The sequence below is a fragment of the Eubalaena glacialis genome, chromosome 1, assembly GCF_028564815.1.
Source record: "Eubalaena glacialis isolate mEubGla1 chromosome 1, mEubGla1.1.hap2.+ XY, whole genome shotgun sequence".
NCBI classification, from domain to species: domain Eukaryota; kingdom Metazoa; phylum Chordata; class Mammalia; order Artiodactyla; family Balaenidae; genus Eubalaena; species Eubalaena glacialis.
In genome coordinates this window covers 38,097,668-38,214,243 of record NC_083716.1, presented here as the reverse complement: position 1 = coordinate 38,214,243, position 116,576 = coordinate 38,097,668, and the positions used below count along the sequence as shown (strand labels likewise).

Sequence of the window (116,576 nt, the reverse complement as noted above, 5' to 3'; positions counted from 1 at the left end):
ATGGGCCTTGAAGTCACACTGTTTAAGTTTGGCTCCTAGCTCCATTATTATCTTTATATCCATAGACAAGTTAATTAATCACTCTAATCCAAATTTTCCTATCTGTGAAATGGAGATAATGTTAGTACCTTTATTATTGAGTTGTTATGAGATAATGCATTAAAAAGATTTAACATCATGCCAGTTACATAGAAAGAGGTTAATAAATATTTTTTATAAAATGCTATATAAAGATAACTGCTTAAAATTTTATTCATGAACAAATTCCCATACGGAAAAATAGAAACTTAATTTACATAGGAATTAAGTATTCCAAGACATTAAATGACATATGCAAAGTCATATTTAATCATAAGTCCTACTTTCTTGCCCTCTTGAGATTTTGAGATATTTATCTGAATAACATTAAAAATAGAAATCATCTCTACCTATTATTTCGAAACACTTATCATTTGCCAGGCATTATACTAAGTGCTTTCTATACATTATCTTGTTGGATTCTCATAATAGTCCTGAAGATGGACTCCATGTGGCTTCCATTTTACACGTAAGAGACTGAATCTTTGAAAAGTTAATAACTTCCTGAAGTGGTAGACCCACTTTTTTGGGGGGGAAATGACTCCAAAGCTGTATCACTATAGGGGCCAGTGCTGTTAATTAACCATGATGCTATACTACTTCTCACAATGCAGTATTGCCAGAATATTAGTATTTGTTAATCAATTATTCTCCATTTATTCACACAATCAGTTAAATAACCTCTAATATATTATCCAATGCTGTGATCAAAAAATAGTTGTTGAATGGCTGGGAATGCCGTCTTTGTCCTCCAGACACTTGATTGGGTCCTGTGGAAACTGGAATACTTTTAAGACATGTAATTAATATATATTTGGCTAAGACTCATTTCTCAAAATTTTCTTAGCATACATAAATAAAGGGGCTGTAGAAGTGAGGGGGAGGGTATTAAATAAGATCTGAGCCTTGACAGGGGAATGCTGGCTGGCAGGGCACCGAAAGGCTTCACAGGGAAGCACCTCTTCGGTGACTATGGCATGTTAGACTGGCCAATCCCAACACTTGACCTTGTCAGTGTCCTAGAAATAAATTGCACTTACACATGCTGAGTCATATAACTGAAACTTACAGGAAGCTGCAAAGCATAAACCAAAGCATGTCTTTATAAGTTACATTTAAAACTATAATTGTTAAAAGAACTATAACAATTTTTTTGGCCAAAATACTGCATTCTTTCCCTTTAATAAAACGCGTAGGAAGTTCTAGTATAAAAATGTTACTTGTTTGTGCAAGGGAATAAAACACAGAGGAAGTATGTGGTTTAACAAAACTCATCACCTACACAATCATTCAAGTACACTGAGCCTTCTTCCATAAGGAAATAACAGTGTAAGCACTTTACACGAATTACCTTATTTAATCTTAACAATAGCTTTATAAAATGGTACCATTCTTATCCCTACTGTATAGATTAAGGAATTGAAGTTTGGAGGTATTGGGCCACTTGCCCCAAAATATCAGTTCTCTAACTCTGGAATCTTGACTTTAGATACCAAGCTCTTAATCTTTATGCTATAGTGTTGTGAGTATTTATTATGAAGTAGCTAGGCATTCAGAACATGAAGAGTAATAAGGTAGACACTGTTCCTTCCCAAGTGGAACTTACAGACTAATGAAAAAGGCAGATATTCTACAGCTGCTTACTCACATAATTAAATCTTTAATTATAATTGTAATGAATCCACCAATAAGAAGTCCACTCTCATCAAGGTGGACAGGGAATTATTCTTTGAGGAAATGAAATTTTGGCTGAGATCTGTAAAATCTGCCAGATGGGACTACAGGCAGGGAACTAGCTCAGGTGGCAAGGAGCTAGGTTTACCAAAGGAAACTAAAGAAGCACAGGGAGCCAGGTTGGAAATGGGACGAGATGAGTTTGAAGGGATAGAGCCTAGTTTTACACCTTCCTAGCCACTCACAGAATTTTGAATGTTAAGCCATTCAAGAATTTTAATCTCAGAAGTGCTTAAAACAGAATCGGATCTGTGATTTAAAATGATGACAATAGGTACAATATGGAGAATGAATGAGGTGGTTGTGGGGAATCTAGTTGGAAGGTTGCAGTGGTCCAGCTAGTGATGAAGATAGCTTGGGCTATTATGTGGCTATTGAACTAACCATGAACAAATAGTTCAATATTGAGGAATCAGCGTTCTTTTGGGGACAATTTGTATTGATATCCATGGTCTCAAAGCAAAATCTCTCAAGTAAGCTGCTATGTTACTTATACACATATGTATCGGTTGTTCTTTATTCAATCAACACTCTCAGAAACGTTAGATCCAGGAAGCTGTCAAATGTGTAAATGATTTTAAAAAATAACAATTATTTTGGTGACATTTTCTCTATTAGGAAATGTTAAATCATCAAAAAAAAAACTTTTAAATAATAGTTTGGCATTTGTTATTGGATAGAGTCAGTGTAACAAGCCATCCTTCCAGGTTTAGTGACTTCAAGAACAGTGGTGGATATCATGCTTTTGATAAAGGACTATAGCTAAATATTTGTGCATATGTCTTTTTGCTGGACAATAAGATCTCAGAGCTCATTTGGGGAGCAGAGATCAAGCACTTGAGAAGGTACGTTTGATGGTTCAAATAGTAGGGAATTTGATAGGCAGATATTCAATTCAGGTCAATCTATGACACAAAGTTATATATTTGGGATGAGTACTATATGAAACAATAAAGAATGTGGTGGAAGAAACATTTCAACAACAAAAAAGAAAAAGCAGCATAAGACTGAGAGCACACAGCTACACTCTCCAATACATGCCATTAGTCAGATGTGGCTATTTAGCACTTGAAATGTGGTTAATACTAATGGAGATGTGCTATCACTGTAACATAATATTCAGATTTCAAAGACTTAGTGCAAAAAAAAGAATGGAAAATCTCTCATTAATAATAATATTGATTACATGTTTAAATGATATTTTGGATCTATTGGTTTAAAAGAAATAAAAATAGAATTAAATTTTATTTATAAAATGAATTATAAATAAAAATTTGATTTCATCTGTTCTTTATGCTTTAAAAAATGTGGGGCTTCCCTGGTGGCACAGTGGTTGAGAATCTGCCTGCCAATGCAGGGGACACGGGTTCGAGCCCTGGTCTGGGAAGATCCCACATGCCGCGGAGCAACTAGGCCCGTGAGCCACAACTACTGAGCCTGCGCATCTGCAGCCTGTGCTCCGCAACAAGAGAGGCCGCAATAGTGAGAGGCCCGCGCACCGCGATGAAGAGTGGCCCCCGCTTGCCGCAACTAGAGAAAGCCCTCGCACAGAAACGAAGACCCAACACAGCCAAAAATGAATATAAAAATAAATTTTAAAAAAAAATGTGTCTGTAAGAAATTTTAAATTATATATGTAGTTCACATTACATTTCTATTGAACAGCACTGGTATAGAGAAAAGAGTAAAGGTAATTATCCGCAAAGAAATCTGGTTATTTGTAGAAAAATTTGAATAATTCTGCATTTATAAGATTTTTTAAAAATATATAGAGAAAACAAGAGAATATAGATTGTGTGAAAGATCAGATTGTGCCATAGCAGTTACCAAGTTTAAGGATAATTTGGAGACTGAACAGCAGAAAAATTATTATTGAGTAATAATCTGTTATTGTATTAGTGTGCAATGCATTTTATGAATAATAGTGGATTTATTCCAGATTAGTACGAAACAAGATTGCTCATTGCTATGAATTTACTGTAAAATTTATTATGTAACTCATATAAAATTTACTATATTTATATTAAATTACTATTAATTACTATATATTGATGTTAAGAAAAATGTCCTTTGAAACATAATTAAAAGGAAAGAGACCTAGTAGAATTTGCAGCCAAGCTGGTAGTGTCTCAAAGTAAAACATCTGACATGAAGTAAATACTCAATAAATAATTAAGAATTCACTATTATTGTTAATAATAACTTTATCATATTCCTCAGTAACTAAGCAACATTCTCTGGATGCCTAGATTTATCCACTAATTCATTTATTTACTCAGCAAATTTTTGATGTTGATGGTGATTAGGAAAAGGATGAAACACAGACACTATGATATTAAAAGCCATCTACCCATTTTTCAGTAGTGCTGGGGAGATTTGAGGTGATTTAACTGTAATTTAACCAAATAAAAATTCAGGAAAGAAACAGGAGCATATATCAAAATAGCCAGTGTTTGTTACCTTTTTACATATTCTAATCATCATTTATTTACCTACATAAATTGATGAAACTATTAATATATCTAAAACTAGATTCAATTGGAATTTTCGGTAAGCATTCTGTGTGTGTTTAAAAAGAAAATCTCCATTTGAATATACCTCCTACAGGAATTCAAATACAAAATGAGCTGTAGAGCATACCATACATAAACTCTGCACATTAAGTAAGCAGTTAAGCAGTTAAACCTACTTGGAGGAATGGAGGGTATAAATTTCCTTCTATTCAGTTGTATGACCCTTCCTCTTCATTCTCACAAGCTTTGATCTTTGCCACCAATTAAGTTCTGATCCTGCCCCTCCAGGACCTGGATGTCCTTAAAGACAACCTCCTGAACTTTTGGCTTTTGGTATTAACTTCTCCGTAGATGTAAGTGATATTTCCTTTGAGCCTTTTGGATTGTGACGGGTGTACATTGGATTAGCTTATTATGGCCTCTTTTCAAAAACCTTAATATTTCAGTCATTTATGACAGATAGAACTTTGTATTTGTCATTTCTCTCTGTGCCTCTTTGTCATAGCCATACTGTGTTTGAAGGCGGGTGTAATAAAGTGGAGCTGAAATGGGGATTCATTGACACCAACCCTGAAGAGAACATGTTCCACTCTAGTAGGTAATCTGAAAAACAAACATCATTTCTTATAGATATCATAAACACTGCCAACCTTGCTTTATGAGTAAACAAAGTTTTTAAATGTAATTTAAAGTGCCTTTTCTAAAGCCAAAGGGTGCTAATCTATCATTTTACACACACATACACACACACACACACACACACACACATACCACTTATGGCTTTCTTGAGCCCTGTTGGAATTTTAGGATGCATAGTGGATTAGATAAATTATCTAGTGGGCAAGTGACAAGTTCCATGTTCCTGTTCATGCAAGGTATTTTACTCAGGGCAAAATCTGTCTCAAAGGTGTAAGATTTTAAATTATTTCTTTTCCAAAATTCTCCTTAGTTTCTATTTTGTTGGTTATAGCCTAATCTTTTTAACTTTACATTGTTTTCAAGGGGAAATTATGCCCCTTTTGATACAAAGTCATGTGTTAAGGAAAAGCAGTCTTTGGGGAGAAAGAAGCAAACTAGTAAACAAAAAAATGAGACATTGTAATAGCAAATGTATTTTGAATTAGAACATTGGAAAGAAAATAACAATCATTTTCATAAATAAGACACCAAGTTCAAAGATCTATGTTCAACAGTCTATTTTCAGCCATCTTGATAATGGACTGGGCAGCCACCATTAACAACTGGTGATATGATCCTTGGGTCAAGATATCAGAAATACCACAGACCTTCTGAAAGGTTGTCCCTTAATCTACATTTTGCCCAAGATCCCTTTCGAGTTCTAATATCATCTAGTTTTATGAAAAAGAAAAAAAAACAGGGAAAATTTGACCCTCTAGAGAATAGGAGTTATCATTTTACATTTCACAGCGTGAAGGAAGAAGTTTCAATGTCTTTTGTTTTAATTCATTTCAACATATTGAATACTTATTCAAATAACAAGGTTACGTAAGAAGAATGACGAAAGCATTTGGAAAAGACTAGCTTCATTTATTTGAGACAACTTTGTGTCTGTACAAGAAAACAGATTGAAAGAATTCTCCAGATTATTTAGATAAACCTCAAAGTTGAGTAAGAATATGGGAAGGCAATGGTGTAGAAATTCTTCTGAGTTTTAAGCTAGTCTACAATCCATAAAGCCCTGAGAAGTTTAACTATAGTCATTCTATTTCCACATAAAGTCATGACAACAAAGCAACATTAATAATCTGAACATTGTGCTTCCTAGAACTCTCCAAAGAGTCCACTGAAATTTTCTTAGAAGGGATTGTTTTTAAAGTCCACACCCATGAGAGGATCCAGGCAAGTCCACACCCCTCTGCCATTGACACATACCTTTGCCCATTGTCATTCAGGGCAAAGCATGGTTCGTCTTTCACCAAAAAGACTGAATGAGTATGGACTGGTACATAAGCTTTTCCACCTATTCCAGCAAGCTGAGTGCTTCCTTTTTCTCCATATTTGTTTAATTGGCTCAAGTGGAACCGATCTTAGGATTTGGACAAATATGAATGTTTGTTTTTGAAAGGATTTGGGGATGAGTCCAAACTAATAGAACTGAAACTTCTTCATGCTGGGTAGCAACTGACCCTTCTTCCCACTGGGAGATGAAAGAGATTCAGTTACTGCTTGGGCTTTACCGGCATAAAAAGTGAAGTAGAAAATGGGGGCACTTCTGCCTCCATTATCCAGTATTTCTGGTGGAGCTTATGTTGCAGCAAAAAATAGAAATGAAGTTTTCCCTCTCCTGAGAACAAGGAAAATAAAGGGAACAGTGAACAAGCTAGAGAAGAAACAAACTGGCCTGAGTTAATCAATCCTAGTTTTAACTGTTACTAATCTGTAGTGTCTGTAGTTAGATTTGTCCTTCACAAAGCTAACCTGTCACCTCTAATCCTGTGTAATTTAGGCAATTTACATTCTGCACCTGGTATTTGCTCCCCCTGTAATCTCTTGTAGCAAATCACCCCTTGTAGCTCTTTGCATTTCAGAAAGGAGGTCGCAGACCGTTAACCCAGAGACTACCGGACCCAATTACTAGGTTGCCCGACTCCAGCAGTGACTGTTTTGAAATAATGCAAGAAGAAGAATGCAAGACGTTCACCATTTTGATGCTTATCACTCACTTCGGACTGCGAACTTCCCTATAAGAATCCCTGTAATTACATTCTGCAGGAAAGGGGGGCACAGTTCTTGAGGTGCTAGCCTACTGGGTCTTCCCTTTGCCTGGCAAGGAAAATAAAAAGCCTCTCTATTTCTTATCCTCCAAATCTCTGTCTCCATATTTCTATTCGGCATCAGTGCACAGGGAGCCAAAATTTATTGGCAACACTTAGAGCTAAAATGTCTTCATCCTCCTCGGGTCTCTATGCCAAAGTTAACAGCAGGTCGAATCCCTTTGGCCTAAGAATTTTGTTTCCTCTGCTAGTTCCAAACCCTTTCTGGCCTCAAAAGTGAGTCAGGCTGGCCTCAACTTCTCAACGGAGTTATAATCAATCACTTTCCTGCACATTACATGGTTGACATCAGTAGATTCACAAACATTGCTTCAGTTGACTCTCATAATGAACTCTGGTGTTGAGAAGGTAGATATTGTTAACTCTGATTTTGTCTTAGGATCCTGAGTACATACTTCCACTTTTGACACCTTGTTTTGAAAATGTGGCTGAACCCTCCCGACGGTGACAGACGCTCTGTGGAAACGTGGAGGATTCAGTCAAACTGGTTATTTGTCCCTGGGCATGTGTCACTGTCCAGGGTTTCTTCATTTCCATGGGCTTCCTGTCTCTCATTTCTCTAGTTTCTAACTGCAGTCGTATCTCATTCTTCATTTTGTCACATGCAAAAGTTCAGAAGTTCTTCATCACTAAGAGTCCTCAGGAACAAGGGAAGCTCACCTAACTAGGTAAGATCAAGATTTATCACAATCGGGAGACAGTTTGGGATTGGTAGCCAGGTGTAAGGGCTCTGCGCTGAGGCTGCCTTTGTTCCTGTCCTAGTTCTGTCACCTCTCTGTTCTGTAACCTTGGGCAGATCTTTCATCTCTCTAAGCCTTTGTTAATTTCATTGATAAAACGAGAATGATAACAGTAGCTGCTTTACGGCATTTCTCTGAGGTTTAAATAACACAATGTGAAGCATTTAGAACAGTGTCTGACACAAGCTAAGCCCTCAATAGATATTAGTTATTAGTTTCTAAATGTTTTTAATTATATAACATTTACAGAAGTAAAATCGTCTTCATCCAGATAGCAAATCTATGGAAAGCTATTTCACTTCAAAAGTAAATTCTGAATTTCTGGAAGTCTGTCATTAATTTGTTACAGTAAAGCCTCTCTGATGTTATTCTCTTGTTCGTTCTTAGATTTTAAAAAAATGGTGAAAGCTCACACTGGGCTTAGCGCTTTGTGTGTCACTTAATCCTCCCTACAGCCCTATAAGGTAGGTTACATTGTTATCCTAATGCTACCAGCGAGAAAACCAGGAGACAAAGCTACTGAATAACTTGCCCAAGGTCAGAAATCTTGTTCATGGTGGGGGTGGACTTCAAACTCAGGCCATTGGACTGCACCTCCCCTATGATGAGTAATCTGCATTGCGATTATGGTCAGGCTGGTTTGAGGAGACATGCTTTTAAGCCGTGCCAAGGAAGAGACACTGCACATTTAAATGTGCAAAATTTGCCTTTGGGTGTCCACAAGAAAAATAATCACATCCCTTAAAACTGATCATAAGCCTGTTTGTTTGAAGCTTCGTTGTTCGTTGCTCTTGTTGTTTTGGTGGGTTGCTGGATGAGACTAGAGGATAACTCCACTTGTAGCTTTGCCATGGTATGGAAACTTGTCCTCTGAATCTTTGTGTTCTGGCAACTCACAGGTGAGCAAAGATTTAAATTAATTGAAAAGCTTGGATTAAAATAAAACAAAAAATAAGCCTTCATACTAGATTGAATTCATTTCATTTCTGGAAGTGGACTATGTCAGGGCAATTTCTATGTGAAAAAAATAGATTAATAGTGCTCGGAGTTAGCTCACGGTATTTACTCCCTTCCACACTGTCTCAGCTTTCTCAGGATGTTAGTCAAGTTTTCATTAGGGGACTATTTTAATTTCGTTAATCAACTTTGACGTATAACATTAATCTGTGGTTATTAAATGTTTTATGCCAGGCATTCGCATGATGTGGCTGTTTTTAACAACAACCTATTTGATTTGTGGAACTTTAAATGCTGGCAGATTCTTTAATTTGGAGAAAGAAGCAAATCCTGAAGTGTGGATGAATATTGTAAGTGATGGAAAATTCCAAATAAATTTTATGAATAAATAAAGCAGATTAATTGATTGTGAGATATTAAAGTTCCTGTATGGCAGAAAAATCTCTGATAAGAAAACATAAAACATGGGTGATTTTTAACATTTCTCCAAGAGTTAAGCTAGGTAGATCTTCTTTTTTGGCTGAATAAGTAATACTTTCTAGCAATATAAAGCAGAATTATATCTTTTATAGATAACTCCCTCTTTTGAATTTACATTTTTAAGAATATTAAGAATTTCTATTTTAAGCCCTCTGGATGATATATATGACTGCCCTCTACTGGACTATGGTTTTATTATCTTTAAACCAAGAGGGGTCTCAAAAGACAATTGACACATATATATGTATAATTTAATCACTTTGCCCTGTACCTGAAACTAACACAACATTGTTAATCAACTATACTCCTATATAAAACAAAAAGTTAAAAAAAATGTGGTATATATATATATATATATATATATATATACACACACACACACACATACACACACACACACACAATGGAATTTTACTCAGCCATAAAAAAGAATAAAATAATGCCATTTGCAGCTACATTGATGGACATAGAGATTATCATACTAAGTGAAGTAAGTCAGAAAGAGAAAGACAAATACCATATGATGTCACTTATATGTGGAATCTAAAATATGACACAAATGAACTTATCTACAAAACAGAAACAAACTCACAGACGTAGAGAACAGACTTGTGGTTGCTGGGGGGTGGGGCAGGGGAGGGTTTAGAATTAGCAGATGCAAACTATTATATATAGTATGGATAAACAACGAGGTTCTATTGTCTAGCACAGGGAACTATATTCAATATCCTGTAATAAACCATAATGGAAAAGAATATGAAAAATAAAATATATAATACATATATGTGTGTGTGTATATATATATATATATATATATATATATATATATATATAAAACTGAATCACTTTGCTATACACCAGAAACTAACACAACTTTGTAAATCAACTATACTTCAATCAAATATATATATGTATACTTAAAAAAAAAAAAGACAAATGACTTGAGAATATAGTTTTGTCAGAAGAGTGGGTCAATGCTAGATATTATCTCCAACCCCCCCCAAAATTTACTACTAGCAGACATTTTCTAATAGTCTACTTATTTTTCTATCAAGACTTTATGTAGTAAATTAATTTTACAGTTACCTGGGGCTACAGATTTCAGATAATTTACCCCAAAAAGCACACACTAGTTGCTTTTTTCTAGTTCCTTTTGATAACCTTTAGAGAAGATGTTTAGCTAATGCTCATATTTTTACTGGGCAGAGTGAAATCATCACCTACAATGGCTACCCCAGTGAGGAGTACGAAGTCAGCACTCAAGATGGGTACATACTCAGTGTCAACAGAATTCCCCATGGACGAAGAGACACTAGGAGCACAGGTAGAAGATGTGTCTCTCCTGAGAAGGAGAATTGCGTATGACTAAAGTTTATTGCTGGCTGTTCATTAAGACAATGACTGATTTATCAAAATTGGTTTGAATTTTGGATTAGTCTTTACATTGTTAACAGGGAGTCTCATTCTTTTCCAATTCTCTGAAGACAGGCAAGAACCTAAAATTACAAAGAGCAAGACTGATCTTCTTGACTGCCGCCAGGCTTTCTTCTTAGGGAGTAAATGCAGAGGTGGAGCCTACATTTTGTTAGCTCATTACTGATTTCTCATGTGGAAAATTGCTGTATTCCGAATAGTGGATTTCCTCACTGTTGGAAAGAGATTGGCTGGGTTGTATGAAGCTGGCTGTGGGGTATCCCAAAAGAGTCTCTCCTGCCCCCTCTAGAATCAACAGGCCTCCCTCTGCAGGATAAAAAAAAAAAACCCAATTAAATGACAGTGGCATTTCTGAAACTTTTTCCAGGAAGGAAAACTTTAACATTCATGTATGCTTTGACCTGAGGAACAGACAGTTTATGCAATGAAAGAGCATGGGGTTACTAAGGCTTCATTCTAGAATGTGGAACGAGCCATGCAAAAGCAGACGAATTACACTCTTTAAAAGGGGAAATATAACTGCAAAGCCCCTGAGGAGGGAGAGAGAAGAGCAAGCAAAATATCTGCAAAGGCCCAGTGACCTTTATCTACCAAATCATTTACCATGAGATGATTCATGGTAAATGAGACCATTTACCATGAATCATCTCATCTCCCAGCCACATTCAGAGGCAGCTAAAATCATGTAGTTCAAGAATTCAAGAGTTTCACAATAAAAACTGGGAGTGGGACATGGGTAGGATTACTATCTAAAATATGAGATGCCCAGTTAAAGTTGAATTTCTGATAAACAGCAGATGAGTTTTTCATGTAAATCTCACTTTATGATGTGCTTATATGAAAAAGTTATTCATTGTTAATCTGAAATTCAAATTTAACAGGGCATCCTGGGTCGTTTTGTTTATCTTTGTTTTTGTTTTTGGTAAATCTTGCAATACTAGGCACAGCGAGGGGTGGGGTAGGGAGGTGCTATGAAACATAAAAGGAGAAAACTTTTACAAGAAAGACTTTACTTAAGGAGGGAGAATTTGGGGAAGATTTGGAGTTAAAAGACATTTATTAGGTGTATCTTTCTAAATGCTTTAAATGAATTAAATCAATTAAACCTCCCAGAAACCCTATGAAGTTGGCACTATTAATAGTTATCATTTTACAGATCATGAAACTGAGGTAAAACAGGTTATGTAATAGGCTCGAAGTCACACAAATGGCAAATGACAGAACCAGAATTCAAACCCAGAAAGCCTGACTCCAGAGCCTGTGCTCTTAACTACTAAGTTCTAGAATCTTCCATCCTGGTTCTCTTCCTCAGAAACTTGAGAGTTCACAAGAGGGCATTGAGTTGATTTTACTGCTATAGTTTTCAAATACTCTTCAGTGGGCAGAGGCTGGGGGTTTGACTAGAAGTTTGGTGAGGAACTGGTCATAGTCCATTTATGCTCACCTCCCCCTCCTCCTGGAAGAGGCATAAGACTCCATCAAACATGATCATCTTCATGTCTTTGTAAGTCAAACCCAGGAGATATGTAAAAGTGAATACATAGTGAATACATGTAAAAGTGAATACATAGTGCAGAGCAGTTACAAGCACATGCTTTGGCATGAAACAGAACCGGGCTTGAGTCCTACCCATGTACCTTATTAGCTGAATGACCCCTTAGGAAAGTTACCTAACTACCTTAAGTCTCCACAAGTATAAAATGAGGATCCTCAAAGTAGGAGCTACTTTATAGAGTTATTGTAAGAATTTAATAAGCTCATGCATGTCAACCAATCAGCATAACACCAGGTACAAAGTATGTGCTCAAAAAACTTGTTATGTGATTACAACACTCTACACTAATGACAAGGGGAAAAGTGAATGCTGTTTTTGGTTTTTGCTTTTCCCAGTGGGGTGTGTGTGTGTGTGTGTGTGTGTGTGTGTGTGTGTGTGTGTTTCTATCATGTTCCTGAGATGCTCTGTTTATTACAAATTTCTCTCTCTTCCTTCCTCCCTCCTTCCAGGTGCCCAGCCAGTTGTATACTTGCAGCATGCTCTGTTTGCAGACAGTGCCTGCTGGCTTCAGAATTACGCCAATGGCAGCCTTGGATTCCTTCTAGCAGATGCAGGTTACGATGTATGGATGGGAAACAGTCGGGGCAACACTTGGTCAAGGAGACACAAAACACTCTCAGTGAATGAAGAGGAATTCTGGGCCTTTAGGTAAACTATATCTATGAAAGTTCATGAAGGCAATTTGAGACAAGTCCTTTAAATATAATAGTGTGGGTGGTATTAACAATAATGTATGATACTTGGGGTCCACAGCTCCTTGTAATTTCTATTAACATCTCGAAGGAAATAAATAGCAAGAAGCTCTGATTTCCATTGATTCTCCCACAAGCGAATTATATCATTTCAACAGGGTCATTTTAACATACAATTCTATCCAATACTATACATTATAAGTATGTCCCAAGGGACAGCTTAGGAAATTCCTGTGACCAAAGTATGCACTCATTCAACCAATGTTTATTGAGTGCCTACTCTATGCACTGTTCTAGGCCCTGAGCATTCAAGAGTGAACAAAGTCTCTGCCCTTATGAAGCTTATGTTTATCCTAGTGATGCTATTACAAGTTTTTTCTCTTGGACAGCCAATCAGTTTTGCAAAGAAGATGTGTATCAGTACCATATTTTACCTACAGAAACTGTGGTTGAGAATGTATAGAATACCATTCTCAGGAAAGCTTTAACATGAGATCTTTAAAACTTTGTTAATAGGCAATAGAAAAGAATCTTTCGATATGCTGACTGCTTCTTTTAATGAAAGTGTTTTCTGCTGTCACCAAAGGACAGGCTGATGCCTGCAGTGGACATCCTTTCTCAGGCTTAAACTCCCTGTTGGTTTAAAGCCTGCTGCTAGAGCAAAACCATATTAATGAAATATTCAGTACCCACTGACAAGTTGGAAGGAAAGAAAGAATAGATGAAATTTTTAGGGTCAGACCTTTTGCCCCAGGGCAAACATTGGGAAATATTTTGTGTGGTTGGTCCTTGGCTGGGAGCTTGGAGCTTATTTACTATAAGGCATCACAACCATTCTCTTACACTGGAGAATACCAATCTATATTTCCTCTCATGTTCTTCTAATAAGCAGGCCCTTAGTTCCTGAGGTACCTAATTCTACTATATGTTATTTAGGCCTTTTTTGTTCTCTTGTATTAATGTTGGTTGAACTGGTACTATAGGATTTTGGTATATATTGAATATATCTCTATATGGACAGAAATATTAATAATAGCAACATCTGACTGAGTGTCTAATAGCAGCCAGAGTCATTCCTTTAATACTATCCAACCCCTATAGCAGCCCTGCCATATAGCATTATCATGTTCATTTCACAGATAAGGAAACTTAAGCTCAGAGCATTTAAGTAACTTATGGAAAGTTACTCAGCTAGTACATGGTGGAATCATGATTTACAACCAGTTCTGTTTCCAAAGCTGGGTATTAAGCGGCCCTAAGAGTCTTGAAGTTCCCTGGGGGACACTGAAGTAGAGGCATGCAAACCAGGTAGGGAAAGGACAGCAAAAGAAATGCAAGAGAAGGGAATGAAAAGGAAGAATGACAAGATTAAACTTCAGATAATGTAGTTTACACAAGTCTCAAATCATTCCTGTTATTAGAAAGTAACACATATAAGTGCAACAAAGAAAAGCTACAATAGCCTATATGTAACTGAATAAATAATGAAATACAAACCAAGTAAGTGGACAGCACAGAATTCTGTGTGTAAAAAATAAGCAAGTGCTCTGAGTTTTGAACTTAGCTGGGAATATTGATAAGCCCCTGTTTTATTTTTCAGCTTTGACGAAATGGCCAAATATGATCTCCCAGGAATGATAGACTTCATTGTAAACAAAACTGGTCAAGAGAAGTTGTATTTCATTGGACATTCACTTGGTACTACAATAGGTATGTTTACAAGGGTCAACACTTTACAAGGGTCAGAGCCATGCAAAAGTTCGCCTTTGAATTGGAACAGAGTAACTGTTTTACATTTACGGTGTCCTTAATTCTCTGTCCCGTGTTGGGCACATAACCCTAGTGCCCTAAGTGGCCATGAACCTGAATTCCAGAGACTGTGAGTATGTAGGACGAGCCTTTCATCTATTTCCGGTCACCGCAACACATTTGTAATGGTGATGTAATTTCCCAGGAATAATGTGTGCTCAAAATCCAAACAGGTATTTCCAAAGAGTAAGTCTCTAGATCTCCTCCAAGCTGAAAAAGTAAAGCCAAATGCCATGAAATATCCTTGAAGAACGTTAACTATGCATCAATCATATCTTCTTCACAACCCACATGGAATTTTAAAAAATAAAAAAGAGGGGCTTATACTCATATTTGAACAAATTGAAAAGGTATGGTAACATTTTGTTTGTGAATCAGACCACAAAAGCTTACTACAATAAATCAACTGGGCTTATCCATTTAGTGTATGATTTAATATTTATGGAGTAGCAATTAATTGTAAGCACTATATAGATGTTTTTAAAAGTCCCGGAAATGTACTTTGAATGTGTGGTTCCTAGATTTTTTTAAAAGAAATCAATAGTCTAGCTCCAAATAAAAATTTAAAGGAACCCATACTATTAAAAATATAAATTTGTTAGTAATCTTCCACTAAAGTTTCCAGTTTTAAGAGACTGGGTTATATGAAAATGCAGTATTTTAGTTTGGGTGAAACTGTGCAAGAGACAATAAATATTCCTACAGTAGTCTCATTATCACCATTATCATCAGGAGCAAATAGGTGTTTACCAGTGCTTTGTACTGATAGGCAGCTTACAAATTTAGACTAGGCAGTGAGCATGAGAGCAAATACACTAAAAAAGGATCAAAGAACTAATAAGGGGACCCAACCCCACCCCCCAAAAAACTGTCACTAACAGGAAAATAATTACACCGTAATAGCTAAGACTTAGGAGCTTTTACTATGTTTAGGGTCCTCTGTTCAGGACCTTTCCTACAATCTCTCTGTCTAAGCGTCAGAACAATCCTACCATTATTATTTCCATCTCATAGAAAAGGAAACAGAAGTTCATAGAAATTAAGTGGCTCCTTCAAGGTCTCTTAATACATAAGAGGTGGCACATAAATTCAAACCAGGTCACTTTGACTTCACCGATGGGGTGCTTGGGCTCTGTGGAGAAATTGTAGGGAGAAGGATGACTTGAGTGGTGTCTAGAAAAGTGGATAGGACTTAGATATGCTCTCATATCTGATTAGCAGAGAAAACAGTAAATTTGATCATCAGGGCTCTGCGTTGCATTTAGGGCATGAAATTTTTCAGTGAGCACTATTTGCCTTTTGAGTAGAGAAATTTTTGTTATGTGGGAAGGACCTACTCTTTATAGGACATTTAACAAGTCAGGCCCTAGCGCCTTAAATAATAGTTGGGCTCCCCAGTCAGTATGACCATCAAAAACTCACCTCCACGCATTTCTAGACATCTTCTAGGGGGAACAATTATGCCTGTTTCAGTCTTTGTATCAATTACTCAGCCAGTTCCTTTTCTGGCTAAGAGAGTTTCAATATTTCAACAAGAAGTTCAGAAGAAAAAAAACCCCTGCTATGGCTACGTACATACACACACACACACACACACACACACACACACACACACACACACACAGTGAAGGGGGGCCCAGGAAAGTACCTCAGGGAACCAAAACACAGAGATCCTCCACATAGCCTTTCCTGTGTGAGGCTGATCCCTGCCCTCAACCTCAGCGTGCTAGATATGGATGCAATGCTATTACTGAACAATCAGAGCAAATGGAGACATATGGTCCTTACTGGGACCATGGTGGACTGAGGGAAAGCCCGTTCCCTTTTGGATGCAGGGAAGATTCCAGAGGTTTTGGTAAGCATCCAGTGAAGCACTGAGAGCAATGAAATCTCATTTGACTGTGAGAAAGAAAAACTGTGGAATAACTGGACGATAGTGCAGAAAAAGCTGATTGATTCACCTCCCACGAACTGATTATTTATTTCTAGAGGCTCTGTGACTCACTCTGACATCTCAGAGTTGGTGGTAAAGTGACAATATTGCCAGCACTTACCCCACGCTTGGGAAGTGAAGGTGTCCCCAGTTTACTTGGCAGGAGTTGCTTCAGCAACTTATCCTTCACTTTCCCCAACCCAGTTAAATTGTCCAGAATAAGAGAAAAATGGAGACTTGAGAGCAGAGAGGGCTGAAGGCAGATTAACTTTGCAGGATAACTTAGAAGAGTTTCCCAATTCATCCCCAAGATCAATTGCAGTAAAAGGATAAAAATGACAAAGCAGAGTCCCAATTTGTTAGTAGAAACATTGCCTAAATACTTCTAATTTTTACAAGATTGTCTTGTCTCCTGTCCTCTCAGGGTTTGCAGCCTTTGCCACCATGCCTGAACTGGCACAAAGAATCAAAATGAATTTTGCCTTGAGTCCTGTGATCTCACTCAAATACCCCACGGGCATTTTTACCAGTTTTTTCCTACTTCCAAGTTCCTCAGTCAAGGTAGGCTCTTCCTTTTGCCAAAAAGTATATGAGGATCTCCTTTTGGATGATAGATCCTTATTATTTTAAAATCTATTATGAAACAAAAGTAGGACATTTAGATGAAATCTGTAGAAACCAGACTCTGGGATCATGTGCTTGGAGTGTATGTGTCCTTGTGTGTGTTTGTCTATGCCACAATGTCTACAGCTCCCATATACAATTCACTATACTCAGTTATTAACAGACCTGAGTATAAATCAGAATTTCTAACTGAGCTGACTGCCGTGTCAGTTTAAGATCTACTCACAAGTTTCCTTGTTCCATTCTTATTCCCCTGGGCATGTCAATGAATTCACAGTGTCCAAATGGAAGACATTTTCCAAGTTACATGTGATCACTGATATCCCTGACTTTGATGTTAGAAAAGCCTGAATGATATAACCCTTCCCATATGGGAGCTTGCTCTAATTTACTGAAGCTAAGATTCCAAAGCGTAAATGTCTTAGAACTGAATTATTCATTCAAGTATTTATTGGTTATTTTCCAATGGTTGGAAAAGTAGTTTGATGGTCAGTTGTGAGTTTGGGATTTTATTCTTTGAAAGTTTTTTTCTGTTTGCTTTTTGTTTCTCTAAAAAGGTCATTGCCACAATGAACATAGTATTTTATCAAGATTGCCCCTCAAATTTGGGGCAAAGGGTAGAATAAATGTTGGCCAAAATGAAGTCAAGGAGACCAATTAGGGTATCACAATAATTCATATATAAAATGAGGTCCTGGTTTGAGGTGAATAGGTAGAAATGGGAAAAAAAGTATTTGTGAGCTAACACAAGGAAGAACTTCCATGAGGCCTAATGATTGGTTTGATAGTAGTTTTTTGGTATTGTTTAGTAAGCTCAAGTGATGTAACTTCCCTTTTTTGTCGTTGATAGTTCTATTTTAAAGTGTGCTGACATCAGTTAGTTTTAGATGTTTACTACATTTGGGCAGAGTTGAGCAGACAAATTAGTTGAATTAAATTCAGAGATAGACACATCTATTTCTAAATACACCAGTTTTGCATATGTGTGGCTTTGCCTACATAGGTCGGGTCTGAGGCACATATTGTCCCTGACTTACCTCAGTTTCTTATCCTCTACTGTCAAACTTCCTGCCACTTTAAGTCCCATTCTCTGGCCCACCCCCCATTTCATAATATCCGTTGCCCCTAGAAGCTCCAGTCCTCCCATCAGAGATGCCCGCCCAAGATTGCTTTTCCAAAAGCCCTAGAAGTTTTAACTATGCTGCCTCCCAAGACATCAATTGTTTTTCTGTCCAGTGTCACCATCCCTTCAGTACTCCATCCTCTACCTTTCAGCATAAAAGCTGGCTACTCTGGAACACTACCAGAAAGGTGATGTGTACACGGGTAATAGGGAAAACCCCTGCTTTTCCTTCCTATTCAAGGCAATATTTGACCTTAAGGAGAAACTGCTCTACCTTTCTTGCCATTTAAAGAGAAATACAGGCAATCGCTGATTGGACAGAATGCGGGGGAGCTTCACCATGGAGAAATTAGCTAATTTGAGGTTGAGGGTCCTTACTGCAGTCTCCTTGTAAATTATGTTTGATGATATTAGCTGGGTGGAGACCGATTCATAAATAGTAACTTTTCCTGAATGACTTGATCTCCTTGACCAAAACAGCAAATAAATATACAAATATAAGTAGAGCCCCGAGAATTCTCATTCCTGGGATGAATGGAATGTCAAGAAGTCTGAAAATGGTCCTCAAAAGAATAATTATTTTTTATTTTTACAGAGAATTTTTGGTACCAAAGGTTTCTTTTTAGAAAATAAAATAAGGAAGTCATCTTCTACCAAAATCTGCAACAATAAAATATTACAGGCGATATGTATTGAATTTATGTCTTTATGGGCCGGATTCAACATGAAAAATGTGAACATGGTATGTATAATGATTCTGGGGCCATTTGATGCTTTTAGAAATTCCAGTTTTTCTTTGATTCATTTTGATGTATCTATTATACTACATAAATTAATGTGGTATTCTAAACTTAAGGGCAGAGATTTGCTATGCATAGAAGATTAGATATTCAATGGACCATGAATGTGAAGACTGAGGAAGACAATAGGCAGCTTCATCCTTTCATACCTGGTCAAATTTAAGAAAATAGTTGTTCCACAATAGGTAGTGGTTTCACATGTTCACAATCAGCCACCACTTAACTACAGTCAACTTGATTTTATTTCAGTACAACACAGTGCATTAAAAAATAAAATAAAATCCTAGAAAAGAAGTACATAGAAGCATTAAATTTATTCCATGTATGCCTTCACTTGTTGGGTGAATTTAACCTCAAATAAAATTCATCATTTAACTTGGAACATACAAGACAGAATGGAATGGAGTGTAATCCCTTTCCTATGAAAGAGCAGAAGTCCTGTTTCATCAACTCCTTGTTTCCTGTTATTGAGAATTCAAGGAGGAGGAGGAGTTCAGACTAAAGACCAGTGTGGTTGAGTAGTTATCTCTGCCATATTCCAAATGGCAGCCAGCGAGACTGTTACAGTGAAGCTAGTTCCAAAATAGCTTTTCTCGGCCAGCCACCCTACCCCCATTCTTTAAGAGGATAAGTTGTGTTAGACCAAAAACCTTGAGGAACAATTGTTCAAAGCCTGCTTCTTCAAAAGTAAAGATTTTTAATAGTTTCCTTGATTTGTTCCATTATATTCTAAGACATACAATTATCGGTACTATTTTATGTCTACAATTTTCATCTCTATTATATTTATGAAGATTGAAGTACAGTACACATGGAAGTGATTGATTTTTAGCTTTTTTTTGCAGTATTTTATTTTTTCCTTACAAGAGCACAGCAGATTGGTAGTATGATTTTTAACATGTCCATTTAATAGATGAAAATACAGAAACTCAGAGATGATAAATAACTTGCCCAAAGTCACAAAGCTTATCATTAACAAAGTTAGGTCCTGAACTCCAGGATTTTTGATCTATTGATCTGTGATCATCACATCTGTGCACACACACACCCGCAGCCCCACACACACACACTTGCACAGAGTACCTTTCTTGGTTGCTTTGCTCCATCATGTCCATTGTTGCTCCTGCTTCAAAATAAGCAAATTATCCTACAGCTTCAGAGCTGATGCAGGTTTGCTCTCAAGCAGCCCATGCCACCAGTCAGCCCATGGTTCACCCACATTCAAGTGCCTGACATGAATTTGTAATTATCTAGATGATTCTTCCTTGCCATTTTCAAAACCACAATATTTGTTTATTAGTTCTTAGCATAATTATGATCTGCTTCTGAAAGGCATAGTTTTTTCGTTGGGTGGTTAATGCCGTAATACGTGTCCTTTTTCCTTCAGAGCCGAATGGATGTGTATATGTCCCATGCTCCCACTGGATCGTCAATACAGAACATCCTGCATATAAAACAGGTAGGGTCTTTGTCATGGAAAACTATTCCCTTAATTTTCTTTATATACAAAAGGACAGAGTTAGCATGTCTGTTCTAAGAAACTTAGCAGCTGGCTTCCTTTTTGCCCTTGTCACCATCTTTATGGTTTGATTTCCCTGGATTTTAAGAGACAGAACAAGGGATGGGGCAGACCAAGTAGGTGACATAAATGAACCCCATCTTAAATCAGAGCTTGTAAAATAGGCCCTGAGCTGAAACGAAAGGTAATCTGGGAGAGCCTCAGGAGAACTGAGCCTTCCCCAGAGAGAGAAATACCTGAGATCTGATTTCCCCCTAATGAGGCTTGGTTTTCCACTACCTTTTCCTTCAAACCAAGGAGATCATTGCATCACTTTCTGTCGACCTTGTTTTTCATACTGGTAAAATTTATTTATATCTTTCTGGTGATCCTGAAGCCTTATTTTCTTCCCAGCGTACAGTGCTTTTCTAAGATTTGCTGTTAACAATCATGATTCTTACTGTGAATATTACTTTTCTATAAAACATTTAATTCAGCTTTACCGATCTGATGAATTCAGAGCTTATGACTGGGGAAGTGAAGCTGAGAACATGCATCATTACAACCAGGTGAGCTATTCAGAGTGACCCCAGAAGGGTGGCTTTGAAAACTTACAATGATAAGTTATTTGAGAGTAAAAAGAATCCTAGCTGACAATTGGTCTCATTCACATTGGTTGATAGAGATTTTTTTTTAAAGTCTAGTTTTAATATGTATTCATTTCAGAAAATCTAGAAATAAAAGAATTATATACTAAGGGAGTTAAGTCATTTATAATCCCTCCACCCAGAGATAACTATAGTAGATGTATCAATATTTTATTACATTTATTCCAATCTCAACATCACTGCTTTTCCACAACTTTCAATCTTGCTTTTTTATTTACAGTCATAGCAAAACATAACCAATGTTACTGAGGGGTTTTTTTAAACATTCTTTTTAATGGCTGCATAATAATGAAAATTGTTTTATAAAAATCTATAAAAATTTACAGAGTAAATGAATACACGCTTCTTGATACCAACAGAAGAAAATTAGGATTACACATAAAAGAGAATTTTCCACCCATGAAGTGTTGAATCTTAAGGCAACTTTTTCCCTCTAACTTTACGCACCAAAATTTATAGACTCATTTAGCCTTCCTATACTTTTAATCAATCCTGTTGCCACCTTCCTTTTTCTAAGTCAGGGTCTGGGCTTCTCAGTATGAACTAAGCACATTTTTCTGATGTTTTCCCAGACTGACATATTTAAGGCTATTAGTGCAAACATAGATCGATGAAATTGTTTCTGAACATCAAATCAGTCAGTCAGACCAGTCAATTTCTCAGTAATGGATTGAATTTTTAGAGAAATGATTCTACTAGCCCTTAAGACAATGAGAGCTATATATAATTTTATTATTATTTTTAATCAGCTTAAGGTGTGATTTACATACAGTAAAATTCACTGATTTTATGTGTCTAACTCAGTGAGTTTTGACAAATATATTCATTCATATAGCCACATCACAAGCAAGATATTGAATATTTTCATTACTCTCAAAGGTTTTTTCCTGCTCCTCAGACAGTGTATATTTACAAATGCATATATTTGCAAATGCTTAGAAAAAGGCCAGAAAATAAATAAACAGCAAATGTTAAAGTGATAACTTTCAAAAAGGGGAAGAAAGGAAGAGTGAAGTGGATGGACATGAAAGAGTAAAGGAGGCTCTCATTTTGGATTTTACATACATTTGTTTTCTTTCATTATTGTAATGAGCATGTTATAGTTATATATTGTTTACATTTACAAGAAAATAAAGCAAAAAACACACACACACATAAGACCATTATTGTCAAGTTCAGCTTTATTGAGGTAAAACTGACCAAAAAATATTTAAGATTGAAGTGTACAACATGATGACAAGTATTGAGAGTGTAAATGGCCTCAGAATTTACACATAGTTAGCTAGCTGGTCCTACCCTACTCCAGGTCAATCCTGTTTTATTTGTTTGTAATTTTAGATCATTGGAAGTCAATTTTTATTACATTCAGAAGTATCAACAGTTTGTCCTCTCCTTAAGTTCCCAGCACAATCTCTGTGTCCACTCTATGTTTTTTTTAAGAATAAGAGGATTAACCCATGTAAGCCTCATGAGGGTAGGAATTTCCTTCTCTTTTGTTCACCAGTATTGTCTCACCTGGCAGAGTACCTGGAACTTACTGGCCCCTTAATACTTGTTTGTTGCATGAATGAAATTTTTTAACTTCCCTCTAATCCACCTTAAAATCTCTGTCTTCTTGATTCTCTCCTTCCTTTCACTCTCAGAAAATGAAAGTCCTCTTATTATCCAAGTTATCCTGATCTTGTGCCCTCGACCCCATCTCTTCTCATATCTTCTTACTGGCTTCTCTTATTATCTTAAATGAACTCCTATCCCTTATGAAAAACAAACAAAAAACCTTCCGTCAACCCATCAATTCTATCAAGTCATCCTTCCATCACTCTGTTTTTATCAACATTTTTTAATATTTAAAAGGGAAGTGGAGAAGTATCTCCACTTCTCCACTCACTCCTGAACCCTGGAAAATGTAGTTTTGGTCTTCATCTTCTTATTATAGCTACTCTATTTAAAGTTGCTTGTGGCTTTTAATTGCCAAATATAATTGCCTATTCTCACCTATATCTTGTGTTAGTTACCACAGTCTCCTTGCAACTCACCCCGCTGATTTGGACTTCCATAATATAATGATCTCTGATTTTTTTCCTTCCCTTTTTGATTGCTCCCTTTGTCCTCTGACTGGCTACTCTCTGTCCCCCACTGCTCTCAAATTGTCAGAATTCCTCCAAAATTCTTCAAATCTCTCTCCCCTTTGTCTTTGGAGAATTTAGCCATCCTTATAGCTTCAGTTACCCCCTTATGTGGATCATCGAAACTGCTTGTCTAGATTTTTTTCAGGACCCATTTCCAACCTATTTATTCTTCAAGTCATCCCACAAACTGATGCCTATACAATCATCCTAAGACAGAGCTCTGAGAAATGAACTTGCCTTGTCTCCAAAACTTCCCAGCTGCCTCAGCCTTTCATTTAGACCTTGACTGTCTCCAATCTTATATCCTACAGTATTCCCTTACATATTTTCTTTTCTGGGTACACTGGACAGCTTGCCATTCCTGACCATGGCATACATGCTATTCGTGCTTGCTGGAAAGCCCTGCCACCTTCATCCTTGTCTGTAAAATCCAACCATTCCTCAAGAGTCGTTTCAAATGACTGCTCTTTATATGAAGTCCCAGTTGGAAATAATTTCTTCTTTGTCTTCACTTCCATTGCATTTGGGGAATGTTTTATAGCATTTAATATACCCTACTTTGTTTACAAAAGTTTATTTAGCCATCTTGCCTTGTTCCTTCACACTCCTTGAATATAGAGTCCATTGCATGCTTTCTTCCTGTGGTCATAGTAAATATTCAGTAGTCTCTATTTATTTGAAGTCAGTTGTTGCTCTGAGGAGCTTCCTCTCACGAATGCACTTTCTCTCTCTTCCATAGAGTCGTCCCCCACTATATGACCTGACTGCCATGAAAGTGCCTACTGCTATTTGGGTTGGTGGAAATGATGTCCTTGTAACACCCCAGGATGTAACCAGGATACTCCCCCAAATCAGGAATCTCCGTTACTTCAACCTATTGCCAGATTGGAACCACTTTGATTTCATCTGGGGCCTCGATGCTGCTCAACGGGTGTACAGTAAAATCATAGATTTGATGAAGTCATTTCCCTGACTGCAATACATCTACTCTTCAGGTAAAAGTTGCTTCCAAGCCCATAAGAGACTTTGGGGAAAATACTCATCAGCAATGAGTTCTACTCCAGCATCCTTCACCTTGTTGCTGTCGCTGAGGTGTTCCCTTATCACGGCATCCCAGCTAGGAATTGTATCTACTGTGCTGCTCTTTCTCTAAGAAATGTCCACATCTGAAATCTTAGAATCTTCCCCTCAGTCAGGACTAGGTCCATTTTTTCATCTAAGCCCTAGTAAACTCTTCTCTACTAACTGTACACTTCAGGGAGGAGTTAAAAGAGGCCTTTCTCTTTCTTATTTCAAATAAATATAGTGGCTTCATGCAAATGATACTCACTCCCCATCCCCTTTTTCTAAGGATTGAATATCAGCATAGAAGTGCTGGCCTAGAAAAATCTTGTCAAGGGAGTCATTTGGCAATATGTTTCGGGTGGCTGTGATCTTGTGGCTTTCTTGAAATCACAATTAGGGCAATAGTCATATGGTCATCTACAGACAAGCTATGAAATAAGTCTGATCCACATCAAGCATGAAAAAAATAGCAGAATGGAAAACTAACCAGATTTAAGTATTCCAGGAGTTTGTTTTACTGTTACAAGCTAGGGGGAAAACTAACTCTTAGTAAGCATATGACTCAACTGGAAGGAGTGGAAGGATGTGGCTGTAATAGATTAGCCTACTAGTTATGAACATTTAAGAGGCATTGGACATCGGTTGATATGTTTACAGAGAGAAAAGAGGGCATTGGTTAATATAAGAATCTGGTTAAGTGGGGGTCAGTTAAGAGAGCTCCTGTGGGATTTGTCTTATTCATCTACTGCTACAACAATGCTTTGTAGTAAACAACTCAGTGGCTTACAACAACAAACATTTATTTTTTTATGCTCACAAGTCCACAGTCTGGCTGGTATGGCTCTATTTTACACTGAGATCACCTGGGCTTGGCTCAAAGCTGTGGGTTGGGTCCAGGTCTGTTCCACATCTTCTCTTCATTCTGGAACTAGCAGCTCTCAGGGCTATGTTCTTCACATGACAGATGCCAAAAGCACAAGAGGGCTAGCTAGATCACACTAGCATATTTGAACCTCTGCTTGTTCACATGCCTTTGGCTAATTCAGATCACATGACCAAGCCTTACCTCAGCGGGGTAGAATAGTCTGCTTCACCTACAGTGGGAAGCTGCAAACCACATGGCAGAGAGTGTGGATATATAATGCTATTATACAGGAGTGCAGAATTGGGGAAGATACTCCATTCTACCATATATAGGCATAAAATTCAAAAGACAAAAATAGGGAATACAATAAAAAGTAAGTCTTCCTGTTTCTCCCAACTCTTGTCATACACTCTCCACTTCAAAGACACCTAACTCTTACCAATATTTTGCGTATCCTTCTACAGACTATGCCATGCATATTCTAATGGATCCACAGATACCCATTTAGTTTTTTCTCCTATATGTACCGTACTATTCATACTTTTCCACGTCTTGCTTTGATCACTTAGTATATCTTGGAGATCATTCCCCATCAGTTCATATGGAACACTATTAAAGGTTACATGGAAATTCATCATTAACAGAGATTAAGATGAATTAGGATTTTTTGTAATTACACACAGTGTTGTAGAAAATAATGTACAAACATAAGTTTATACTTTATACAAATATCATTTATACCTACAGGATAAATTATCTTTGAACCAGTAATTCTGGTTCAAAGAGCATGTAGAATTTTAATTTTGGATGAAAATATTTTTTAACTTTGTTGGTTGACAGGAAATCGCAAATCATAGCTGTTAGGGTGGCTATTATCATTAAAACAAAAGACAACTAGTGTTGACAAAGAAGTGGAGAAATTGGAGCCCTTGTACATTGTTAGTGGGAATACAAAATGGCGCAGTCTCTATAGAAAGCAGTATGGAGGTTCCTCAGAAAGTTAAAAATAGAACTACTTTATAATCCAGCAATCCCACTTCTGGGTATTTATCCAGAAGAAATGAAATCAGGATATCAGAGAGGTATCAGTACTCTCATGTTCAATGCAGCACTATTCACAATAGCCAATGTAGAGAAGCAAACTAAATGTCCATCGACAGATGAAAGGATTAAAAAATGTGATTGATAGATATAAATATAGATATAGATATAGACATAGACATAGACATAGATATAGGTATAGATATCTCACAATGGAATTTTATTCAGCTTTCAAAAAGAAGGAAATCCTGTCATATTCAATAACATCGATGAAACATGAGGACTTTATGCTAAGTGAAATAAGTCAGAAAGACAACTACTGCATGATTCCACATACATGAGGTATCTAAAATAGTTAAACTCATAGATGCTGAGACCAGAATGGTGATTGCCAGGAGCTGGGGGTAGGGGACAATGGGGAGTTATTAATCACAGGTATAAAGTTTCAGTTTGTCATTTGAATAAGTCTAGAGAGCTGTGGTACATTGTGCCTATGGATAAGAATACTGTATTGTACACTTAAAAAACATGTTAAGAGAGTAAATTTCATGTTAAATGTTCTCACCACAATAAAAAATTATTAAGCTATATATTTATAATGTGTGCATTTTTCCTCTTATATATATTTCAATAAAAACATTTTAAAAAAATTTTTTTTAATTTAAGCTTTTCTACTTTAAATCAATAAGCTGAGAAATACAGAAGAATGCCCCACTCTTACCAATACTACTGCTTTTTTACATATTTTATACTTTAGCTCTGCATATGATAGCAAGTATATTGACTATTACAGGTCAGAGTGATAGTTCACTCTTGGTTAAGAGTTCTACCTTAAATATCTCTTTTAAAACTTATAACCCCATGAGATAGTACTATGGTATGGTCGTCTTTACAGATGAGGAAACTGAGACACAAGAAAACTGAGGCATAAAAGTCAATTTGCCTAAGATTGTGTAAGTGAAGGAGTCAGGGTTTTAACCCAGGAAGTCTGACATCCCAAAACCCACACTGCAGCATATACTTGTACAACTGGGCTCAAATGGCATATGGAACACCATAGAGGTCATACTTGTATTACTCTAGACTAAAATTACTTGGAAAATTAAGGCAGGAGATGGGAAAATTGTTTTTTATTTTTAAATTTTTTGTTTTGCAAACTCTAACTTTCAAATTGAGATGAGTGGATAGAAGTACCATATGATCTAGCAATCCTACTTCTGGGTAAATATCCAAAGAAAATGAAATCACTATCTTGAAGGAATATCTGTACACTCACATTCGTTGCAGCATTATTTGCCATAGCCAAGACCTGAAACAACCTAAGTGTCTATTGACTATGACACTTAGGTAATGAGAATGTGATATATGTATGTATGTATATATATACACATACATACATATATGTGCATATATGTATATACAATGGAATAATATTCAGCCTTTTTGGAAATCCTGCCATTTGTGACAACATGGATGGACCTTGAGGACGCTATACTAAGTGAAATAAGTCAGACCGAGAAAGACAAATACTGTATGACCTCACTTATATGTGAAATCTAAAAATATCAAACCCATAGAAACAGAGAGTAGAATGGTGGTTGCCAGGGGCTGAGGGGTGGCGGGAATGGGGAGATGTTGATCAAAGAGTACAAACTTTCAATTATAAGATGAACAAGTTCTGAGGATCTAATGTACAGCATGGATGGTGACTATCGTTAACAACACTGTGTTGTGCACTTGAAAGTTGATATGAGAGCAGAGCTTTAATGTTCTCACTGTAGCAACAAAATGGTAATTATGTGAGGTGAAGGATGTGTTAGATAACCTTATTTGTGGTAAACATTTCACAATATATAGGCATATCAAATCATCACAATGTATACCTTAAACTTACACAATGTTAAATGTCAACTGTATCTCAATAAAGCTGGTCAAAAATTGAGATGAGTGTAAGATTTCCAGTCAAGTCAATTATAACACATTTTCATTATTTTATCCAAAATATCAGTATCCTTACAAGTAGGCATAGAGTCTAGCAATCCATCATGGATGAGGAACTTGGCTACAGACTTTGTAATACAAATTTATGGAAATTTTGGCAATGTTTCTCCTTTTTGTCTTAGCCTTGCATTTATGCGAAGCAAGAAACTCATGCTCACAACCCCATAACAGGCTCATATTACTAGTTTCCCAAGCTTAAACAACTCATTGATATTTTTTAATGGAACAGGTAAGTGATAACAGTAATTTCAATCAATGCAAATTCATGTCAAATGTAAATTCTTTGGTGAATTTCTTTCAGGAAGTGTAATCAGTTTCAGAGAGGTGAAACCAGACTAAAATAATGGCTTTCTGAGACTCATTAATCCAAAAGCTAGGAAGGTATTTGACCATCAAGGGCCTTGCTCAGCTCCAACCACTTCCCCATTCTCCTCCCATGGGAAGCTTACCCACATCTTCCAAGGTCTGGCCAAAACATCACCATATCTGAAAAGTTTTTCCTGAACCTCATGCTCCAAAATTAATAGTTCCTCTTAATAAATCTTTTTTCTTATGTTCCAGAATTATCTCTTTGAAGAGTTTTGTGTAAATCTATCTTCCTAATAAATTTTAGGAAGAGGACAGGAGTGATGTCTTTCTTATCTTTTAACTTTTTAAAAACTTTTTATTTTGAAATGATATAGATTGATGAGAAATTGAAAAAATAGTACAGAGAGGTGCCACGTACTCTTCACTGTTTCCCCCAAAGGTAACATCTTACATAACTATAGCATACTCTCAAAGCCATGAAATTGACCTTGGTACAATCCAGAGTTTATTCAGATTTCACCAGTTTTATATGCACTCGTGTGCGTGTGTGCGTGCAAGCGTGTGTGTGGGTGTGTACAGTTCAGTGTAATCTTATGTGTAGGTTGTGTAACCACTACTGCAATTAAGATATAGAACTGTCCGTTACCACAAAAATTTCCCTCATGCTATCCATTTATAGTCAACAACCACTCCCATCACCCTCCCATCCCTCCTTGAACCTAACCCCTGGCAACCACTAATCTGTTCTCCATCTCTATAATGTTGTATAAATGGAATCATGCGGTATGTGACCTTTTGATGTTGGCTTTTTCTCTCAAAGCAATGCCCTTGAGATCCATCCAAATTGTTAACCTGTACGTTTGTTCCTTTTTATTGCTGAGTAATATCCTACAGTATGGATCCGCTACAGTTTATTTAACCATTCACCCACTGGAGTACCTCTGAGTTGTTTCCAAGTTTTAGCTTTATGTTTTAACTTTTCATTGCTTTCAGCAAGGGGACTTGAAAACAGAAAGCACTCAATTAGGATTCATTAATTTGAATTAATTCCTAGTCTCACCCAAAGCTGAATTCTGTGCTGATACCATCTCTAACATGTATACGAACCTAGGGGGAAATGTCAGTTCTCTAAAAGCTTCCATTGACTTACTACACCACTCTCCACTCATATTTTAATCTGACATTTAGAGATTACAAGATATTGATGTGGTTCTTATTACATTTTAGAGTTCTAATGTGATTTAAGTGCTTTGGGGTAGAGTGAAAACAGATTGCTGGTATTCTTGATAGGTTAAGAAATACTTTCCGGGCTTCCCTGGTGGCGCAGTGGTTGAGAATCTGCCTGCCAATGCAGGGGACACGGGTTCGAGCCCTGGTCTGGGAAGATCCCACATGCCGCGGAGCAACTGGGCCCGTGAGCCACAACTACTGAGCCTGCGCGTCTAGAGCCTGTGCTCCGCAACAAGAGACGCCGCGATAGTGAGAGGCCCGCGCACCGCGATGAAGAGTGGCCCCCGCTCGCCGCAACTGGAGAAAAGCCCTCGCACAGAAACGAAGACCCAACACAGTCCAAAATAAATAAATTAATTAATTAATTAAAAAAAAAAAAAGAAATACTTTCCGTAGCCAGTGTCAAGGTGTGACAGGGCTTTAGTCCCATCAGAACTTCAGTCACTTTTAAAATAAAACAAACAAAAATTTCATCAGCATCATCACATCTCCCACAGAGCCAATCCAAATACAAATAATAATAATAATGAAAATAATATTGTGCAATCATTAAAAACATTATATAAAGTATAAATAAAAGCACCAATAAGTTTTTTTGTGCCAACTGCTTTCCTAACCAAATCAGTCAACTGAGCTGAGAAAGTTAATTTATTTGGAATACTATGCGTCCTCAGTAAGCTTCATCAAAATTAACACTTTAAAAAAAAATACCTTCTACACGCTGCCACTTCCTCCTCCCCCAAGAAAAGATTCCTGGAAACTCTGCTATAGGTAATGAACACCTGGTCCCAGACTGTCAAAGCATGTCATCAACAGTGTGGGATGGAGAAGCTCTGCACATTGAAAACAGAAGCCAGCAAATCAGCATTGGGGTGGAGCAAAGGGAAAATTACTAACCACATACTGTACAAGACTTATCATAAGGCTATGTGGTGATAAGTTTTACGTTTATAGTTATAATGAAACAATACTATTCATACTATAAAAATAATATACATGTATGATGGAAAATTAGGAAATGCAAATGTTATTAAACTAGTTTAATACTAGGTAATTTCTTTAAATAGATTTTGGGGGGGCGTGACATTGGTGTAATGCATATCCGTATATCCAGTTATTTAAGGTTTGAAAGGCAAATACAGAAAATTACAAGTTTTTAAAAAACTATTATTGAAAAGACTTAGTTTTTCTAAGTAAGCAAAGATCTGATAATGACAATATGAAGTACAGGAAATATTTAATAAGACATAGAATCTTTGCTTCTTAGGCAGATTACATAAAAGGCAAAGAAAAAACTTTTATAATCTTTTAATAACAGAAGGCCCATGATCTAAGATATCTTATGATTTTAACAAAGAGGAAATTAAACTCCAGTTTTGTATCAGCACATTATGAGCAAGTCTGGCAAGGTACTCAGGAAACTTTTCTAATACTGAGGATGGCATCAAGCGAAAACCTAAAGTGTTGGCAATGATGAAGCCGCCACCTCAAATGCCTCCTGGGGAAATTCCTGGTAAAGTCCCTGAAGAAAAACTGTCTTCACGATGAAGAGTTTCTTGATCCTCTCCATTCTCCCTCTATTCCATTTTCATCCACCCCCTCTACCTTCAAGCTGAAGGGGTCATCTCCCTGTCTAAACTCTGTAGTTCTTTATTGCTCCTTGTCCTATGGACCTGGCCCTTTCCTACCTTATGTTGCCCTGATTTATAGTCATCGACCAGAGCGAGACCACCTGCGTGCAGGGACTTTCCTTTACCCCTCAGCAAGACTTGCAAGGAGGTTTGCACTAATCCAATGCCCAATGCATGATATCCCACAGACTTTCCATTGGTGATTTGCATTCTTCATGAATGAGAAGGAAGGTTTTTTTCCCTGTCTTGCTGGCTCACCCTCTACCATCTACAGAACCAACTGTCAACAGAGGCAGAAAGGAAATTTTGTCAGTTCATCAGGGGAGGCCTTATGCAAAACAAAGTGAGGGGCAGAGTCATCCCTGGATTCCCTGATTCTTCCCTAATTTTAAGTAGGGTGGTGTTCTACTAAGGCAATATTTCCCAAACTTTAGTCATTCACATTCCTCATTCACAATGTTTGCCCCATTTGTATGCCACCTATAATACTGCTTATTTAAAAGTCTCAAAATCAATTGCCTATTTAATTAAATAACTTTTTAAAAGAAACTTTCTACAGTTACTGTAAATGGGAGGAAAAAGTATTATTTGCCAAAATTTGAGGATAACCATAACATAATAACAATAAAAAGGAGATAATTAATAATAAATTAGATGACTAGTCAGGACACTTGAGTTTCAGAACTGCCTTCTTTTTGTTAAATATGTGCTCTTTGTTTGAAAGAGAGATTAGCGAGTGCTAGAAACAAAGACATAAACCAAAGTTAGACTTTCTTCTTGATGCACTCAAAAGATTGAAGAAATTTGAGAGGGAGACTATGATAGGATGAATAATGCCTCCCCCAAAGATGTCCATGTCCTAATCCCAGAAACCTGTGAATATGTTACCTTACATGGCAAGAGAGACTTTACAGAGGTGATTAAGTTAGGATACTCTAGGTGGGGAGTTTATTCTGGGTTATCTGCATGGGTCCAATGTAATCACAAAGGTCCTTATAAGAGGGAGGCAAGAAGGTCAAAGTTAGAAAAAGGAAATATGACAATGGAACAACCAGAAGTTGACATGATACACTAGGAGCCAAGGAATGCAGGCAGCCTCTAGAAGGCAGAAAAGGTGAGGAAACAGATTTTCCCTTGAAGTCTCGAGAAAGAATGCAGCTCTATCAACCTCCTGATCTTAGATTTCTAACGTTCAGAACTGTAAGAAAATAAACTTATATGATTGTGAGCCACTAGGTTTGTGGTCATTTGTTACAGCAGCGGCAGGAAACTAATAGAGAGACTAACTCTCACATCATGTGATTCAACATTATTTAATACCATGCACATGTACCAGTTAAAATCTTCCATAGCCCCAGCGGTGTATACCTACACTTGGGAAACACTGCCTAATGAACTCCACTAGGGCATCAGGGAAAAAGGTAGCCACAGATTAAAGCAACTGTAGAAGAATTTAAGCCTGAGGCAGTGAAGCTGGTTACTAAAATGGTAGCTGATTATAGGGGAAATGCTGTGTGGTCGGTGTCCTGCTTCCTCCTCTGCTTTGGCCTCCCTTTATACTGTAGCACCTGAGCCTGAGCAGACAGCATTGCTGAATCAGCCTTCCTTCAGTGAATGGACTCTGTACTGAGGTAGGTCATACCTAGAGTTCCTTCTCCTCCTTAATTACATTGCCTTTCTCTTAGATTAAAATAGGCTTGGGAATATTTTCTCAAGTTAAAAAAAAAGAGACTTACTGTGTTTTTGTACCATTGTAAAAGTAAAATTGTTTATTACAGACATTTTTAAACATAGAGAGAAGCTAACAAAGAAAATAATAAATAACCAGTAACTTCAGCCCCCAGAGAAAACTACTTGATTAGTATTTTGATAGATTTTTCTCTGGTCTCATTTCTACTCATGTCTACTTATAACTTAAAAAATATTCAATAAATACTGTGTAGTAGCCTTCATTTTCCCCATTAAAACATATTATGAATACTTTTGTATTAGCTATAATACACGTCTACAATATTTTTGTAATGACGGAACAGTATTGTGTTGTAAGGATCAAGTAGAATTTCTGTAACCATTTCACGCACATGGCTATTTATGCTGTTTCCAACTTTTCACCCTGTTCCTTATAAATATTTTTGTTCACTATTGATGGCCCCTAGAAATAAATTTCTGAATCAAGAATACTTAAATTTTTTATACATATTGCCAAATTTCCCATCAGAGAGTTATAAAAATTAACATTGAAAAAGAATGTTTTTTAAAGAGAATTAAATGTATGTCTGAGTAAATAAAAGAGAGGAAAATAAGTGGTAACCTTTTGGGAGAAGAGAGTAAGAAGAATATTTCATATTTTTTATGATAAGCAAGGGAATATGCTTGCCTGTTTCTTGACTTGACCATCTATTGGAGAAAGAAGAGGGCAAAAAGAGATGCTCTGGAAATGGAGTGACTTCTTAAAGGGGAAAAAAATAAGTGAGGAAATTTTTTAAGGGTATTTAGATGAATTAATAAACACCTCTAGAATCAGTGTTTTCAGGTTACAGAAAGGTATAGCAGATGGACAATCCCCATTATGGCAAAATGTGGAAGGTCTTTTCAAGGCCATTGCCTATTTCAGAAAAGTCTTGTGGAAGGTACACACTCAACCAATAATAGATTTGACGATTTAATCGATACAGACAATCAAATTGTGTAGACAAAGTAAATTTCTGCTTTGGCTGTCTACACAAATTATTAGTTGGAGAACTTCCAAATTCCTCACTTGCTAGGTGCTGTCAAGGGAAAGCCCATGGCATCCACAGCAGCCTAGCCCATCCAGGCAGCTTCGCCTAGACCTCACATGGCAAACTTCATCCACTAAAGAGCATGGTCTGTTGTCGGGATCACCCATTCCAGGTTCCGTATACATTAAAATATGAGGTAGAAAATTTCCAAGTAAGCCTTGTTTTCAGTCTTCTCCACCTCAAGCCAAATTGAAGAGAATCCCAATAATAAGAACAACAACAATAAATGACAGCAACATATTAGGTAGCTTCTGGATGCCAGGCATCACTCTGTGCACCTCACACATATTTTACTTAAGCTTTACAACAATGCTGCAAGAAGGTGTTATTATTATTAACTTATAGGTAAGAAGAGAGAAAATCAGAAAATTGTCCAAGGGTCCACAGCTGGTGAGAAGCAGAGTTGCGATTTGGACCCAGGTCTGTCGGATTCCACTACAGTTAATTGTCCCTTCCAGGTGGGACTCCCTGCTAGGTGTCCCTGTGAATTGAGGCCTCAGTTGGTATTTCCAGGCTACATAACTAAACCTACATATTCTCACACTTACCCCTTTAATGACCCTGGGAAAAATTTTTAAAGAAACTCAATGACAGCTAGAGTCTTTTATAATCCTCAATTGTACCATCCTTTATTAGGTATATTATAGGTTTTAAAGAGCAGGAAAAAATTGTTTTTCTTCTATATCTTTAAGGGCATTGTTTTAAAATTGTAAAGTTTCTAGATTTTTCATTGTTTGTTTTGATCTATTTTATTTGGTCTGTATTAATGTGATTAATAATAGGCTGCATATTCCCTGTTGGAAAGATATACTAGACATATCACAGACAATCAAATAAACATTTCAGGGCAGGAACCCTTGGGGAGAATCTTTGGAAATCATACATCATGTTAGTAACAGGGTGAGGTAGGCAATCAGCTGCTATGTTCTGGGAACAAAGAGAGTCTCAAAATCAAGAATGTTCTTGCACTGATGGTGGGAATGTAAATTGATACAGTCACTATGGAGAACAGTATGGAGGTTCCTTTAAAAACTAAAAATAGAACTACCATATGACCCAGCAATCCCACTACTGTGCATATACTCTGAGAAAACCATAATTCAAAAAGACACATGTAGCCCAATGTTCATTGCAGCACTATTTACAATAGCCAGGACATGGAAGCAACCTAAATGTCCATCAACAGATGAATGGATAAAGAAAACGTGGTGTATATATACAATGGAATATTACTCAGCCATAAAAGGAATGAAATTGGGTCATTTGTAGAGATGTGGATGGACCTAGAGTCTGTCATACAGAGTGAAGTAACTCAGAAAGAGAAAAACAAACATCATAATTAATGCATATATGTGGAATCTAGAAAAATGGTACAGATGAACCTATCTGTAGGGCAGGAATAAAGACGCAGACGTAGAGAACGGACATGCAAACACAGTGCGGGAAGGGGAGGGTGGGATGAATTGGGAGATTAGGATTGACGTATATACACTACCATGTGTAAAATAGATAGCTAGTGGGAACATGCTGTATAGCACAGGGAGCTCAGCTCGGTGCTCTGTGATGATCTAGATGGGTGGGGTGGGGGGATGTGGGGAGGGAGGTCCCAGAGGGAGGGGATATATGTATACATATAGCTCATTCACCTCAGTGTACAGCAAAAACTAACACAACACTGTAAAGCAATTATACTCCAATAAAAAAAAAAAAAGAATGCATAGAAAGGAGAGGCAACCTCTGAATACAGAGACACTTACCATCTAATGATTTTACAGGGGTACAGTGGATGTTGCTAGGACGTCCCATCCCATGAATGCTAGTGAGGTGATAGAAGGGGCCTCTATTTATCCTGTTTCCTCTCGAGACCTTCTCTCTGTTTTTACTCCCCATGCCGCTTGCTTTCCATAGCTTCCATCATGCTGAAGCTGGTCTTACACATTTGGGAAAGTTGTTTCCCTCTTCTGGGCCTGTTTTATCTGTGAAATAAACTAGTTGATCTGTTAGGTGTTTGTTAATCTCATTGTGCTTTATTCCTATAAATGTGATCACTTTAAAAATCAGGGCAGATGAAAGCAGAGTTGAACACCAAGTACTTCCACACCCCAGCAGCCAGGGAAATTCCAGTGCCTGCCACTTTAGTGTCTTTGCATGACCCTTTCTATGGTTTAGTTCCCCTCCCCCTTCATAAGGATCTGTAGTGCTTCATCCTACTCCCTGTCTGACCCCAGACTTTAAATTTGGATCCACCCAAGCCTGATTCATCTTTCAAGTACCCCTGGACTAAAATAATTCCAGCCATTTCTCTACTGCCTACATCAAAATTTTCAAAATCTCAAAGGGTGACAATATAAGTAGAGACCCTGCTTCAGCTGGTTTAGGGTGGGAACTGAAATCAGCATCATCAATCAGATGATTCTCAGTCTGATTTTCTTGCAAATGAGAGGTAAAATCAAGTCTGAAAACTTCTTCCGCACCTGGTCCAATAAAAGCCAGTGCTTTGAAATGAACACACAGTTGATATATGTATTTGTCATCCAGAGGATAAAACACTGTGTTCTACAGTTGGTGAGCATAAAATGTTTTAGTTGTGAGACTAGGGAGCATCGTGTAGAAAAGACAATGAGGAAAGGTCACATTTTTTTCTCAACTGCAAAACAGACAGCTACTAAATCATGAAAACAAGCTCATATGCAAAACAACTCTAAGAGGATTTGTCAATGGATACCAAAAAAGCAATAATTTTAAATACTGATTTAAAAAATATGTTCACATACCTTTTCTAAGTAGAATTTTTTTCAGATTTATATTCATGTACTGTGATGACTCTAGGCCAAGATTTCTCAACCTCAGCATTACTGACATTTGGGGTTGGGAAATTCTTTGTTTTGCAGTCCATCCTGAGCATTGTAGGATGCTTAGCAGCATCTCTGGTCTCTAACACTAGACGCCAGTAACATTCCTATAGTGATGACATCCAAAAACATCTCCACACATTGCCGAAACTCCCCTGGGAGATGAAATCACTCCCAGCTGAGAAGAATTGCTCTAGGAAAATCTTGTAAGCTCAGAGGCTTCAGGATTTTGTAATATAAGATGAAAGTGTAAAGGTGGCTTTCATGGCAGTGGAATCAGAAAAGACTATATAGTAAGTGATACTGGTAAAATTAAATAACTACTTAGAAAAAATAACCCAGATTCAATACCTACCCATACTAAAAAATAAATGTCAAATGGTCCAGAGTTCTAAATGAAAAATATTGTAGAAATATTGAAAAGAATATAAACTATATTTGTATAACCTTGGAGTAGAGAAAAACTGTCTTAAAACTCAGAAAATCCAGAAACCCAAAATGAAAACCTCAAAAGACTTAACTCATAACATTTTAACACTTCCGTATGATGAAGTAATAACTAAAGAAAGGCACCACAATCAAAAAGTTTAAGAGAGAAAGAGAAAATATTTGCAATATGTATAACAAACCGTTGATCAATATTCGTAAAAAATTAAAAGCCCAGACAAATTTTTTAAAAAACACAGAGAAAACAGGCTAATAATTTGCAAAGGCAATTCATAAAAGAAAATCAAATAGCCAAAACATTTTAAAAGTCTCAATTTCATTATAACTCAAGAAAATGCAAACTAAAATTACACTGAGATGTCTTGATCCCATCATATTGGCAAAATTAAAAAGATTTATGAAGTGCAGAATTGATGAAGGAAGATGTGGAGAAACAATCATGTTCATGCCCTGTTAGGAGAACTTACATTGGTTTGGTCTTTTGGAGGCAACTTAGCAGTATCTATGAAAATGTAGATGGCATACATTACAGTATAGATTTACATCTATAAATCTTTCCTATAAAAATACTCTCATATGTGCTCACTATATATATATATATATATATACAAGGGTAGTTGCTATGGTATTATTCATAATAACGAAACATTGCAAACAAGCTAAAAGCCATCAACAAGGAATATTTGGTCCATCATCATATCTTGATACATACAATGTGGCTTTATGCAGTCACATAGAATGAGATAGTTTAAAATATTGAAATGGAAAGGAATTTTTATATATGAAAGAGACTTTCAGAGCTGTATATAAATATGTAAATATACACATATTTATGTAAATAAATTCATTCATGTAAATAATGTTATATGTATGTATAATTATCAGTATGCATAATTATGTATATATGTAAACTTATAAAAAGTGTCTTAAAAGACACACATCAAACTATCAATGGGAATTAATTCCAAGAAGAAAAGTAGGATGTACATCTCATTCTATGTGTTTCATAGTGTTTGAAGTTTCACCACAAATATGTATTCTACATACTACATAATTTTTTAAGAAAAGTGATAAAGTTGAACTAAATGATTTCAGAAGTGTATGATTTGGGCTCTGACAAACTATGACTTAATCCTGGTTTAGAACTAAATCTGAAAACTTAAGCCACCAAGCTTATGTCCATATCACAGGATCCTTTAAGAAGAAAAGATAAAGGGAAAGGAAAGATAGTTCTTTAAGCACCCACTATGTGCTTATTCCATTTGCACACATTTTCCCATTTATCCTGATAGCACCTCATTTTTACTGAGACTCTGAGAGGTTAAGTGGTTTAACAAAACTCACAGGGCCAGGAAGGGGCGTAGTCAGGATTCACACCTGGACCAGTCTGTGGGGGATATGATTGCTGCTTTCTACATCAGAGGTTTCATAGTTTCACTAGTTGATGAAGACACTCCAGCTTACCTTATAAAAGTCAGATCAAAGCACAGAGGGCCATGACTCCACAAGAGCCAGTGTGCCCACAGTTGGGCCGGCTCTTGCTCTCTCCCCAGTCCCCACCACGATGTGTGTGTCTGCAATCAGTCCCCGGTCCCTAGCTGCTGGACCTGAAGGCACTACTGAGGGCCCCAAGAACACTTGCAGTCACTGTGAGCCCTGTAGCACTCACCAAGGACCACACAGCTGTCGATGCTGTGGATCCCAGCAATCTGAGCCCAAGAGACATCACTCCCTGGTGCCACCACACACTCCTGCACTTGGTGCCCTGCACAACTCGACCTGAGGCCATAGCACACTTCAGCATGCCCCATCCACAGGTAAAAGTCTTCCTTTACCACAGTCAGACCATAAAGTCTGGAAGAGACGACTGTGTCTCCAAATACAGACACCTACACAAGGCTTTAAGGATCACAAAGAATGAGGAATACAGTAAACCTTCATGAACTGGCCCCAGAGAAATGGAGAACCAGGAATTGCCCAACAAAGAATTATAAACAATTGTTCTAAAGATACTCAGCTACAGGAGAACACAAATAAACAATTTGATGGTATCAGGAAAATACAAGAACAAGATGACAAGTTCAACAAAGAGATAGAAAACATATAAAGAACCAAATAGAAATTTTGGAGCTGAAGAATACAATGACTGGTACTGAATAATAGAGAAATTCAAAGGCAGACTGAAACAAACAAAACAATGAATCAATGAGCGCGAAGACAGATCAATTGAAATTATTCAATCAGAGTAACAGAAAACAAAAGATAAAGAAAAGGAACAAAGAGAGTCTATAGGACTTACAGGATAAATTAACGGAAACAATGTACACATCACCAGAGTCCCAGAAGGAGAAGGAGAAATTCCCAAATCTGGGGAGAAATTTGGACATCCAAGTTCATGAAGCTAATAGTTTGCCCCAAAATATCAATTCAAAATGACTTTCTCCAAGATACGTTATAATAAAACTGTAACAAGGGCTTCCCTGGTGGTGCAGTGGTTGAGAATCTGCCTGCTAATGCAGGGGACATGGGTTCGAGCCCTGGTCTGGGAAAATCCCACATGCCGCAGAGCGGCTGGGCCCGTGAGCCACAATTACTGAGCCTGCGCGTCTGGAGCCTGTGCTCCGCAACAAGAGAGGCCGCAATAGTGAGAGGTCGGCGCACCGCGATGAAGAGTGGCCCCCGCTTGCCACAACTAGAGAAAGCCCTCGCACAGAAACGAAGACCCAACACAGCCATAAAAATAAAATAAATAAAAATAAAATAAAATAAATAAAACTGTAACAAGAAAAACGATAGAAAAAATCAATGGAACACTGAATTAGTTTTTTGAGTAGATAATCAAAATTGACAAACTGTTAGGTAGACTATGAAAAAAAAGAGAGATGACTCAAATAAATAAAACTAGAAATTAAAAAAAGGCAACATTACAACTGATACCACAGAAATACAAAGGATCACATGAAACTACTATGAACAATTGCATGCCAACAAATTGGATAACCTAGAAGAAAGGGATAAATTCCCAGAAACATCATGATGTTAATGGACCAGTATTGTAATTCTTGAATTTTCTAGAACTTCATAAGGTGATAAGTTTAGGTATGAATATTTGTGTTTTTAGAAACCAACTCACCTACAAAGGTTATACCTTCTATAATGCCAGCAACCTCAATATTGTGCCATGGTTATTTTAAAATCCTGTAGTTTTCCTTGTGCTTCAGCATAAACATAAGTACATTCTGTTGTCTTATTTTTCAATAATCTTTAAAATGTTTTCCCAAAGATCTAAATTTTTTAAAATTTAACTACAACTTATTTTAGAGATTAATAACTTTATTTTAAGACAAAACAATTTATATTTTAAAAAAAGAATCATCACATGTTGATTAATGCAGCTGAGAGATATTGATTGGTGTCAAAATGACAATCGTATATTTTCAGGCATGTCTAACAAACTGGGAGGGCAGATAAACCAAGAGAGCATTTGCCTGATGGCCCTGAGTCTCTTGTGAGATAATTCATATTGAGAGGAGTAGGGCATCCGTTTGTACAAAAGTTTTGATCATTTGATCATAGAGTGATTCTGACGAGAGCACTGACTTGGACCTTCAGGCAGATTCCATGGCACAGCCTTCATTGGACTTGAGGTTTTGGATTATAGAACCTGAAAGAATTGTTTTAATAAAACTCAATTCAACCTTGGGGGAAAGCAGCACTTGAGAGCCCTATAACCTGCAACTCAAATAGAAAAGAGGAATTCACTCCCAGTTTTGCTTTTTTTTATACTCTTGTGTCACTGGTGTGTGTGTGGAGGTCGGGGTGTCCTGTTTTGTTTAACTGATTCAATTTTTTATAATTTTTACACACAGTACATCTATAGGTAATGATCCTCTATTCACTTTTTTCGTAGCTTTTCCTTAATCTCTCTCCTATTTGACCTGTCCCTTTTTATGTAATTTTGATATTTAACTGATTTATAGATAGTGCTCATTAGGGGAGATGTATTTTCTTAGTTTCAAGATGTCAGGATACTTCAGATCCTCCTTTGTGTATTGAGATGGCAAAAAACCTATTTTAAAATATCACAGCGTTCCTTGATAGAAACTTCTAAAGATAAATCTCTCAAGATAAACAATTCCAAGTTGGAGGTCACACTGGCACATTTGGATCCCCCGTTCTCTATAATGATAATTTCCACAAGCTGTGGGTTGCTCAGGTCTTGAGGGCATTGTTAAAATTCTGCAGTGGGGAAGAGCTATACTTATTTCATATTTGTTCAAAACGTAGCTCTTTGAGCTGGACCTTACATGTCACTTTCTTGCTTCCAAACTGACAGTTGTGAGCTCATAAAGTCACCCAAGAATTTGATAGCCAAATTGAACTCTATTTTCTCTACATTTGCTTGTATGCAAGGAGGGCACAGTTTCTAAAGGCTGTAAAAGAGGCCGTGTTGAAGGGAAGTAGTCCTACTATCAAAAACGTAGGATTTTTTCAGAGCTAATCAGTTTTTTGGCATCAGTTCTTTCATTAATAAGTCTATACAGTATTCACATGCATATTATGTGAGAGTTGACCTCACCTGAATATATTGGAACAATGTGAGATTATATGTCCCAAATTTATAATGAAATTATTGAGAATTGTTCTGAATTTTAAATCCAGAGAGAACTTTTAAAGAGACAATTCACAGAAACTGATGTAATTGCTTTCGATAGTAGGTGAGACTTTGTCCTTGAATGCAGAACATTGAAATGTTACGTTTTATTCCCATGCGTTAATAATATTCAATGATGAATTAAAATACCTGAATTTTAGTTATGGCCTTGCCACAATCTAGCTAGGTAATGTTGGGCAAGGCTTTTTAACATATCTTCCCAAATGAAAATGAAAGGGCTGAATGAGATTTTCTTTCCTTCTGGCTATATAACTTTTTTTTAATTGAAGTATAGTTCACTTACAATGTTGTGTTAGTTTCAAGTATATAGCAAAATGATTCAGTTATATATATATATACACACACACATATATGTATATTATACATGTATTCTTTTCCAGATTCTTTTCCATTATACGTTATTACAAGATAGTCAGTACAGCTCCCTGTGCTATACAGTAGGTCCTTGTCATTTACCTATTTTATATATAGTAGTGGGTATATGTCTGGCTGATTAACATTTTAAAATCCTAAAATGTCAACACTGGGAGCCCAAGTTCTTTTCCAAAATTTTATTTTGCATAACTTCGGAGTGAGCTCAGTGGGTGCTGAGGACCTGGGGCTCTGCCAAGTGTTGGGCAAATTCTCCCTCTGTTCTCCTAAAGTAGGTCAGATCGCTACTCCGTAGCACACATGAGATCACTAGTGGTGGGAATGTTGAGACTGCTCCAGAAAAGAGCTGCAAGCTCACCTCATGACACCTATGCAGGCGGCCCAGAGTGGGTGAGGCTGAGAGTGTGGGCAGCTGTCTACACACAGACTCACCATTCCTGTTCTGGCTTCCCCTCCTTCACCAACCCACATTCCAAAAGTCTCTCAATTAGTGTGGCTGCTGGTAGCTCAGTTCTGAAGAGCTGATGTAAAAGTAAAGAAACATTTTACTTTAAATAGCATTTTTTCTTAAATTCTAACACATTCTTTACTTAAAATGACAATTACTATTCTCCTGGCCTGCTTAAATATTAGTAGGCTAAGGAATTGCTCACATGGCCACATAGTTGATTGAACTGGGGCATTTAGTTCATGAAAATAACTAGGCTGCAACTCCTTTTAGTTATTGCAGATGATTTAATGACCAGGTATCCATCAAAGGAATCTCTCAGCAATTAACTAGTGATTACAAACCCAAATAAAACTTTTCATGTCTATTTAGTTGAGCTACCTAGAAATGGCCTAAACATGGAAGATTCATTTTCTTCCAATCAATGTTCTTGCCCATAACTAAAAATAGAAAATGCCCTAAAATTTTTTGACACTCTTGATAAGTAAAAATGCTTATCACTACATTGACCTTCAACCAAAAGACAGTGATCGTTGAAGCCCCAGACTGTGACTCTAAAGGGTCATAAAGTTTTCTGCAGACTTCATACCTTTCTACCTATAAAAGATAGATAAGAACTAGGAAAAAGTTCATTTGTAACCTTTTTTTCAGATCCCACATATAAGCGATATCATATGATATTTGTACCTATTTACAAAACAGAAATAGAGTTACAATTTTCTACAGGTGTAGAAAATAAATTTATGGTTACCAGAGGGTAAAGGGGGAGATAAATTGGAAGATTGGGATTGATGTATACACACTACTATATATAAAATAGATAATTAATAAGGACCTACTGTATAGCACAGGGAACTCTACTCAATACTCCATAATGGCCTATATGGGAAAAGAATCTAAAAAAGAGTGGATATATGTATATGTATAACAGATTCACTTTGCTGAACACCTGAAACTGACACCACATTGTAAATCAACTATACTCCAATAAAAAAAATTTTTTTTTAAAGAACTAGGAAAAAAAGAAAATGATGCTTCCTATGGTCCATGTTACCTGATGATGAACAGGGATTTTATGAGTTGTATCATATCACATAACTCCAGGTTGCATCAAAGAAAGTTCTTTCTACACACCAAGTTGTGTGAGAGAGTGGGAGGAGCCAGATAGTATTGGGACATCCTGGATGTTGTTTCCATTCTACTCTATATTCTTTTGTTCCTGTCAGCCAGGCTTGTTTAAGTTGCTTCAGAATTTGGAGAAGAAATGACAGCTGGAAAATATATGAAAGAGTTTTTAAACCTACAGATTCTTCTGACTTTAGAATCAGTTGTTATATTACCAAGAACAGATAAATGCAGATGTTGGACCATGTCAAAAATCTTGTCAAGAGAGTGGATTGTTTCACACAGAAACGAGATGTGTCTTCTGATTCTGATGGCACATTTGTTCCAGAGAAATGTGAATTCAGGACATATGCCAACGAAAGCTGTGGACCCAGAAGCATTCATGAATATTGTAAGTTGGGATTTTCCATATTTGGGGGGAAACAAAGTACCTTACATGTTATTGTTTGTCTCTGTGTATTATCTGCATTATTTATTATATTTATATGTGGTGGTGATTTCTGCCAGTAGAGCATAGTTGTAAATTAACATATTGTACTGGAAAGAACACTAAGTTGGGTGTGGGTAAACATGGGTTCCTCTTCAACAATTTCAGTAAATTTAGGCAAATGACTTAATCCCTTTGAGCTTCAAACACAGTTTAACTTTTTCTTGAATTCTTAGGTTCATTCCAGGAGCAGTTAAATCATTGCAGTATCTTGGGTCAAGCTCAGACCCATGATTATTTCCACATTGTCTGTGCTTTCTGTTCTTTTTCTACTTTTTCCAATATTAGAAAGATGTTAGACCTCCTCTCATACTCTCAGGACAGCCACTTCTAGTAACACCCTGTGCCGCCCAATCTATTTAATCCTAGTTTGAGCTGGTAACTCTGTGGATTAGAAATAAAAGGACCCCTATGAATGCTAGAGAGGTCCTCCTATGAGTAAACTTCATGAATGAAGTGAAATTTCTAGGTATCTCAGAGAATACTTTTTGGCTTACTTTCACATTCTTAGTTGAATTTTAACAATGTCCACCATATAGTAATACTTATCCCATAACAGACATTGTGATGAAAGCTGTAGAGATACTGTTTGATTTTATCTCTTTTTTGTTTTTGATCATCTCAATAGGTCAGAAAAAGCTTTTGATTTTATCTTCACTGCCCTATGCCATAGATAGGACCATCCTCATTTTTCCAGTCAAGGAACTGAGATTAAAGAGGTTAAACAACTCAAATCAGGCCACACCCCTGGTAGGTGGTAGAGCTAGAATTTAAATCCAGGCCTGCCAGAACACAAAGCTCATAATTGTGACAACTATGCAATAAACCCTCCCAGGGAAGGAGAGGCTACCTCCAGTTGAGTGAGGTGATTTTGTGTAATGTTCATGCTCCATACATTTATCATAGATTTAACATGCTTTTACACAGATTTAAGACCTTTTTTACAGAAGCCTCCTTGAATGAATTCTAAAACTCTGACAGGCTATAGAAATATTCTGAATCTACATGAATGCTAAATATCAGGTTTCTTTTGACCATTCCAACTATGGACTGTCTTTTGATGGTTTGTCCAGATAGTTAGCAAACTGGTGTAGATCCTTAAGGGCCATCCTTCTGGCCCTGAGAAGTTCCCATACAAATTCCTCTAGGTCATTAAGTGAAGGGGATCTCTTTAGTTGTAGGTAGAGCCAATCTCCCTGGGCCTCACCCACTGGGTGTGGCCAGCACCTACACACTGTTTGGGCTTCAGGAGCCCTAAGACTAAAATCCAGTGAATTGGACTCTGCTATTTAGCAGTCATGCATGGAGAGGCAAAGTAAGATAGAAAATTCTTGTAATCTCTCATATAAATTAAATGAAGTAGAATAAAAAGTGCTTCAGAGTCTGAATGGGTTTGACTCTGAGTACTAATTTATATGGATATAATTTATCCTGTATTTTGGTATACAACTGTCCTCATTCAGGTATTTTTCTAGCTAGTGTTAGTTGAGCACCTATTAGGCCCCGATACTGTGTTATGCACTGAGGTTACAGAGAGATCTAAGCGCCCTGACTTCATGGAGTTTACAATCCAGCAGAGAAGACAGACACTCAATTCCTAATCACTCAAAACTAATCACAAGAGAAGTGAAATCAAAGAAGAAAACATAAAATAGGGGGACTTAGGGAATTTAGGAAAGTTTTTCTGAAGAAAGGTTTCTTAACCTGAATTCTAAAAGATGAATAGGAGTTACTTGAAAGGGAGGGCACAGGTGATTTTGTTATAGTAGTAGCTAATGCTCATTGAGTCCCTACTATGTGTCAGCCAATCTTGTTAGTGTCATATATGCATTATCTTTTTACATTCTTTGCAATAATCCCAAGGACTATAAACCACTGGTATACCTAATTTACAGACGAATAAACTGAGGAATAGGGACAAGTTAACTAAATTTCCTAAGATCACACAGTTAGTTTATGCATTAGTGTGAGAACCAGGATTTAAAAACTCAAGCAGTGGGACCCCAGGACCTTTCTCTTAACTATTATGCCCTTTTGTCTTATATACTACACTGGGCATTTAGCTTTCTCCTCTCTTGTTCCTTTAAAAGCAGCAGCTAATAGAAATAATTCCCCCCTTCTCTAACTACAGTAGGCAGAAACTGAGGATACTGAGGAGATCGCAGCAGCTTTATATTTTACAAAGAGTTTCTATATGTAACAACTGTATTGAGTAGGGGTCCTTAACCAGGAGTCCATATATAGGGAACAGGAAATCTGAAACCCCTGAAAGTACATTGTGTGTCCATGTGTATATCCATTTTTATATTTTCCTCAAATTCACTGAGGGATCCTTAACCTAAAAGTGTTAAGAACTACAGTCAGCCCTCCATATCCGTGAATGCAGAACTCGCCAATACGGAGGACTGACATACTACCCCATTTTATGTAAGGGACTTGACCATCCTCAGATATTGGTATCTATGGGGTGTCTTGGAACCAATTCCTCGCAGATACTGAGGAACGACTGTACCGCTCTTGAGTCTGGTTTTAAAGCTGAAAAGAACCTTAGGGAATACATGGACCAGGGGTTCTCATAAGCTGTCCTGCCCCACTGGCTGCATTGGAATTCCCTGATCCCTAACCCAAAGTGGGCCCAGGAATATTTATGTTGAAGTGTCCCAGATGTTTCTGACACACACCCAGGTTTTGGAATCAGTGTTCTTTTCCAGTGGGTCTCAAATATTAGAGTGCATCAGAATTTTCTAAGGAGCTTGTTAAGACACAAATTGCTGGACCCCAGCCCCAGAGTTCCCAATTCAATAGGTTTGAGTGGAGACTGATCATTTGCTATTGCTACCAAGTGCCCAAGTGATGCTATGCTCTTGGTCTAGAGCCCACACTTTAAGAACTACCCTTCTAGTTCGATCTCCACATTAAAGATAAAGAAAATGAGCACTGGAGAGGGTTTGCTAATTTTTTTTACAATAACATAATTAGCTAGTGAAAAGCAAGGAATTTCTTGTCTAGCTCTTCCAGCGTTAAGGAATCTACTTTTTACCTTATAATCATTGAGAACATAACCATACAGAACTGAACTCAAAAAAAAATTGTGTTTTTTCCATAGAGTGAAATCATCCAACATAAAGGTTATCCCCGTGAGGAGTATGAAGTCCCAACAGAAGATGGGTATATCCTTTCTGTTAACAGGATTCCTCAGGGCCTGGTGCAACTTAAGAAGACAGGTATGGTTCACCCTATGTTACCCCAACATAGCAATCCTTCCTACATTAAACACTTCCTTGTGATGTGAGTGTGTAGAGGGAGTCTTGGCTCTTGGTACAGACTGGGCCCATTGTTCCAGCCAAAAGATGCCTTCAGCTACCTCACAATCCCCATCACCACTGCCCCATCCCCAATTATCTCAAATAAACATAGTGTTTGCTTTTCAAAAAACACCTTCAAGAAAAGTTCATTTCTTGATCCCTTCTAGTACTTAATTCATTCCCCAAACCCCTCCTATATAGATATTCTAGAATATCCACTGATGATCTCTTAAGCAGACGACGCCAACCCTTGCTCATGAAGAATGCAAACTCTGCCATGGCATCTGACCCCCACCCTAGCACACTCTATATTCCCCATCCAGACAGCCCTTTAAATATTTAAGACATTGCCCAGTTTTTCACTAAAGTCTTTTAAAAAATTGGGCACTATGTGTACATTTAAAATTTTTGGTACGTGTTTCCATATAATCCCTTTTTTTTCTGTATGGGATTTTTGGCTATTGTTGGCTTTTAAGAAATTCACCTTCATTACTATTAAAGTGTAATAGTACACTATTGCCCATCCTTCATCTCTGTTTGGCTCTATTCCTTTTAATACTCTAGCTCTATGTTTATAGCAGCAACTACATTATCTGTCATGTGTACAGATAATGTAATTCCTTATCGTGTTCTTTCTGTATGCCAGGTACAATGCTAAGTGCTTTATTTGTGTTAGTCTCATATAAGTTTCACAATAATCCTGAGAAAGTGCCACTCACAGAAGTTAAGTAACTTGCCCAGAGAGTCTTTGCTAGTCCTTGCTAGCATGCTGCAAAATCTACACTCAAATTAAGATTTGTCTGCCAGTGTAGCCCATGCTCTTACCTAGGACCAGAAAATGCTGGGGGAATGTTATTGGGCTTTGGTATAAAGAAGCTGCAGGGTTCTGTTTTATTCCAATTTATATTTGTGCAGCTTTTTGAAAACAAGCTTTTTTTACACCAGCTGAACAGCCATGCCTTATATATGTCCAGCATGCCCTTATCTCAGTGCCTTTGAACTTGCAGTTCTCCTTCTGGACCACTGTTTCATCAGATATCCATGCAGTTTGCCTTGGCCCCTCTTTCAGGCCTTCTCTTTCCCATTCTTCCTTCGACCACCCTATTCAAAATTGTAAGTCCTTGCCAGCTACTGAGACTTAGCCCCTAATCCTGCTTAATTTTCCTTATAGCACCACTGATATGATAGATATTTGCTTGTTTGTTTATTATCTGTCTCTCCCAACCAGAATGTAAACTCAGCAGGCACAGAAAATTTATCAATTTTGTTCAAGGCTATAAAAAGTACCTAAAAGAGTGCCAAGCACATGGCAGGTGCCAATAAATATATGTGGAATGAATGAATGAATTTTATATAAATAAATGTATAGCCTGGAGACACAGAGAGAACTTTTTCACTAAGCTCCACAAATCGGGAGACTGTGGCAGTTCATAAGCTTAGGGGTCACCTGCAGCACCTATTCGTGGATGGAGTTTTGTTTTCCCACGTCCTGTTTATTTAGACTGTTCACTCATTGCCCAGGCGATTGGAGTTCAAGGTATCAGCCTTTAAGGTCCAGTCGGTGCAGAATACTCCCCTCTAGTGTCTGATGTTGTTCCTGCAGCTCCCGTTGGCCTCTTTAAGGAAGAAATCTCCCAGCCATGAAGGAAAAAAAGATTTCTAACCGTCTCTTCAAAAAGAGGGCCAATGTTTTCTTTTTTTGTGACATCTTTGTCTGGTTTTGGTATCAGGGTGATGGTGGCCTCGTAGAATGAGTGTGGGAGTGTTCCTCCCTCTGCTATATTTTGGAAGAGTTTGAGAAGGATGGGTGTTAGCTCTTCTCTAAATGTTTGATAGAAGTGGCCTGTGAAGCCATCTGGTCCTGTGCTTTTGTTTGTTGGAAGATTTTTAATCACACTTGCAATTTCAGTGCTTGTGATTGGTCTGTTCATATTTTCTATTTCTTCCTGGTTCAGTCTTGGAAGGTTGTTCTTTTCTAAGAATTTGTCCATTTCTTCCAGGTTGTCTATTTTAGTGGCATATAGTTGCTTGTAGTAATCTCTCATGACCCTTTGTATTTCTGAAGTGTCAGTTGTTACTTCTCCTTTTTCATTTCTAATTCTGTTGATTTGAGTCTTCTCCCTTTTTTTTCTTGATGAGTCTGGCTAATGGTTTATCAATTTTGTTTATCTTCTCAAAGAAGCAGCTTTTAGTTTTATTGATCTTTGCTATCATTTCCTTCATTTCCTTTTCATTTATTTCTGATCTGATTTTTATGATTTCTTTTCTTCTGCTAACTTTGGTTTTTTTTTTTTTTTTTTGCTCTTCTTTCTCTAATTGCTTTAGGTATAAGGTTAGGTTGTTTATTTGAGATTTTTCTTGTTTCTTGAGGTAGGATTGTATTGCTATAAACTTCCCTCTTAGAACTGCTTTTGCTACATTCCATAGGTTTTGGGTCGTCGTGTTTCCATTGTCATCTGTTTCTAGGTATTTTTTGATTTCCTCTTTGATTTCTTCAGTGATCTCTTGGTTATTTAGTAGCATATTTTTTAGCCTCCATGTGTTTGTATTTTTTACAGTTTTTTTCCTGTAATTGATATCTAGTCTCATAGCATTGTGGTTGGAAAAGATGCTTGATACAATTTCAATTTTCTTAAATTAACCAAGGCTTGATTTGTGACCCAAGATATGATCTATCCTGGAGAATGTTCCATGAGCACTTAAGAAGAAAGTGTATTCTGTCGTTTTGGGATGGAATGTACTGTAAATATCAATTAAGTCCATCTTGTTTAATGTGTCATTTAAAGCTTGTGTTTCCTTATTTATTTTCATTTTGGATGATCTGTCCATTGGTGAAAGTGAGGTGTTAAAGTCTCCTACTATGATTGTGTTACTGTCGATTCCCCTTTTATGGCTGTTAGTATTTGCCTTATGTATTGAGGTGCTCCTATGTTGGTGCATAAGTATTTACAATTGCTACATCTTCTTCTTGGATTGATCCCTTGATCATTATGTAGTGTCCTTCTTTGTCTCTTGTAATAGTCTTTATTTTAAAGTCTATTTCATCTGATATGGGAATTGCTACTCCAGCTTTCTACATGCCAATATCACTGACGAACATAGATGCAAAAATCCTTAGCAAAATACTAGCAAACAGAATCCAACAGCACATTAAAAGGATCATACATCATGATCAAGTGGAGTTTATCCCAGGAATTCAAGGATTCTTCAATATATGCAAATCAATCAATGTGATACACCATATTAACAAAGTGAAGGATAAAAACATATGATCATTTCAATAAATGCAGAAAAAGCTTTTGACAAAATTCAATACCCATTTATGATAAAAACTCTCCAGAAAGTAGGCATAGAGGGAACTTACCTCAACATAATAAAGGCCATATCTGACAAACCCACAGCCAACATCGTTCTCAGTGGTGAAAAACTGAAACCCTTTCCACTAAGATCAGGAACAAGACATGGCTGCCCACTCTCACCACTATTATTCAACATAGTTTTGTAAGTTTTAGCCACAGCAATCAGAGAATAAAAGAAATAAAGGGAATCCAAATCAGAAAAGAAGAAGTAAAGCTGTCACTGTTTGCAGATGACATGATACTATACATAGAGAATCCTAAAGACTCTACCAGAAAACTACTAGACCTAATCAATGAATTTGGTAAAGTAGCAGGATACAAAATTAATGCAGAGAAATCTCTTTCATTCCTATACACTAATGATGAAAAATCTGAAAGAGAAATTAAGTAAACACTCCCATTTACCATTGCAACAAAAAGAATAAAATACCTACGAATAAACCTACCTAAGGAGACAAAAGACCTGTATACAGAAAACTATAAGACGCTGATGAAAGAAATTAAAGAAGATACAAACAGATGGAGAGATATACCATGTTCTTGGATTGGAAGAATCAACATTGTGAAAATGACTATACTACCCAAAGCAATCTACAGGTTCAACTCAATCCTTATCAAACTACCAAGGGCATTTTTCACAGAACTAGAACAAAAAATTTCACAATTTGTATGGAAACACAAAAGACGCTGAATAGCCAAAGCAACCGAGAAAGAAAAACAGAGCTGGAGGAATCAGGCTCCCTGACTTCAGACCATACTGCGAAGCTACAGTAATCAAGACAGTATGGTACTGGTACAAAAACTGAAATACAGATCAGTGGATCAGGATAGAAAGCCCAGAGAAAAACCTACGTACATATGGTCACCTTATCTTTGATAAAGGAGGCCAGAATATACAATGGAGAAAAGTCAGCCACTTCAGTAAGTGGTGCTGGAAAAACTGGACAGCTACATGTAAAAGAATGAAATGAGAACACTCCCTAACACCATACACAAAAATAAACTCAAAATGGATTAAAGACCTAAATGTAAGGCCAGACACTATCAAACTCTTAGAGGAAAACATAGGCAGAACACTCTATGACATAAATCACAGCAAGATCCTTTTTGACCCACCTCCTAGAGAAATGGAAATAAAAACAAAAATAAACAAATGGGACCTAATGAAACTTAAAAGCTTTTGCACAGCAAAGGAAACCATAAACAAGACGAAAAGACAACCCCCAGAATGGGAGAAAATATTTGCAAACGAAGCAACTGACAAAGGATTAATCTCCAAAATATACAAGCAGCTCATGCAGCTCCATATCAAAAAACAAACAACCCAATCCAAAACTGGGAAGAAGACCTAAATAGACATTTCTCCAAAGAAGACATATGGATGGCCAACAAATACATGAAAAGATGCTCAACATCACTAATCATTAGAGAAATGCAAATCAAAACTACAAAGAGGCATCACCTCACACAGGTCAGAATGGCCATCATCAAAAAGTCTACAAACAATAAATGCTGGAGAGGGTGTGGAGAAAAGGGAACCCTCTTGCACTGTTGATGGGAATGTAAATTGATACAGCCACTATGGAGAACAGTATGGAGGTTTTTTTTTTTTTTTTTTTAATTAATTAATTAATTAATTTTTGGCTGTGCTGGGTCTTCATTTCTGTGCGAGGGCTTTCTCCAGTTGCGGCAAACGGGGGCCACTCTTCATCGCGGTGCACAGGCCTCTCACTGTCACGGCCTCTCCCATTGTGGAGCACAGGCTCCAGACACGCAGGCTCAGTAGTTGTGGCTCACAGGCTTAGTTGCTCCGCGGCATGTGGGATCTTCCCAGACCAGAGCTCGAACCTGTGTCCCCTGCATTGGCAGGCGGATTCTTAACCACTGCCCCACCAGGGAAGCCCTGGAGTTTTCTTAAAAAACTAAAAATAGAACTACCATACGACCCAGCAATCCCACTGCTGGGCATATACCCTGAGAAAACCATAATTCAAAAAGAGCCATGTACCACAGTGTTCATTGCAGCACTATTTACAATAGCCAGGACATGCAAGCAACTTAAGTGTCCATCAACAGATGAATGGATAGAGAAGATGCGGCACATACATACAATGGAATATTACTCAGCCATAAAAAGAAATGAACTTGAGTTATATGTAGTGAGGTGGATGGACCTAGAGACTGTCATACAGAGTGAAGTAAGTCAGAAAGAGAAAAACAAATACCGTATGCTAACACATATATATGGAACGAAAAAAAAATGGTTCTGAAGAACCTAGGTGCAGGACAAGAACAAAGACACAGATGTAGAGAATGGACTTGAGGACACGGGGAGGGGCAAGGGTAAGCTGGGACGAAGTGAGAGAGTGGCATTGACATATATACACTACCAAATGTAAAATAGATAGCTAGTGGGAAGCAGCCACTTAGCACAGGGAGATCAGCTCGGTGCTCTGTGACCACCTAGAAGGGTGGGATAGGGAGGGTGGGAGGGAGATGCAAGAGGGAGGGGATATGGGGATATATGTATACGTATAGCTAATTCACTCTGTTATACAACAGGAACTAACACAACATTGTAAAGCAATTTTACTCCAGTAAAGATGTTAAAAAAAAAAGAGGGCCAGTGAAATTCATCCTGAAAACAACTGAAAGATGTCTATAAGCTTGTGACAAAAGACTTTTTAGGTACTTCCCTGGTGGCGCAGTGGTTAAGAATCCGCCTGCCAATGCAGGGGACATGGGTTTGAGCCCTGGTCCTGGAAGATCCCACATGCCGCGGAGGAACTAAGCCCATGCGCCACAACTACTGAGCCTGAGCTCTAGAGCCTGCGAGCCACAGCTACTGAGCCTGCGAGCCACAACTACTGAAGCCCTCACGCCTAGAGCCCGTGCTCTGCAACAAGGGAAGCCACCGCAGTTTGAAGCCTGCACACCGCAATGAAGAGTAGCCCCCACTCGCCACAACTAGAGAAAGCCCGTGTCTGGCAACGAAGACTCAACACAGCCAAAAACAAAATAAATAAAATAAATAAATTTTTTTTAAAAAAGACTTTTTAAACTTTTATTTTATCAGGTTGGCTTGTGGGTCCTTTTCACATGAGGGCCCGTAATCATCAAACCATTACATATATATGTGTGTATATATATATATGTGTGTATATATATATATATATACACACACACACATATATATATACACACATATATATATACATATATATACATATATATGTATACACACATGTGTATGTATATATATGGTAATATTAATATATATACACATATATATGTGTATATGTGGTAATATATATACACACACATATATATACACATATATGTGTATATATGGCAATATTAATAATTATATATAATATATGTTTATTTATTATTAATATAGCAAATATATAATATATTAAATATATTTGTGTATATATGTATTTTTATAAGTGTGTATATATGTGTGTATATTAACAGTATGTCAATAATTATATATACTCTATAATACTATATAATAGTATATATTAATTTTATATTGTATATTAATTTTATGTTAATAGAAATGTTATATAGTATACATTATTTATATTTTAACATTAATATATACACATATATTCATGTATAATTCTATAATATATAAATAATATATTAATATATAATAACAATTTCTTTTTACTAATATATAGTAGCTATGATTATTATATATAATTATCTTAATCATTATACTATACTACCTCCTGGGGCACTTCCAATTTTCTCTGATCCAAGACAAGTCTAGTAATAATAATAACTACACAAAAGCAACAATAGAGGCCAAACTTTATTGATTCTTTCTCTGTGCCAGGCATTGTGCCATCTGCTTCTTTTTTTTTTGAATTTTATTATTTTTTATACAGCAGGTTCTTATTACTTATCTATCTTATACGTGTTAGTGTATATACGTCAATCCTAATCTCCCAATTCATCCCACCACCACCACCACCACCACTCCCAACCCCGCTTTCCCCCTTGGTGTCCATACGTTGTGCCATCTGCTTCTTGTGTACTATTTTATTTAATCATAACAAAAATACTATTTTTTTCACGAGGCAATCAAGGCACAGAAAGGTTAAGTAACTGGCCAAGATAATCAAGCTAGCAAGCAGCTGAATCAAGATTTGAACACAGGTTTGTCTAACTTGAAATCTTTCGCACATTAAGGGATAACGAGAAAGGTGCAGAATATTTCACGCTGTTGAAATTCACTTCTTTGTAGGTCCCAGGCCTGTGGTGTTACTGCAGCATGGCCTGCTTGGAGATGCTAGCAACTGGATTTCCAACCTGCCCAACAACAGCCTGGGCTTCATTCTGGCAGATGCAGGTTTTGATGTGTGGCTGGGGAACAGCAGGGGAAACACCTGGTCTCAGAAACACAAGACCCTCTCCATAGACCAAGATGAGTTCTGGGCTTTCAGGTATATGAAAATCTTGAGAGTGGAGGTGGACACGGATGGCTTTGGGAGAACTGGGTAAAGAATTATGGCTTCTGGTATGTAGATAATTTACTTTGGTTGGCTCATCAATATCCCAACATAATATCTCCCAATTGGCTTAACTGACTAGTGATTCTTTGGATTATGTAAATTGTGTTCCCCAAGTAGAAGGTTAGTCTGGTGAATGGGATGAGAATGGTGGTTGGTGTTAGGTGATTGAGACCGGAATGGGAGAAGTGTAGGTTTCCCTCCTTTCAGATGAATATCCTGGGACTAACTCTTCCCTGAGTGATGACAAGGACTAGTACCCCCAGAAGAAGATGAGGCCAGGCAGTATTAAAAATATACGGGAACTAATAAGCCTTAGGGACCATCAATTTGTTAACACATCTCTCACACTCTTACAAAAGTTTTTTAGTGTTTTTATTTAAATTACCTATTGATATTCAACTTTCTCTTTATCCATTTCACCAGATAAAGGCCCCTGCAGCATCTTTAATACTTTTCATATAAAGAATCTGAATGGCCCTGTGCTGTTCTGCTAATAGAATAAGAGGACACCTCCACCAGCAGGTGGAGCTTGTGCTAACTAAATGTTCATTAAGATGGTTATGTCTCTATGAGAATATCTAGAGAAAACAGCAGTTTGCTAACAGCCTGTGACCCCAGAGGCACCCATGCATCACAGGTTTGAAACAAGTCCATTCTGAGTGTTGTAAGGGGCACAGTAACAAGCTGATGGGGTCAACAATTCAAGGCATTGTTTGTAAACCATGGGGGCTGCTTTTGTTTGTTCTGATTATAATTTTTCATATAACTTTGTCTTTTCCCCTTGTAGCTATGATGAGATGGCTAGGTTTGACCTTCCTGCAGTCATAAACTTTATTTTGCAGAAAACGGGCCAGGAAAAGATCTATTATATCGGCTATTCACAGGGTACCACCATGGGTAGGTTCCAAAAAAATCGGGTTTGTATACTCAGAAGAAATGTGAGCAAATGGCACACAGCCAGGCCTGGGATCAGGCATCGCACACGTCTCTCTGATCTGGCCTTATCCGCTTCAGGGCCACGGGATTCTAGTTTCTCTCTGCCCACCCTTCTCCTCCACAACCTGCAAATACCAGCTTAAACAGAGAGTATACAGGCTCTTTTGAAATAGACCCATAGTATTTCAAATATAGTGGCCATGCCCTGGCTGTATATGGTAGCCGTTTCCTCCCAAAGGCTCCAAAGAGATTGTCCCTTTGTAATTGGGAGAATTAGTCTCTACTTTACAGGTATAGAAACCTACACCTAGACTTAACCAGTGTCCCGTACCTAGTCTATGGCAGAAATAAGAGTTGGACTCCAGTTCACTAGACAACTTGTCTACTAGATTATGTTCCAATTTGGGTTCCGGAAAAGTGCGAGATCCAGGAAAACAAGCAAAACTCTGCTATCTCAACACCCATTATGTTACAGAACATGCTTCTTATCAATAAACAAGACAATTTCTTTAACTCTCGATTTCTCTCACTGTAAAGATTTATTAAAAATACCCCCAAGAATCTGAGAATTAAACAAGAACCATGAAAGTCTCCTGCAAAGTGTCTAACATATAGTTACCTCTCAAAGTCCATGTTATTGGACTCAATAATTTAATTTAATAATTCACTGAGAACCTAGTACTGGGCAACAAGTATCTAAATGTCAGAGGGAACACAGAGCAGTTGTCGCTGCTGTTGTTTTTCCCTGTCAAGGAGCTTATAATTTCACAAGAGAGTTAAAACACAGTCACGTGTAATTGCTGAAATATCTTGATAAAAGTAAAATAAGCACTTTATTAGTTCTAGGATATTCAATATCCATGCTGACATATTTCTCTATTGCAGGCTTTATTGCATTTTCCACCATGCCAGAGCTGGCTCAGAAAATAAGGATGTATTTTGCTTTAGCACCCATAGCTACTGTTAAACATGCAAAAAGCCCTGGGACCAAATTTTTGTTGCTGCCAGATGTGATGATCAAGGTGTGTGACTCCTCAGAAAATTCCTTGTCTAGGCACAAGAGTTTTCCAGCCCATTTGCTAAGACATACACTTTTACGTTACAGACACTTCTTTTGACTGTAATGTAATGACTATTCCATTTCATATTTTTACAGGGATTGTTTGGTAAAAAAGAATTTCTCTACCAGACCAGATTTCTCAGACAGTTTGTTATTTACCTTTGTGGCCAGGTGATTATTGATCAGATTTGTAGCAACATCATGTTACTCCTGGGAGGATTTAACACGAACAACATGAACATGGTAAGTGGGAGCCTAGTAAATTCTCAGTGTCCCAAAGCAAAGTGAGGAGTTATTAGTCTCACTCCTTGAGGGTGAGCTAATGCCAGGGAAGACTTAGAGAAACTATACTCCAAGAAACTCCGTTTTCTTCAAATCGTAATAATATGCGGAAAACGCTTCAACATGGTGTGAGTCAAGGTTAACACAAGGGCGTGACTACACATTAACTTCATAGATTAAAGATCGAAGAGGTCTGAAAGCAGCTTTACTACAGTGAATCAACAGATGCAAAAAAAAATATGATTAGAACCCAGAAGTCAAAAGAGAAAACTGCCATGCGCCACCTACTTCTTCTTTCTACTAGGGTGCTTCCGGTTTGTAGCTTAAGTCCTGTGATAGGCTGTCTGGGAGTTTCGGTTTGGCTAAGGCATAGCTACGACTTGGTAAGTGTGACAGTGGGTTCCCCAGGAAGCATACTGTGAGATGGAGATTCGTGTGCAGAATGATTTGGGGTTAGGCCCTTGGGATAACATCTAGAGAAGGGAAGGAAACAGGATTTGGTGGATAAAAAAAAGTCCAGCTGTGATGCAGTCCCAGTGGGAAACTCAGTTGATCCTCTAGGGATCTGTGAAAATGGGATGACCCTTCAGAATTGTCCCAAGTTAGCATCAGAGGTCTGGGTCTTTATACCCCCATATCAACTAGTCATTTAATGCAGACGACACCAGTAATCGGGAGACATTGGGCAGGGCAGCTCTCTGCATAGGGAAGAATACCCCAAGGACACCAGACAGCGAGCGGGCTATCTGCCAACAACTGGAAGAGCATGTTTTTAATTCCTGAGGATTGTTTTCCTTTTTTAATTAATGATACGATTAATAGCTACCTTTTGATAAGCATTTTATTATATGCCAGGCTGTTAGTCCCTGTAACAACCCTATGACACAGGTATTATCAATATTCCCACTTTATAGATTAGACTTAGTGGATTAAGTAATGTTCCCAATTTCACCTAAAAATTGTATAGCAGAGGTGAGATTTGAATACAGGCCCAGTTCCTGAGCCTTCATCTTTAATTACTCTAGGAAAGTTTTTTAAAAGATGAAGTCAAGATGTCTAATGAGAAGCTTTTCTCTGATGAAGAATATAGGATACGTTTAGTGGCATTTTTTTACTTATGTGCATGTGTATATTCCTGTTTCATAGATAACTGCTGATACTTTAATGATGTTCTCATTTCTTAGTCTGATAGCCTGGAGATTTGGTCTTGACAAGGTGCACATCTTGTGAGTTTTTCCACGTCCCACTAACTACTCATGCTTTATTACAGAGCCGAGCAAATGTATATGTCGCTCACACACCTGCTGGAACATCTGTGCAAAACATCCTGCACTGGAGCCAGGTAAGGATGCTGAATTTGTAGTCTTTGTTAAGGGTCTTTGTGCAGTTTGTCTGGAATAGTTAAAGGATGTCCTTTGGACAGCCCAGGGGTTATTTCACATTTATTCCAAGGTGACTCGTGATTCTATCAACGCTTTTTCAACTGTGAGCTTGATCTAGAACACTGAAACTTTTCAGGATATGGGAGAAAAGGATTGGCCCTAGGACATCTTTAGTGGACCTTAAAAGTGTGAATTCAGATGGTTCAAGTGAGACCTTTCTCAGTCTCTAGCCATCTCAAAGATGAGGCTGGAGATCACGTTTCCGCATTCTCCTTTCGGCTCTTCCAGCAAGACAGTGTGGTCAAGTAGTCATAAAAATGCGAATGTGGACCTAATTACCCAAGGAGATTTTCACAGGAGTCCTTTGTGCCGCAGACTTCACCTGAGGTCACAGGAGGGAATGTCCCGATTACCAGTCACAGGAACTGTCTCTAGGCGCTGTGTGGTGGGTTCCTTCAGAATTAGTTCAAGGACAATGTGACTGCTAATTATTCTTTCACATGTGATGAAACACTGAACCTAATATTGCTTATTATAGATGATACTATAGAGTGACCCCAATTGGCTCTGGAAATAAGAATGTACATAGGACAGAGAGCTAAGCATCACTAACCTTAGATTCTTACCTACTAAAAATACAACTTTGTTAAAAAAAAGTGGGAGACTTTTAACTCGAGCAAAAAGTTTTAATAGTGATGATGACACCTATGAATCATAAATATTGGTCCTATCTGTTTTTCTAACAACTTAGAACCTAGTCAAATTTTTCTTCAAATGTCATTGTTATGTTTTAGTATGTGTGTGAGAGAGAGAGAAAGAGACAGAGAGAGAGAGAGAGAGAGAGATTTTATAATCAAAACCAAAGAAGAATTCTACACTGGATTAAATGTCGGTCATCTTCTCCCAGAATCACCACGTTGCACAACTCTAGGGGTTGCTCTCCCATTGTAGCCTACAGAGTTGTGCAGGATATCCCCCTACATAGACTACAATGGGGATACACTTTTTAGAGTTGTATAATATGGTGGTCAAGTATTTCTATAGCACATTTTTCTCCCTGAAAGGACCTTATTCTTGCCTTTACACTCTCCCGAAGATTATCCTAGAGTTGAACCGTAGAGCAGCCTCAGCCTTTGTTCTCTGCTTCCCTCACAATTGCAGACTTGGTAGCACATTTTCCCCCCTCCTCCCACCATTATCCCATGACACATTTGAATGCCATGTAAATTTTTGTTTCCTTTTAGGCAGTGAATTCTGGGGAACTTCGGGCATTTGACTGGGGCAGTGAGACCCAGAATCTGGAAAAAGGAAATCAGGTAACAAAAGCAAATACCATCTGCTGAAAATATACCCTTTTGAAATGTGTGAGAGGAAAGTTATACTGGTAGTTTATTCTAGAAATGGGAGTAAAATACAAGAATTCAAGTAGAATGGAATACTACTCAGGCATAAAAAAGAATGAAATAATGCCATTTGCAGCAACATGGATGGACACAGAGATTATCATACTAAGTGAAGTACGTCAGAAAGAGAAAGGCAAACACCATATGATATCACTTATATGTGGACTCTAAAATATGACACAGATGAACTTATCTATGAAACAGACTCACAGACATAGAGAACAGACTTGTGGTTGCCAAGGTGGGAGGGGGGTGGGGGGAGGGATAGATTGGGAGTTTGAGATTAGCAGATACAAACTATTATATATAGCATGGATAAACAACAATGTGTCCTACTATACAGCACAGGGAATACAATGGAAAAGAATATGAAAAAGAAAGAATTCAAGTAAAAATAATTAGTTCTGGTTTAACTTCATCTGAAAATGGAAAAGTTCAAAGCTTAGCCAAGAGACTTTTTTTTTTTTTTTGGCTGTGTTGGGTCTTCGTTGCTCCTCGAGGGCTTTCTCTAGTTGAGATGAGCAGGGGCTACTCTTTGTTGTGGTGCATGGGCTTCTCACTGTGGTGGCTTCTCTTGTTGCAGAGCACGGGCTCTAGGTGAGCAGGCTCAGTAGTTGTGGTGGGCAGGCTCAGTAGTTGTGGCGCACGGGCTCAGTAGTTGTGGCACGTGGGCTCAGTAGTTGTGGCTCGCAGGCTCTAGAGCACAGGCTCAGTAGTTATGGTGCACGGGCTTAGTTGCTCCGCGGCATGTGGGATCTTCCCAGACCAGGGCTTGAACCTGTGTCCCCTGCATTAGCAGGCGGATTCCCAACAACTGAGACGCCAGGGAAGCCCAGCCAAGAGACTTTCAAGGGTTAAAGAGAACCACTTTTATAATGCAGTAGGAGAACTTTTTTGATGAGGCTGCCTCCATAAACAAGGCACGGGGCTTCTTAGGAGCAAGATGGGTAGACTTAGTGAAGGGAAGGGTGTAGTCTGTGGTGGCTGCTAGAGGATCTTTCAAGATTAAAAACAACAACAACAACAGAAGAAAACCACAAATGAGGATGGCAGGGGTGAGGTTGGTTCATGGTACAGTAAAAAGAGTATTAATGACAAGTGAGAATTACTGTATTAGTTTTGCCTCTGCACTACAGATTTGTGTGATCATGGCTAGGCTGCTTTGATTCTTCAGGCCTCAATCTCTTTCTCTTTAAAATAAAAATTATTGGACTAGATAACATGTAAGAGTTCTCCCTGGTCACACTTTTAATGAATCTGTAATTTGCAAGTGAAAAATATAAAAAAATATTACCCAAGAAAATCTGTGTGTGTAATCAATGTTATGGAATAAAATTTAAAATAAAAGTTATGGAGAATTAGAAATGAGTATTAAACTTTCCTAAGCATAAAACCTTCACTGAAGATTATTGGTTAGCTTGTGTGAGAATGTAAGCAAATATTGACCACACACATAAAGCTGGAGGGAGCAGAATACACACGCAGGCTAATCTTTGAGAGTCTCATATCACACTTAACATCTACTTCTGTAGATATACTTCTGTATATCTAGATATAAAAGTCTCTGAAATTGGACAGACCACTGTCATGCCTCTGAATAGCAAACTCTCAATCACAGGTACCAGCTACATTTTTAAGATCCTTCTTCATTGTTTCCTAAAATATATCTTTAGAGAAAGCATCCCAGTTCCAAGATAAGATTTAATTTATCAACATTTAAGGTCATGAGTTAGAGAGAATGTGACTTGTGCAGAGCAAGTGCCAGAAAATGGTCATGGAAAGAAAGAGAAAACACACATGCAAAAAGGTGTCATAGACTCACAGAGCCTTAGAGCCAGACCTGACTTTCAGTTCAGTCTTTTCACCTGTTAGATGAGAAAAACATATTACAGGCTCCATAGAATATTCCAACCTTTCATATCTAAGTTACTCTATAAAAGAAAGGTCTGACCACCAAACTCCAGTATATGTGTGTGGAGGGGAGTTTCTCCACATGAACAAACAATTCTCCAACACCAGGTGGGTGACTTAGAGTTTAACTCAATTCTGAAACTGTCTACCCAGGGATAACATCAGATTCCACAGGTTGAGGGCTCGGTCCCGCAAGACTATCCTCCAGTTCGGATGCCAGTCGCAAGCCCAGGTTGTCACCTGTGTGTCTGACCTGCTGGCTATAATTCAGAGGTTCCCATGACCCCCTTCTCAGGCTGAGGTTTGATTAATTTGCTAGATTGGCTCATAGAACTCAGAGAAACACTTTACTTACTAGATTATTGGTTTATTATAAAAGGATATAACTCAGGAACAGCCAGATAGAAGAGATGCACTGAGCAAAGGAAGGGGAGCAGAGCTTCCATGTCTTCTCCATGGGGCCACTCTCCCCACATTTTCAAGTGTTCACCAACCTGGAGGCTCTGAACCCTTTCCTTTTGGGGTTTTGTGGAGGCTTCCTTACAGAGGTCCAATTGATTAAATCATTGGCCACTGGCAATTGAACTCAATCTCCAGCCCATCTCCCCTCTCCAGAGGTCATGAATGGGACTGAAATTTCCAACTCTCTAATCACTTGCTTGGCTCCACTTCTGGAGCTCAGCCCCCATCCTGTTCAAAAAATCACCTCATTAATGTCACAAAACACACCTTTATGGTTCCTGTCACTTACAAAACTCCGAGGGTTATTAGGAGCTCTGTACCACAAATGTGGATGAAAACCACATACATATGTCTTATTATAACTCACAGTATCAGATGCTATAACTTCAAATTCTTAAAAGCCACAAAGAGAAACAAGGACGGCCGGGATTGGAACCCCGGCTCCCGGGTGGATTTTCTGAGTGAGAAGTGGACCTTGACATGTCTGTTGAAAGTTCTGAGTGCTGGTTAACCTCAAGAGCTCTCAGTCAGCCAGCTTGATCTAGCAGATCTGTTTGAATAGGGAAGTTCTCAAGAATTAGGAATCCTAGATAACCTTCTTTGGGTGATGTGGGACTGCACCCGGAATCTAATTTTTATCTCCTCTTGGTCCAACTCCCTGAGTTCCAGTGCCATTGACTTCCCCATGTTTCTGGAGACACAGTCAAGCTGGGCGTGCCCCAAGGGCTTTCTGGTAGGACAGAAAACCCCTGTGAACACCCAAGTCCTTTTCAGTAGGTTCCATCCTCTTGCCTTTCTCTGTAGAGTATCTCCAAATCTGGCCTCATGAAACTTTGTGAAATTATCTTTGAAAAAGATAGGAGCGTTAACTTTTAAAAGGCACTTTGTGTGTTAAATATTTATTAATAGGAAGGAAAAGAATTGAACATGTAATGCCTAAAGTGCTAGGCAATTGAGATGTTTTCTCATTTAATCTAGTAAATTATTTCAGATATCATCATCCCCATTTCGCAGATGAAGAAACTGAGGTTCAGTGAGGCTAAGTCATTTTTTTACCTTCAAGTAGGGGCTGGAGCAGAAATTCTTAATGCAGTTCTATATGGCTTTAGTGCCCATGCACCTTTCATTACAACACAAGGCATATTTACTGTGTTTATTAGAAAAGTAAATTATGATTCTGGAAGTCCAAATGTTACCTACAGTTAAAAACTATTCCTTTTCTCTAGCCAGCTCCTGTAAGGTACAAAGTTAGAGACATGACGGTCCCTACAGCAATGTGGACTGGGGGTCAGGACTGGCTTTCAAATCCAGAAGACGTGAGAATACTGCTCTCCGAGGTGACCAACATCATCTACCATAAGAACATTCCTGAATGGGCTCACGTGGATTTCATTTGGGGTCTGGATGCTCCTCACCGTATGTACAATGAAATAATACATCTGATGAAGCAGGAAGAGACCAGCATTTCCTAGGGAACTGTCAGTGTCAGCTTGTGAAGCATCTGATAATGACAAGTCTTAGGAAAACTCTCATGAAAGATGGGGCCGGGGTACATGAATGGAGGACTTTAAAGATTTCCAGCACTGGAAACCTACCATGTTAGTAGAAGGGAAGTGGAGAAGGGAAGGCAGAAATACAGTATACATTCCTTCAGATTTTCTGCATTTGGCACTAAAACTGGCATTTAATTTTTTCAATTAATTAAATTACTCATTGGATGAACATACTTTTCATGTGCTATTATGTGTTCTGCCATCTTGAAGGGTAGGTTTCACCTGACAGCTAGAAATTATCTAGACATTCTTTATGTCATTCAGGTAAATTTCCTTAAAACATTTATTTTTTTGTCTACGAGCCATATTTTTGGAAAAATAAAGTAAAAAGACAAATTGGGGTCAGCGGTCTTAAATCTCTGGATTGTTGTTGAATTTGACAAAATAAGCTAGACGTTTTCACCTTATTGCTACAGAGACATAACACTACCTCAGGAAGCCAAGCTGCTTTAACCAAAAAAGAAAAAGACGGGACTTCCCTGGCAGTCCAGTGGTTAAGACTTTGCCTTCCAATGCCGCGGGTGCGGGTTCACTCCCTGGCCGGGGAGCTAAGATCCCACATGCCTCGTGGCCAAAAAACCGAAACATAAATCAGAAGCAGTATTGTAACAAATTGAATAAAGACTTTAAAAATGGTCCACATCAAAACAAAATTTTTTTTTAAAAAAAGAAAAAGAAAAATCAATGTACAAGTAGAGATGAAAAGGCCAAGTTTTGTAGTTGAGTGTCAGAGAAGACAATTTTGTAGGGTATTTTGAGTTTTCTAATAAATGCATTATGCATTGCGTAAAGCATGCACGTGTATTTCAGTACCTAGGTTCTAGTCCAAGCTTGTTTGAGAGTTTACAGCCTGCGGCTAGGAGACCTTCTGGTTTCCAATGTCTGGCCCAGGTTTCTGCCTTCAAAAATTAAACGCTGGGGGCTTCCCTGGTGGTGCAGTGGTTGAGAATCCGCCTGCCAATGCAGGGGACACGGGTTCGAGCCCTGGTCTGGGAAGATCCCACATGCCGCGGAGCAACTAAGCCCGTGAGCCACAACTACTGAGCCTGCACGTCTGGAGCCTGTGCTCCGCAACAAGAAAGGCCGCGATAGTGAGAGGCCCGCGCACCGCGATGAAGAGTGGCCCCCGCTTGCCACAACTAGAGAAAGCCCTCGCACAGAAACGAAGACCCAACACAGCCAAAAATAAATTAATTAATTAAAAAAAAAATTTAAACGCTGGGAAGAAAGTTTTAAGATGTCATGAGCATAATAAAACATTATGCTTTGATCTTGACAAAGGTACTATTAGACAATCACCCCAACTCATTTATAAATCTGGATTTATTTCTTTAGAAAATTGTCCAATTTTCACACAGTTTCAAAGACAACAGTTATAAATTACATGGCATGGTAATTTTGCGAAACTCTGGCACCACATTGAAGGTATACTGGCAATGTGTTGAAGGTATACTGATTTGTGAAGTTTCACTTGCTTTTTTTTTCAATCCTCAGGGTCACCTGATAACTCAGTTCAATGTGAATGGATCTTAAATAATGTAGAAAGAGACGTTTAAGGGCTTCAGAATCTATATCTACATGCAGCTACTTCCCCTACAAAATATGTGCCTTAAGGCACTGTGCATAGTTCAATAAATATTCCTGGATTTGAATTTTATTAGACCTTTGTTCTGTTCAAGGACGGTAAATCTTTCATTCTTAGACTATATTTGTTACCACACGGTGTGGCTTAGTCCATGTCTAAAAATATTCATGATTCAGTCTTGCTTTGCAAAATTCAGTCATTTTTATTTTTTTAATAAATTTATTATCATTTATTTTTCGCTGCATTGGGTCTTTGTTGCTATGCGTGGGCTTTCTCTAGCTGCGGCAAGCGGGGCCTACTCTTCCTTGCAGTGCGCAGGCTTCTCACTGCGGAGGCTTCTCTTTCTGCAGAGCACGGGCTCTAGGCGCTCGGGCTTCGGTAGTTGTGGCTCGCAGGCTCTACAGCGCAGGCTCAGTAGTTGTGACGCACGGACTTAGTTGCTCCGCAGCATGTGGGATCTTCCAGACCAGGGCTCGAACCTGTGTCCCCTGCATTGGTAGGCGGATCCTTAACCACTGCGCCACCAGGGAAGCCCTCAGTCATTTTTAAATGTGCTTATTTCTGCTCTGTGTCACTGACAAAGGACTTGAGAGAGATATATTGATATTCACAATCTCTCCTCTAGAAGTATAATCCAGACACTACCTCATCATATAGCACTATTTCTTGTAAAGAATTACTTTATCCAAATAATTGACAGTAATAGTTTTAATTTTATGAATAAAAAATAAACAGTCCTAACAAGATTAGTAACTGCCTTGCATTCACAAGAGAATCATAAAGCTATTTTTCAATAAACAACTTGATAGTTACATAATCTTGTTCAAAATCAAGACGGCTCTTATTTGTAAATTGATAGCAAAACATCTAGAGGTATGCTGGTACATTGGCTCCTTAGAAAGGAAAACAAGGCTCTGACTTGTAGCGTTTGCCAATATCTGTGGTGACAACTGATAGACGATTTTGTTGAAGCTGGAATATTTATATACGAATCTCTAAACCGGCACACATACACACACCATTCTATACAAATGTGCCTGCTTTGATTCTTCCTCTTACTACTCAAAGGAGCCTCAGAAGAACAGTTTTTGTCCTGGGGCAGGATATGGACGGGGCAGCCTCTTTATAAGAGCAACACAACTGAAAACAGATAACATGGATAACGCTGATCCTCTCCTTCAGGAGAGACTGAGTTTGAAACATCACCCTTTTTTGACTGAAGTGGAGAATCCAACAGCTATAGTGTTTCCGCTAGAAGGATTTTGACCACAGTGAACTCCACTGAGCAAAAAAACATTAGAAATACAAAGCTCTTCCAAAACATTACCCATGGCAACCATAGTTATCCTCATACCATGGTGACCTCCAGATTGAGTGGTCTACAGACCAACAGTCCAAGATGGAAATAGAATCCAGTCCTTTTTGTACTTCTTCATATGAGGTCATAACAATTATGATGATTTCCTTAGCAGTAATTCAATCTGGGAAAATTTTAATCTCCGTGCAATATCCAGGGAACTCTCACCATGCTGAGGAGAAAAAGAAATCATAGCTATTTATCGCCGAGAAAGTCAAATGTCAACGCAATGACCATGTCATCCTATTAATGCTAGAACCGAACGACAGACAATGTTGACTGTCATTCGGTTCTAGCATTAATAGGATAACTTGATTCCTTAATGAGGACAATTAATTTGCTCTTAACAACTTCAGAGGCAATTAATTTATGTCAACACAAAGCCAAAGTTAGAAGGTTATGATGATAGAAGAACCTCAGACCATGGTCCACAGATCCTTACCTTATTCGTTATCATGGGGTCTGCATGGGCTTCAAGGAGTAGAGGGATGAGAGTCTGGTTTTTCATTTCGCAGGCATAATGTAGCGCAGTGCAGCCATACTGAAACACAAAGGATCAACATCAATCGGAATCCTTACACACTGCAGCATATGGCTTCTTTAGCAAGCACTTTTCATATTTTGTAATGTACGACTAAGCCAAACAAACAGTCTGCAAACCATCTTTGTGGAAGTATTTCATGCAAGTAAACTTTTGGGAGAAGAAAATGATTGCAAAGGTTTGGGGCAAAAGGTGAAGACAAAACCTTATAAACAGGAAGAAGTTAGCCAATGGTACTCCTGTTATCACTGTTCTTACTGTCATTTGGATTTCTCTTTGACCTTTGTCCTTATCTTTCCTTAGTTTGCAGATGGGGGCCTTCTCACCAGTGGGTTGGGATCTTGGCTGCAGCAGCAGCTGTTAGGATTCATTGAGCACTTACTATGTGCCAGGCACTCTGCCCAATGCTTCACATAAGGATCCCTATAAGATTGCCAACAAACACATGAAAGGATGCTCAACATCATTAATCATTAGAGAAATGCAAATCAAAACTACAATGAGATATCATCTCACACCGGTCAGAATGGCCATCATTAAAAAATCTACAAACAATAAATGCTGGAGAGGGTGTGGAGAAAAGGGAATCCTCTTGCACTGTTTGTGGGAATATAAATTGATACAGCCACTATGGAGAACAGTATAGTGGTTCCTTAAAAAACTAAAAATAGAACTACCATACGACCCAGCAATCCCACTACTGGGCATATACCCTGAGAAAACCATAATTCAAAAAGAGTCATGTACCAAAATGTTCATTGCACCTCTATTTACAATAACCAGGACATGGAAGCAACCTAAGTGTCCATCAACAGATGAATGGATAAAGAAGATGTGGCACATATATACAATGGAATATTACTCAGCCATAAAAAGAAACGAAATTGAGTTATTTGTAGTGAGGTGGATGGACCTAGAGTCTGTCATACAGAGTGAAGTAAGTCAGAAAGAGAAAAACAAATACCGTATGATCCCTATAAGTAAGGACTAGTGATGTTCCCATTTTACAGATGAGGAAACCGAGAGTCAAGTAAGTTTAAAACTTGCCAAAACTCACATAGGTAAAAAGTGGCAAGCCTAGGTTTACACATAGGCATTCTGACTCGAGCTTAACTACTGACGGTGGAATTTTGTAATCAGAGCCTGCATTTTTCTTAACTCCCCACCAGTGGTGGAGCAGTTCTTTTAAAAATATTCTATATTCAATAAAAATGTTATACCCATGAGTTCAGTGGCAGAATATAAACAATATCAAGATTGCCTGACGCAGTAAAAAGGAAGGAAGGAAGGAGGGGAAGGAAGCAGAAACTAAACGTACAAGTGTTTCAGAAAATAAAGCAAGCAATTTTATAGATGACAAGTATACTACCCACAAATACCATTTGCAATGTTATTCAAAGTGACTAAAAATATAAACTTACACAATCTATAGCATTAACTTCGGCACCAGCGTTAAGTAGCATTCGTACAAGAGACTCATTCTGCTTTGTCTTTGATACCTATACAAACAGCAAGCACGAGAACAAGAGAGGTTTATTTACAAACATTGTCTCCCTCTTACGTCTGGACTATTCCAGTCAATAGGCTTCATTTTAATCCCAACACCCCTATGCGTCTATGCATCTTTCTTAAACTCTCCCCCACCTCCTCACTGCCCATTAATATCAATTAGGTAAAGCCATGGTTGCCAGAGTGTGGTCCTGGAGTAACAGCATCTGCACCTTGGGACCTAAAAATGCAAAATCTGGGGCCCTACCCCACACCTGTCAAATCCTACTGAGGATGGAGTCCAGTGGCCCGTCTTTCCCTTCCTTGCTCAAAACCCTTCTATAGCATCCCATTGCTCCAGGGGCAAAAGCAAAGTCTTCAGCCTGTGACAAGGTGCCATATATTTTGCCCTCCACTTATGGCCCCAGCCATCTCATCCACACCCCCGGCTCACCTTGCTCTAGGCACATTGGCCTTGGTTAGTCTTTCATTCCCACCAGGCTCCCCCGTGCCATAGAAGAGCTGCCCTGAATGTTTCTTCTGCCTAGAAGCCTCCTCTCTCCTCTTTGTCTGGTAAGTTCATCTTTAATATCTCAGCCCAGGCCCCTCTCCCTCCAGGAGGCTGTCCTTGACCTAACTGTCCAGGCGACATCCCTCTCCTCTGGGCTCTCCTAACACTGACCATCTCTCTCTACCAACTACCTCATAGGAACTTCACATGTGTTCTGTCACTATTGGATTAATGACTTATTCTTCACAATCCTCTAACTCTCACGAGGACAAGGACTACCCCTGTTTAGTTCATCATTGTATTCCTAACACCCAGCACAGTGTCTGACACATAAAAGTCTACAATAAGTATGTGTTGAATGATTGAACACATGAATGAAATTAACTAGGCTCCTCAGAAATCCACTTTTCCTGCCTAGTTCCCTGAGATTCTGACCACAGGACACTTTGAGCATCCCCCCACCATCCTATTCCGTTAGGGATCGTGGCTTTCTCTGCTCAGGTGGGCATGTCCTGGAGTTCAGTCCCTTTACCACTTAGGAAGCTCCACCCAGCTGTCTTCTCTTTGGGCTTCCCTCCTACATCAATGTCTAAACTGCCTTTCTCCTCTTATCTTCCTCTGATATAACACAGTCTTTTCTGATCCATTCCCCTATCATTTCCTCTCATGTCATTTATTCCTTAGGCATCACAAATTTACAATTTCAGGCCCCATGAATTAAGATAAAACACGTGCAATCAGAGCTGAGTTATTCATAATAATTCGTATATTTGCCCAGGGCTCCAGCTTTAAACATTTTACTGTCTTAGAGAGCAAGGTTGTGTGTCAACAAATTCTGAATGAGCCTTGCCAATCATACTTGTGATTTTTGTCTTCATAATCTCCAAAAGGGTTTGAAAATGAATGGCAGATTTACCCCACCCCAAAACTACAAATATTCAAATGCTGTGTACTAAATACACAATTTTTCAAGAACTTTTCAAGGGTATAAACAGAGTATGTGTTTATCAGTGAATTAGAGTTTCCTCTCTCTCATAAATCCAAACATCAAAATCAATGTTATCATATTTAATTATAGTTCTTCAAAATGTATAACATTTAATTACCCAAGGAGATAATAACATTACCTACTGACAGATTTTGTTCTGGAGTTTATGTTAACAAGAATAACTAACACCCATAGTCTATTAGCAAGAAGAGAAGGGAGTTGGTCATTTAACTGGAATAAATTACGTATCTGTTGAGTTATCTCTCAAAGGCAGAACTGGCCACAAGAGGAACCAGATGGAAAAAAAGTGAATGAGTCAGTGCAAACCTGTCGCTCTATTTGGAAAAAAAAAAACAAAACACCTCAAGCTTCATCTTCTATTCATAATATGACTGCATTCCTCTACAAACTACATCTTCCTTTATGTAAGCAGCTTACTGCATGCCAAAGGTTCCTTCAAACATGAATAAATCTACCAAGGTGAGAGGTGGGCTTCAAATTCTCTATAAAGATCTCCTGTGTTTGTCAGCTTCTGGTGCAAATCTCCTGGGATCTGTTTTTTAACTCACACCAGGATGGGTCCTTAAAAATCAGAAACTCAAAAAGATATGTACAAAAATCTAAACTCTTCTTACAAAAAAAAAGGAGAAAAGAAATAGTAGGGGGGCTTCCCTGGTGGCACAGTGGTTAAGAATCCGCCTGCCAATGCAGGGGACACGGGTTAGAGCCCTGGTCCAGGAAGATCCCACATGCTGCGGAGCAACTAAGCCCGTGCGCTACTGAGCCTGCGCTCTAGAGCCCGCAAGCCACAACTACTGAAGCCCGAGCACCTAGAGCCTGTGCTCCGCAACAAGAGAAGCCACTGAAGTGAGAAGCCCGCGCACCTCAACGAAGAGAAGACCCCGCTCAGCGCAACTAGAGAAAGCCTGCGCACAGCAAAGAAGACCAATGCAGCCATAAATAAATAAATAAATAAATAAATAAATAAATAAATAAATAAATAAATAAATAAATAAATAAATAAATAAATTCTTAAAAAAGAAAAGAAATAGTAGGGAGGGGATTTTTTTTAATATTCAGGATTTTTGCTTTTCCTTCAGAAGATTCTTAAACAAATTTAATTTATTTTTCCTAATAAACATTGCACAGATTATTTTACCATTGACTGATTTACCTGGCTACCTTTCTTCTTGCTTTACTTCAGTCATAACATTGCATGTATGTTAGAGATGCCATTTGTAGAATACAAACCAAGAGCTTACTTTGTTACTATTTATTTACATCTCACCAACTTGGCAAAATTTAATGACTCATGCTATCGATCTCTTACTCATTTATACTCATTTATCTTTTACTCTCACGAGTGTTGTACTCACCATGAGGAAATAGCCAATAAGCAGGACAGGCATTAAGAGGATAATGAGTAGATAATCAAAGAAGGTAAATCTTTTCTTCACAGCATAATGCAAGCAGGTTCTCTGTTTCTAAAAAATTAAGAAAAGGACTATTTATTAATAAAATATTGTTTTAAATTGCATATTTTTAGATTACCCTATCAAAAAGTTTAGTCTGCGCTTTTTATTTTTGTGGTATCCATGGCATCTCTTTCTGTGGAATAAATCTAATTAATAAACCCAGAATTCCATTGACCAGAATATTGAACACAGTACAGTCTAAAGAAAAAGTTGGGCCATAGAAAGACAAGTGAAATGTACATTTCACGAATCATCAAAAGATAGATTCTCACATTCATTTTGGTTTGGGGAAAAAAATACATTGAGATATAAACATAGGACAATTTAGTATGAAAAGCTATAGTTACTCCTTAATCATCTATGGTACACAATTATTCATTTTGTGATTTGTTTATAGGAAAATTTTAACCACATGGCAATTTTTCCATGTTCCTACATGAACACAAGCAGTGCCAGACAAATGGAAATAACTCAATATAATTCTTCAAATACATGAATAATTATCAGGTGACAGATTTAAGCTTCTAGGAATTGCGGGGGATATAAAACCTCAGGGCCTCATAATCAAGCAAAGGTAGACCGAAACACGCACAAATAAGTGTAATGCAAGACAAGCTATGGTGACTGGAATTCCAACCAAATCAATGAGAAGAGAGGAAAGTCAGGAAGAAAAGAGAGGTTCATTTCTATTCTTCTTAAATAAGAGTATTTTTGTTTTTCTAATATCAAGGTATCTGTGTTCTCTGTAAAAATTTTGGGGGCTCCCCTGGTGGCGCAGTGGTTGAGAATCTGCCTGCCAATGCAGGGGACACGGGTTCGGGCCCTGGTCTGGGAAGATCCCACATGCCGCGGAGCAACTAGGCCCGTGAGCCACAACTACTGAGTCTGCGCGTCTGGAGCCTGTGCTCCGCAACAAGAGAGGCCGCGACAGTGAGAGGCCCGCGCACTGCGATGAAGAGTGGCTCCCGCTCGCCGCAACTAGAGAAAGCCCTCGCACAGAAACGAAGACCCAACACAGCCAAAAATAAATAAAATTAAAAAAAAAAAAAAAATTTTGTAAACAAGAGTATAAGGATAGAATTTAAAATCACCCATTATCAAACAGCCCAGAGTTAACTGTTGATATTTTGCTGTATCTTCTTCCAGTCTTTAAAATGCATATATGTGGAATTTTTCAGTGTAGGATCATACTGCACATGCAAAATTATATCTGCTTTTTTTTCAGTTAACATGTAGAATATGTGCATTTTCCTATGCCATTTAATATTTTTAAACATGTAACTGTTATGGCTGCACTGTTTACCGTTCTATGGAGCTGTTCGAACTTATTTAGCCAAACCCTACCTGTTGAACATTTCAAGTAATTTTAACTTTTCATTTTCACAAATAACATTGCTTGAATCCTCATGTATAAAGCTTTGTCAACATTTCTAAATTTGTCCTTAGCATAAGTTTCAAAAAACAGAATTCCTGGCGTAAAAGGCATTGATGCTTCTCACACCGTACTGCTAAATTGTGCTCTGGTAAAATTATGATGATTTAAACTTCCTTCCTGATCAACATTTGATTTTCTGTCTTAATCCTGGTCAATCTGGCACACCAAAACGAACGAACAAACAACACAACAAAAAGATATCTTTATGTTTTAATTTAATTTGCTTTCCATACAATCCATCACTCCGTTAGGCATGTATGTACATCTGTACCAACACCAGAGCTTTTTGTTTGCTTGCTTTTAAGGCCTCTGTTCAGTACTTCTGAAGATAACTCAAATATAGATTTAAGAAACGGGAAAGCACCAATTCAGATTATTAATGTACAAGGATTAGTATTGGGGAAAATGGAAAAGATTAAACCTTTAAAAACCATTAAAAATATTTCTTAAATGGACAGTTGCAAACCAAACACTTCTCATAAAATCTCTGCTAAGGTATCCACTGAAATCCTTCCCAGGATTTCCGTAAGCAGGCTGGCTCACGTTCTCTGCAAAACAGAGATAAGCATGCCTCCTCAGCCCCGTCCCTGTGTTGACAAATATCTCCCTCCCTCAGCTTCCTAACCAGCAAGTCTCCTGAGAGGGCACCAACCCAGAGACATCTGTCTTGGCCACCCCATCTCACCACAAGGCCACACACCTGGTTGCTCAGCTGGGTGCTGGGGCAATCATGTCACACGCCACTAAGCAGCCTATCCGTTAGATTAACGCAGCCGTGACTTGCTTTTAAACCCAACCCACAAAAAATAGGAAGCACAAACAAGAAAGTCCAGTAGTGGACTTCCCTGGTGGCACAGTGGTTAAGAATCTGCCTGCCAATGCAGGGGACACGGGTTCGAGCCCTGGTCCGGGAAGATCCCACATGCCACGGAGCAACTAAGCCCGTGAGCCGCAACTACTGAGCCTGTGCTCTAGAGCCCGTGAGCCACAACTACTGAGCCCAGGTACCACAACTAGTGAAGCCCGCAGGCCTAGAGCCCGTGCTCCACAACAAGAGAAGCCACCGCAATGAGAGGCCTCTGCACCACAACGAAGAGTAGCCCCTGCTGGTGGCAACTAGAGAAAGCCCACGGACAGCAACGAAGACCCAATGCAGCCAAAAAATAAATAAATAAATGAATAAATAAAATTTAAAACATAAAAAAAATTAAAAGAAAGTCCAGTAGTAATCCATTTTCTGATAATATATTATTACTCCCAATGAGCTATACTTTAAACTGACTTGGAAGGGAGAAGTGGGGCCCTACAGGCTATTTTCCCTCATTGAATGTACTTGAGTGGGTACAGGGCATTCATAATTATTACAAAGAGTGACTTTTTATATTGACTTAGTGTACTTTAAATGTTGCCTTTACTATGATGCAGATACTGGATGTTCCCATGGGGTTCTGAAAGGATGTTCACAGCATGTCCTGCTCTTCCTTAGTTCTGAAGACTCCAAGTCAGCTAATAACACGTATTTAAGTATATTCTTCATGCCTTTCTGTCTGGTTTCAAGTAGCCTCTGGTTCATGAGCATATTTGTTCTTGGCAAATTTCTCAGTGAAATTCTTTTATTCCACAAGCAAACTGTAGGATCTTCTGGAGATCAGAACACTGACATAGTAGGTAAAAATCTAACTAATGAAATAGCACCACCAGGTCAATACTTGTTTCCCAGGAAATCTTTCCTTTTACTTCTGTAATAGTGAGGAAGAGGAGCAGGGAGAGAAGAAGGGCAAAGAAAAGCAGGGGGAGGAGGAGGAGGAGGAAAAGGAAGGAAGAAGCTCTATCCTGAGTGAACCATTCCTTTTTTTTTTTTTTTTTAGAAATACAAGGACATAATTAACCATGAAACCCACAAAATATGCCTGTTCATTGACCTATGTTTTATTTTGCTTTTTAGCCTGGTAATATGGCCTCAGTGTGTGTCAGTCTCTCTAAAGTAAGGCCCAAAAAAATTGTTGGTGTTAGGAGCTACAAACAATAAGCAAATGACATCCACTACTTCCACTGGTGCGAGGAGAAAGGAACTACCATGGTCATGGCCTCACCTGGTTTTTGAGGTTCACATCAGCGTTTCTTCTCAGAAGGAAGGAAACGATTCTCAGGTGCCCTCGCCTGCAAGCGCAGATCAGGGGGGTGTCTCCATTAAAGCCATCTTGAACGTTGATACAGTTGCCGTCTTCCCTCACCCACTGCCACACTTGACGCAAGTCATTCTGATAGGCCGCCTGGCAGATGGGCTGAGGAGAGGAAAACAAAAGCAGGTTTTGAAATATAGGAATAATTAAACCACACCAAGAAAGAAAATCACCCGACACCTTAAAATTCCGTATTTCCAAATTGTAATCTACTGCTTTGTTGATGAGATTTGGGGTCTCAGTGATGCCTAGCCATAAGTCTAGAACAAGTGTAGGGCCACCAGGGACCCCTTACTATTTCCTAAATTGCTTGGCACACAGGAATGTTCATCGAATGGACGAATGAGTGAAAAGATGGATGCAATATTGCCAACTCAGTAAGGAAATTGTGTGTTGAGTTCATGGATAAATGATGCCTGTCAGAAAAGCAGGTTTCTACTCAAGATAAAATCTGCATATCTGAGGAGTTTAGGGCACCACTAAGTAATGGGACAAAGACACATGGCCCCCTGTACTCAAGGAAATCTGCACAGTGGGAAAGAGCTATTTTAGACAAATAATATACAAATAACGAATTATGTAATTAGCTGCAACTAGATGCTTTTTATTTTAGAAAGCATTATAAGGAATTTTGCAAAGCACGATGGGAGTTTAACAGCAAGATCTGAGCAGACATCATCTTGCCTACTTTCCCTCTCCTCTCTCCCTCTGGACTTCTCTCTTTTTTCCAATATCTCATGTTTAGTTTCTTCCATTGGGGCCTCTGCCCTTACTCTACAAAACAAACAAACAAACAAAAAACCAAAAAAACAGCCACTTTTTCGCCTCTCTCTTCACCTGGCTAACTGCTAGCTCATCCTTCACGTCATAACTTATTTTCATTTTATCTGTCCTTCTTGAGTCCAGCATTCCTTCACAGCAACTGACAAAACTATACCTCTTTTCTTAATTATTTATAATTGTGTGTTGCAAGCTAATGTGAACCAGGAGGGGTTGAGGCCACAGTGAGTGAGGGAAAGCACTGAAGTTCAGGCTATAAATTCCACATGAATAGAGGCTGCTTCATTCCATTCACTGCCATAGCCCCAGCATATATATAACACAGCACTGGGCACATGGTAGGCAGACATTAAATAGTTTCAGATTGATTTTAATTAGACAGTATAAAAAAGCACTTAGAATACCTGGTACATGAATGATGCTCAATTTATGGAGGTTATTATAATTGCTTATTAAGTATTAATTAAATTAATTAGCGATATCTGCCAAGAGGTAAAGAAGTGATGGTCAGAGCGGTTGCAGGAGAAATCAGAAAAAGACATGGTCCAGATGCAAAGGAGGCAAAATTTTTTTTAAAAGTTAGAAAATTAAATTAAATTACTGGACATCACATAGTGTTTTGTTGCATGAGGTGTAAAAGCAGCTGAAAAGGTTCTATGCTGTTATAAACTCTGCCTCCACTAGGGGGCAGCTCAGGGTCATAAAAGCACTGACAACATAAGTCTATAATCCGAGGGGACGGGAAAAAGTCTGTTAGATAGAATTAGCTCTATGGAAAAACCTACTTCATTTTTTAAAAAATTTCACATACACCAATGAAAATTTGCCACTGATGACTAGTACTCACGGGCTAGCACTTGGGAACTGATGGTCTTCTACGCAGAACTTGAAAACAGGTGGCTATAGAGTTAATTTTTCTGCTAAAAAGTAAAATGTCTTCCCGGCTCACTTAGACATCACATACAAATTGTTAATTCTTCTTTTCCTAGCATTTTAATTTACAGTATTTCAAAAGCTGGAGTTTTTCATGTAGTGATCTGGCTTTCCAGATTCTCTTAAAAAATTGAAAGATTTGACAACACTGGGCCCACATTCACACAGGACACCACACAAAGCTCCCTCTGCTTGGGTTCCTCAAAATCTTCACTGAGGGCTTCCCTGGTGGTGCAGTGGTTGGGAGTCCGCCTACCAATGCAGGGGACGCGGGTTCGAGCCCTGGTCTGGGAGGATCCCACATGCCACGGAGCAACTGGGCCCGTGAGCCACAACTACTGAGCCTGCGCGGCTGGAGCCTGTGCTCCGCAACAAGAGAGGCCGCGATAGTGAGAGGCCCGCGCACCGTGATGAGGAGTGGCCCCCGCTCGCCGCAACTAGAGAAAGCCCTCGCACAGAAACGAAGACCCAACACAGCCAAAAATAAATAAATAAATTTAAAAAAAAAAAAGAAAAAGAAAAAAATCTTCACTGAGAGTTAACTATAAGGAGGAAATGAAAAGTGGATAGTTTTCCTGCACGAGTCGCACGGTGTCTTGGAGTGCTTTCTCAATCCCACTTGAGCAATATTACTTCCAATATTAACCTGACCTTATATTTCCATCTTTCTTAGGCTGCCTATTTCCTAGACACAGTTTCTGTGCTTAGCAATATCTGCTAAAAAAAAGTTTAAAAGTTTCAAGAAGGAAGATAGAGTTAAGAGAATCAAGTGCAAGACAAGATTGCTGGATTTGATCACTAATGACCATTCAGAGATTAATTTCACACAGTGTCGGACAGAAGGCAGAATACAGGGGCCTGAGTTCACGGTCTATGAAGAATTGGAGTGTGATCAGAGAGGAATTCGTGGTAAGTTTGGTAGTGAAAGCTAAGCGGGAGCTAGTGAGTACCCAGAGGGTTGTAGCAGGGTCCAGCCAAAGTTCTGCACATTTATAGGCAAAGTGGTGGCTTCAAGTGGTTATAAATACAGGCACTGGAAACAAACTTTCTGGTTCCAATCTCAACTCTGACATGAAACAGTTATGTTATTTGGACAACTTACTTAAACAATTTGTGCTCAGTTTCTTTCTCCATTTAATAATCACGTCTTCTTTATCAGATTACAGAAAGGATTAAGTATGACTATATAGATGAAGCACATAACTCAGGTCTGACTCATAATAATCCCTCAATTAATGTAAGCTACTCTTATAATTATTTTTAAAAAACATAGCAGCCAGTGAAGATGGGCAGAGGTGGTTATCAAATAAATAATTACTGAAAGAGAATGAAGAGATGATAGGATAGTGAACAAAAGTCGAAGAATTAACCTTACTAAACAATGACAGTTTGGTTCTAAAGCCAAAGCAAGGGAGGAAAGATAAATATTCAGGATAGAGAGAACTTTACATTAGCTGAATTTTTTGCCAGAAAGTCTGAGGTTTGATCTTCATGCCTTATGCTAACATGTATTTATCATCAATAAATAGATAGACATAGATATTCAATAAACAGCAATTATGTTTAAATACATGAATGGGTTAATGATGTAGGGGAGCAAAATTTGCCACCCCAAAATGTGCCTCTTTGGCATGAGGATTAATTTAGGCTGATTATTTTTAAGAAACTGAAGACTCAAAGTCTTTTTACCTCTCCCTCAGCTGCCTAAAGAATTTAGATAAAAGAATTTAGATAAAAGATTCTCTGATATAAATCATACCAATGTTTTCTTAGGTCAGTCTCCCAAGGCAATAGAAATAAAAACAAAAATAAACAAATGATATCTAATCAAATTTACAAGCTTTTGCACAGCAGAGGAAACCATTAAAAAAAAAAAAAAAAAGAGCCTACAGAATGGGAGAAAATATTTGCAAATGATGCAACCGACAAGGGCTTAATCTCCAAAATATACAAACAGCTCATACGACTCAACAGCAGAAAAACAAACAAACCAATTGAAAAATGGGCAGAAGACCTTAATATACATTTCTCCAAAGAAGACATACAGATGGCCAGTGGACACATGAAAAGATGCTCAACATCACTAATTACTGGGGGAGAGATAAATTGGGAGATTGGGATTGACATATACACACTACTATATATAAAATAGATAACTAATAAGAACCTACTGTATAGCACAGGAAACTCTACTCAATACTCTGTGATGACCTATATGGGAATAGAATCTAAAAATGAGTGGATATACGTATATGTATAACTGATTCACTTTGCTGTACAGCAGAAACTAGCACAACATTGTAAATCAACTATACTCCAATAAAAATTAATTTTTAAAAATCACTAATTATCAGAGAAATGCAAATCAAAACTACAATGAGGTACCACCTCACACCGGTCAGAATGGCCATCATTAAATAGTCTACAAATAGGGACTTCCCTGATGGTCCAGTGGCTAAGACTCCGAGCTCCCAGTGCAGGGGGCCTGGGTTCGATCCCTGGTCAGAGAACTAGATCCTGCATGCCGCAACTAAGAGTTCGCATGCCACAACTAAAGATCTCACATGCCGCAACTAAAAGATCCTGCATGCGGCAACGAAGATCCTGTGTGCTGCAACTAAGGCCCGGCTCAGCCAAATAAATAAATAATTTTTTTTAAAAAGTCTACAAATAGCAAATGCTGGAGAGGGTGTGGAGAAAAGGGAACCCTCCTACACTGTTAGTGGGAGTGTAAGTTAGTGCAGCCACTACGAAGAACAGTATGGAGGTTCCTCAGAAAACTAAAAATAGAATTACCATATGATCCAGTAATCCCACTCCTGGGCATATACCTGGACAAAACTGTAATTCAAAAAGATACATGCACCCCTATGTTCATAGCAGCACTGTTCACAATAGCCAAAACATGGAAACAAACTAAATGTCCATCGACAGATGTATGGATAAAGAATGCATGATACATATATACAGTAGAATACTACTCAGCCGTTAAAAAAAACAAAATAATGCCATTTGTAGCAACATGGATGCAACTAGAGATTATCATACTAAGTGAAGTAAGTGAGAAAGAGGAAGACAAATACCATATGATATCGCTTATATGTGGAATCTAAAATATGGCACAAATGAACCTGTCTACAAAACGGAAACAGACTCACAGACTGTTGGTTGAGATCAGACTGTGGTTGCCAAGGGGCGGGGGGAGGAGATGGATGGACTGGGAATTTGGGATTAGCAGATGCAAACTATCACATTTAGAATGAATAAACAACAAGGTCCTACTGTAGAGCACAGGGAACTATATCCACTCTCCTGGAATAAACCATAATGGAAAAGAATTAGAAATAAGAATGTATACATGTGTAAAACTGTTTCACTTTGCTGTACAGCAGAGACTGGCACAACATTGTAAATCAACTCTACTTCAATTAAAAAAAAAAGTGGGGGTGAGGGGGCCCTGTTCTGGAATAGAGCTTTCAGCAGAGATCTCTGCAAAGAGTATGGGGGAAACTCAGCATAGCCTAAAGATCAGAGTTCACTCTGTGTCCCATTGTGTCTGCAGGCCCAGCAAACATTTATTTACCAAACATTTGCTTTTCCATCTTTTGTGAATTACCTTCCTCCCCTTCCAAGTCCCAAATCACTACCCCCAACACCCTCTCCGTCTTTAGCTGAAGATGGTATTTAACGTGAGGGTTTCAGCCATTTTGGTGAGTTATTCAGTTTTCTTGGGTCTCTCCCATGTATACATGTTATTAAACTTTTGTTTCATTTTCTCCTATTAATCTTCCTCATGTCCATTTAATTCATAGACCAGCCAGAAGAAGAGGAAGGGTACATGCCTGGCTTTCAAAATAGCTGATAACTGGGTGCTAGAGGCCCACCCCAGTCCCACTTTGTATCTCCCTTTTCCAGGCCCTAAAATTTAAGAAGCGCCTCTGGGGAGCACAAGACACGTTCAGTTTGTTGATAATTAACTAAACTATTCTGTATGGGTTATTTAACATAACCGTGTTTTACACTGCTCCAAGTTAAATAGAAATCACAGCCGGAAAAATATTTGACATTATTTTAGTACCATGGAGGAAACTGAGCTGCTTGCACTGTAATAGAGGTCTTGAAAAGCAACGTTTTCCCCACCATCCTCACTTTCAGTATTGCTTCCCCTGAAGTGTAGTGGATCCTCCCTAATTGTCAGTCTAAAGAGAGAGACTTTGGAACTCTGCCTTGATAAGTTGCTTATTAACCGTCTCCATGCTGCAGCTCCCCCCATTTAAAACGTTCCCTAACAATTTCTGAGGAGAATCTGTGGGTTTTTTGTTTTTTTTTATAGAAAGCTTCCAGTCTTGGTGTCTTCCCAACTGATTTAATAGATTTATTTATTTATTTATTTATTTATTTTTGGCTGTGTTGGGTCTTCGTTTCTGTGCGAGGGCTTTCTCTAGTTGCGGCGAGCGGGGGCCACTCTTCACCGCGGTGCGCGAGCCTCTCACTATCGCGGCCTCTCTTGTTGCGGAGCACAGGCTCCAGACGCGCAGGCTCAGTAGTTGTGGCTCACGGGCCCAGTTGCTCCGCGGCACGTGGGATCCTCCCAGACCAGGGCTCGAACCCGTGTCCGCTGCATTGGCAGGCAGGTTCTCAACCACTGCGCCACCAGGGAAGCCCGAATCTGTGGTTTTTGATGCAACACGGTTCAGATAGTGTACAAGAGAAACGTGTACACTAATGAAATGTCTTCCCAGAAAAGGCAAGAAGACGTTTTCTTCCTCTTCAACTTAGGAAATCTTAGGGAATAATAGTGAAGGTTTTATTTTCTTTGTACAATAAATCTCAAGCCTTTCCTTCTGATGACTCATTTCTTCACATACCGTGATTTAAATTTCTTAGTAAATTCTTTCTTTCAGATAAATAAAAAAGGCACAGGAATTTTTTTTTTTTTGTCTTAGGTCCACTTAGCCTTTATGTAACATAAAGGACAGCCCCAGCAGTGGTTGGATTATGAGTAGTAGTAACAGTGAAGGGGAAATCAAGGAAGGGCACACATTTATCTGTTTTCTATTCCTTCTCCAACAAGGTCTTTTTGAGAATATGATGTTGTCTTCACGGCCAGGAAGTTAAAGAAGCTTCATTACCACACTTGAGACCTGAGAAGCTCTGAGGCCAGGGCAGGGCAAGAAAGCCTTTGCCTCCAATCATGAGGAGAAAGGGCGGAGGAAGGGTGGGTTCTAGCTGCTTGATCCAGCAAATCGGAGACCCTGATATCTCCCTACTACCTCAGACCACCAAAGAGGTAAATGCAGGGCTTTGAGGAAGCAGTAGTGTCACTCTCACTGCCTCCTGGGCTCCAGGACTTTCTGCCAAACAATGGCTGCCCAAGGGTGGGGATGACCATGTTAAACTGACATTATTTAGAATTACTGGAGCACCGTTATGACAAAAAGCAAATCAACCTTTAGTCAGTATTATTAGTCTCTAAATTCGGAATAGACAATAAAACTTCTTATTGCTTGTACCTAGATGAACTGCTCTCACCCATACCTTTCATATACCACTCAGTTATTCCAACTGGCCCAACTTCCCATGCTTCAGATTCTCCATACATACACCCCTTGTCCGGAACACTCTCCCCAGGATTCCCAAGACTAGATTCGTATTCCTCAGAGTTCAGCTCGAATGTCACTACCTCATTGGAGCCTTTCAGGTCAAATCTAATTACATATGTACACCCCTCTTATATACTCTCTCTTTATCCTGTTGCTTCCTTGATTTCTCTTTTCACTACTTACAATTATTTTTTTTTAATTTGTATATTCATTTTACATTGGTAGCTCCAAGAGGTCAAGATCTACTCTTATTTATTTATCACTATGTACCAAGAGCTAGCATGTGCCTGGAATATACTATGTGATGAATAAAAATTGTTGATTAAATAAATGGATGACTGAATGAATGAATAAATATTTACAAATGTTTAGTGCCGGTTTCTGTTCATACATTGAAGTTATCATTTCCTTTTTAATATGTGATTTAGTACCACATTATCACTTGTAAAATACTTAAAATATACAAGGAAAGAATCAAGAAATCAATTGGGATAGAAGCTATTTGGTGCTCTTTTTTAAATATACAATGCCAGGGCTTCCCTGGTGGTGCAGTGGTTAAGAATCCACCTGCCAATGCAGGGGACACGGGTTCGAGCCCTGGTCTGGGAAGATCTCACATGCTGCAGAGCAACTAAGCCCGCGAGCCACAACTACTGAGCCTGTGAGCCACAACTACTGAGCCTGCGGGCCACAAGTACTGAAGCCTGCGCGGCTAGAGCCCATGCTCCGCAACAGGAGAGGCCACCGCAATGAGAAGCCTGCACACCGCAGTGCGGAGTGGCCCCCGCTCGCCGCAACTAGAGAAAGCCTGTGCACAGCAACGAAGACCCAACACAGCCAAAAATAAATAAAATAAAATAATTTTTTAAAATAAATAAATAAATAAATATACAATGCCAAAATCTTGAAAGAGTTCAATACACAAACTAAGTAGATAGAGATTGTGAGGGAGGCATTTTTTTCAATTGCCTTTGCCTTTCCTTTTCCCTTATCATGGAAGGACGCAATGTTTCATGCTGAAACCGATCTCACCCAGCTATCCTGTTTTATATATCAAAACTGTGACCAGAAGAGGTTAAGTGATTTCCCCCAACTGCCCCGAGTTTCTGGCACAATGGGGACTGAATTCTAGGTTTCCTGGATTTCCAGTCCAATGGCCTTCCCATTCGTTACATCTCTATTCCTGTTCCCCCTGAGTTCTCCTCCTCGATGGTACCAGCTCTCCCAAAAAGCCCTGCTCAGCCTAAATTGCTTTCTCTGGACACTGTATATTTCAATATGATCCCCCTCTTCTTTAAACCATATGCTCTTTTTCTATGGTAACATCTTCCTATTTGAAAAACAGATATATTCCTAAAACATTAATATCAAGAGTGCGTGTATGTGTGTATGTGTGTGTGTGGGTACAACTGTTCATAGGTAACTTTAACATTAGACTTTCCCAAAGTTTAAAGGGATACATCATTATAATATAATTTTCTAGATATTCCTTTTAAGGCCTCGTTTCCCCAGCTGACAAGGACAAGAGCCTGAGGAAGATTCTATAGATCTCCAAAGCACAAATTCTTGAGCTCTTTAAGTTCTTATACAACTTCCTTCTTTCTAATTTTTGTAATACTTTGCAGCGCTCAACACTTCTCTACAGGGTGGGAGTAAAATGTACCTCATTGGAACCTGGATTTAGTTTACCCTATTCTTCTAACAAAGGGAAAAGGACAATAGTGTAACTTCATGGGGAAGAGTGCTGGCAGAAGAGCAGAGTGGTTAAGACCAGCTTATTTATGGAAGGTGACATGCCTGTTGAGAGAGCTTTAGGGAAAGAACTTAGCATGTTCATCAGGACATGAGCACAATTTCCCTGAATGTACACAGGTCTCTAGCCAGTAAGTACTTTTTAGCTGCATAACTCTAGGCCAGTTCCTGAAACTATCTTTGCCTCAGTTTTTTCACTTGTAAAATAAGGATAATCATAGTGACTCTCTTATATGGTTGGGTGAGTATTAAATGAGTTAATACACTTAAAATGTTTAGAACACAGCCAGGCACATAATAAAGGCCTAATTAAATACTTGTTATTATTGCAAATAGTATGAACAGATATGTGTGATAAGGGTTTAAATCAGCGGTCCCCATCCTTTTTGGCACCAGGGACCCATTTCATGGAAGACAATTTTTCCATGGACCAGGGGAGGGGGGGATGGTTTCGGGATGACTCAAGTACATTACGTTTATTGGGCACTTTATTTCTATTATTATTACGTTGTAATATATAATGAAATAATCATACAACTCACCATAATGCAGAGTCAGTGGGAGCCCTGAACTTGTTTTCCTACCACCACGGAGTGATGGGAGACAGTGACATCTGGGAGTGGTGGGAGACAGTGACACCCGAAGTCTGTTGCTTATGTCCAGTCTGCTCCGTAAGATGCAGCTTGTCACTTGCCACTCACTGATAGGGTTTTGATATGAGTCTGAAAGCAATTGATTTATTGTGGTCTCTGTGCAGTCAAACCTCTCTGCTAATGATTATCTGTATTTGCAGCTGCTCCCCAGTGCTAGCTTCACCTCAGATCATCAGGCATTAGATTCTCATAAGGAGTGTGCAGCCTAGATCTCTCACATGTGCAGTTCACAGTAGGGTTCATGCTTTTATGAGAATCTAATGCGGCCGCTGATCTGACAGGAGGCGGAGCTCAGGCAGTAATGCGAGCGATGGGGAGCGGCTGTAAATACAGATGAAGCTTCGCTCACTCGCCTGCCCACCCGCCGCTCACCTCCTGCTGTGCGGCCTGGTTCCTAACAGGAGTTGGGGATCCCTGGTTTAAATGAATCAGCCCTGTTTAAAAGTCTGGCCTGCATAGCTGGTGGTGATCAATCCAAGCTTAGTTCTCTCACTGAGCTTTAAGCATATCCTCTACTGCAGAGGTTAGGACACACTCTGGGACACCCCCTCATTCTCTCCCCTTCTTTCTTACAAATATATTAGAAACAACCTAAATGTCCATCGATGAACACATGGATAAAGAAGATGTGGTACATATACACAATGGAATATTATTCAGCCATAGAAGGAACAAAATTTTACCATTTGCAAAAACAAAGGTGGACCTTAAGGGTATTATGTTAAGTGAAGTAAATCAGACAGAAAAAGATAAATACCATATGCTCTCACTTTTACGTGGAATCTAAACAACAACAATGAAAAACGACAAACAAACAAGCACACACACACACACAAAAAAAGCACATGAATATAGAGAATAGATTGGTGGTTGCCTGAGACAGGGCAGGAGGTCGGAGGTGTGAGAAATGGGTGAAGGGGGTCAAAAGGTACAAATTTCTAGTTATAAAATGACTAAGTCATTGGGATGTAATGTACAGCATGGTGACTGTAGTTAGTAATACTGCGTTGCATGTTTGAAAGCAGCTAGGAATGTGGATCTTGAAAGTTATCATCAAAACAGAAATTTGTAACTATGTGTGATGACAGATGTTAATGGATTTATTGTGGTGATCATTTTGCAATATATACAAATATTGAATCATTCCTTTGTACACCTGAAACTAATATAATGTTACGTCAATTATACCTCAATAAATATATATGTATATGCTATATATATAATAGCATAACTATTAGCAATGCAAGGCTCTCGAGGGTAGCAGAATATGAGCCCCAATTTACACCTCTTAGTGTAACAGGTATTTTGAACTAAAGGCAATTGAGAAGAAGCAGATACAAAGAATGTTCTCTGCCCTCCCCCTCTTTAGCTAAAAGCAGGACATAAATATGTGAAGGTGTTGCCCCTTCTTTCTCTACCAGGAAGGACAAAATTACCTTGGTCAGCCCAGAGAAGTCACCAAAGTAATCTACAGAGTAAAATTTCTAACTAGCCCTTGTCTTCCGTTAGCTCCCCTACATATTTGCCTTCCCTCAGTTTGCTGCCTTAGAAACTCAAAGTACTTTTCCTTGGTCTTGCCACTCCTCTAAAAATTTATTTTTCTTTTGTTAAGACGCTATGTGAGCCCAAGTTCTAAGTACCTCTTTGAGTTACTCAAAGTAGTATCACTTGTGATACTGAGTTGTATGGAAACACCATTTATCCCAACACTACTTAAGACTACTGAGAAATAAAATATTGCCTGCCATATCAGTAAACAAAGGATGTCACAGTCATCAGCAATTGCAGTCACCACCAGCCACCAAAGGTGAGCCGGTGAGCCCCGGGGGAACTCAGAAAGGAAACAAAGAATACCTGCCATCTAGCAGCCATCAGACTGCAGCCACTCCAAAGGTGAGCCCTGCGGAAACTCAGGATATGAAAACACAGGATCCTGGCCCCATATAGCTGAGGTGCATATCAAAGGAGTGATTTTAGTGAGCCCAGACTCTTGCATCTTCCCATAATACATAGAAAAGTACTAAATTCCTTAACTTGACATATCTAGTTTTCTTTTATTAACAGTAATTTTTTCTTCCTACTACCTGCCCTTTGTTGCAAAACTCCTATCTGTCCTAGCTCACCCTCACCTCCTCGGAGCAGTTTTCTCAGGGTTATTTGAGATGCTGCCTCCTGGGCTTGAAGTCCCCAGTGTGCCCGCTGCATAAAACATAACTCTCAATTTTTAGGTTATGCATATATTATTTTAGTTGACACTAGCTTTGATTCAATGTTAATTATGAGCTTTGAATAATTACTTATGAGCTTCTAGGTAAGTTAGGGTCTTTTAGGGGTGTGTGTATACGTGTGTGCGTGTGTGTGTGATTGTTGTATTTGCTTTCAAATATCATAGTAGATTCCACATTGCTTTGTCCTCAATATATCTGAAAAGTGAAAAGTTCATTCCACTTCCGGGGATATTCTCACTGATACTTATAAGTATCAATGCCTTGCCTTGACTCAACCACTTGCCAAATCCACACCCCATCAACAAACAATTACACTGCTCACACAAAGACTTCCTTAAGTAATTATTTCCAGGACCTAGACTGTAGACTACAGTCTGGCTTCTCACTGCATGGTCCAGGACCAGCAGCATATTGCAGAGATGAAATGCATTATCTTATGCCCCACCCAGACCTACAGAATAATAATCTGCATTTGAACAAGATCTTTGAGTGATCTGTATGCACATTAAAATTTGAAAAGCACTAGCCGAGAGCAGCGTTTCTCTCCCAGGGGTGGTAAACTGATCACCTACATCAGAATCACTTGGGAGGCTCCCCTAAAAAGCAGGTTTCTGAACCGTACCTCAAACTGAGTGAAACAGACTCTCTGGGTTGGGGGCCCTTGAAACTGCATTTTCAACAAGTTCCACTTCCTGGTGCTTAGGCAATCTAGGGCTTAAGAAAGGCCAGAGTAGCATTTTAGAACATTACATGTGTTGACATTTTCATATATGTGAGTTCTTCACCAGCCTAAAGTCACTGGGCAAGACATATCTAGAAATATAAACTAATCAAAGAAAAGTTGACTACAGAAAGACACACACACCCCTGGCATTAGACATAACTGCCAACACTGAGAAACTGCCTTCAGTATTAGAAGAAGCACCCAAAGAGGTTCTGTTGAGCATCTGCAATGAAATGCAGACGGACCGGTTATTTGTGTCAGAGAGGAAAGGGAGCAAATCATGAATAATAACCTCATTACACCTCTTGGACTCTTGTTTAAACATCACTCTCTTGTACTCCTTTGAAACATTGTTAAAAATTTATTTGATTCTAGTAGGTTACTCTCAATACAGGAAAAAGCATTTCTGTATCCATCAGCTGTGAAAAGAAAAAACTCAAAATATCAAAACTACATTCTGCTTTTATCCTTCTTCTACACAGGGATAGACTTTATTAGTAATTGCTAGAGGTGAATTTCCTTTCAAATATCAAGCGGAAAGGCATTACTCTACACCCACATTTCCATAAAAGAGCCAGGCTATCTTTAGTCTGTTTAGAAAATCCAGTTGAAGACAATTTTTACTTGTCCTCTGGATGTTTGACATCAGAAAACACAACTCCATTAACTCCCTTTTCATAAATTTCATTTTACAGATCCAAATTACCCCCTCAAACATCTGGACATCATGACATGTATACTATATGGCTCTCTACTAGCTACTGTCTAGCTAAAGTTTTAGGATTGCAAAATAATTTGCCTTAAAATATTAAAATATCAAAAAGACTAGCACACTGGACTTCATTTTGACTTAATGCTGACTTAATGCTCTTACAGAAAGTTAGACAGATGAAAAGGAGACATTACTAGGGATAGGAAATTCCATTTGAAAAGCATGAGCAATTTTTAACATCTTGGGAATCTTATTTCCAGAGAAGTTACATACCTCAGAGTATAGGATTCCCATGCTGGTCCTTCACAGACTTATTTCACAGCTTCTTGACTCTTCTGGAGGTATTTCCAATTAACATCAAAATCCTTCCCAGTCGAGAGAAAGGTCCCTAGAAGCCCAGGTCGGTGGCAAGTCCTTTCTTTCCACACCTGTGAGTGTTCTTCCAGCCACCTACACAGCAACACACCTTCCAGAGAGCCCAACCCAATGAAACAAGGGCATTAGTTTACCGTGTAATGAATCACCCAAGTTGTGCATCATCTAATATTACAACCCCGAGGAACTGGTTTCTGAGTCATACCTACTCTGCCAGTGGTGACATGTGGAAAAAAGGAAGCAAAGATGAGGCGGGAAGAAAAGTTCTCACACGGGCAGAAACGACTCAGGGCTCAAAACAGGGTACTGTGTTTAGGACATTTCCTAATTGAAATCTGGTTTTCAGTGGCTATTGAGAAAGGCTAAGTGCAAACAAACTCGCTTGTTAGAACCATATATGTCTGCATAGGACTTGACCTTCATGAAAAATAATCTTTAAAACTGATGGATTATTGCTGTCTTTATGCACACATAAGTTTATTTATTATTCCTTGATATTTTTTATTAATATAGACTAATTAAAATAAAGTCAATTTATGAGCTATAGTATTTTATATACATAAATGTGCTCATAATCACATTCAAGGGCATCTTTGAGTAAAGTTTGAGCAGCTCAAATTAAAAAACCTAAACTTTTTGAAATATCAGTCCCATTTACATTCTAGTGAATTCAATTATCCTAAAAGGTTTAAATTATACGTATAGTATTACCATATTTGATTTTCCTTTATAAGCACTTTAATTCTGAGCCTAGTGTAATACTTTCCCAGCTAAACAATCTTGTAAATCTAATAAACTAATAAACTAAACTTACTCTAATATAATAAATATTAAGTCATCCTAAACATTCTAATACTGTTTCTGAATTTAGTCAATTTATAATATTCCATTTTAAAATCATAAGTCTAAAATCAATTACTCTATTATACATCAATTACTCTCTTATACATTTTAAATGGAAACACCAGGCCACTTGGTCAAACGTGCTAACACGCCAAATCTCTTAAACATCGTAGATATTTTATATACCAAATACAATACCAAATATTCACACATTTTCTCTGAACTTAACACAATCACAGCAAAGTGCTAAACTTTCCCAGAATTAATACACACACCCATGAGAGAAAGCGCTCAACCATCCCAAGCAAACTGATTTGATCAGTTAAGGTTCTTTGTGGCCAAGATTTGGCGCCAGGATCCAAGGCCTAAGCCTATATATATATATATATATATATATATATATATATATATATATATATATATATATTTTTTTTTTTTTTTTTTTTTTTTTTCAGGGAAATTCTTCCTACTCCAATGATGGACACAATGGGCTATTCTTATCATTGTTATAATGAGACTTAGACACTTTACTATGGACTTAGCTTTGGGGCCAACCTCCCAGGAGTTTTAAGAATTAGCTAATTCTTCTGTTGGAGACGAAGCCTGCAATACCCACTAAGATTGCAGCTGACTTCCTCTTTGGCTTAGTTTCATTTTGCGTTTCTTTATTTCCTAAGACATTTAAGTGTCTTTCCCACTGACTTAAATCCTTCACTCTCTTATGCAAATCTTTCGTAATCCCCTTTAGCTTTCTTTGTAACCTCTTCTAACTAATTTGTAGTTTCTGCAAACTCTTTTCACCCTAACTGAACTCAAAAGTCTTCTTTAGGGAATTCCCTGTCAGTCAGTCCAGTGGTTAGGACTCTGCACTACCACTGCAGGGGACAGGGGTTCAATCCCCGGTCAGGGAACTAAAATCCCGCCTGCCACGTGGTATGGCCAAAAAAAAAAAGTCTTCTCTAATTTCTTATCAGGACCACAACTCCTCTATTTGGATTCTGCATCTCTCCCTTGACCGCATCTTGAAGGTGTAAGGGTTCAGGACAAGCTTCCCCAAAATGTGCCACTTTGGCATGAGGATTATTTTGAACTAAAGGCAATCAAGATCCTGTGGGTTCAAGGGAAACTATTGCCCCTCCCTTAACTACCTAGAAGAACTTAAGTTGGGGGTTTTTCCCAGAAAAACTTTATTACTGGAGGTAAATTTTATCTAAGTGGCCCAATTAATATGGCAGGGCAAATATTTAATTACTAAACATGTCCTCTTTTTATTATTATCCCGTGAATGAACTTCCTGTCCTTGGAATCCCCAGGCCTCTGTCCCATTCCCTAGCTCAGGATGGCACACATACCTTATTTTACTTTTCTGTCACTGAACCTCTCATGTATGTTAGGTTCCTATATGTACAAAATTAAATCTGTGTTTTTCCTGTTAATCTGTCTTTTGTCAATTTAATTCTTAGACCAACCAGAAGAACCTAGATGGGTAGAGGAAAGGTTTTTTTCCTTCCTGACAAAGGGTAGCAGAATGTGTCACCCTAAAATATGTCTTTTTAGCATAAGGATTATTTTGAATTGATTATTCTTGAAAAACTGCAGATCTCTGAAAGCAGTAGAATTTACCCTTTTGTAAGGGAGATTTACATTTATAAGGGAATTCTCCATTTGTAAAAGTGTCTCCCTCACTGTACCAGGAAGAAAAGGATGACTTCTGGAAATTTATCAATGGAGAAGGCAATGACTTAAATCTGCATAACACCCTTACCCTTGTTTTCTGTGCTTTTCTTGGTCACCTCCCATAACTGCCCCTCCCCCAACATCTTCTTTTGTCTTTAGCTGAAGGAGGTATTTAAGGTGGTGGCTTGGCCATTTCCAAGAGTTTTCCTGGGTCTCTCCCATGTGTACATGAGGTATACATGTTATTAAACTTCTGTTTGATTTCCTCTTGTTAATCTGTCTTTATTACAGGTGGGTTCTCAGCCATAGAACCTAGAAGGGTAGAGGGAAGATTCTTTTTCCTGCCCTACAATCTGGTTCTAAAGGCACAATACACATTATAATTGTGAAAGATGAAATGTTTGAATGGACGGATGACACTAAAAACAAAGTAATAAAAAAGCAGTTGATTCATTGCAAGTGGCGAAACACTTGCACTTGTCTCTAGGCCAGTGAACATTGACCAGGGATGATTTTTTTCCCCAGGTAAGACTGCCAGATCTAGCAAATAAAAATACAGGACACTCTCTGGAGACATTTTTGATTGTCACAACCAGGTGTGGGCATGATACTGGCATCTAGAAGATGGATGCCAAGGATGCTGCTGAACATCCTACAGTGTACAGGGCAGCCTCTCACAGACAAGAATTATCCTGCCCAAAGTAGTGCTAAGGTAGAAAAAACCTCTTCTAGGCCAACAGGAGAATTAAAGGTGAAGAAAGAGGACTTGGATCACTTATACTGTGAGAATGGAATATAGTCATAGAGGAGGAAAGAAAACCTTTCTCTTCCTACCCTTCTAGGTTCTTGCTGGGGCTCAACAAAAGACAGACCAACAAGAGAACAGCAAAGGGAAGTTTGTTAGCATGTATATCTTATATATACATGAGAGAAACTCCCAAGACGTGTTTAGAATTTAGGACTAGATACCATCTTAGGCTAAAGGAAAGGTGTTTGGGGCTTCTGGGAAAGGTTGGAAGGGGAGCGGAGGCACGTTATGGAGAGGTGGCAGGAAAAGTGAGGTAAACAAAGGTTGAGTGATAAAGTTTGTCAGGCAGATTTAAGTCAGTGCCCCCTTTATTGCTACAAGTTGTTCAGTGTCTTCTACAAATGTCAATTTCCTTTATAGATATAAATTTCCTTTACGAAAGGAAAACTTGTACCCTGTTTTTAAATCTTGTCTTGCATCTGCTGGTTCTCAATGGCCTTTAGCTCAAAAAAATAATCCATATGCCAAAGAGGCATATTTGGGGTTAGCATGTCCTCGTACCCCTCATGGTGAAACACTGTCCTAATGAGGTCTGAGAAACAGATAATTTTTTAAAATTGTTTAGGGTTCACTATCTGGCAAACTGAGCCATAATTACAAAAACAGAAGAGAAAAAGTTCTAGGAAACAATTTTCACACATGAACATCTATCAAGAGATAATATTTGAGTCAGACACTACAGGTGTAAAATTAAAGATGTCCATTTCCTATGGCTGTGTTTATAGCCAACCCCAGCTGACCAACACCTAACTCCCTGTGAGGAAAAAGAGGCTCCTTCAAGGTGTAGCCCAAAGACTTGACCCCCAAGAGAGGTTCAGTAGAGCATACCTAGGGATCTTAACTCACCACATTGTCTAATGGCTCCCACTGGAAGCATCTGATTAAAGGAGTGTCATGATCAGAATTTCATTTCTATAATAAAGCCAACACTCTGGCCATTGTGTGGAGAGTGGATTTGAGGCAGACAAGAGAGAAAACAGCAAGACCAGTTAGAAGGCTACTGCATTAGGTCAACTGAGAGATTATGGTACCAAACAAAGGCAGAAGAGCAGCAGTGGGGATGGAGAGAAAAGGAGGAACTCTGAAGGACGTAAGATGCCACGTCAGCAAACCAAAACTTACATAACTTTCGTGTCCTTGTAAATGCTCTGCTTGACCAGAAACACAGTATTTCCAGCCAGTCAGTCCTCAAACACCAAGAATCTGTTCTGATATCCTTGTTCTAAATAAAGTCAGATATGCAACCCCAGGGTAATCAATTTAAGCCAAATACATTTTCCTTATGCCCTAATTGACCTGGTAGCCTCATGAAGAACTCTCCAGTCTCCTAACCAATCATGCCCTATTTTTATGTTGCTGCTTCTAACAACCTATACAACTCACTCCTGCCCAAACATCCTTGGAAAGAGGACTCCACTGCTTCTGAGGCACTGTACTCCTCCAATCCATCGATTGTTTCCCCTTAAATAAAGGACATCAAACTAAACGGTTTTATTTTCGTCATTTGACAGCTACTATCTCCTGGCACCAAACACACTTGTTTATATTTTGTTCTGTGATGTTGACACTAGCTCTCTGTGGACTATATTTCTTTTCTCCCCACTGACCTCATGTTAGGTTCTCCCAATAGGGAGCCCTCAAGGGAGACTACAAGGCTAAGGAGGGAGAAAGAGACCCGCTCATTCCATGTTTGCTGATCCTATCAGTTTAAGCCCAGCAATAGTATTTCATCCTAGAAACAGCCATTGGGCCAACTTTTTTTTTTTAATATTTTGATCCTGTCACACGCTGCATGTGGAATCTCAGTTCCCCGATCAGGGATCGAACCCGTGCCCCTTGCAGTGGAAGCGCGGAGTCTTAACCACTGGACCGCCAGGGAAGTCCCTTGGTCCAGCTTCGTTTCACACTCCCTGAACCGGCCTAATCAACCCCCCCAGAGTCCCCAGCACCAGCTGTCTCCCCTCCCACTGCCAACCTGATGCAACTCCTCTGCTGAGCTCCTCCAGCATTAGCAACTGCCAGACAGTGGTCCCTCTTCAAGCCTGGGTCCCAAGAATTTCAGGGTCCTTCCTCCAAGTTCGTAAATTCTGATAACCCCAACCTCTGCTCTCTGTTCCTCCACTCCAAGAAGTGGTGGCTGCCCCCTGCAATCCTCTCTCCGTTACCTCGGGGTTCTCTCTTTCCCTTTTCAACCTTCCAATACCCACTTAACTGAGTCCTTATATTAAATCTTTCTGTTGAAATAACTAGTGTGGTTTTCCTTACTGCACCCTGGCTGATATAATATTCTAGAGATGTTTAGACACTAGAAATAGCAGGAATTCTTACTCTGACATGAGATACATGGGAAATAGCATATCAAGGATGACATGCATGTTTGCTCCTTGGGAAATCTGGTAGATTTTGATACCTTTCACTGAAATTCAAAACACTGGAAGAGGAGTCAGACTAGGGAAGGGCTGGGGAGAGATGATTTGTTCCAGTTTGCATAAGTTGTGAGTAAGGGACACAAGTGTAGCACAGGTAAGGAGAAATATCCAAAAGTAAGTTTGTTATGTGGTTTCAGAACTTTGGAGTAAGAGTTATTCTAGAGATAAAGGTTTTGAGAATTATTAGCATATCAACCAGTAGTTTTCAATGTAAGAAATGAGAGAGTTTAGATACCTTATTTTAGACTTTTTTTCTCATCTACAGCCTGTATAAATTCCTTGGTTGTATAGGGTTATTTCTTCTTTAAATAACGCAAGGACATTGGCTTTTCATTTGAGCCACCTTTTTAATGCTAAGAATTGCTATTTAATCAAATAAGTACTTTTGCTAATCAGAATGTTTGTGTTTCTGAGTTTTATGCGTTGGAGCCCTGCCATCTCATTCTGTAATTCTCTCTTGTTCTGTCAGCGCTTTTTATATCATTTGTTCACTTAAAATTAAGTCCAGGATTCAGAAGCCAAACAGCAGTAATACTTCTTGTTTTGTACTAATATAGGGTTTTTACTTCAAGACTTAAAAAATCTTGTCAGATTTGAAATCACTTTTGAATTTTCCAGTAAATACAGAAATTTATGGTAATGGAGAGGGAAATGGGGTCAGCCAACCCTTAAAAAAAATACCGGCATTGCAAGTTTAAATTTAAAATAGGTTATTTAATTGTTTAGCTCTTATGCAATGATTAATTCCACAGTGTGTTCTATTTCTGTGTCATCCTTTACCATGTGCTTACAGAATTAGTTATTAGCATGTGCTTTAATGGAAACACAAAGAGTAAATATCATGCCCGTGGTCCCATAGTCATTGGAATGCTGAGATTTTTGTTTCTTAATTTTGTTAGATAATTTAACATATCTGAGACAAGAAAGTTCATTTTTATTTCTTGGTAAAAACAGAAAATAAACTAGGAAGTAAATATATTACTGACGAATCCTGTTACACTGGATGGCTGTTTCAAGATACAGCCACCTACTTCTGCAAACTTTCCACTATTTCTCCACTGACTCAAGAATCTCCTGGATGACTTAAATTGTAAGTCTCTTTCAATTTCGCAGTAAAGCCAGTTTCACAGTATGAGACAAGGTATACACTTCAGGGTGTGAGTTTACTACTCTGACCCACGATGAAGAATGTAGCCCACTTTACCTTGTGACCTATAATTTTCTTTTATTCCTGACGTCTTTCAGGGCTTAAAAAAGAGATGATTTATGTCTACTCCCTTATGAGGTCCTAATGTTCATTGTATTAGATTCAGCTCCAAGCCTATGAAATGCAGTCTCAAGTTTTTATGGGATTTTGTTTGGTTGGCTCTAGTTTATAATAAAGTGTTTTTTGGTATATATACCCTTCCAATCTTCTTCCTATGGAAATGTACACTTTATTTATTTATTTATTTGAAAAAAATGACATTTTTGGCATGATTTTTTTGCATCTTATGTTTGCCCTTCAACAGTACATATTGACACCCTTCCATGTTACAAAATAGTCTTTAATATCATTTTTAGTGACTACCTAGCATTGCCTTGATATCAAAGATAACAGCTCTCATTTATTTAGCACTTACCATGGGTTGAGCCCACTGCCAGCTGCTTATCATATACTGTCAAGTTCAATCCTTGTAGTAATCCCTTGAGATAATAATAAAAAATAATGGCTAGCCTTTACTGAGGGCTTACTGGGCAGATCTCAAGAAGCTCATCCACCTTACCCCACTCAGTGCTCTTTTACAATAACCCTGTGAGGTTAGTACTATTATCACCATTTTTACTGATGAGGGGACTAAGACTTTGAGAGGTAGGATTACCTGCTCAAAGTCAGCAGCCGGCAAGTGGCTGAGCGTAGCCAAAAGCCTTCCCTTGAACTACTGTGCACTCCTGCTACCTCTAAGAGACTGTAGTGCATTTGATCTTAACGTGCTTTAGACCTCAGAGGCAAGTAGACTTCTTGCCGTTATGACAGTTTTTTGGTTTTCAGATGTTTGTGAGCAAACATCTGTTCAGCTCCCCAGACACCACTAGACCACAGAAACTCCATATTGCTTGTCATGAGCTTGGATTCCCTGAACTTTTAAGAATCCAACTCGGGGACTTCCCTGGTAGCGCAGTGCTTAAGAATCCGCCTGCCAATGCAGGGGACACGGGTTCAAGCCCTGGTCCGGGAAGATCCCACATGCAACGGAGCAACTAAACCCGTGAGCCACAACTACTGAGCCCGCGCCCTAGAGCCCGTGCTCTGCAACGAGAGAAGCCACCGCAATGAGAAGCTTGCGCGCCGCAAAGAAGGGCAGCCCCCGCTCGCCGCAACTAGAGAAAGCCCACGCGCAGCAATGAAGACCCAACACAGCCAAAAATAAATAAATAAATTAAAAAAAAAAAAAAGAAGCCAACTCAACCAGCCATTGTCCTGTTGCATTTCAACACAGGCCTTATTAACTCTGACCAAATAAATGCCACAGAAGAGAAATCCACAACTCTTAGAATGTTCCCCTCTCAGAGCAGGCCCTCCTGACATGAGCTCTGGGGCTAACAGCCTCATTTGCTGGTGGTCAAACAGAAGGCTGAATTAGCTAGGAGCTAGGGTCAGGTTTCCTGTACAATTTCCCAGCCCCTCGCCTCACGGCTCCTCTTCTCCCGGTAGCTCCTTGTCACATAGGGCAGGTGAGAAATGTCTGTTGGTTCACTTCTGCCTCCTGGATGACTGAGCACATCCTGGAGCCCAGCAGTTGGCAGCCCCTAACACTCAGACGAGAGAATGGGGAAATGCAGCCAACACAGCTGGATAGTCTGGTGAGCTCACACAGCAGGCACTTCTATGGGCTTCCAACCCCTAAGGACAGTGCTGGACCTTGGCTTGGGCTGTGGTATGAAATGTTAGGACACCAGATTTCCAATTCCTGCTCTGATTTTCTATGTGAATTTGAAGATGCTTAGACTTCACTTTCCTCATCTGTGAAGCGAAGGGGCTAGACAAGATTATTTCTCAAGTCTTTGAGTTCAGAGTTGTTTAAGTTTATGCCGAAATGGTGTCCTAACTAAATATTTCAAAAATGAGAGATGCTGTGGCATAATTGAAATGAACACGGGCTTTGGGATCTAAGCGACAGAGGTTCTATTCCTGGCTTTGTTACTAAAAGGCTGATGACTTCAGACAACTTTTCTGACTACTGGTTTCTTCGTCAGAGAATTGAAAAGGTAATCATCAAAATTAAATGAGCTAATGATTAGAAGTGTCTAAATCATAGCAAACGTAGGAAGTTGTAAAGAGAGTCATCAATTCCTCCCATTCCTGTGCACGCGTATTGCTCTTCCCATCAATATGGGACAACCTTGTGATTTGTTTGACTAACAGGATGTGACGGAAGGGATGCTATGCCGATTCTGTACCTAAGCCAGTTTATTTCTCACCTTCTCTTGGGATCCAGCCATGTTTAAAAAACGTAGGCTAGACTACCACATGACGGGGGGGCCACAGAGAGAATCCCACCCAACCTCTGGTGGCTTCAGCCACCCAGCTGAAGCACCAGACATTTGAGTGACAGTATCTTGGATGTTCCAGCCCCAGGAGCTCCCAGCTGAATGCGACCACATGAGTGATCCCAGCAAACACAATGTGAGATAAAGGCACCTCCTAGCAGAGCTCAGCCAACTCTCAGAATCATGAGATAAGTTTTTTTGATTCACTAAGTAAATTTTGGAGTGCTTTGTTACACTGTAAGAGATAACTGAAACAATGAACACGATAATTCATAACTGATATGAATATTAGTTAATATGTTTTGATCTCTAATTCTTTGCTACTTTGTTTTCACTGGAAATTCATGTTTTTTAAGCTGACTGCTTCCACTGATTAGTTTTCCCTGTCCTCCCACTTCTCCCCTTATAATCAGACTACACAACATAGGAATATGACTGCAGTGTATATAGTCAGTTTCTCCACAGATAGAATTTCCCCTGGAAACAAAGGGAGAATCCAAGATGACAAAATGCACTTAATATGAGCTCTCTGGACTCCAGAAGAGGATAGGCCTGGCTTGATTTAGAAGAAACCAGTTTTGGGTAGGGTAACTCATTGACCCTAAATGTTCCTTCCAGCTCCTGATTCTCTGATTCCTTACGTCAAGAGCTGGGTTAGTCATATGGTGTAGCCAGAATATTTGATGCTGGGTCAGATATGCTTGTTGGAATGACTGGTGACACATTTGCGTCAAAAACATCAGGGATCAAAGGATTGAGGAAAACATTTGGACTCCTCTTTTGATAAATCTTACCTCCCTCCAACCTCCTTTCACCTCTGGGTTCAGTAGCTCTTTTTGCATCTTGCCATTGGTAGAGCCTTACAGTGACATGCAGTTAGTGTGATCACTGAATGGAGTGCATCTCTTTTCAGTAGTAAAAGTTAAGAGCACATGCTCTGGACTCAGAGATGGATCGACTTGCTCAAAAAACCTTCATATTACTTTTATTTATTTAGTCAATAAGTATATATTGATTACCTACCATGTGCAAGGCTCTATTTTATTTTATTTTAATAAACTTATTTATTTATTTTCATTTAGTTTTGGCTTCATTGGGTCTTTGTTGCTGCGCCTGGGCTTTCTCTAGGTGCGATGAGCAGGGGCTATTCTTCGTTGCGGTGTGCAGGCTTCTCACTGCGGCATCCTCTCTTGTTGTAGAGCACGGGCTCTAGGCACGCGGGCTTCAGTAGTTGTGGCACGTGGGCTCAGTAGTTGTGGCGCACGGGCTTCATTGCTCCACGGCATGTGGGATCTTCCCGGACCAGGGCTCGAACCCGCGTCCTCTGCATTGACAGGCAGATTCTTAACCACTGCGCCACCAGGGAAGTCCCAAGGCACTATTTTAAATGCTCAAAACCAGTAGCAAAAAAGAATGATAATGTCTCTGGCCTCATGGAATTTATTCCTCTATTTCTTCACCTATAAAATGGAGGTTTTAATAGTTCGTACCTCAGAGGGTTGCTCTGGGATTAATAAAACATTATGTATATAAATAACACAGTAAAAGAACTCAACAAATATTAACTATTATGGATAATATTATTCAGCCTAGTCTACTTAGAAATAGATGCTAAAGGAACTTGTAACTTTTAAATTGCCTTGCTAGTCTTATTTTATTTGGATATATTTCATAAAGAAAAATTTTTAAGTAACCATTTCAACAGAAAAAATATTAAATATATAAAATTTAATGTTTTTCACATATTATGTTTCAAATATTAACTAGCAAAGACAGTAGCAAAAATTTTCGTATTTACCCATGGCTATTTTAGGTCTCCAAGGAGAAGATAATAAGAGTGCTGTTTTCCAACTGTTATCACCCATACTTCAGTGTATGTGTCAGAGTTGAACTCCCCATGAGGTATGAACCTGGTCTGAACCAAATATTGATTCCTAGTTTATAATTCCAACATTAGGGGACCGTATTCAGGAATTTTGGCAGGGACTGAGAAAGAAACCAAGAGTGGGAAAAGGAAAGAGCTATCTGACAAAGAAGGTGGTGACTTAGCTTGTGCTAAGAAATATGGGACCTTTACCTACATTCCGTCCAAAATTCTGTTAACGACTCAAAGACATTTGATGATCCAAGATGGAAGATTCTATACAGCTTCAGAGCTTGACGTCCCTCAAAGTTTAGCCCCAGTGCAAGTGGGAGTATAAATTGCTATAGCCACTCTGTAAAATTGTCTGGAAGTATTTACTAAAATTCTGCACATGACTATCCCATGACCAGGTAATGCTACTCTTAGGTATATACTTAAGCAAAATGTAAGTACCAAAGACATACAAAACTGTTCAAGCAGCATTATTTATAATAGACAAAAGTTGGACTCAACCCAAATTCCATCAACTGTAGAATGGATAAATAAAATTTGATATGGTAATATAATGGAATACCACACAGCAATAAAAATGAACAGACTATTGTTACATGCAAAAACATGGATAAATCACACAAATATAATGTTGAACAAAGAAGTCAGACACAAAAGTGTATATACTTATAATTCCATTTTTATAAAATTCAAAAGAGCAAGCTAATATATGATGTCAGAATCAGAGTAGTGTTTACCTTTGGGGAAGAGAAAGAGATAGTAATTTGGAAGGCACTTGAGAGAATTTCTGGGGTATTTGTAATGTTCTATTTCTTGATCTGGGTTATGATTTCACAGATATATTTGCTTTAGGATAATTAATTGAGCTTATGATCTGCACATGTTTCTGTATGTATGCTACTCTAAAATTAAAAATAAAACACACATACACACACCAAGGTCAAGGCTTCTACATGATAAAGGGACTTAACATATATGATCTTCTAGGACCCTCTCCCCCAGTGCTGCTTCCCCACTCCTAGCAACTCGCTGTTCTCTTAGAGAATCTTCCCATCTTCAGTCTTGCCTCTTTCCCTGTTATCCCAAGTGTTGGTGACTGGCTTCCACCTATGGTTCTGGCAGGCCTTGGACACCTGTAACTTGCCTCATCCTAGCCCTGAATAATCCATGTCTCCATAGGAAACCATCTTATTTGAGATATATGAAAGGCAACACTGGAATTTGGCCATATCTCTCTTCTTCTCTTGGAAGGATTCTGGTGTACCCCGGCTTGCCCTTCTATGAACAAGTCATAAAACAAACAAAAACAGAACAAAAAATCCCCCAAATCATCCAAAACAGTTAGAAGAAAGCAGAAGTATCATTACCACTTAGAGTGCCATCTGGTGTATTTTTGCCACGTGGCATAAACATCACTGCCAAGAGCCATGGAATTTAAAACCTTTCCCTGAGGGATATTATAGACCTCTTTCTTTAGATCTAACCATTGACAGAGTCCTAAGAATTCTTGCTATGTATCAATTTGAGAAATACAGAATAACTACTGATGTAGTGAACATTTGTCTGTATTTTTGCCTGTGTTCCTAAAAGCTATGTTTGGAGACTTTCCCACTGTGAAAACTGTAGAAAAACAAATATTGGATTTCCCGGACTCCTGTTCATCTCAGACGTGGGCATATGACCTAGGGTCCACTGATTAGAAGCAACTACCACCTGAGCTTAGAATTGGAAGTTTGGAAGAGAAAAAAGGCTGAGACTACCATTTCCATTCTAGCGATGGCCTCCAGTTTCTTAAGACAGCAATGGGAGTAATTCTAGCAGCAAGGTGCAAAAACTGATGGGTATGAGGTTTTGCCCTACTTTAAGCTAATAGGTTCACGTGCCACAGTTGGATGGATGCTAGTAGAAGACGCTAAACCCTTGGGTCAAAGACAAAGGACTCTATTAATCATGGCACATCAAGCTGGATGAATATTAGCATATGCACTAGTTAGCTGCCCTTGATCCTAATTTTCATGGGAGCAATGCAAATGGGCCAGATAGATGCCTGAACACGCAGTGGTTGTGTTACAGGAGACGAACCTGGATCTTTTATAATGGGCAGTGAGCATGTCTACTCTTCGCTCTGGAGGGAAATACAATATCTTCTGAGGCTTCTGCTGTGCAAACAACCTTGAAAGATAAACTGAAAAGAAGGCAACCAGTGCCTCTGCTTGCAAGACACGCAGAAATGCAAGACGCCAATGAAGAAGTGTCTCCTAACACTTCAGGGACCAGTGTTGATGGAACTGGGGGCGTTAATTGCAGTGACTCAGCTGAACAATGGTGTCAGTGGTACCTTTACCAGACCAGCTCTGCAGCATTATTTTCAGCACTGGCCCAGGCTGCACCATCTCCAAATCTGATTCTTGGACCCATCTGAAGTTAGTGAGCTCTGGCCAATATTTTCTGCTTGATTTCTTTCACTCACACCTATCAATGCTGACTGATATATTAAAGAAGTGGTGAGAAAATGCCTATACATAACCATTTCTTGTCCTTTATTTTGGTTGGTTCGTTTAGTCTCTTAGGTGTTGGGTAAATCATCTGCCTTCTCATCCCCCAAAGCAGGTATAAGCTCTCTCCTCGGTCCAGTCTTAAAGAAAAAAGGAAGTGATATCTGTATCACCTCAAGATCCTGGACCTGAGTTAAAATCCCCAGATAATACAGTTTCTGAAGGTGCTGGATCTCTGGCCTGCAAATTGCTAGAACCCTAGAGATTTTGTCTTAATCAAGAATATAGAGAAACTCAGCTTCATGAGGACCATTGATGAGTTTTTTCAATTGTTGTTCTCTTTCTCCACAGCAATGCTCCCTAGGATAGCGTTTCATGGTTCTTGCAAGATGTAATTTTTGTTTATTGATTGTTGAATAATGGTCTTAGTTTTAATATTTCTTGATTAGCATACACTATCATGGCTGAGAATCATAAAAAGAAAAACTTAGGCTTGAAGGATTACTTCTCAAACAGTTCACAATTTGATATTGACTTTCTTATCTAAAAATGTTATTCAAAGTTTCACTATTGTCTTGATAGTGAAAAATACTTTTCTAACAGTTTTCCAAGATGGATTGTGTATATTGCATCATCTTCCCTCTAAGACCAGCTACTTTGATTATATTCCAACTCTACATTTCAAGTTAATTAAATATCACATAATACTCCTTCTTAATTTAAAGAATCATGGACTGATAGAGAAGGAAGGGGCCTTAGAAGTCATCTTCTGGTTTACTGCTTAATTTTAAAAGAAGGAGGGAATCCTACCTGCTATAAATTTTAATACTCTTTCTATTTCTTTTAAAAACATACCATTTGTTATATTTCATTTGAAGCAATAAAGTAATACTTGCTTATTTTTTTTAGTTGGAAAATAAAGAAACCAGTTTTTTAAAAGTCACCCAGAGAAAATTCATTATCAGTGTCTACATGCATTTTTCCCAAGCTCTTTAGTTCTCCCTGTATGTATATTTTCACACATCTTAAATTACAATGTGTATTTCATTTACATCTTGGTTATTTTTCCACTAGTTGCACATCACTTTTTTCTTTTTTCTTAAAATGCCAGTGCTTCTTAAAGATGTCCTACCTTTTTGCCCAAATCATGAGGAAAGTTAACAGTTTTATGAAACAGTTTTCAGATATTAAGTTGCTTTCTAATTTATTTTTCATTTTATATACATAGTCTGTTGTTAAAATAATCTCTTCCCAAAAGTAATTTTGAATTGAAGGGCTTCTTTAGGTTTAAATGGTGTGGTAAACAGTAGAGTGTACGTGGCTATGATAAAATGTAAAGTTAGATTTATGTGCCCTGATGTAAGTGAAGACTGTGCTGGTTCTTTCTGAATCAACATGGGCACTTATGTGTCCTGGAACTATATGAACCCGAAGAAGAGAAAAGAATGTGGGAATTCCTGCTGGGAAATGGAACAGCTGTGCAAGATCAGGATAACAGATGTCATTGAAAAGTGTGGCCAGGACAAGCTAAATAACATTATTAATAATGGTAATAATGTTATTTAATATTGGCTGAGAGTTTGCTATACGCTAGGAACCATACCTTAAAGGCACTGTCTTACTTAATCATCACACAAACATCAAAGAAGATATTATTATCATTACTATTTTAGAGATCTGAAAATTGAGGCATAGCGAGGTTCAGTAACTTATCTAAGGGTGAAGAGTTTGTAAGTGACAGAACCAGGACTCTTGAAGCATCTCTCTTGGTGCTAGGCATTTAGAAGTCATCCAGTAGGGCTTCCGTGGTGGCGCAGTGGTTAAGAATCCGCCTGCCAATGCAGGGGACACGGGTTCGAGCCCTGGTCCGGTAAGACCCCACATGCCGCGGAGCAACTAAGCCTGTGCGCCACAACTACTGAGCCTGCGCTCTAGATCCCGCGAGCCACAACTACTGAAGCCCACGTGACTAGAGAGAAGCCCGTGCTCCACAACAAGAGAAGCCACCGAAATGAGAAGCCTGCCCACCGCAATGAAGAGTAGCCCCCGCTCGCCACAACTAGAGAAAGCCTGCACGCAGCAACGAAGACCCAACGCAGCCAAAAATAAAAATAAAATAAAATAAATAAAACATTAAAAAATATATTAAAAAATGTCATCCAGTAATGATCTGTTGAGCTGACATAGTTGGATGTAAACATTATATTTTAGGAATATATTTAAAGATGTAGGGGGAATTCCAGTGGTTAGGACTCTGTGCTTTCACTGCCATGGGCCTGGGTTCGATCCCTGGTCGGGGAACTAAGATCCCTCAAGCCATGTGGCACTGCCAAAAAAAAAAAATAGATGTGGGAAAATGTTCACAATATGTTAAGAAGAAAAGGTTATTTAAAATACTCTAATGTACATTCTAATACTAATTAGGTAAAATAAGTACATAGAGTGATATATGGAGTGTATATATGCACACGCACGTGTGTGTGTGTGTATATAGATGAATCTGAGAACAAATACAACAGTGTGTTGGCTTTTTCTGGGTAGTTAGATCACAGATGATTTTTATCTTCCTCTTTGAGATCTCTATTTTAGAAATAGTCTAGTTTTATAATAATAAGAAGCAAATAGTGTGCTGTTTGCCTCAAAATGTTGGTTGGGTAATTGGTTAAATGGTATATTAGTCAAAGGTTTCCAGAGAAATGGAATCAATGAGGTAAATATAGAGATATGTATATAGAGAGATTTATTATGGGGAGGGTTGGATCCCACTGTTTTGGAGGTTGAGAAGTCTCATGATCTGCCATCTGTAAGCTAGAGGCCCAGGAATGCTGAAGGTGTAGTTCCAGTCTAAGCCCAAAGGCCTAGGAACTGGGATCACCTACCTATGTTTGAGGGCAGGAGAAGGTGAACGTACCATTTCAAACAGAGGGAACAATTTTGCCCTTCCACTGCCTTTTTGTTCATGCTCTCATTGAATTGGATAATGCCCACTTACACTGGTGAAGGTGATCTTCTTTACTCAAGCTACCAATTCAAATGCCATCTCTTCCAGAAACATCCTCACAGACACATCCAGAAATAATGTTTTCCCAACTATCTGAGCATCCCTAAGCCCCATCGACTTAACACATAACATTAGCCATCACATATTGTATCCTACCAAGCCTGGGGTAAGAGGGGAGGAACCTGTTATCATCATAAACAGGCCAGTATGCGAGCAGATGTGGCTACCAAGGGTATCTAAACCAAGCCTCAGAGTCTCATCCTAGATTTACTCTATAAAGCACCCACTGGGGGTTCTTAGTTTAAGGCAGGGCCTCAGGGGCATAGCCTAGATACCCTCAGCAGAAGACTCACTGGAGGCCTTAGCTTTTATAAAACCTTCCGATCAACCAGGTCTGTCTCCTGAAACAAAGGCTTTATCCCAGCCTCACCTTCCACCCTCAACCCCTCTGGCAGCTTCAGATATCCCTGTCCTTCAGTGACAGATTTTCTTTTCCGTGACCAGGAAGACAAAAAAAAAAAAAAAGAAAGAACATATTGGGGATAAATCCAAAGTTTTCCATCTTACTCCCAGATGCTTACCTCCAAGCCCTCTCCTCTCCAAACCATTTTTTTTTTTTTCTTTATTTTGGCCACTCCGCTTGGCTTGTGGGATCTTATTTCCCCAACCAGGGATCGAACCCGGCCCCGTCAGTGAAAGCGCTGAGTCCTAACCACTGGACTGCCAGAGAATTCCTTCCAAACCATCTTGAACAGAGTGGCCCGATTCCCCTTTCAAACTGGTTTTTCACACTGATGTGTTTGGTGAGAGAGATGTATTTCCCTTATAACTTAAAAAAAAATTATTATTATACTTGTAATAGGTGTTCTTGGCAGAAATATTGAAAAAATAGAAAAATCATACAATTAGAAAAACTACAAAAAAAGAAGAAACTAAAAATCGCATATAAATCCATCCCCTGTCATCCAAGAGCTTCCAGAATTCAAATCATTCTCTAGGCACTAACACAATGCTAGAGTAGTTATTCCTATTGCAACAGCTTCCTTAGGCTAAGTCAATACAGATTTTAATCAAGTTAAATCAGATCTTAATGAAACATCTGCTGACAGATGCATTTTGTCTCCTTAGTTTAGCCTGCATTGCAGATATCTCTTTTGGGCTCAGATATCAGGGCTGAAAGAGTATCCAAATGCTTACAAGTAGAGCACACCACTTTCCAGGAAAGTAAGCTTGGATATTTGCATGCTAAATGGCCTGTAAGTAGATAGGCAGACTCTGTGCCCCCAGCCCTCAGACCCCACTCCATACACACACTATTCTGTGGCTAAAGAACTTGCAGGATGGCTCAGGGATGTCTCTCCATCTGACTCCGCCCATCTGACTGCCCTGCTAACCGGGACTCCTGTTTCACTACCAACTGTATTGGTGACTATTTATTGAGTGCCCACAGGGTGCTGGTCACTGTGCTAAGTACTTTACTATAACAGCTCAGTGAATAGTTACAAACTCCCTTTGAAGTATATTATTATCCCCGTTTTATGGATGATGAGGAAACTAACATTCAGAGAAGTTAATTCACCGGCTCAAAGGTCACACAGCTGCAAAGTGGCAGCATTAAGATTCAAACCCAGGTCTGCTGACTCCAAAGTCCTTTCTCTTAATCATTGCAGTAAATGGCCTCACTTTTTGCAGACATGGTCCACGTTCATGGTTCTGATGATCCAAGTACGGAGGAAAATGCTGAACCAAGATTGTGTAAAGGGTCTCCCACTCAAACCTTAACTCCTTAAAGATCCCACCTGGAAACCTAAAATTGAACACTCACGGGTCAGTAATTACTGCATGGCTGACGTCTGTTGAATTTTTATATTTGGTAAGATAGTTTCTATCTCCCTGAAGCGCCTCTACCTGATGGGATGTTAAATCAAAGAACTTTGTTTTGGGATGGATACCACATGCCTTTGACCCTATACTTTTCATCCTTTCCTTCTGCCACAGATGACTTGCATGCGACAAGAATACATGTTCATATATGTTCTCAATTTTCCGCTCTCTTCTTGGACTTGGAGAGGTAGCAGGAGGTGGTGAGAGGCTTCTTGCTTATAAGTTAATTCCTGGTCTCTCTTTCCTTGTAGGGAATCTGAATAATGTGAGAATGAGTCATTGGAAAGAGTCTAGGAAGCTATGTAGATTTCACAATAAAGACAAGGGGCTTGGAGTAGAAAAGGAACACAACAAAAACCTTGGAGTAACTGCCATTTACAAGATACTAAATAATGAGGGGGAAAAAAACCCATTTAGCATCATGAAAACAAGTCCTTTGGCATCTTTGTGTCACACAGCGAAGTTTTAACTTGCTATCTAAAGTCTGGATGCTGAATGGATGTTTCTTTGAATGCAAGAGTGTGCTAAGAAAGAGTTCCAAGGCAGTAGAACATGGGAAGTTTGGTTCTCTTGTTCTGAAAACAAGTCCTCACGCCTGCATTACTGATACCATCCTTCAAGATCTTACTGTCTTCATTAACTCTTTCCATATTCCACAGTCTTCTATCTTCCTTTTGCCACCAGGTCTTTCCCTCTGCTTCCCTGCCTGGAGGAAGAAGCTACTAGGCTCTGGTTACCCCCTGATTACCAATCTAGTCCTTGCCTTCCTTTGGGGTAACTGGTGCACAGCTGGCTCCCCCATTCCTTTCCCAATACCCCCCTCTTCACTTCCCTGTAACATGGTGGATGTGCCCACCCTTCTTCTGAAAATGTACTCTTCACGACCAGTGACTTATACATGGGAAAATCCAATTGCCTTCTTTCAGAATTTGTTCTCCTTGCCATCTCTGCAGCATGTGGCCCTGTTCGCCACCCCTTACTTCTTCGGTCCCTGTGGTTCAGAGTGCCAGCTCTCATCATGGCTGCATCACTCCATATTCTCACCTGGAAATAACGAAGGTGATGATATGACCTACCTTGTTGGGTTGTGTGGATAAAGTGAGGTGATGTAAGCAAATCACTCAGCACAGGGCCTGGCTCAGAGAAGGGCCAGTAAAGGGTGGCGGTTTTGTAATTAATATTCCCCACACTCAGTTATGCCTGGCTCTCTTCTAAGATTGCCCTTTTCTGGCTCTTCTTCCTTCTGCAGTCCAGTACACGTGGACATTTGTTAAGGTTCAATCCGTGGTGCCCAGGCCTTCCCCATTCATCCTTGAGGCTTTCATCCATTTTCTGGCTTTTACTTATTACCACTCAGCAAATTTCCTCCAAATCTACACCTTAAGGTTAACTTCCCAGGATTACTAGGCATTTCCACTTGACTGCTCTTCATCATCTCCAACACATCACCGTCTCATATAGCCTATATTATTGCTTGATTTTTTTTCTAGCAATAATAATGTGAAAAATAATAAAGGGAAATCTCACAAAAATGGAATTGAGGGGCCAGAAGAGAGAGTTCTCCCACACATACCACTTGCCATCAATACAGATTCCAACAGGGACTTCCCTGGTGGTGCAGTGGTTAAGACTCTGTGCTCCCAATGCAGGGGACCCAGGTTCGATCCCTGGTCAGGGAACTAGATCCCACATGCATGCCTCGACTAAGAGTTTGCATGCCACAACTAAGGAGCCCACGTGCTGCAACTAAGGAGCCTGCCGCCACTAAGGGCCAGTGTAAATAAATAAATATTAAAAAAAAAATACAGATTCCAACAGAAAGAGGCGTACCTTGCACCTCTGGCAGGAAGAGACACTACTTTACTACCACCAGCAGGAGGAAGGAAAATTTTCTCCTTGCCTGGTAATAGCTCAGCTAATGAGAGACTGTCACAACTCAGCCAATGAAAAGCCACCTTACTCTGAACTCCTTCCACTATCTTCCAATGGACTTCTTTTTTATAACAGCCCCTCCCACCTTCCCAGTCTCCTCTATAAAAGTAGAGTTTCCTCTCTTTTGCTTCATCAGACTTGCATGTGGTTTGCCATAGCTGCATGTCCTGAATTGCAATTCTTTGCTGCTCCCAAATAAACCCGTCTTGCCATAAAAATAACTGGCTATTTTATTGCTTTAGGTTAACAATAGCACCATTCTTTTTGTAGCCCAGGCTCCAAAACCTCCTTCCACCCCTACCTGCCTTACACATAGTGCTAGATGCTTTATAGATATGATTTTATTTACTCTTCATAAGAATTCCATTGGGACTTCCCTGGCTGTCCAGTGATTAAGACTTCACGCTTCCACTGCAGGGGGCATGGGTTCGATTCCTGGTCTGGGAACTAAGATCCCACATGCCTTGTGGTGCAGCCAAAAAAGAAAAAAAAAAAATTCTATTGTATTTATCCATTAAGAAACTGAGGCTTAGAGAAATTAACCAACTTGCCTTTGATGTACAATTTGTCCAACCAGAAGTACCCATTTTTTGTGCTCAACTATCCTGCCACTTCATATCCAATTTCACAAATTCATTTATCCTTTACAATACGTAACAGATACCCATTTGTTTCTATGTGGCATTTGAGTTCCACTTTAATTCTGACCCTTATTGTCATATGTTTTGCAGATTTGCAGTCTTCTGTCCTCCACACCTTTAGATTGTACCCCTTCCTAGAAGCACAACCCTTTACCCTTTGGCCTCACATATGGCCTTCTGGTTTCACAGGGTTAAGAGAACCAATTGACATCATGTCTGGGAAAGGCACGTACAGTCGGTAAAGGTAAAATCTAACAACACTAGCTAGTGGCAAGCTAACCACGTTTCCTGACTGTAATGGAACAGACTCAAGACTCGGCTGTGGTGCTGCAGTCTACAGTGACCTTGACAAGTCAACGCCACTTTCACGGTCTCAGTTTCCTCCTCTGTGAAGTAAGGAAGTTGGGCTAGATGATATCTGTGATAACTTCTGATTCTCAAATTTGAAAACTCTGCTTGTTCAGGAAAATGTACCCTATTTTCCACCTCAAAGAACGATAAAGATCTTTCTGACTAAAAAAAATGATTAAGTTAAAGAAAGGCAATAACAACAACCTCTTAGAATTTCTCCCTTCTCTTTTTGGAGGGCAGAGTGTGTTTTGTGTTTATTTGAGTCTCTGAAAACATAATGGATTATGACAGAGTGACCTGTGATGGCAAAGTTTGACATTTAGTCAGAGAAACTGAATAAATGAGTGCATAACAATGACAGAGTCATGATTATTTTGTGCCTTGGAGTCAAAGAATCCTGCAGTTTCTACGAGACTTGTATGAAACTATGTGGCTTCATTCAAGGTCTATTTTGGACTTACTTCAAATGGCAAATAGGTTGCTAGCAACTGAATTGGGTCCCCCCAAATGTGACTCAATATGACCGTACTTAAAGACAGGACTTTTAGGGAGTGATTAAGGTTAAATAAGGACATAAGGGTAGGGTCCTAATCCTACAGGACTGGTGGTCTTATAAGAAGAGGAAGAGAGAGAGAGATCTCTTTCTCCCCTCTACCCCCATATGAGGACACAGTGAGAAGGTGGGTGTGTGCAAGCCAGGAAGAGAGCTCTCACCAGGAACCCAGTCGGCCAGAGCCTTGATATGAACTTCCCAGTTCCCAGAACTATGAGAAAAAGTTCTGTTGTTAAGCCACCCAGTCTGTGGTATTTTGTCACAGCAACCCGAGCAGACAAAGATATTAGTGTTTATCTACGTTATGAGCCTAAGCTTTAAGCCCAGCAGCACATGCCTAAATGTATATTTAGAGATCTGCTATTTTTACTATTTGTCCTTGGAAAAGGTCATGCCTTTGCTTACATAGCAGTAGATAAGTTTAAGAGTTGTACTTTACGAAGGTATTATTCAGTCCAGTGAAAACTTCAGTGGGCACATTTTTCTATAAACAGAAGGTATTCTTTTTTCTGTTGACCAAAGACATTTTAAATTTAAATAACAAGTACAGTGCTGTCTTGTGTGTTTTGCACTGTTTCTGCTCAAACCTACTGAATAGCTGTTAAATAATAGTCAAAGCTTACCACAGAAGGATTTCTATTGCATGAAGCAGCCCCCGGGGAGATGTGACCGGCACAGTATATGTTTTGACAGTGAGGGTGAGGGTCAGATGCTTTTCTACCACCTCCTTCACGCTCTCCCTCCACCTGTCTGCCCCTCCCCACACATCCTTTGTATCTGTAAGTCAGCCTGCAAAAAAGGTCTTTAGAAAAAAATCTATTGCTCCAAACACTACTAATATTTGTTCCGCATTTATCAATATCTTATGTACCTAAATCCAAGAGATTAAATAATGTCAGCTGAAGAGAGAATTCACATTTTCATCAAATGTCTGTCTGGATGTTGAAATGTTAAATAGTAGTAAGCCTTATATCTGTAAAGCACATCGTAATTTCCAAAATGGTTTCATATTTATCAGCTTCATAACCACCTTAAGAGCTTCCCAGCTACCTTTGTAACATGGCCATCATTCCCATGTTTTGATGGAAACACTAGGCTCAGAAGAATGAGGTTCCAGGAATTCTGAAACCTCACCTAGTATCCAGTATACTGGATATGAGAACATAATGGACATAGAATTCTCCAAGCCTAAGTAATTAACAGGAAGAGGGCAGCAAAATAAATCTCAGGAGTGGAAAAACTCAAACGTGCCTGCAGTTTCCATTTTTGAAGCAGTTGTTTCCTGCATTTACTGACACAGGCTAGTTGCCACAGTTATAATTCCTCAACGAGGTTTGAGGAAAAAATAGGTTATTCAGAGCTTATTAGTTCCTTAATGGCACAGATTAGTGGTTTTTGCAAACTTTTCAGTCTCCGGACTCTATACAGTCTTTTTCTTTTTAATTTATTCTTTATTGAAGTATAGTTGATTTACAATGTTGTGTTAGTTTCAGGTGTGCATCTATACAGTCTTAATCTTAAAAACTATCACGGACTCTAGAGAGCTTTCATTTAAGTGAGTTATATCTATCCATTTTTTACTATACTAGAAAATAATATAGAGAAACTTAAAATATTTATCAATCTATTAAAAATAATAAACTGATTACACATTAAACTAAACATCTCATTTTCATTACAATATAATGATATTTTTCCCAAACACAACAAAAACTAGTGAGAAAATTGGCACTGTTTTATATTATTACAAATCTCTTTCACATCTGGCTTCATAAGAGATGACTGGATTCTCACACTTGCATCTGCATTCTAGCTGTGGCGACATCATCCATGTAGCTCTGGAAAACTCCACTGCAAACTCATGAGAGAATGAAAAAAAAAGTCAAAGAATGGATTTGTGTTTTCATGAAAATAGTTTTGACCTTGCTGTGTAGACTGGATAGTTTTGATTGTCTGAAAAGATTTCAAGGGTCACTTCCATACTTTGAGAATTATTGGTATAAACAAAAGCAAACCCCAGAGTTTGAAGAACACATGTTTTTAAGAATATAGTCATTTCTGAGGTACATGCTTTTAAGTACACAACCTATGAGATGAATTTTTCTTCTAATAGAATGAGTTGGGTATTTTAATTCATTTTTCCCCTTGATTTTAAAGATAATCCAGAGCCAGGAAATTCTAAATCTGTGAAACAAAGAACAAGAACTCCAGTCCATCTGGTCTCAGCAAGGACCTCCGGTAAGGGCGGTTATTACCCCAAGGAGCACCATTTTATGTGCAAACACCAAACAATTACAGGAGGGCACAAATTAATATCAGTTTCTCAACCAATGGAAATTCAACACTGCCCACTTTCTCCTTGTACTGTCAGTTCCAACAAATAAGATTCTCTTAGGATGTCGACTGATGGGGAGAATAAAGACTACTCCAAACCCGTCCCCAAACTCGTGGACTTTTGGGTGCCCCAAGGAGAGCGGCAGACCTCCATGTGAAGGCCAATCAGAGGCAAGAGGTTGCCTCTTTTTCTTGAATACCAGCATCTTGTGCTCATCCAGCTTCTCTAAACAGATCTATCTCTGATGTTGTGGAACAGGAGAAAAATCTGAGTGCTGACTCCCTGTTACTTATACAGTGAGAAAGGTATTAATGTTTCACCACTTATCACATTTGGGAAATACTCCAATGCAGCATTACTTAATAAAGCAACTTAGAATGTAATGTCCTGTTTCTATATGTACCATCAGCTAAACAAAAGACAGGGGAGTCCCTTAATTCATCACTCTTCTTTGTGAAATAGTGTGTCCTTCATTTTTTCCTCTCTGTCTTCTTTGTTCCTACCTTTGTCCTTTTCTCAAGCATTTATTATGTACCTATTTTGAATGAGGCACTGTGATAGATACAACCTTATATTTTTCTGGTTTCCAATATTGTTTATTTTTAATTATTAAATATTACTTTTCCTTAAATAAGATGAAATCATGCCCTTTATAGGAAATTTAAATTACAGTAAAGTATAAAGAAGGCAGTTATAATTGCCTATAACTAATCTCTAGGGATAATTTTAATAAATTCTTCTAGATGTTTTCCCTGTGTTTTTACCTACTTGAGATTATATGTTTATGCAGTTTTGTATCGTTCTTATTTATTTAACATTGTATCATAAGCAGCTTCATCATAAACATAACTCTAATGTCCAAAGTTGGTGACAAATATCCCAGTGGAAAAATCTTATTTCTCATTTCAGATTTCCTTAGGATACATTGCGTCCTGGAAGTGGAATTACTTTGGGCAAAGGGATGTGTATATGTTACAGCTTCTGTTAACCTACTGATAAATTCCTTCCCTGGCAGTGTATCCAAATTATACCACCAGATGAGGGGGCTCATTTCATTGCATCCTCACCAGTATTGATGGGCAATGTTTATTTATACACAATCTTTGTTAATATAATTGATAAAGGCAAAAAAGTTCTATCTTTTAAAGGGATTTCTATTGAAATAGAATCTTTAAAAGTGCAAGCAAAATTATAGAACACTTTAAAATTCTCTAAGATAAAAGATGTATAAATATTTCTGTGCCCACTTTTCATTAATTCAGTTAATGAAAGGGAGGCAGAGCTTGGATCAACCCAATCTCACTGTGTCAGAGTTCTCATGGCAAACACTAAAACCAATTCTGGTTAACTTAAGCAGAAGAGAAATGTTTTGGAAGGCCATTACATAGAATACCAAAGAGACAGAAAGGTTGGAGAATCCAGCTCATGAAACAGGCAGGGCAGCTTGGTAGCTGGAATCAGAACAGGTCACACCACCCAAGCAGCCCACTTAGGACACCACTGGTACTGCCATTGGACAGTCCCACCTCTCACCGCTGGCACTGCTGTCTATGGGCACGAAAGCTACTCCACAGATAATGGTATTATTTCTAAAATGTCCCTTTGAATCAGACTGCAGATTCAGAGACTTGGGTAGGAGACTTTGATTGGCTGAACTTAGGTCACATGATGCTAGCTGCTAAGGGGAGGAGACAGTGAATGCTGAGCTATTTTGCCTTTTATGAGAGTTTGGGATTCTAGGCAACAAGACTATGATCAATGACCACTATAAATATTTATGTGCATTCTTTGTTTCATAATATTTTTTAGGAATCTGATTAATCTTTTTTTT

The 116,576-nt window shown here is 38.7% G+C and overlaps 3 protein-coding genes across 3 annotated transcripts; 2 read left to right on the top strand and 1 right to left on the bottom strand.

The window, feature by feature from the left end:
- The first annotated feature begins 9,059 nt into the window (after positions 1–9,059).
- LIPN (lipase family member N) lies at positions 9,060–24,535 on the top strand. Its single transcript, XM_061195508.1, has 9 exons — positions 9,060–9,167; positions 10,504–10,621; positions 12,736–12,934; positions 14,579–14,688; positions 17,145–17,281; positions 19,063–19,209; positions 20,655–20,726; positions 21,263–21,334; positions 24,302–24,535. Exons 1-9 carry the CDS (start codon positions 9,060–9,062, stop codon positions 24,533–24,535), a joined length of 1,197 nt encoding a protein of 398 aa, XP_061051491.1.
- A 20,112-nt stretch (positions 24,536–44,647) lies between these two features.
- Positions 44,648–64,985, top strand: LIPM (lipase family member M). Its single transcript, XM_061195481.1, has 9 exons — positions 44,648–44,794; positions 47,997–48,114; positions 55,810–56,008; positions 56,865–56,974; positions 57,899–58,035; positions 58,170–58,316; positions 59,626–59,697; positions 60,982–61,053; positions 64,740–64,985. The coding sequence occupies exons 1-9, from the start codon at positions 44,648–44,650 to the stop codon at positions 64,983–64,985; spliced, it is 1,248 nt and encodes a 415-aa protein (XP_061051464.1).
- A 3,117-nt stretch (positions 64,986–68,102) lies between these two features.
- ANKRD22 (ankyrin repeat domain 22) lies at positions 68,103–90,334 on the bottom strand. The gene is made up of 6 exons (XM_061195466.1): positions 90,288–90,334; positions 76,540–76,731; positions 72,913–73,020; positions 69,971–70,048; positions 68,451–68,549; positions 68,103–68,180 (listed from the first exon to the last, which is right to left on the bottom strand). The coding sequence occupies exons 1-6, from the start codon at positions 90,306–90,308 to the stop codon at positions 68,103–68,105; spliced, it is 576 nt and encodes a 191-aa protein (XP_061051449.1). The 5' UTR covers positions 90,309–90,334.
- Between the last annotated feature and the right edge of the window lie 26,242 nt (positions 90,335–116,576).

What these genes read in the sequence shown, in the direction of transcription:
- LIPN (XM_061195508.1), top strand. Translation starts at nt 9,060, where the DNA reads ATGATGTGGCTGTTTTTAACAACAACCTATTTGATTTGTGGAACTTTA. An exon ending in GAGGAATTCTGGGCCTTTAG is followed by an intron (nt 12,935 to 14,578) that starts GTAAACTATATC and finishes TTTATTTTTCAG; the next exon opens with CTTTGACGAAATGGCCAAAT. An exon ending in ACATGAAAAATGTGAACATG is followed by an intron (nt 19,210 to 20,654) that starts GTATGTATAATG and finishes TTTTTCCTTCAG; the next exon opens with AGCCGAATGGATGTGTATAT.
- LIPM (XM_061195481.1), top strand. Translation starts at nt 44,648, where the DNA reads ATGTCAAAAATCTTGTCAAGAGAGTGGATTGTTTCACACAGAAACGAG. An exon ending in TTCACAGGGTACCACCATGG is followed by an intron (nt 56,975 to 57,898) that starts GTAGGTTCCAAA and finishes TCTCTATTGCAG; the next exon opens with GCTTTATTGCATTTTCCACC. An exon ending in TGCCAGATGTGATGATCAAG is followed by an intron (nt 58,036 to 58,169) that starts GTGTGTGACTCC and finishes ATATTTTTACAG; the next exon opens with GGATTGTTTGGTAAAAAAGA.
- ANKRD22 (XM_061195466.1), bottom strand. Translation starts at nt 90,308, where the DNA reads ATGGGAATCCTATACTCTGAG. An exon ending in ATGTGAACCTCAAAAACCAG is followed by an intron (nt 73,021 to 76,539) that starts GTGAGGCCATGA and finishes TTAATTTTTTAG; the next exon opens with AAACAGAGAACCTGCTTGCA. An exon ending in ACCCCATGATAACGAATAAG is followed by an intron (nt 68,181 to 68,450) that starts GTAAGGATCTGT and finishes TTTTCTCCTCAG; the next exon opens with CATGGTGAGAGTTCCCTGGA.